This window comes from Hesperophylax consimilis, chromosome 24 (assembly GCF_061612785.1).
Source record: "Hesperophylax consimilis isolate HC1 chromosome 24, BYU_Hcon_1.0, whole genome shotgun sequence".
Lineage (NCBI taxonomy): Eukaryota > Metazoa > Arthropoda > Insecta > Trichoptera > Limnephilidae > Hesperophylax > Hesperophylax consimilis.
The window spans coordinates 22,343,312-22,462,128 of NC_142859.1; the positions used below are offsets into that span (position 1 = coordinate 22,343,312).

General features: G+C 34.8%; 5 protein-coding genes across 8 annotated transcripts in view; 2 read left to right on the forward strand and 3 right to left on the reverse strand.

The window, feature by feature from the left end:
- Positions 1-9,843, reverse strand: part of LOC149412094 (NSFL1 cofactor p47-like) — a 20,013-nt gene extending 10,170 nt beyond the window's left edge. For both annotated transcript variants that reach the window (XR_016304644.1, XM_089646226.1), the window contains exons 1-6: positions 9,615-9,843; positions 7,738-7,999; positions 4,898-5,000; positions 2,899-2,978; positions 2,338-2,405; positions 1,324-1,433 (exon numbers count right to left, since the gene is read on the reverse strand). Coding sequence is in view for 1 of the 2 variants with exons in the window: in XM_089646226.1 (XP_089502352.1) it covers positions 1,324-1,433; positions 2,338-2,405; positions 2,899-2,978; positions 4,898-5,000; positions 7,738-7,999; positions 9,615-9,719 (728 nt within the window). In the remaining variant the exon portion in view is untranslated. The remainder of the gene's footprint in view (positions 1-1,323; positions 1,434-2,337; positions 2,406-2,898; positions 2,979-4,897; positions 5,001-7,737; positions 8,000-9,614) is intronic.
- Positions 9,844-21,625: 11,782 nt separating this feature from the next.
- LOC149412095 (DNA mismatch repair protein Mlh3-like) lies at positions 21,626-32,183 on the forward strand. Its single transcript, XM_089646298.1, has 8 exons — positions 21,626-21,879; positions 24,887-25,011; positions 26,308-26,435; positions 27,293-27,445; positions 28,247-28,376; positions 28,818-29,023; positions 29,371-29,490; positions 31,772-32,183. Exons 1-8 carry the CDS (start codon positions 21,626-21,628, stop codon positions 32,003-32,005), a joined length of 1,350 nt encoding a protein of 449 aa, XP_089502424.1. The 3' UTR covers positions 32,006-32,183.
- Positions 32,184-32,297: 114 nt separating this feature from the next.
- LOC149412096 (ADP-ribosylarginine hydrolase CG2909-like) lies at positions 32,298-96,119 on the reverse strand. Of its 3 annotated transcripts, XM_089646411.1 has the most exons (21): positions 95,932-96,118; positions 90,390-90,542; positions 88,856-88,975; positions 86,114-86,251; positions 83,078-83,277; positions 81,770-81,972; positions 79,488-79,686; positions 78,478-78,615; positions 77,173-77,223; positions 76,880-77,003; positions 76,374-76,544; positions 59,790-59,924; positions 57,534-57,656; positions 55,893-56,030; positions 50,787-50,989; positions 42,940-43,106; positions 39,761-39,998; positions 36,993-37,130; positions 35,140-35,190; positions 34,939-35,065; positions 32,298-34,184 (listed from the first exon to the last, which is right to left on the reverse strand). In XM_089646411.1, the coding sequence occupies exons 2-21, from the start codon at positions 90,524-90,526 to the stop codon at positions 34,010-34,012; spliced, it is 2,976 nt and encodes a 991-aa protein (XP_089502537.1). In that variant the 5' UTR covers positions 90,527-90,542; positions 95,932-96,118; the 3' UTR covers positions 32,298-34,009. The 3 variants fall into 3 exon arrangements, with proteins under 3 accessions (XP_089502537.1, XP_089502538.1, XP_089502539.1); XM_089646412.1 differs by lacking the exon at positions 59,790-59,924 and having other exon boundaries at positions 95,932-96,119; XM_089646413.1 differs by lacking the exon at positions 90,390-90,542 and having other exon boundaries at positions 95,932-96,117.
- LOC149412097 (uncharacterized) lies at positions 45,420-48,648 on the reverse strand. The gene is made up of 6 exons (XM_089646414.1): positions 48,562-48,648; positions 47,872-47,988; positions 47,628-47,789; positions 47,198-47,410; positions 46,601-46,669; positions 45,420-45,890 (listed from the first exon to the last, which is right to left on the reverse strand). The coding sequence occupies exons 1-5, from the start codon at positions 48,630-48,632 to the stop codon at positions 46,645-46,647; spliced, it is 588 nt and encodes a 195-aa protein (XP_089502540.1). The 5' UTR covers positions 48,633-48,648; the 3' UTR covers positions 45,420-45,890; positions 46,601-46,644.
- Positions 96,120-101,070: 4,951 nt separating the features above from the next.
- On the forward strand, positions 101,071-112,800 carry LOC149412098 (uncharacterized). Its single transcript, XM_089646380.1, has 6 exons — positions 101,071-101,328; positions 105,161-105,516; positions 107,772-107,961; positions 109,331-109,665; positions 111,475-111,570; positions 112,565-112,800. The coding sequence occupies exons 1-6, from the start codon at positions 101,231-101,233 to the stop codon at positions 112,651-112,653; spliced, it is 1,164 nt and encodes a 387-aa protein (XP_089502506.1). The 5' UTR covers positions 101,071-101,230; the 3' UTR covers positions 112,654-112,800.
- The last annotated feature ends 6,017 nt before the right edge of the window (positions 112,801-118,817 follow it).

Genomic DNA, 118,817 nt, shown 5'->3' on the forward strand with positions numbered 1-118,817 from the left:
GCACAAATATACGCAGACTGACTATATAAAGATTTGACTTTCAATGTGTGTATGCTCACTACAATCAAATGATATCTCAGAACTCACTTTTGCATATAAGGGGCCGTTCAAGTATTATGTAAGCACTATAGGGGGGCAGGGGGGTCTTTGCTTTCCTTATTTTTGATGACATGGGGGGGGTGGGGGGTCGAGATAGTGATTACGTCAGCACTGCTCAGCAGTAGTTATTTTTTTTTACACATTGGCAACCCACACATTGTCTATGTTTGAAAACCGAATACATATTCCGGGATTCCCACAAATATTTAATACGTTTAGGTACTCTCTTAAAAAACAGAATACATTAACAGAAAAATGCATATATGTACCAATTTTTACGTAAGCATGGGATGGGGGGGGGGGTAAGAGCTTTGCTTACTTTTGTCGACAAGGGGGAAGAGGGGGTAAATAATTGTAATAAATCTGCTTACGTAATACTTGAACGGCCCCTAACGCTGTTTTCCGGAAATGGCTCAATTATCATCATCATTATTATTAGAAAGTTACCATTATCCTTTGATAAGCGCAATATTTTGTACAACATTAGTTTTGTGGCTAGAGAAAGGTCATGATTATTTTATTTGATTTTAACAAATTAAAATCAAAAAAAATAATCAAATAAAAAAAAAATATTCAGCAGATTTTAACAAAATATGAATACTGTTGATCTTTGACACACTGTACACTCAGAGTAATTGAATTGTTTATTTATTGCAGATCTCGGGGAGGGTGATGCAATCACATAAATACCGAACAAGGTGCCGACTGTCCGGACCCAGTGGGACTACGGCATCCCCAATTGGGATATATTGTGAGACTATAGGGAGTGGGGGAGGGGAAGTTCATAGCTATTCAGTTCTGGTCACCAAACACAGCTATGATTATTTAACCCCTCGGGCAATTTTAGGAGATATTCTTCACAGACAGCAAACAACCGTAGGGTCTTTTTGGGAGATATATCTCCCAACCTGACACGGTCTAATAAAAGTTATGCAATCTCAATTTGTATTACGGTGAGAAATATGATTCAAAGCGTGTTGGAAAGCGAGAATACCACGCTTTCGTTTTGCATTAAAAAATTTACCATAAACGCTCAAATATAATGTGATAATATTTTCCGTGAAATCTGTAGTTCTCCTAAAATGTCAGAGGCTTTATGAGTTATAGCAATACTTCGATTCATATTAATTAATTAGATACAAAGAAAAATGGTAAATACATCCTGGGGAGTTTTGATTTCGAGAAAATATTTTTTATCACTGATTGTAATAAAAGTGAACATACCCTCTCCTTACACAGTCCAGGAAATCTGCATTGGTTGGGTCGTTGTACGGCCTCAATTCTCCATCATCTAAGCTAAATCCATTGCGCCATAAACGCAAAACTACGTTTTCCTAGAATACAAACAATAATAAGACATACGCATAAAAGATGAAACAATAAAAAAATTGAAAGACCTAAATTGCACATCTGGGAATGCAAAGTCGAATATGTATTCAAAACTATGAGCAGAGGCGGTTACTTGGTATGTTCATTTGTGCATTGCACTGCTTGTTTCCAGTCTTCGCATAACTTACAACCACATTTGTGCCCCATTCATCGATATATCAAAGTAAGCTCCAGTCACAATTCCTCCCAGCTCATTATTTGAGCTATCGTTCTCCTGCACAAGCGCAAACAAGTTGTGCATATACAAGTTGGGACCGAGCATAGGGTGGAATCGATACGGTGACATGAGAGAGACAGATTACGCTCCCAAATGCAAATCACCTGTTGGAGCAGTGCAGATATATAACTCATCCAGTGCACTATCGATGCATGTGCGAAGCGCCTTGAAGGCAAGTGAATTTCAACCCCTTTGATTAATATCAATCCAATGCATCTAGAATGGATTCATTTAGGAATACTAATTTACAATGTTAGCGCTACAACATTCACACATTGGCACCCGTGCGCGGGGAATTTAAATTAAAATTGGTTACGAGAGATTTTCAGCGATGAATTGAGTGTCCTTTACTCTCGAGATGATTTTGCGAACGCTGACGGAGCAGTATTATTTATTCAATTATTTTACAAACGTAACTTTGCAAGTGATTAAATTGCAGTACCCCCATGAATTAATCTGCTACATAATAAATGCACTGCTGGCAATTTCAATCACGAGTCGTCTCTGACTACAAAGGTGTTCAAATGTTTAATTTAAACCACACATGCAGAATTTTAATTATACAATAGGTCAATTAATAACTGACGAGAGGATTTGTGGAAACATAATAACATTTTAGGCAAATGACTTACTACTTCCGATTCCCCTCTTCTGGCTGGTCTTTTAGAATTAACTACAGTTGTGTCATCTGGTGTGGCACCTAGAGAACACCAAAATAATTCATTACGAAAGATATAAAATCTCACCGTGGATCTATAACAGACAGTGTCAATCAGAAATGAAATCGGGCCGCCTACAACAGATCAAAATACTCAACACACCAATTGTCTACACAAACTTGCATCACATAAAACACAATAGGTTTGTCCAGACTTGAAGAGGTGCATGACAAATGAGCTAGAAAAGTGTCTAGCAATAGTTGAACACTAACGGATATATTGTTATAGTCACAAATTATTTCAAACACTTATTTTGCCATTTTGACAATTATTTATTTGCTAGTTGGGAATGCGTGTTGTGCATCGTGTGGACTGTCTGGACAAAGCTGTTATTGACGTTGTCACATTTTGTTTATTATTGTTGCAAAATCAGTGAGGGCAAAGGGGTACCTCCATAATTGCCCAAATCAGTGGAGAGGAACATTGTGTTTTCTTGATTTCTGTTCATGGAGGATGTACGAAAGTCTGACTTACCCAATCTATAGCCCGTTCCTCCAAAAGATGTAGAACTCGAGGGATTTCCTCCACCGTGTGTTTCCACCATTTGGCCGTGCCTGAAATCAAAATAAAAAGACAAATATCATAATTTAAGGGTTTAATTGTTTAAAATTTCATAAATTTATCCAAAAATACATCTGTAAATACAAGAACATTCCTGTAGCGATGAGTCATTCATTCTATTTTTGATGAGCCGTTTTCGTATGACTCCCGGTAAACACTAGCACATTAAGATTATCCAAGTATTAAATGTTATTACATATTCGGAGGCGTGCACGGTGTCAGACAGTCCGACATCTGGAATTGTACATAATATGTACTTACACCTACTCTAACTACCTAGCGTCTTACTTATCTCGTATTACGAGGCGGTGCACAGGTACCAAGAGTAGTACGATCATTCATTTGCTGGGAGCATTATCGGGGGAGCCGTACCGGGGATAGTATTGTGAGAGCACATACATCGCTCAAACGCTCTGAGCTCACCAGAAATGATAAACTGTGCTCCAGTTCAATTGAGTCGACTCATTAAGCCGTATGAAAATATTGAGCTGTTACCGTGGCTCCCGCTCTAAGCTCCCACGACCTGTATGACTCCGTAGGGTGCTGGTGTTAAAATCAGTATAGTTTTCAGATGGCCAATGATACAAATTGTTCATATCCGATGGGTACTTTTGGCACTTGAGAAGTTAAATCATTTGAATAAATTATTGTAAAAATACAGGTAAGTAGAATTAATCGTCAATTAAAGTATTAATCATTCATAATATTCTGATTAGTGCAAAATATTGTCAAATTTACGACAGGTGTTAATGGCAAGAAAATTTACAAATTTAGCTGATTTTTAAACCAAATATGGAAATAATTGATCTTTGAAACAGGGTAAACGTAGATAAAAGGACAAAATACGAAGAAATCTAGTTTATATACATGGGGTAGATAAGAAATACAAATACACTGCAATTTTTAAAATTGAAAACATTGGTATGAGTGCATTTCGAATAGTTATTCCTAGAGGCAACCCGAAGGTTGAAGATTTCCCTGATGATGGCCAACCTCCGATAGAAGAGGGCATCAAAAGAATAAACTTGAATAATGAAGATGACTTTAGCTGCTTACTCAGTTCTGAATCCATATTAGCCTCTAGGACTATTTAGGAGTATTTCACCACCTCAAAGTAAACATGACACCACGAGTAACGTATGTTTCACCATTGATGTAATACTCCTGTTTTTATAGCCACGTAATTCTGAGATTAAAGTTAGACGAGCAGTTACTCAACAGTTTACTCGGAGGTAGTGAAACACCCCCATACGCAATAACCACTTACAGTAGTCATAGAGGCATGAACCGCTCCATTCAGAACTTTACACTCTCCAGTCAGATTCAATATCCACTTGAGTGAATTTTGGCATATTATGGCAAATTTGTAAAAATGCTTTGAGCGATCGCTTATCATAATGTGGCAAATTTATAAATGGTGAAATCTAGGTGGATTCATTGGATTTAAACCACAGTAAACTGCACAATAGTCCCAACTACTCCCAACCGTCTGGAGCCAGTGAGACCATGGCATCCCCAATTGGGGTAATTGTGAGGCTGAAGGTAGTGGTGAGGGGAAGGAGATGGGGTAGAAGAAGTTGTGGAAGTACCTGGCTATTCAGATCTGGTCACCAAAGACGGCCAAAGCCATTTCAAATGTTTCAATTCTGAATGGTGGTCTTACACATTGCAGTACGATACTGACGAGTATCTTCCACTCTAAAACGTGCCGTAAATATACTATATATTATTTTAAACGAGTAATTTGTGAAATAACACAAATAAAATTTACTTGTGCATGCCGGGATTTGAAACAGCGACCTCCAGCTTGCTAGTTGAGAGCCTTACTCCTAGACCATGAAGACCGTCAAAACAGGTATAAAATCAGGATAGTAAAAAAGAAATGCAGTCAATGTAGAGAAAAAAAACTCACTTTCTAACACTTTTGAACATGTTTCCGACAATGTCTTGGTTCTTCCCAGGTCCTATGATCTGCTGGCCACTTCTTTCTGAGCCTCCAGCATAGAAGGCTTGACCTAAAATATAAAAGGTGTTAAAAACACAAGCCTTCATAAAAAAATGTGCAAAATAAAGTGGCATTTTTTAACTCCTTAAGCCTCAGCCATATTCTGTCAGACGGTCGAGTATTTCCGCTTTGAATATTTCTGAATGATTCTGAAAACTAAAAACTGTTTTAAAAAGGTGATGAACGCTCTCATATTTTATTATTAGATATGCACATATATTTTTTTTAAATATTAAAATTTTATCAACCATTAATATATATAATTAATAATTATCTCAGATCTGTGAAACATCACGGGATATGTGCCTGCATTAGTTATTTCACATGAGGATTTATTAATGGCGAGTACTTTACTGCAAATTGACTTTGTCACTCTTCAAAACTGGTCACACGATGTAGGTTTAATAATCAATGCTAAAAAAACGAAGCTTATGCACATCAGATCTCCTCATAATAACATCACCATAACTCCTAAAATTATTTCTCATGATTTTAATTGCATCCATAACTTTGTGATACAACCATGATCATGTAAAAATATTGAACTTGTTTCAAAATACGTATATCTAGGCTTAACAATTGATTGTAATTTTAAATGGGATATACATATACCTGTCATTGGCGGAATCCCTAAAAAGATATGGAATAACTTCATGGTGACATTCAACAAAAACAAATCTTCTTTCAGTCCAAAATGTATAATATTCTTTGGTAAAATTATTATCAAACAAAACTAAATACGAACAAAGACATGACGTACCAAAGTCATTACTATACAATTCTGAAAATTTATTATCTGTTCGTGCTATATTGTGGCTTAAAATTGCGAGTCAGCATACATCTCAATCTGAACATAATAAAATAGTGACACATGTTCATAATACAAGACTAATTGCAAACAATGGACTTGTAGTTCCCAGATACCTGAATAAATACGGTAAAAAAACTCTAGAATACCTCATTCCAATAATTTACAACATGTTACCAAACTCAATAAAAAGCTGTGAATTGACTCACAGAAGAAAATGTATATTAAAAAATGGTTATGTGAAATAATTTTTTTGTACTAATGTAATTATGTGTATATTTTATGTACTTGTTAAAATTGTACATGTATTTAAAAAGTAATTGTTAAAAGAACCCATTAACAAACTGATATCAATCAGTTTAACGGGACTTAATAGTAAAAGACTGTATTTTTGAAATTTAATAAATAAAAAAATGTGAAGCTGAAAGTATTTATTTAAAAAAATAATCACTGCCTTTCAAAAGAAGAAATTTTACTAACGAACGTAAGTAAACTTGAAAAATTCTACATCTATCAATTACATTATAAAACTACAAGTTGAATTCATACTAATCGAACAAAAAATGTAACATCACTTATGAAAAGGACAGTCATTCAAAGAGTGTGTATTTGAACAGGCCACTCGAGTACGTCTACCGGACCTAGTAATGAAACCACGCGCATTGTCTCAGTAACGTATCTTCACTCTCATTCATTTAAGCATCTGTCCAGATTTTTAACAGAACAAATACGCACTTCGTATAAATAATTATTATTTATTTTTCGGAATAACTTTATTGAGTAAAACCGAGTTATTCCGAAAAATAAATATTCATTCTAGACTTGCAGAAAAGTCAATAGATGTCGCACATTAAAAATAAAAAATAAGATAGGTTTATCTAAAAAGACGCTGTCTAGATGGCATTTAGTTCGGGTTGAATCTTGCGATCATACATAAAGATAGTGCGGTGGAAAAAAAAAATGAAGACAATGTTGGTAGTTCTTATTCGAAGTATGATAAAGTTAAAAGTGACCGAGGGGGATAGGGTCCCATTAGCTCAGTGGTAGAGCGGTGTCCCGGAAAGACAAGGGTCCTGGGTTCGAGTCCTAGATGTGACCGTATCCTTTTCTGATTTTTCTGTTTCAGATTTTCGTTTAGAAATCGCTAATATTGTCTTCAATAATTAAATAATTATTAATTCATAAAATAATTTTGGTTACTATTTTATTGCTTGTCTGATATGATAAGTAATTTCGTAAAGTAAAAGTTCAATGAACATGAATGATTAATGCATTACGCAGGAATATTTCACATTACTTATTTCTGTATTTAAGACGGTTTATATATAGTTCCCGTGAGCACTTAGGCCCATTATGCTATCTCCCATTTTACCTCATTCCTTTAAGAGTAACCCGGTCCCTTTTATAAAGTTCACCAGGGTTGTCATTGGATATGTGGCTATGTCTTCTGGTTCCACAATCTGTCTTTCCAGGTCTCATCTCTCCTTTCCAATCCCCCTTGGTTCCCTGAAGGCCCCACAAGGGAAAGTTCACAGAATAAATAATTATTAATCCATAAAATTATTTGGTACCTACTCTATCGCTTGTCTGATATGATAAGTAATTTTGAAAATTAAAAGTTCATCGAACGGAATGTTTACTTACCCATTCGCCAACAACCGAAATTAGTATATTTAACCCCCATGAGACGGGTTGTATTTTGTAAATTTCTCAGAGCCAAATTTAATATTGAAAATTGGATTTGAAATAATAAAAACGATTTTAAATAGTTAATTTTTTTACTTTGGAATTTTCATGGACAGTAACGAAATGAGTTCAAAACTTCTAAAACCTAGCTCAAAACGCCGCACACTGCAGTGCAACTCAATGTAGTGCTAATTTCACTGGACTGCAAATGTGGCCAGTCGCACAATAAGGGTTAACAACTTGTTCATCTTACCTTCCTCTTCATCACTGCTGCTATCCTGTTGCAGGCTCGCCAGCGTCGCAAACCTCGTGTTGGTGTTCTTCTTGGATTTTTCCTTCTTCTGCACCCGGGTGGGGAGTTCCTCCACATCATCATCATCATCATCGTCATTGAGCAGTTCCGGGTCGCTGTCGGAGAGGCTGATCACTGGCTCCGGGGCGGCGAGGGGGCCCGGGGGCACGGGAAGCGCGGGTTCCGCAGCACCGTCATTCTCGAAGAATCGGTATATGGCGAGCTGGAAGAAATTGAATTATTTATTTGAGATGGTGTTTTATAACATTAATCGGAGAAAACTAAATTAATAATGCAAATACACAATTTATTAATTTTCTATGTGCAGTTTTGACATTTCGGGAGGAATGCAGATCACGCCAAACTCTGGGAATTGAATAAAAATGCACTTTCTAGATGAGAAAAGTGTGTAGAAATTCATTAAAAAAAGAATTAAGGCGCGGAAGAATAAATTGAGGGAGATACAGCCGATCAAAGTTTAATAAATTGCACTTCGCGATCTGATATTATTACCACATTATGACAGTCCGCCGCCATATTTTGTCACGAAAATCAAATTAACAACTATGTATTTACTTTTGAAATTTCAGCAGTGCCATCCAAGAAATAAAAAGTGTTGCCATATAATAATATCAATGCATGGAAAATTCTGAAAATTAAATATCATTTGCCAGATTGGTAGTTTATTATTTAAAATCTTGTAAATACTTAATTTATGTATAAATATAACCTAACCTAACTGTGATTTTCTATAACAAAAAATGACCCTTTAATAACGCCCACTCGCGTCCCCTTTAGAGTTTTATCCCAGTTTTCAAGTAGTTTGTGGGCTACGCTAGGTTTGTATAGACGGTTTGTGATTTAATACTAATACCTTTTTTCCATGTTATTTCCTGTTACACAAAATTGCCCCTTTAATAACGCCCACTCGCTCCTCTTTAGAGTTATATCCCAGTTTTCAAGTAGTTTGTGGGCTACGCTAGGTTTGTATAGACTGGTTTGTGATTTAATTCTAATACCTTTTTCCCATGTTCTTCTGCCTACTCTAACCCAAACTAAAAACCTAACCTATTTTGTAAAAAAATATTATTATTATATGGCAACACTTTTCTTTTTTTGGTTGGCACTACTGAAATTTCAAAAGTAAATACATAGTTGTTAATTTGATTTTCAAGTCATAATTGATAAATAAAACATGGTTTATATGTATCGCGTACGAAGTTTCAAAACCCTATAACTCAGTTAATAGTGCCGACTTCCACCTAATTCTTTCAGATTCGGATTCCCCAGCCCTAAATTAGTCTAAATCAAGTTCAATTTCGGTTATACTCCCATAAACCGAATTTTACCCTCAGATCGCGAAGTGCAATTTTATTAAACTTTGATCGGCTGTATCTCCCTCAATTTATTCTTCCGCGCCTTAATTCTTTTTTTAATGAATTTCTACACACTTTTCTCATCTAGAAAGTGCATTTTTATTCAATTCCCAGAGTTTGGCGTGATCTGCATTTCACCCGACATTTCTACATCGTTTCAATATCAAAAATTAACCTCTTTCAAAACTTGTTTTAAACGAAATTTCCAGCTTTTGGACATAAACCGACGGCGAAACACATCATCAATATTCTCTTTATTTTTCGTTTTCAAACTTTCTCAGTCAAAAATTCAAATTGTCCTTTGTGATGGAAAAAAACCACCTGACAAACTTTCACGCTTTTGTTTATAATTTCCTCAGCTTCAAGGGAGAAAATACGCAGTGATGAATAACAAATGAATGCAATAACTAATTACACGTCATGAAAATAGGTTAAACTAATTTAAAAAGGTATAATAGTTACGTCTAGTTCCCACGCTGATGATTCGAGGAAAAATCTCGCTCGGTGTTCATCGCAGCCCGTCACATCCGTAAACTGTTTCACCAGAGCCCCGTGGTTGTCGGACATGTTGAATATATCAGTGAAATATCGCGGGGTTCGGTCGTTTTGTTGCGCGAATAAAAAGATGCTCACAGCCAAAATATTCAAATAGGCGCCGACAAACGTCAACGAGAATATTCGAGTATTTTGGTTGTCATGTTGCGACTTTTTTTATTGGCGGCCACGTGTCTCTTTTACCAGCCAGTTAGAAACTTAACAATTGAGTAGGTACTGAACAAATTTTTGCAAAGAGCTCAACATTATTTTAATAAAACGCTAATAAAGATGTACAAACTCATATGTGCAACTGGCACCACCACGGAGAGGATTCATCAATTATTTTTTTGGCCTTCTGCATCGATAAATTTACAAATCTGGATATATTCTTTTTTTTTAGAAATTATGTTATATCCGAGTAAGATATTCAAGAGATAGTAAATGACATATTTTTTTAAATCTTCATATAATTATTGCATTAAACCAAATGAATACTATAGTTTTATCCAATATTTTTTAACATTCGGATAATATTGATTCTAGGCATTGATGTGTTGTAATTACTCAATGATTCCATGGCATTATTTATGTTCCAGGGCCTCGCCGTCTAAATAATAATAATAATAATAATTGGATAATTTGTAGAGCGCCGTTTTTGTGAAAAATCACCTCAAGGGCGCTGTACAATTTATTTCCTAGGATCTACATTTGTTATTTCGAAAAAATACCAAAACATACTTACCTAGCAAGTCACTTCCGACAAACACACTTATATTAAATGTATTGTAATGTATTATTTTATGCAATCCAATTATATATTAAACTTACTAATAAGTCCCATTATTATTACTAGTTAATTTCATTTTCTCACAAATAGATTTATTTTCAGTGCTATTTTTATTTTATTTTAATAGCAAAATACGTGAAACACTTCAAATAATATGTAACGTCATTGCTAATAATGAATCAGCAGGATAAACAATAATATTGATAAAATTGTTTCAACTCACCTTCTTGCGTAAAATAGGTAACCCAGACATAGAAATAAACAGAATAGCAAATGGAATCAAATGCATTTTGTCTCGGTTCATGTTTTTAAAATAGAAAATCTTTTACTATTTTTTTTTTCAATTATATTTTATTTCAACCTTATAACACTGCGAATTTTGACATAAGTATTTTTTTTATATTTAAGCATTGACAAAAATGTGTTCGTAGCCATATAAAAACATTCTAATTTTGATTAAAAAAAACATAAAAATTGGTTACCTACGAAAATCTTTCTTATTTCCAGTACTTACATAATATGTAAGAATATTATTCTCAGATCCACTGACCCAACTACCTACTATTCTCTCCCCATTCCACAAATAGCACAAAAAACCACAAATATTCCAGTTAATATATTACCTTGCAGATATACCACTAACTACTTTATTACCCGTTCGAGGGAAATTACGGTTTAAAACTCTACCGCAAAATCTATTGTCGGTTTCCATTTATAAAGAAAAAGTAGCTCACACACAACACAAGATTTAGTCAAAATGAAGGTATGTCCATTCCAAAAATTACTAATAATTATGGCCAGTGAACATTTACTTATCTTGTGCCGTTTATATTTAATAAGATGCCAATGGATGTAAAAACCAATCAACCTGTACAACTGAACTTAAAATAATGGGGATCAACATTTTCTATATTGATATTGTTTATAAATACATTAGTACATATGGGAGTTTTTAAGTATTTTGTGTGCCTTTGAGTGTGTGCATGTAGCCCAGTCAATGAAGGGAAAAAAAGACCCAATGTCGGAACTAATTCCCCGGAAGCTGAATTTCTCACAGATGTTAGAAGACCTTTAAACATGTATTTTTACAAAAGTCCCCGACTTTCCCCCTTGTGCTTCCTTCCCCACCCCCTCTTGAATATATTTTTCAAAGCCTTTCGGAATACGCTAATATCTCCTTAATGGTTTTATTAAATCAGATTATTTATTTTTTGTTTAGTTTTTAATTAGTTGTTCTATAAAATTGTATTCTTTCATTTTTGCGAGAAAAGCTATACAATCTCTACAATTTATTAGTAAAGGAAAAATATCAGTTTTTAAAATAGTATTTCAGAATATATTTGCACATAACTTTTTTCTGAGCCTGTTAACGAAAAAAAATAAATCAACAAAACTTGAAGACAATATTTTTAACTATAAAATAATGTATATAATGATGGGTTTTAATTTATAATAAGGCACGTAGGCTGAATAAGGAGCACGGCGCGCGGCAGCGGCTCGAACGCGCAGCGGTTCGCGGCGCAGCGAGAAATTACAAAAACCTAAGTAAAGTAATGATTAATTCATGTGTTTGCTTTATTTTTATAACAAATTCATCTAACGTTGAAGAGTTTTATTGTTATTTACCAGTTTTAGTTCGGAGGGGGGGGGGGGGAATATAAATATTTTCCCCTACCCAATGAAGCGCTTTCATTATCCACCAACCGCCGTGCCCTGGTCTGGCTAAACAGTCATATTATGTTGTATGATTGTTTGTAACTTATTATTTAAATAAAAGTATGTGGGAAATTTTTGAGAATCAGTTTACGCGTCCTCACAGGGTCAGGGTCATGAATATTCTCGGGCAAACAGAGCCTACACTTAAACAGCAGCGTCTCTTTTCCACGTAATGAGAGAACAATACCAAGATATTGATGGTAAATTAAGACAAATAGAAATATGTATCAAGATTTAGTTACGCGGAATGATGACAATCTAAAAGAGACGATTCCATATACTGAAGCAAGTGAAGACAGGATTAAGGAATCATCGAGTAGGACTGCCAAGTTGTGGCTTTACCTTCTACATTGCATCGACCTCATGCTTAGATTTATATTTGCAGAGAAGTCCGGGAATCGGAAAATGCACCTAAATACTAATGTTGATATGCTTCCATTTTTCAACTCGGCAGGACATTTACCATACGCAAAATCAGCACATATGTACGTTCAAAGTATGTTGCAACTCGAATCAAGAATAACCAAAGAATAATATAAACTATTCACTAAAAATGGGTACTTTATAATAAGAAGAAGCGACAGATATTGGTCCGGTACGTGGACGGACATGATCATCGAGCAGTGTCTCATGCGACCAATGAAGTCAGTTGGTGGTTTGACACTTGGGCGCGGAATCACTGACAGCGCTTTTTCAAAGTGGAAACTTGGAATCACTTACTGCGTGAAAGTGCAAGAGAGCATTGAAGAATTCATAGGTATAGAATTTGATTTTAGTGAACATCATGTTGAGCTGCGCGAATCACGGAAGAAAAGGGGTGAGCTAGATATAGGAAAATATACATCATGGCTAAGACAGCACAGCCCGTTCGCCAAGCTCTCAGGGGAGTTGATGTCTTTATCTTTAGGGTTTGTTTCAGATAATAGTGTCAATTGTGATAATGCTTATGGGGCGGGCCTGGCAGTTGTTCAAAAAATGAAAGGATGTAATTTTGGATATATAATACTGAAAAGGAAAGACATGGTGACTACCCAGCAAGATTCAAATCCGCAAGTGTTAGGACGAGACAAGTTGCAGTAAACCCCCAGCAGTTATTTAACAGAATACTGTGCATTAGTGATAGTCCTAGCAAGCTTTAGACCTACTTAGGATATGAATTGGCTTCAAGACCCCCGTCTATTTTTGATGAAGTCTTCCGTCGTAAAGGAACAAAATCATGTATGGCGAAAGTATTTAGCGAAAGTATTCATGACGAAGTTAATTTGGAAAATGCTGCAATAGTCATCGATGGGGGATACCTCCTACACTCTGTTGTTTGGGAAACTGAAACTTCTTACGGAGACATCATTAAATCATACTCACGTTTCGTCCATACTAAATTTGGCAAATATTCTATTGTCGTTTTCGATGGATACCCTGAAGAACCAACTGTAAAATATGAAGAGCAAAGACGAAGGTCGGCTAACAACTCATCGTGCGATATTGGATTAAACTTCACTACACGTTGTTTGACTAAGAAGGAAGCTTTCTTATCTAATAAGAATAACAACAAAAATAATGATTGAAGTACTGTGTCATGAATTTAGTGAATCTGTTTTGAAAACAGTCACGGCCGCAGGTGATGCCGATATTGACACTGTACTAACCGGCATCGAAAAACTCAACATCTTCTCAAAAGTGATTGTTGTTGGCACGGATAGTGATCTTTTGGTATTATTTTTAAGTCTTGCTCCTGAAGGAAAATCTATTTTTTTCTGTAAAGATGTTGGTGGAAAGGCCCCTTCAAGAACTTTCTACATCATAAAGAAACCTTTAATGATACATAAATATATTCTAAATCACATGCTATTTACGCACTATTACGGGCTGTGATACGACCTCACCTTTATATGGGTTAGGAAAGCTAAAAGCTATTGACATGATGAAAAACAATCCCGAAGCAAAACGCGCAGCTGAGGCATTTCTGGAAAAAAGATGCAACTGAAGAGAACTTGTTGCAAAATGGAGAAAAATTCGCTCTCGCCATGTATGGTCTTGGTAGCTTCTCTAATTTAAACGAAGCTCGATACTATAAGTTTACCAGACTAACGACAAAATCAGCTTTTAAATCTAAATTTGACTTGGCAAAACTACCACCGACTTCAGAATAGTGTCATCAAAATTTGTTGAGAGTTTATTTGCAAGTACAGTTTTGGTTAGGAAACAAACTAAACCCTATAAACTGGGGATGGAGGTATGAAAATGTAAATGAAAATGGTGGAAAGAAGAAATTTATGAAACCATTTGCTCCTGATGACCTTCTTTCTTTGGTGTCCTGTTCCTGCAAGTCTGGATGTGGAAATTACTGTGGCTGCAGAACATCTGGATTTACCTACTCTGCCATGTGCGACAACTGTAACGGATTATCATGTCTGAACACACCCCAGTATGACGAAGAAATGGAAGACTCCCTTGAATAGAAAATTATTTGAATATTTGCCTAATTTTGTCATAGATAATATTGATAAGTATATAATTTACAAACCGTTTTGTCATTATAATATTTTAAGAAGCTTGTTTGAAAGTAAACCATTTTAGATCTATGCACTATTTTAAGTGATTTGTTGTTTCGGTATTTTATTGTTGATAAGTGCACATAATAAAACAAGTGAGAATTTCCACAAAAGATTTTTTAGAACTTCGCCATAACATAAGTCTGCAATATTTTAATGTGATGAAAGGGTAATCCCACGCTGTCTTAGGTATTTTTGGCTTCTTTCACATAACTTTATTTAAATAATAAGTTACAATCATACAACATAATACGACTGTTTAGCCAGACCAGGGCACGGCGGTTGGTGGATAATGAAAGCGCTTCATTGGGTAGGGGAAAATATTTATATTCCCCCCCCCCTCCGAACTAAAACTGGTAAATAACAATAAAACTCTACAACTTTAGTTGAATTTGTTATAAAAATAAAGCAAACACATGAATTAATCATTACTTTCCTTAGGTTTTTGTAATTTCTCGCTGCGCCGCGAACCGCTGCGCGTTCGAGCCGCTGCCGCGCGCCGTGCTCCTTATTCAGCCTACGTGCCTTATTATAAATTAAAACCCATCACCATATACATTATTTTATAGCTAAAAATATTGTCTACAAGTTTTGTTGATTTATTTTTTTTCGTTAACAGGCTCAGAAAAAAGTTATGTGCAAATATATTATGAAATACTATTTTAAAAACTGATATTTTTCCTTTACTAATAAATTGTAGAGATTGTATAGCTTTTCTCGCAAAAATGAAAGAATACAATTTTATAGAACAACTAATTAAAAACTAAACAAAAAATAAATAATCTGATTTAATAAAACCATTAAGGAGATATTAGCGTATTCCGAAAGGCTTTGAAAAATATATTCAAGAGGGGGTGGGGAAGGAAGCACACGGGGGAAAGTCGGGGACTTTTGTAAAAATACATGTTTAAAGGTCTTCTAACATCTGTGAAAAATTCAGCTTCCGGGGAATTAGTTCCGACACAAAACCTTCATTGACTGGGCTAATGACTATAATTATGTTGACTGTGTTATATCTATCTGTCTTTGTATTCTTAGTCACTTGAAATGTTATTCTTCTGTGTCTATTTTCTATATTGTGGCTACTTATTATCTACATGTATGCTTTTGTTTTATAATTAATATTGTTAACATGACCTGCCGACAAGCCCTTTTTTGGGGCTTTTACACTTTTTTAGCGGGTGTTTATACCGAAGAACAATTTTATTAATCTATTCATTTATTCATGTTCTGTTATGCGTTAATATATTATGGCAAAGATTACAAATCTGAGGTGTAAGTATAAAAAGGTCATGGAGGCAGTTTCACTATTTTGTGACATGCGTCAAAAGATAGTTGTTAAATTGGTCTATAAGTAACATTGAAAATGACGATGGTCAAAGCAATTGAGTCGATCTGTTGATTGGCGCATTCTAATATTCAGAAGTCCTCGCTTTTGGAGCATAAAAAGTTCATGGGATCTCCCTCGAGTATACTTGTTATGCATGTATAAGTTAACCTCTTTCAACACAGGTGGACATAGTTCCAAAGATTAACTTTTAAAAATGTTTGCCCTCAAAATATTTATCCAATTTATTAGGTGTTGAAATCGAGAATCCTGTTAAGAAGGGGATATAGGAATGGATAGTTTATATATTCTCTCATGTACAGGCAACATAAAAATCCCTTTTGTACATTTCTATTTCTAGGATATGGTTTTGTTCAGAAGCAATATTCCAGGATACTGCGAACAAGTGCTTCATCTGTTCTCCGTATTGCGATACTTGATGATATCTATGAATAAATATTACCGACAGTTGGGAGTTCCCGTGGCACCTGAAGTATGGATTGACAGAAATGTTAACAAAATTTTCTCTGCCAGGGTTTACAAATAAAATTTTTTGCACTCATTTAGATTTTTTTATTTTAAAATCCAGGTAAATAAAAATACGGTCCACCGTATGAAATGAGCCAGTGACCCTCACGAAATTAGCTTCGCAGACCGCAGATTGTGCGTCACTGCCATAGGTAAGTGCATAAAATTAAGTGAAGCTTTCTAAAAGAATATTACAAGTTTTCATAATAATTTTGAGTTTTGAATCCCTTTTCAACTAACTACCAATCAATTTATGTTTTTAAATAAAAGAATAAAAGTGTATTCTTGAAAACAATTGAAAAAATAATACTTAATCACTTTGTTTTGAGAGAAAATGTCAAATAATGTGCACCCAGGGAAGTATTATTAAATTGCCATCAGATATTCGATCAACCATACGGTCAAATATTAATATCAATGGATATTCACAATGCGTATTGGAACTGGTAAAAAATATTCATTCCCTAATCAAAACCCAAGCGTATCCGATTTCAGCAAAGAAGAAGATCAGTGACTTTGATGGAAGCACCCCATTGAATATAGATTTAGTCATTGGAGCACCCTCCCCAAAGACTCCATTGAAATTCTTGGAGTATCGGCTCAAGTATCGGGGCTCCATAGAAACGCAAGTAAATCTGGCTTCCAAGAAACTGTGTGTCTTGTATAGGACTAGCAGATTCTTCAATGAAAACCAGCTACTACACATATCAAGTAGTCCAACATTTGAATATGGGCTGGAGTCTCAAAATACCTGATGTACCTCCTTGATTCGGTGCAAAAGACGGCGGTCCGTCTGATTGACAATCAGACCGATTGCCATCTCTAATGCACCGACGTAAAGCAGTCATTAAGTCTGTTCTACATGATTTCAATGGAGCTTGCTCTAAGTAGCCAAGAGTATCGATCCCCTGTGCAACAATGCGCATGAGCAAGCTCTACGAACACGAGCGGAACACACATTCACAATTGATGTTGGCTTTGTGGGAATGCGTCTAATTTTTTGGACTCATTTTTGTGTAAGTCGCCTTGCATGTAGAACGAGCTACCGGCATCTGATTTTCCTCCTTCACACAATCAATCAAAACTCCTTCACACAATGGCCTCAAAATGCTGGCCAACCAGGGAGTGATATGAATAGTTCTCCTGTCAACACTGAACAGGGACGCTCTTGTGAGGTTTAAAATTAAAAAAAAAATTAAAATAGTAGTCTTATTTAACCTTTTGAACGCGTTAATTTGCTCCGTTTTATCTATACCTGTACGCGGTACATATTTTCAAATACCTATGCATGCAATTAAATGTCAAATTATAGCATTCTGGCATGATTTATTGGACTATATAGACAGAACAGATTACTCTCCACAATATGAAAACAAATCCTCGTGTGTCAACACTCTTAGATGTTTATATGAACAAAAACATAAAATTTCATACAAAGACGTACCGTATCTTTTGAATGTGGTCCCGCCATTCACTCGGCGTCATAAATAAACCACTCTCGGTGTGTGTGTACTTAGGCCACTGTGTTTATAGACACAAGTGGGACACCATGATCACTTATCATTCTTAGTTATGAAAAGTTGTGAATGACAAACTAGTACTAACGCCATCCGTTGACAAAAATGTAAACTAAAGGACTAAAAGGTGCGAAGAGGCGCACTTGGTTATCGATCTTTTTTTATAAAATACAATTTTATTTTTTAGAAATTCTTGTAGATGTCAGCATCGTGATAGTTCTACAAATGTCCAAGTGAGCAAGAAATACATTTATGACGAAAGAGAGCGGGAATATCGGCCGTCAAAGTTGCCGTATCAATGTTGATACAGCCGCGTGTGAGTATAGACTTTTTGCCGTAACAACAGTTGATACGGCCGCGTGCAAAGTGTTAACCACATATCGCAGCGAGAGTTGTTGCGAACACATTATGCAGAAACGCAGATACACAGCACATTTCTAACATATTATTCGACTTCAGTCGGCTTATAATAATGGTAGTAGGTGGAATTCAAATAGGGTTTGTAACCTGGATTATTTGTAACTGTTTGTGAAAAATGAAAAACAATAAAATTGATTGTGTTGTTTATAGATTTACAATAGCTTGGATGCTGATGCCACATCAATAGCAATACGATTAGATTTAAAGAAACACAAAATACAAGTTGTCGACAATGGGTCGGGGATATTACCAAGCGATATGCGGACAGTCGGTAAGCGATACATGACCAGCAAATGCAAATCTCTCTATGATCTGCAACACAACCTGAACAAATTTGGATACAGAGGAGAAGCGTTAGCCAGTGTGATAAATATGTCCAATTCTGTGTCGGTTACAAGCCGCCATTATGAACACGATAAGACGTACGAGAAATCTTTTAAGAAAGGAATAGGAGATGACAATATCCAGTTGGTGAAAATGAGACCTACCCACGGAACCACAGTATGTCGAAATTTTCATTTATTTAATAGATTATTCCAGTTTTTTTTGTTGTACTTTGGTATTCACCAAACTAGGATATTGAGGTGGTATTTCACCACCTGTGAGTAACACTACCCATCAAGTAAATGCTTGTTTTTATCAATCCTATGTTTAAAGTAACTCTAGAAGTTACTTTAGTTTACTTAAATGTGGCGGAATGGCCCCTACTACTTTTTAAGGCGAAGCTTAATGCCAAATCACTATTTTGATTAATCTTTATAATGGGTTGGTGTACATTATGAATACCAAAAAATATGCTTTAGATAAATTGAAGGTTTTCCTATCGCTTCGCTTGAGTAGAAAACAAATAAAAAAATAAATTACTCAATAAAAAATATAAATGCAAACTACTAAAAAATATATTTTTTCAATAGAAATGTATGAACGCATAAAGGAAACAACTTTAAAAAAAATACAGTCTTATAGCGAAGATTATCTAGACAGTTTCACTTGATTAACTTTTTTGCTTTCTTATAAAATTATTTACAAAATAAATAAAAACCAGTTTTTTGCTTTAATCGAACGTTTCTAGACTCCGTTTGTCAAGCGATTTTAATGCCTATTACCTACGATATAAGCAGAGATGTGCAAAATGGGTACCCAAAACCATTTGAAATGCAAAATGGAAATGGGTCAAAACTTTTCCATTTGAAAATGCAAAATGCAAAATGGTTTTTAGAAAAGCATTTCAAATGCAAAATGCAAAATACCTATTTTCAAAATGCATTGAAAATGCAAAATGGTTTCTCATGTCAAACAATTAAAATAATTATAGAATTTTTAAACATTTTGTCATTTAACAATGAACATCAATGTAGAACATATTACATGATGTTAAATCCAAAAACACCACGACTATAGATTATGAAACCACAAAAAATTTGCGCGGGACTAATGTTGCCAACGTAAAAACATAGAAACTGCTATCTAACATTTAATATTACAGCGTCATGGCCATGTTCAGTATTTGAATCAGTATTTTTTGTAATGGTATCACTCAATTGCTAGGGCTCCTACCAGGGAGCAACTTGACAAATGGAAATTATCTCTCATAGTGAGGTTGAGGACCGACTGATATTTGGGGCTTATGAAAAAAAGATGAGTGGAGAAAGTAGGAAGAATGTTGCAAAAAGCATTTAAAATGGATAATGCATTGAGAAAAGCATTTAAAATGCAAAATGTTTTTTAGAAAAGCATTTAAAATGCAAAATGGAAAATACCCATTTTGCATTTTGCATTTCCATTTGAAATGGATTTATTTGAAATAAAGCACATCTCTGGATATAAGGTATACCAAGAATATACACATTTTACGCTTGTAGCTTCCTCTTAAGAAACAAATATGGTAATATGACACAAGAGTCTGTGCCAGTAAGACATCCTCAATTGGATTATTTTATGAAGGGAGGGGGTTAGGGAAGAGGAAGGTTGGTAAGTAGGCACTTATCTTGGTATTCACCAAACACAGCAAAAGCCATTGAAAGCAATTTTTAGATTCTGAATGGTTGTCTTCCACTAACAGGAATCATTATTCTGAGGGTTTAGAAGACCAAAGGTCTTATTGGCTAAATTAGTTACCTGACTTATGATCACACTTTTTGGCATTACCTGTTCAGTAAATGTAGCCGTGTAGGTACCTATCATAAATGAACCACTCACTAGATCAATATCTTCGGGTTTTTCGTACTGAGCCCATGGGTCCTAAAGTTTGCCATAGATAAAAGTCTGTTCCTGAAAAATATACATCACTACACGACATACTCACCATCGACTAGGATAGAAACTATAAAAAAGGCGTAACCATAGACAATATAATTCTCATTCGGAGCCAACCCCATTCACTAGCCTAAAATCGGCCAATGACAACGGCCTATAAACATGCATGAAGTGCGCACTGGTTTGTGGAAAATATACGTCACACGTCAGCCATAGAGATTACGGTGTCTTTTTTTCTGACCCACTTTTTTCTCGGAGTTATACCCCCCTGGTACCTATCTAACTACATTAATGTTTGACAAATGCGTCGGGTGGGACTCAGGATCAGTGGCGGCTTGTGACTTTTGGGTATACTGGAATGCTAGTGTTGTAGCTGAAAACGTATATTTTTTTTTTCAAAAATTCGGTTTTTTGTATGAAGATTTTCAGGAAAACCGTGCGGTCAAACTGAAATTTCCTGAAAATCTTTATACAAAAATCGAAAATTATCTAAAAAAAAATCATTTTGGACTAAGCAACATCAGTAATGTCGAATTTTTAAAACTTAGCGCTTTATCACAATCAAAAGTCATGAGCCGCCAATACTCAGGATGTATTAAATTCCTCTGTTATCTAAGTCATTCACCGTTACCTTTCATTTGCCGCTTTCAATAATTGTAGTAGGAGTTTTTCAAATATTGTCAGGTTATTCGTAACCAGAGAATATTTGTATTGTTTGTGAATTCTTTAAAAACAAAATAAAAAATGGAAACAAAACTATTTTTCATTTTCAGATTACAATAACCAATTTCATGTACAATTTGGGCGTAAGACAAAAGCGAGTGGATCCCATTATGGATATGGAAGAAATCAGAGTGTCAGTTGAGACTATCGCGCTGATCAACTTCCACATATCGTTCAGTATCAGAGACGACAGTGATGGTAGACTCGTCCTCAAAACCCATAAAAGTAAAACTATTCGAGAGGCATTCTTCTTCTTGATGGATGAAAGAGTCGGTGACACATTACAGCCCATTGAGATCAAGATGGATAGCTACAAGATGGATGGATACATTGCCAAAGGAACACACAACAATACAATGTTGCAGTATGTCTATGTAAACAAGAGGCCGATTAAACATTCAGAAATACAGAAGTGTGTAAATTATCATTTACAGAAACAGAGCTTTTTGTTCAGGGAACATAAAACAAGATTTGATAAAATGCATACTAAATCCAATTTTCCCGTAAGTACAAAAAAAGAACGAAATTTTATTTTGGTAAGATATTAAATAATGTGACTACTTCCCGGACACAGTGGGACTATGTCACTCCTAATGGGAGAATGTTGTCGCCAACAGGGCGAACCTGGAAATCTTTTTCGCTTTGGAACAAAGCGCAAACAATATACAATTTTTAATTTAGTGTTTTTATGTGTGTTAAATTTGTTGAACTCCGTATACGTAATGGAATACACTGCCGCGGTAACTAAAAACAGAGCGTTGAGACTCTCAAGGAAGACACTGTGTACAATAATCATATAATAATAAATACATAAAGAAGCTTGTCTGTGGTGGCAGGCTGTATGGGTTTGTTTTTTTTTATCTATGTAATCTAAATCTACATAAACATAATTAGTTTTATTCCGAGATTGGTGATATTTTGCACACTTGACCTTCAAAACAGGAAGAAGGTAAATGTCTACATGAGAATTCTAAAAGTCACCCCCACCCCTTTATCCCACCTCAAAGCGGGATTGTTATATTCTTGATGAAATTTTGAATACTTGACATTCAAAATAAGAGGAAAATGATTACTATCTGATATTAAAAGACTCTGTAAAACCCGGGCAACGCTGGGGACTTCAGAAAGTTAATAAATTTTAAAAAAATATATGAATAAATAGTAAAGTATACAAAATCTTTGCAGTAGAAAAAAATACTTTCAGGATAAATTTTCGTTTGAATTTCATGTATGTAGTTTTCGAGGTCACAACTTTACAATAAAACTTTACTTTAAATAATTTACAGCTCGATATTGTAATATTATATTTAGTCATTATGGTTTCAGAATGATCAGTGGCCTGATTTTAAATCAAACAGTGGGAAAAAGTTTCCTGTGTTTGTAATAAACATCTCTTGTCCTTACACATTGTACGATACAACATTTCTACCAGACAAATCATTGGTACAATTTAAAAATTGGATAAATGTTCAAGAGTTGATTCGCGCATTTGTCGGAGAATTTGTGAAGAAAGAATTTGCAAATACAGTAATTGGAGAAATGGTAGAAGAAAATGAAGAAGTTAGCGAATCAAATGAGATAGGAAAAATAACTGTAGAAAAAAAGGAAGGTGATTTGTTGAAGACTGTTTTGTGGAAAAGTGCTGCTGATTTTGGTGCATCGCAGTTGCAAAATGCGATAAAAGGTAGGTGAAAAAAAATAATAGCCATTACCGAACGCCTGGCAGGTGTAAAACATCGTAATTGATTATTATTGAAGGAACTGAAAATTAAAGTAAACAAGTCATTATAAATAATTATTTTATTATTATTAAAATATACACAAAGAATTACATATTAAAAGTTCGTCTATTTAGGATAAATCCATTGACAATTTTAGTGAGAATAGAAGCAAATGTACCGCACAGAGTTTTGGCGACCGGGCGTAAAGAGCCGACGAATCACGAGGCTCCATGCAAGAGCGTCGTCCCGACTTGCTACGCAAGAGTCGGTTTTACCCCCCTAGGCGCACCAAAAGATGTTTCACATCAAAACCTACTTTCAAATATTTTAAGAATTATTTATTGAGTTATTATTCTATCTTAATTTATAATAAAGAGAACCTAACTGTTTGCATCTGGTGACTAAAATAGCTTAAGCTCTTTCTAATTTAACCAGGGCGATACAAACAGTAACTTCCGCTATTGAATCACTTAAAATGTTATTTTTCGTTGTAGGTATACCAGCTAAACGCAAGAGTAAGCGTACTGAAAGAAACAGGAAAATTAAGAAACCAAAAGATTATATTGAAAAAAAATGTGACCCGGTATCAGAGTTTTTCACACCAAAACAAAACGTTAGTTTTGTTAGTAAAAAGATTAAAAAGACAAAAAAATTTAAGAAATGTAATAAAAACTCATGTTTAATCTTAAGCAATGCAAAAGATATACAAAATAATATGCGTGAAACTCCGCTGGTTTTGTCGCAACTCTCAGCTGGTTTCAAAAAGCCGATGGTTAAACAAAATTTAAATAAACGTGACACAGCTAAAACTTTCTTGAATGACTTTGGCGTTAATTCGACACTATTATTGAAAGCAATCAAAAAATCAAGCCACAATGTAAAAGTAAGTGGACTCATAGACAATAACAAAATGATTACTGAGTCACATACTAGCAGTACACAATCAAGCATAGTTCATATGAAATATAACCATAACATTAATACTCATATTGTAAAAGACCAATCAAGATGTAATAAAACCATCCAGGAAATCAAACATTGGTTAAAAAATAAATATATCAATAAACCTCGAATTGGAATCAAACGCACAATTAAAACAACAAAACATAACTACACTTTAAAGAATGTTTTAGATGAAGCAGATAATAAATTGAATTCATCAAAAACTTACAATGTTACACATTGCAAAAATCTGAAAGAGTATACAATCAAAATACCGAGGAAACTGTTATCGAAATCAAATTATAATTACACTAACAAAAAGCATGTTACTTTGCCTAAACGTACATTTAAAACTACACATGACATGATTAAAACTATAATAAAACCTTATACTGAAAACCATGTTAAAGAAATAATTTCGCTTGAAGTTCCTTCAATTGATTGGAATGAATTTAAGTGTAAAAATAAGTCAAAAGTTAACGATAATATGTTTTCGATGAAGCCATATTCTTTGAAAAACTTTGGAGTGCAAACAGACTTGTGTTTTAAGGATTTAGAAATTTTAATGCAAAATTTACAAAAAAAGTATCAAGAAATTGAAAATTACGAACGAGATCGAAAAGAAATTCAAAACTCCAAACAAGATTGTACAAGGAATGAAATTCAAAATTTCACAGATTGTTATCTAAATGAAGTTCATGATTCCAGACATGACTATACTCCAAAAGAAATTCCAAATTCCACACAAGATTTTACTTGCAATGAAAAGCAGAGTTGCAAACAAGATTGTGGTCAAGAAACTCGGAAAGAAAACCAAGAAATTGATCCGAGGAGTTTGTCAAACATTATCTTCAACAATTATATTTCCCCAATAAGTGAAATAAACGATTCTTCATTAGACCAAAAGAATTGCAAAAAAAAGGACAATTATTGTTCATTATCACGTATTAAAGAATTCAATGAAACCTATATCATGAATGACAAGATAAATCGTGTACAGAATTTGGAAAAACCTCAAATTTTTGATACGGCTTCAGTCACATTTAATATTTCCGAGTTGGATAAAAGTCTGTCGATTGATATTGATTCTTACAGCAATCGTTTAAAAAAACGCATATGTGAGGATTTATGTGTTAATCAAATAATTATTAAACAAACACAAAGCATTATTTGCACATCGGACATAGAGAAAAATGTTACATCCATTTCAGAGAATATGTGCAATTTTTCAATGGATTTAGAAAATTTGAAAGCGAATGGAAAACAAAATTGTACAATGGATGTGGTTAAAGAATTTGAAATTTTACAAAAAAATTTAAATTTAGAAAATCAAAATAATAATTGTGTCAATGAATCAACTCACCAAATAAGAAATAATTTTTCACCGTTTAAAGAAATATGCAAACATAATGAGAGTATGAATGAATTTACCCAAAACGAAATAAAACCCATGGAAAATACTCAAACGTCAAACATGGAAGCAAATGAAAAAATTGTAGAAAAATCTCATGAAAATTTTAGTGTTATCAGTGCCAGTTTTCAAAATTGTCTTGATAAAGAGTTCAAGTCTGAAGAAAATCAAGAATTAATTTGCACAACAAAAAGCATGTCAATTCTAAAAACACCAAATTCTTATTATGTAGAAAATGTAAGCAATAGGCATATTTCTAATAATGATGACGATAATTATTTAGAATCTTTGAAATTAATAAAAGATGACTTTATGAAAATATCAGACGAAGACGAAAGTCCAATTATTTTGTCTCGTAATAAATTGGCTGATCAAATTGAAGCTGGAATAAGTTGTACGACGCCAGTTGTGAAAAAGAATAATGAATGGAATATGAATACAGATTCTTTTGGAAAGATTTTTTATATAAATAACAGAACCGGGATGACAGTTTATGAAAAGCCTAATATTGATGAAAATACTCCTTGTTCATATACAATTAGCAAAAGACCAGGATTTTTACCAAAAGGTAACCTATCAAATAAATTAAAAATCTGGCTATTGTTTACCTATTTCATCTCTCATTGATGCTACATATTTGAATCAACCAAATACATTATCATAAATAATGTTATGATAATAATGTACTAAGAATCAATGTTTATTATTTTTGATACAGGAATGTCACCAATACTGAAGCTCGAAAAGACCTCATTGGAAAAGCCTGCCAACTCCATAAATACAAAAGTCAACGCAACATCTGACCCTCTGTCTATAGTGAAATGGGGTGATCTGTATTACAATGAGGTAGGTACCCTGTTCAGATGCGGGGATTTCAGTAATGCAAAAAAAAACTTCACATTATAATGCGCCAGCTTCCGATCCTAGCCATTCTATTTTCTTGTCCTCATGCCTTCCTGTTCTGTTCACGCAGTAGTCCATCTCTTCCTAAGTTTTCCTCCGCGTTACTTCCAATGGATCATCCACACTGCCATGCTTTTCAGCGTCTCATCATTTGGCATTTTATTCTCACAACCAGTCCATCGTAATATTTCAGAACCTTATGCCAGTTTCATACTCAATTCATTGTTAATTTGTATTTTTATTATTAATTTTACTTCTGTATGATCGATTTTCTATCATAAGTCAAAAAATTGTCAGGCAACACGTCTCCGGTAATAAGTAGGTTGTTTCTAAACCAAATAAGAACCCTGTTGAGTACTTACAAGTTCGTCTACAGTTAGCATTAACACATATATTTAAATTTGATATTTTACGAGAACGTAGATGGAACGTAGTAGTGAACACGTTAGCCCAATGCGAGCTGTTGAATCAATGACAATCTGGATCGGATAAATTGATTTCAGCTGGCTTACCCGTCGCGGTGCTGAAGGTACAAGGCTTTTGACAGCTATTGGTGAATGTGCCGTCAGTAGTGTCGTGAGCATGTTGCAGCGTTTGCTTGCCACCGTAATTTATTTTGTATTTATGAGTAGTTTGCTTCTTTTTTTCAGTATTTCGATCCCAGTGGTCTCTTGCACGTACAGAAGCATCTGCTTTCAGCTATTAGGCGAAGCTTTAATTCATAATTTTAGTCTGGTTTAGAGTATTATTTGTATACATAATTTTTTGTATGAACATTACACAGTTTGTACATTTCCCAGGCCTTGTATGATGACTTTGCAACTGAACTTAGGAAGAACAGGGATGCTTTGGAAATCGGAAGAGATCCTGGATACCAAAAACTAATGAATATTAAGAATTACTGCAAACTTAATCCGCTGGTTTTTGATAAGTCGCTTCTGAATTCAGTGAAGGTATTTATTTATCTTAACATTATATTATTTACAATCCTTGAGCAATACCATTAATTGTTTAGAGAACCTTCATGACAAGGTACATAACTGGGACAGCTCAGCTGAGCAATAGATGAAGTAAGGATGGACGATAGCCGAACATAAAAGAGACTTCTCTTCAATAAACCTGCGGCACGAAAGAGTGTTGGGAGGCCTAAACTGGTGACTGGATGATGTTGAAATAAACGTAGCAGTTAAGGGTCCCGACGATGAATGTTTATTGAAGTGCGATTGACGGAACTTCAGTCGGTCCATCAATAATTTAGCACCAGTTACTTTGTGGACATCTGCGGAAACAGTATGTTAATTGTACGAATACAGTGATAATTTGGACAATCGATAACTCTAGACAATTGTCATATAAGTCAAATTTGATCTACGATGAAATTGAGTTCGGAAGGGCTCGATTGATCCGAACAATTGTCGATCGCACGTCGAATCGATCATTTCACTATGACACTTGCCTGTGTGGTCAAACAAATTAATGATGCTTGTCTACGCACTCAAATCAAAAAACATATCACTCTCCCTTTAATGGGAAGTCGAAAACGCCAATCGCTTCAATTGACTCTGTAAACAATCAATTAGCAATAATTTACTGACAATATTTAGCAATAATTTACGAACGTAAATTGACATTTGATATTGATCGTCTCCGGGGCTCTTAAGGTATAAGAAACTGAAGGGAGATAGGAGTCCAGCAAGAGGGGAGGCGATGAATTGATAATAATGAAAAGTCAATATTTTTTCAATTGTTTACAGGTAATCAATCAAGTGGATAAGAAATTTATAGCAACAATTGTACAAGATACAAAGGGAAAGTGTAAATTTCTCACTTTATTTGACCAACACGCTGTTCATGAGAGAATAAGGCTGGAATATCTTCTAAATGGTACCTAATCAGTTCAATAATCAGTCACAAAATCAAAAATGCTTAACAATTAAAAATTTGTTACCGATAAAATCAGCAAAAAAAAATCTGTGTGATACAATTAAATTTTCACACCTTTTTCTGTCTAGGTCTAAGGACGATTTGTTTCACAGAATTTTGACAATTGATCAAATTTAAGTTAAAATTGAAGTTCTGTTATTATCTAAGGACCTACTGTGAAATAATAACAGAACTTTCTTAGAACTTCAGTTTTAACTTTGAAAATTTTCTGAAACAACCCGCCTTGTAAATACAATTATTTTTTAGCTAGCAATGCGATTTCCATTATGTGCTATGAAGCTTTAAAATATAAATTATTACAAAATAAGAGAAAAAGGCATTTTATTTAGTCCTTGTTGAACAGTAAAAAAATGCTAATTCACTAATTATTTGTGATTTTAGAATTCCAGGAAGGAAACAAATGGAAATCTGTATCGATCAGGATACCACTAATTTTAGATTTACAACAATACGATATTGTCACCTTGCTGAGTTACAAGGAAAGCTTTGAGAACTTAGGGCTAACATTTCAAAAAAGTAAAATGGACGAAAGTAAAATTGAAGTCACGTCGATTCCTTTGTGTTTCCAATACAAAGAGTTGAATGAGGTTAGTTTGGTATACGCATTCATAAGCATAAATACATTGATTACGCAGAGTTTATCAAAATCAGATGTGGACAGAAATTTTCCTCTTACGTCATATTACTGTCAAGTGTGCAAAATTTCATCAAAAAGTATCAAAATTATTTTTTAAGGAGATGGGGGTAGTATTTCGAAAACTCATGTATACAGTGCCTTGCTTCTTGTTTTGGAGGTCAAGTGTTCGAAATTTCATCAATATTGGAATAAAGCTGCAGATTTGTATGACAAACAAACCACATACACTTTTCTTTATATATAGGTATCTATTGTTATTTTGAAGAACTGTTATGAAAGATTCTCAAACTGTTTTAGGATGACAGTCTACTGCAACTTGTAGACCAGCTGATAGCCGAAGAGATGGATGTATTCAAGGCAACGAGGAGAAACACCAGCAGCATTCCTGCGGCCATGATGAAAGTAATTAGTTCTAAAGTAAGAAAATGTATACTACCAACATACTTAATGCAAAAATAGTACTCGCACAGATGCATTGCTTCGTACAGCATGTTCCAAAGTGTTATTCTATGTCATAAAAGAAAATTTCAATAAAAATTCAATACACTTACATAATTGACTGCGGGCAGCGAAGTTCTCTTTTAACTCGACCGTTCGGCATTTCATGTCTGCAAATTTGTTTATACGTTCCGTTTCCGGTTTCCGAAAATCTGCTGCATTCAATTTATTAATCAAGCAAGCCTTACTTTGAATAGGTGGTTGACTTTGAATGAGCTTGCCTGAAGAAAGTTTGAAAAAGAATTGTCATTGAGATAGTGACATTTCCTTGGACAAATTGTATAATGCCTTATTTGAAATTTTAAAAAAGTTACGTAAATATATGGTTTATAATTAAATAGATAGGTATTTAATTACAGAGTGGAAGATACTCTAATATCGCCCTGGTATAAGACCACCATTCAGAATTGAAACATTGCTTGAAATTTGGTGACCAGATCTGAATAGCCAGGTACTTCCCAACCTTCATCTTTCCCATCTCCTTCCCCTCCCCACTACCTTCAGCCTCACAACATGACCCAATTGGGGATGCCATAGCCTCACTGGCTCCAGACGGTTAGTAGCAGTCGGGGATTCTTGTCCGGTTTCACATAATTTTTTTTAAACCTACTAATGATTTGAGAGGAATTTTCGGTTTGGATTATTAAGAGAAAATAAGAACGATACCTTTTTGGACGCGAGGTCTTCTGTTTTATTTTTTTATTTATTCACATTTAAACCCGCTAAAGTACTTATGTAGTTTGTCAGCAGGGACATAGAGACAACATTTATACACTCATAAGATACAATTTGAACGGTATATAATAACATAAATTGGTTACATTGCAGAAAAGTTTAAATAGCAGCATAAAAGCCTTATATAATAAGCAAGTAAAAATAAATGTATGAACAAATTAGTACTATCAACAAGTACATCAATAGTTTCATAAATAGAGGTAGGTAGTCAGGTATTACAAAATAATTGTTTTTCCATTTTCTAAGAATATGAATTCCATTTCAGGGGCATCAGTATAGATCATTATTATCCAATAACCATTTCCTTAGATTATATTTAACATTAGCAGTAAACATGTTATTATTTTTAATTGTCATTGGTAATAGGTTAAAAATTTTGGGTACTATATAGTTTAAAGTTCTTTCACCATATTTTTTTTTTTTTGTATTAGGCAATTCACCCTAAAAAGAGTGCTATGTGTTCACCATATTTATTAGTACATTTTGGAACTACCAGTCCTTCATTTTGAGTGAATCTTGTGTTATGTTTATGGCAAACTCTTTCCCTACACAATGAATCAGACAATATAACATTGACGGCCGGCGTGGTCTAGTGGTATACGCTTTTGACTACAGATCCGACGGTCGCGGGTTCGAACCCGGCGTGCGCAAATAAATTTTATTTGATTAATTTGTGTTATTTCACAATTAATTAATTTAAAATAATATATAGTATATTTGGGGCACGTTCCAGAGTGGAAGATACTCTCAGTATCGCCCTGGTGTAAGACCACCATTCAGAATTGAAACGTTGCTTGAAATGGCTTTAGCCGTGTTTGGTGACCAGATCTGAATAGCCAGGTACTTCCCCACCTTCCTCTTCCCCATCTCCCTCCCCTCCCCAATACCCTCAGCCTCACAACATACCCCAATTGGGGATGCCATAGTCTCACTGGCTCCAGACGGGAGCAGTTGGGACTCTTGTGCGGTAATACTGTAAAAAAAAAAAAAAAAAATGTAGACTTATTATAAAACAATAATCCTCTGACAGGTAAAATATTCAGAGACTTGTATATTAATTTAATGTTACTTCTGTGTTGATTGTGGCATATTTATGGATTAACAATTTTATAATGGAGTTTTGTAATGTTTGTATATAGCTTATATTAGTTTTACAAGAATGTCCCCAAGAAGTAATTCCATAACGTATAGTGGATTCAGCCAGAGATAAGTAGATTAACTTTAAAGTACTTATAGGCACGAAATATTTTATTTTATAAATCCTACCCACAATAGCTCGTAGACGTTTACAAACATTAGCAATGTGTACATCCCATTTCATGTAGCAGTCAATAGTAACACCCAAATATACATAACTTTTGACAAAATCAATGGTTTCACATGAACACAGAAATACTGGTAAAACTGTTTCAACACTTCAAGCCATTAAATATTTAAACTGGTGATTGCAATATTATGATTACAGGCATGTCATGGAGCCATTAAATTTGGAATGGAGTTGACGAAACAGCAATGTGAACAAATGATAAAATGCCTGGCAAAATGTAGGGTACCATTCCAATGTGCACACGGGAGACCCGTCTTGACAATACTGGCCGATTTCAACGATACCAAATATAACGAGGTTGGAATACTTTTGGATATTATTAGGATACGTTTTTTAAGAGACAAATATATATCCAGATTACCAATGACATGACAATAGCTTTATACAATAATTCCTCCCACATCAAAGTGGGAAAAGTTGCTTGTCGGAAGCAACTTGAAAAGGGGATTGAATCTGCAATGCCTGGGTGAGAACCTGATGCATTTGTCCACTGATCCATTTGGAAGATGATCGTTTAATTTATTTTGTTTCAGGAAAAAAAACTCAATTTGAAAAATTTGAAGAGGCAAAAGAAAAACAAGGATTTGTAATAATATAAACTATTGATCATTATAAAATATAAGAACAGTATCTTTAATATGAATAACATAAAAAACATAAATAGGCTTCTCTGATTAAAACAATTGCATGCAGGTTCTTATTGTTGTAATAATAATAGAAAATAGAATTCATTTTACTTTTGATCAATTTAACATGTATGAGAATTTTGTCAAAGTTTGTACATTGCGTTTTCATGTCCCACGATATTGATTGATTTTTACATAGTTATGTATTATAGAATATTGGAGAGGTATATATTTTGTCAGACAACTGTCGGACCTGAATTATTTTTAATTAATTATTTAGATCAAATGGTAGTGTGTTTTTACCATTTACCATTTCCCACCTCTAATTCAATTAAAAAAAGCGGGATTTAATTTTGTGGTGTCTTAAATAGATTACATTGTATATTTTTGTAGTGTCTTAAATAGCTTACATTGTATATTTTTGTGGTGTCTTAAATAGCTTACATTGTATATTTTTGTGGTGTCTTAAATAGATTATATTGTATATTTTTGTGGTGTTTTAACCGTTTGGGTGCCAATCGTCGATTTTCGTCGATTCGTGTTTTAGCGAAGATTGCCGATCGTCGATTTCCGTCGATTGCGTCAGTCGTGTTCTGATTTGCGCGTACGTCTGTACGTAAAATTCTCATTTTTTCGAAACGCCTGGACTTCGGGATCCTCCTCCGCGTGATTCTAAACCAATATTCTTTAATAAAACACCGAAAAAATCATTGAAATCCTTGAAAATTCAAAGAATTTATGGGGTTTTAAAAAAATATATAGTTTCATAAAAAATAATGTTTTTTTGGTGGCATTTTACAAGCAACTGTATGAATTTTTTTGGCACTCAAACGGTTAAATAGCTTACAGAAAATTTGGACCAAAATAGAAAAAAACCATGTTTAACATTTCTGATATATACTCCCGTTACTTCCAATCCAACACTATATTGGTTAAAACTTATAAATGAAACGTGAAAGTAACAGAATGGAATGCATAAACGATGTACAAACTTTGGCGAAAATGTCGTGCAGATAAAATATTTTTGTTTATTTCGACGGTCCCGAAGAACAATGTCGGATATGTAAGTGTGCAGTTTTGCAATAAAGCTGTTTAAAGTTTTGTTTATGGAATTTTTACTGTTTTGAGATTAAGAAATATAGTGTTGTTCTATATCTTGCGTTAATCCCTATTAGAATTTATTTAATTCGAGAAATATATGATCGAAAACGGTAAAAATACAGAAACTAAACTTTAAACAGCTCTGACTACAAATTTGCTCGATTGCAAACTATAAACTTGCACATCCAACATTGTTCTTCGGGACCGTCAATTTATTTGTTCAAATACCATTAGCATGAAAATAAAAATATATGAAACCATCACTTATTTATTATTATTTATGTAACCAGAAATAAAATGTTTTTATAAACTTAACACAATTTAATCGAATTTTTAATATTAATGTTTTCCTGTGCCAATCACTTGATATGTACTAACAATGTAGAACATAATAATATTATATAAACTTTACGACAATGTATGCATAAAACCATGAGGTGATTTCTCACCAAAACGGCGCTAAGTAAATTAGATAATATTTACTATTTTCTGCTCCCTTTTTAGTACACAAGCGTAAATAAAATAAATAGATCACTTATTTAAATTTAAAACAACTCAATTACTGTTTAAACTTATTGTCGAATCAGATTCGCGTGCACCAGCAGAATGCTGCCTGCTCATTAAAAAAATGAATAATAATGTTTTATTATTATTGTTTCTGTAAAAGTTTGACGTAATCTTTGATGTGATGCACCCCATGCTTGCCCGCTACGTGAAGGTTTTGTGAGCAGACAAACTCCTTGTTAATGTGAGCGTTGTGCAGCTCGGAGACTTGCGACGATGCGGCTGCCGCCGGATCTCCAGAGCCGGATAGACCGCCATCCCTGAAGATGTAATTTGATTGTTATGTGAGCATTGAACCTGGTGACAAAATCTCAATTTTCTCTCAGAAGGGTTATTCTGTATCTTTTACGTTAACCACTTAATTGCTAGGGTTTTTTTATAAAAAGTGTTTAAAAAAAAGTCAGGTTAAATAAAACCCTGCATTCATATACGAAAATGTGAAAACAATATAGTAAAAACGAAATAGGCAGCTCAAAAACATGACCGATCTCTGAGGCAAACTGCGTAAATTCATCGCTAACTTTTGACGAGCCTTACTCGTGTTAGCTAAAAATAGAATGCTGCGAGTCGAAACCGGCGAGCGTCAATCGGGCTAGCAGAAATTGGAACGCATTTAGCGCACGAGCGTGACTCGTTCAAAAGCATTAACCTTTACGGAAGTAAGTTACGTAATGCTGGCCGTGCTCTGGGGAGTGAGTTTTTTTACATAAATAAAAAAAAATATTTTTTGATTGATTTTTATGATAGTATGCAAAATAAATAACAGCCGATGAGAAATTGACGTTTTATAATAAAGTGGTAAAAATATATCAAAGAGGTGGAGGCCAATGAAAGTTACGCATTTGGTGTGTAGGTAAAAAAAAAGGGGAGACGCCACTGTGCCTAGATGTGATTTATAGTATTATGGGTGAACGATGTTATACGATAATGGTTCATGACCCATCTGCCTTTTTTATTATCTTTAAGCATCTATGACACATGTAAGATTTACAGTATTGAATGGTGCAATTTTACCAAAATTCGTTTCCAGGATGAGCATTTCCATCCCATGCATAAGTTTCCACTAATAGTTTTCCTTGGTTTGAAACCCCTATCAGTTTTGATGAAGGCTCTCTATCTGATAAGTGAACTTTTATTCCACCTATAAAAAAAACATAAGTTAAAAAAGTGTAAGTTTAAGTGGTAAAGTTCACCAGAAAATAAATTGTTTCCTACCTGAGCGATGAGATTCAATGTTGATGAAAACCCCAACAAAAGGAAGGATCTCTGAAACCAAACAATTCAAAAAGTACATACCTAGTGATATTGAAGGAGATTTTTTTATGAAACTAAAGTGAACAATGTCGGTAAAACAGTTTTCTGTAAATGTATGCAAAAATTTCTTCAAAATATGCTGATACAGTTCTCTGTAAATGGTCAAAAAGAGAACTAACAATGAGCAAACATGGCGGTTGAAACTGATTCAAAATCTATCTATTCAATGTTCGAAATAGTTTGGAACACCCGCCCACAGTCCCCTCTTAGCAAGCAGTAGTCCTACAAAACGGCACACCACTACACAAGCAAGAATCTCTTTAAAATGGTGCTACTGTACCCAGGGGCGTACCATAGATTCGTGCCAAAGGCAGGAACTAAGTATACAAAATGGACGCACACATCATATTCAAAACATTGTTTTCCCTTGTCTTAACATTTTAGTTTTATGCATTCCTTTCTGTATTTTGTATATATCACTGTAAGTACAGTTTTTTTTTCTTTCTTATATTAACGAGCCTTACATTAGTAAAGAATGTAATAATGCACAAAAAAATATACATTAAAAGATCAATTAATATTATGTAAACAAAATAATGCTACTTCATAGACATATGAATATTAGTAGACCTGCCCTAAGTGATTAAAAGCGTATTATCCCCACTCCCCATACCGGTTCCATTGGAACCGGCTGTGCTCGCGTATGGCCTCAAGTGAAATTTGAAAACGTGACGTCATCATTCTTGTGCGAACTATGGTCGAGGCATCATCGGTTCATTTTACGAAATAACACGGCAAAATGTTGACTTGTACTATGAAAACTTGTAAAAATAGATGTGAAAAAGAGAATAAACCCAATTGTCGTATTACATTCCATATATAAGCATTATTTTACTTTATTTTAAGCATATTCACATCGTATAATATAGATCAGTTTTAGAAACATATACTATCACATCGAGAAACGTCTGGACGCGAAACACAAAGCTGGTTGGTTGCTGGGAAGTAAATTATGAACATTTATAAAAGTGTCTTAACTAAATACAAACGAAATATTCGACTCTGAAAATAGAACTGAATTTTTTTGCCGAATTTGGACTTCGCAAATTTGTTCATAACGTGGCGAGTAATTTGCGCTCCCATGTAAAAATGTCTATTCATTCAAAAGCAGATTTTACTTTTAAGAAGTAAATGGTGATATTATAATGCGAGATGCCTATTTACTGTCAGATTGATTTATTGACGAATCACAGTCAGCCTTACGCCCTTCGTTCTTCAACAGTTGATTTTACCCCTCGCCATTATCTTCTCGTCTATTAATTCCTATGTCTGTGTGCTACTTATAAAAAAAAAAAAAAAATTAATTAAATTTTCTGTCTTCAGTAGACACAAAAATTGTACATGTGTGCGCGATGCTCATTAAAGGAACATCTCATTCGTGTTAGGGTCTCAAAAAGCTTGCCTTTCGGTACAAATCACAATTGTAGCAATCAATGCCATCTGTTGGTACCTCTATTAATTAGTACAACTTTACACACAAAATAATTATCATACCATATTGACTTTATTTTGTGCAATCAAAAACATATGGAAAATTTATATAATGGCTTGTAATATGCATCAAACGGAGCGGTTGTTTGAAAAGGCAATCCCAACCAATATCAGCTAAAGTCAGTAACTTAGCCTAGTCCGTGGTAAGTTTTTTTGCTATCAATCAAGTCACTGTTTTTCATACTGTGCCACTGACTGTACCAACACATTTAATGAATTTCAAACGGCTTCGATGTACTTAATAATGTTTAAGTGAAAAATACCTGCGGGGATATCTCTAATATAAGCGAAATGAACATCTGAAATCTGGTACAGTTGTTGAGATAGGATTCGTATCCTTTCCAAGAATGTTTTCACAAACACTGAGTTTTGATGCATGAAAGCTTTCCAGACGCCCAAACCTAGAATATATAAAATACATTAACTTTGTACAACAGAACTCTCTATAACAACATGAATTGTACCTGCTTATATCGTTCATGCTCAGTTTTTTGTGTTATTTAGTATATACTTACAACCTTACTAGTAAAAAAATCACTTCACAGCCGTTAAAAGGTGTTTTTGTTACACATTGTACAAAGACTATACAATTTCCATTTCTAATTATTACTAATAAAAAATGTCTCTTAAGGTGATGCACTACGTCGTGTAATATTTTAAATTGAGCCGCTATCAATAACAACCCTTACGTAGATGGCGATAAGGTTTAAATTCCCGCTTAACACCATCCATCTGCTTTGATTTATGCTAGAAAAAAACATGGCCAAAAAGTGCCTTTTATTTTATTTTGTGGATATTCAGGCACAAATATTCAAATGTTTTTCGATCATTTTATAAATAACTTAATTCGCCACATTATACAATAAAACTATTACCGAAAATGGGTTCGTAAGAAGAGATTTTGAACTTTAAAGCAGTTTTCATAGGCCTTTACACTATTTTTTTCTGGGCTTATAAAAAGACTTAAAAAATACTCGATTATTTCAAAGACCAAGATGTATTCTACTCGCAGTATTTAATTAAAGCATCTGAAACATTTCTAGGCGACCAAATTTTAAAACCAAAAACACATGATTTTGCATTACTACGTATGGCATCGCCTTAACAGCGTTGTGAAAATCCGACACCATTGCATTTTGGCAGACCAAGTGCATGCGCATGCGCACTTTTACGCATGCGCCATGCATGTTAGTTTTGTGGAAAATGACAGTTTTAATTTTGTTATTTCTGATGTTTGATTAAAATCAAATTGTTGTTCATAATTTCTATTCTAATGATCAATTCACTATTATATAAGTATAATTAAATATATTTACTATCATTTGTGTTACTTTTCATCCATTAATAATGTCATATTTTGTCTGATAATAATGTCATATTATGAATATACAATTGACCCGCGGTAATCGACCCCTGTCTAATCCGGCACCCCCTATAATCCGACATACTAACATCCAAAAGTGGAAGCATAAAATATTGACAATAGAAAAAATTTAGATACTGGACCGCCTAACTTGTAATGAATCTTTTAGTAGCTTGGAAAGTGACTACGGCGTATTCCACAATTAATTTAATTTTATAATAAGCCCTATGCTATCTATTGTGTTGTTTGATTCAGTCCCATGTCATATACTATGTAAATAGATTTGATATTACCATTTTTATAGTATGTAATTTTTCAGATTACAAGGTACATACTCCTTTTCAAAAAAGTTCCTGGCTACAAGGAGTCGGTGGTAGTACTCTATAGACTGACAAATTCGATCATCCGACACCGCCTTGCAAAACGTTTGTCGGATTACCGCGGGTTAACTGTAGTTTCGTTTTATCGGAAAAGTGAGGTTATTTTGTACATATTATTTCTTAATTGACTTTTACCTATGTGAATTTAATAAAACTTCCATGAAAGTAATGTTTTTTAATGATATAAATGCCTTATGCGGTTCCATGATATTTCATAAAAACAAAAATTCAACACACATCCAAAAAGTGATATAGAGTCATTAAAAGTGATGAAACAAAAACTAGGTTTAATAGTTACCTATGTAACCTATTTAACTTAGTTTTTGTTTCATCACTTTTCATGACTTTATATCACTTTTTGGAGGTGTGTTGAATTGTTATTTTGATGACACACCCGGTGACCGCCTTATGGGTATGTAAGAAAATACAAATTCAAAAAAATTTAAGTTTATATTGTGCCAAAATGGCTCCAAAATGTCTGATTTTGTTGGTTATTCTCTGGGAACTACATATTATCATAATTTTTAATTGTATGTATGAGATAAAAAAGTGAAATGACAGTTTTCTTATCCTTAATAAAAGGACTTCCTTAAATAAGAACTTTCACAGAACTTGAATATTAACTTTGAAATTTGAAGAATTGTTCAAATTCTCCGAAACAACCCAACCCGTCCTTAAAATTCCTTGGAAAAATTCTGAAATTCATTGAGAAATTATTATTATTTCAAGTTTACACAACAGATGAACAACCCTCTTTGGCCATATCTAGATAAGCAATGTATTTGTTTTCCATGAACTATTTTATGTCAGTTTCTATTTTACGTTTCAATTAGTAAGGTTCTCACATACACAGTTGTTTATAAATTGTATTAAATTTTCACCACGTTTTTAGTAAGGCTGTTATTGTACTCCTGAACAACTTACCTATAACAAAGTATAAGTGTAAAAGCCTTCAAGGCGTGAATAAATATATAAATAAAATAATTGAAAAATAAAAACACTTCAGAATTTCTGGATTCACAGTCAAATTAATTAAATTCAATTTACATATTTTCGCATGCTGAGATTTGAACCCGCAACCTCTGGATATATAATCGAGGACCATACACCTCGACCACGGAGGACATCGAAATATATTTTTACATTAATTCCACACAGGAGGCCCTGTGCAAGGTGGAGGGTCTTTTTGAGGAGTGAACTGGGTCTCGAGACCCATGTTGTAAGAGAGGCCGGCAGAACTGAAGAATGAGTTGTAGAAAGGACGTTTATTGTAAATACCAGAATTTACCTATTCCAACAACATGTAGATATGCCATTTTTCCTTGTTTCAAAGCTCTCTGATTGGCCTCCAGTAATGCACAATCAAAAGCTATAGAGATGTGTTTTGCGTAGGTCGCATTGTCAAACAGTATATCGTTGAGAAAAACAAATCTCTTTGTGTGAAAGTCCCTGGGATTGATTTCATCAGAGTTAGAGGCTTCTTGTCGGTAAATTTGCAAAGCTTCATCGTAGGTTAATCTTGGTTCCTGTAAGCAAAAAATAATATATTTTTTATGTGAATACCGTACAAGAGTCCCAACTATCCAAGGCCAGTGGGACTATAACACCTCCAATCGGGGTATGTTGTGAGCATTGAAAAGATAATATAAAATAGAGGTGTCTTCCATGTTGTGTTGAAAGAATCCCACTGTAGTCACTGAGTATCATTTGGTTCCAATTAAAATAAACTATTTAGCACGCGCTCTATCTCACAAGATCTTAATTTATTATCCCTCTTGAACCAAAGGGGGAATACACTCCCCCCAAACAAGAGTTTTGTGCAATATTTAAGTTGTACTCTATCCACTCAATTAATACATCAAATTTAGGTAGCACTGCTAATATTTCCTTGAGCGAAAGCTACTAAAATTTGGGTAGCTGTAGTTTGGTAATTTTTATTAATCAAAATACCGAAGGATATTTTTTAAAAATTGTTCTTTGAATATAACTAGTTATTCTGGGGAAACTACTTATGGTAGATTATTTACTATTTTTATAAATATATAAACACAATATCTGGCCAGATGGTATATTATACAAAAAAAAATTCCAAAAAAATAAGTAAGTTATTACGAAAAAAGAATCATCTGGCTCACAATGTAAATTTACCAACAGCGATCAAGAAGTTAAGAGGCACGATCGCCCCGCTATATATGGGGGACCCTAGTAACCCCCTTTCAGGTGATACATTATTTTTACCTTCAGGTATCTAAAGGTTAATGATGATGATACAAATTTTTGTAGGTACAGTGAAATTCCCTTATAAAGTTGTGGAAGGGAGCTGAAAAACTTCAAAACTGAGAAAACCTCATAAAAGATTATTTTTGCAATTTTGGCATTTCAATCTTCAAGGGACCGAAAAAATACTTCTTAAGTGTGAAAACTTCTATTGTGATTACTTTATAAGTGGGTACTGTATTCGAAATCTGAGATCAGAATGGTCAGACTTTTGGATTGCGAAACATGTCCACGTCGCATTTCTTGTATTTTTGTTTATTCTATGGTTGTGAGGCTGAATGGAGAGGAAGAAGGTACCTGACTTTTCAGATCTGGTCACCAAACACGGCTAAACCCATTTCGATTTTGGATAGCGGTCTTTCATCAGGGTGATACTGAGAGTATTTACCACTCTTGCAAAGGTAATTTTGATGCAGAACAAGACACCTGGTTATTGAATTAATTCATGTTTTACTTCTTTATCGCCGAAGGAAAAGTTTTCGCCGTGCGTCAGCTGATTCTATTTTCATAATAACTTACCTGTATTTTGCAAAATGTTATTTTTGTAAATTGTACTGTCTTACCTGATATGGTTTACATATTTACAAAAATGGTGCATAATCTACCACAAGTAGTTTCACCAGAATAACTAGTTGTATTCAGAGAAATTATGTTAGGTACCCTGATATTTCATCAAAATGAAAATTCAACACATCTTTAAAAAGTGATATAGAGTCATTAAAAGTGATGAAACGAAAACTAAGTTTAATAGTTACCTATGTAACCTAATTAACCTAGTTTTTGTTTCATCACTTTTCATGACTTTATACCACTTTTTGTAGGTGTGTTGAATTGTCATTTTGATGATATACCCGGTCACCATTTTAATAGTATCCTTAAGAATAGGCTGGCGAACAAGAGGTTAAGGTAATTCATAATAATTCTTCAGTCCTAGAGTCCTAAACTGTGTATTCTTTAAAAATAAATATCAACTCCACTATGCCTAATCTTCTAATAAATGTAATTTCTCTAAATGGTATAAAATAAAGTCGCTATCTGCTTGTGAGCTTCGTTCTTCTAAACTTTGCAATCTAGTTTTAAAGGGTTTTCACTATCATTTAGAGAGTTTCTTCCGGAAGGTTTATATATATAATACATGCATATTATATTTATAAAAAGTAGAAAAAAATATTTTTTTGTAATCAGGTGGAAAAAAAATATTTTCGGGTGCTTACATTGCTAACGTTGGCTAAACCTTATGAGCTACATCAAAATAATGTACTACGGAATTGTATATCTTAAAAAGGCCTCACAATCTCAAAACTTTACCCTAAACTATTTATTAGTCCCCAGGCAACACCTGGTACACGTCAGCTGGTCAATAATAATGGAGGCAAATGTAAAATCAATGAATATAAAGCAAATGTAAAATCAATGTCCATTTTTTTTAGAATAGTATCCTTTGCGTACAAAGTCGTAAACTTTTTAGTAAAAGTGTGTTTATTTAAAGTGACCGGCCTGGTAAGTATGTTTTTCTATATCTTTTTAAAAATAATAAAATTAGACAAGAGCCTAGGAACTCACAGTAAATTGTACAGCACCTGCTGACGCAACTATTAATCTTCCATTAACATTGTCCTTGCAATTTTTCCCATCCTGTTTTACCTACAAGTACCTGTCATTGTCTGACTATACCCACGTGTGTGTTTGACATTTTACAACAATAAAAGCGACTGTCAAACCAGTTTATTGATGGAGCCTGTTTGATGAACATCTATTTGTGATCAGAGCTTTTATTGATTTCAACTCAGGGTAGAAGGCCTGTGCAGTGAATATATTCGGTTCCCTCAGTGTCTTTCGTATCCAACCTGGATGTTATGGAAGCATATCTCCTGTGAGTGAAACCAACCATCAACATCTTTGAAGAACACCAAAGGGGTGAGTCGGATTCCTTCCTTACTCCATGTTCACCATCTCCAACCATAGTTGTGTCAACTTCCAAGTTCACAATTAATTGTCCACTCTTGATTCGCCTATTGCGATCACAGCACCCGTGAGGTGATTTTTCACAAAAACGACAAATTATCCAATTATTATTAAGGGTAACATTCTCTTACTTCAACTACTACAGCATAAAGATCAGCCTTTTACTTATTTTATAACATATATGAAATATAAAAAAATAATGTAAATAATAATTTGTTTACTAACATCGTAAAACTCAGCCCATATTTGTTTCCAAAACCATTTAGAGTCATAATCATTGTTTGTAGATTTTTGAACACCATTACCATTCTTCATTGTATTTTGTCCTTTGTTTATCAGTATTTCCTGAGACTCCATCAGGTTTTTCTTTTCGAACCTTGTCCCAATAAGACCTGAAGAATAAAATATAAATAATTTTCAGAGTAGGCTTTATAATAATAATAATAAATATCTTTATTGTGACAAATTTTCAAACTATAACTATAGAAATACATGTAAGACTGTTTTGTGTACATTGGTTTATAAATTAGAAGAGTATATAATTTTATCAATGGAAATTAATATATAAACAGTAGGTAAAATAAATGTAAATAATAGAAATGTTAATGTAGTTATATGTTAAGGTTTATCATAGCCCGCCTCACTAGGCTTAGCCTGTGTTGAGGCAGCTATCTACCAAGTTTATTTATAGTACTATAACCACTCGAACGATCGCGCGTCAAAAAACTTTTTTCTCCGATTGCTCGCGGTTTTTTGGCGACGATTTTGAATATTTTCCGCCAACATTAAAAAAATCAAACCTCCGAATTTTAATACGGAGACATAAAACTGATTGTAGTGCTATACAGCCAATGAATTCACCTATATTTTAATAATTATTCTATATTTTTAGAATTGATAGATAAATTATTAAAAAATCTTAAACTTTATAAATGCGCGAAATTTGCGTTTTTGTGATTTGAAATTGCCGCCAGTGGCAGTTTTAAAAATCTTTATAGAATATTTTCTACGTTTTTATGTTCTCTATGGCCTGTTTGATAATCACAGATGCAAGAATGTAATAGAAAAATATTTTTTTGCATGTTAAGATCTCTTCAAAAGTTTGGTCAGAAAATAATTTTGTAAAATTTGAGTGCGTGACGCGTCAAAATTGAAATCACTGTATTATGCTATGTAATAAATTTACCACAAAAACTGGTATAACGTTAGGAAGATACATTAACTGTCTACAAGTATTAATAAGCATAGTCGCCGTGTTGGCTTTATTTTATTCATTTGATGAATTATACAGAGAGCCTATTTCACGATGTCAAAATCATGGTGCTACTTTTTAAATAATTGTAAATTAGAACTGGAGATTTGTAACCATGTTTTTATATTACGTGCAAAACGAGGAAATAAGGCTTAAAGTGAGATATATATCATAGATATAAACATTGCCAATATTTCAGGGGGATACTTTGAAAGTTGATGAAATTCACCAATATTTGACGAAAAATCACTTCTGACAGCTACCTTAAGGTCAATCTACATAGGTTAAATCGGAATATGTAAAATGATGATAAATTTGTATATATATATCAAACCTTTGTATGACCGTAGAATGGCAAATAAAATCATAGTGATAATTTTATATCTAAACGCAAAGGTATCGAAAAAAATGGGGGATGGAAAATAATTGATGGAACCAATAATTGATTTATTTATTAAGCCCTTATATCCTTTTAAATCAATATTACAGTTGTATGGTTACAATGAAAGAGCAGTATATTGATTTAAACATTGTTTACACACTTTGTCATAATAAAAATGTATTCAGTTTATTGGTTTATTCATAATTTAAGAAAATCAATACATAATAATATCATTGTGCCTCGCTATAGAGTGAGATTCTGAGTATCGCTCTGGTGAGGGACCACCATTCAGAATTGAACATTGCTTGAATTGGCTAAGTTATGTTTAGTGACTAGATCTGGAAAAGCCTCTTTACAGAAAAATTGACAAAATATAATTAAGACATAAAAATAAAACGAGTTATTTAATGTGTACAATAAACAGGGAAAAATTAGAATACCTGTGCATTTGTTCATGCATATTTCAATGATCAGAATTGAAATATACATATTAAATGTCCACCGAACCTTATCATATAGAACCTTTGAGGACAACATAACATGAGACGTGAGTATGCGGAAAGAAATGATTAAGTCCAACCATCCAGGCCATCATAATTGATGTTCAAACAAATTTAATTAAATTTATAAATTTTAATTTCATAACTAAAAAACCAAAAAAGAAAAAAATTAAATAAAAAAAAACCCTCAGCAAATCTATATTGTAGTGTGATATGGCTTCATGCAATCATAGCATAATGCCACATCACACTTTGTAAGGGTCCTTTTGAAAATGTTATTTATGCTGCACCACGCACATTTCACCTTTTTCCCGCTACGGACCACGAAGTGGTTGCCTTTCAGGATAGGTCGCAGAGTCTTTCCTTCAGCTATTAGGCCAATGGTCCGCACAGTCGTGTCAATTTGACTACGACAGAACAGCAGAAGGAGTTCATCCGCAACCTCACTCCTGAAGTTTCGGTACAAAATGCGTTTATTTTCCTTGCGGAGCTTTGAGCGGTACAATATATACGCATTCTGCACCGAAACGCTTAGTAGTATCCTGAAAAGCTTCTTGTACCAGACCAGGTTTCGCTGTCGTTCAATGGGGAAGCCTGACAAAAGCTGATCTTTTCGGTCAACCCCCCCCCATTACCTTGTTATAGTCTAGTACGAGTTGAGGTTTGTAAGTCTGATTGATCTGCATACCTGTTGGTCTCTCTCGCGATCAGTTCAACGAAATCTGCATCAAAGATTTTAAGAAAGGTTTGCCCATTTCGTCGCTATTAAAAGTTGGTCTTGGCGTGCCTGTGAAAGTCTCCCTTATCCCGTAAGATATCATTAGACCAATCGAAAGAGTAACCTTCAGGCGGCAGAATCGAACGCATTGCCTCACTATCTATTGTTACTGGTCTTGTCTACTAAAGTCTATGGGAGTTAGGTGAAACGTTGATAATATTATGATAAGGTATTGGTGGCATGCAGAAGGTATCCTCATCGCTCTCTTCGTGGTCGACGTCGCTCGCTTCGTCATATCGTCGCTCGATCTGTCCATATCCATTTCTGAAACAACAGAAAACCCAAATTAATTTAATGTGTCTATATTACGATAACCCACTGCCTCTGGTACGGCTTTTGACTCGCAATACGATGGTCGCGGGATCAAATCAAATAAATTATATTTGAATAATTAGTGTTATTTTCACACAAAATTCATTAAAAATAATATATGTTATATTTGCGGCACGTTCCAGAGTGGAAGATACCCATAGTATCGCCCTGGTGTAAGACCCCATTCAGAATTGAAACGTTGCTTGAAATGGCTTTAGCCGTGTTTGGTGACCAGTTCTGAATAGCCAGGAACTTTTCCACCTCCCTCTTCCACACCTCCTTCCCCTACCCGCTACCTTCAGCCTCACAACATACCCCGATTGGGGATGCCATAGTCTCACTGGCTCCATACGGTTGGGAGCAATTGATACTCATGTGCGGTAAGCACATAAAAAAGTATATATCTAATGATTTTTCACGGGTCTGCGTTAGTATTTAAATTGTGGTTGATGAAAAAGGCTCTTGTGAGGTATTCATATAAAAAAATAAATAAAAAGTTAATCAAATACTTGAGGCGGGCAATGTCAGGAGTCAGAATAGCACAGTCAGGTAGGTATGGAATGAAGAAAAGAGTGTGTGTGCCAAGATCGAGTTGCATGGTGGTTCATCCTCTCTGCCTACCGAAATGGCGTGAAGGTAAGTTAGTTAGTTTTATAACTCACGGTTTCCAAGTACAGACTCTTCTAGTACAGCTGCCTCGTCCACGTTACTGTTTCTGCCCATGTCTGACTCTGAAATAAAAGAAAACACAAATTTACAGTAGAATTTGGATATAATGACTTTGCATTTAACGGTCTACTGTTTTAAGTGACGATAATGTAAACTCTAGTAAGGTTTCATAGCTTTTAGTAGGAAAACGTATCCGTTTAAAGTGACCAACTACCAATACAGCCTCGCTTTTGACTAGGAAGCTCGACACAATGAGTCCCGTGAAGCGAAAGTGTTTTTTCAATTTAAGAAAAAAATGCTGTATTACACCGTTTAGAAGCCGGTGAATCAAATGTAATCCTCGCAAAGAAGTTCGGCATGTCTTATTTCTCACTCTGCAATACCCGTTACAGAAAAAAAAGATGTGTAATGATGCATCCACGTCATAACAACAATACATTTTGTATGTTTGTTATGTGGAATTTTTAAGTACTATGCCTATTTCCTGCCAATATACCAACAGTGAAACTGTGCTAGGGATATCAATATAAAATATAGATAATTGATTTTATATTGAGCCCCTGGTTTGACATTTAAAAAAATAAACTCACCGTTCCCAAACGCCGACAATTTTTCGTAGAATGGCACGTCCACCCACAGCTCGCTGTGATAGCCGGCACGATAGATGCTGCACGGATAGGCATAATTGGTGCATTGGGAGCCGTTGATTGGGTGTGGACATCCACGGTGGTGGTACGGGTCGTGGCAACGGTGAAGGCGTCCCTTGTGAAAAGGGACACGTTGTTCTCTCCGGAGATGGAATTCTGAAAACATTTACATAAATCATATAAATTGTTCTCATTCACGTGTGAAACAGTAAGTACAGTATGTAAATAAACAGTAAAATTAGAACTCTGTAAAATATGCACTGAATGTGCCAAATGCACAGAGCGCTGATCTTACCAACTCTCACTGTAAGAGTGGAACGCTGTCAGGAAAAAACAATAATATTGTATCAAGCATCTAAATACGATTGCTTACTTTTGTTTAGTTTTTCTTGGAGGTGCGGTAGGGAGCAAAATGCGCGCCGCCTGCTTCTTGAATTTTCGGCTTTCCAGCTCTAGCCGGAAGGAAGCAGGCAGGGCCCTAACAGCCTTTAGGGCCTTGACGCGATCCTCTCGCACCAGTAGCAAAGCAGGGTCGCTGTTTAAATAAATACAAATATATGATGAGTTCAACGGCCACAGCAAAGTACTTTCATAAAAAAACATTAAAAAATACTAACACTCCAGACGAGGCTGCAATTGCAGCTCTGCGTTGACGTCCACGTGCAGGTAGTCCGGCACCAGCTCGTACTCCACCTCTCCTTCTTCCTCTGCCACCTCTTGCAGTCAGCACCACTCTATATATTTTAAATTGAAAACACTTAATGTAAGTAATGTAAAATGTTTAAATTTTGTTAAATATTGCACTAATATAAAATTTGAAAATGATTATTGGGTCGTGGAGTGATCCCTTTCCCTGGACGACAGCTGTTTCTGCACAAATTTGGTAAAAGTAAACAAATTAATTAATTATACAACTAAATTACTAAATTTTTATTGTGTGACGAAGGCTTTACACCATTTTACATGTGAAAAAGAGTCAACTTTTTGACATATGACTTAAAATAATTGGTTAGCAAATATCTGTATTAATAATGAACCAATTCAAATAAAACTTATATATATCTCTTTGTTTTGAATCACTGTGATGGAATATCTATATTTCAAATGCGCGAGTGCAGTATTTAAGACATTATTGTAAATCAAAAACAGATGACGTCTTCAGTTGACGTAATCTTACACAAAAACTTCAACCAAAACAATATAATACAAACAAACGAATTAAAAACGCATTTCAAAGATAGATAAGTCAATCATGATTACACAGATATATAATTATGCGTTAAAAACCCAATAAATTAATTACTTACGGCATTTTAGGAAGAGTCCAAAATTTCGTGAATGTTGAAAATTTATAATTATGTTTTTGACAGGACGCCATAAAAAAACCGCGAAAACTCGTTAAATAACACTTCAAAGACAACGGATAAGTTCATAGACAAAGAGAATATATTATCTGCTATTCGATAAAACAAGTAGCTGGCCATATAAACGTTTTAAATAATTACAATAAATATTTTACGAATGGTAGAAAAATCGGTCCATTTTTGGACCGATATCAATCGCAGAAAAATAAAAGTGGTCGATTTTTCGACCGAAATCGTTCCAGTGGTTCGTACCTACAATTATATAAAAATATGAACACTCAATAGTTAGGTAGCATCAATATCAATACATCATATACCAAGTTCGTTTCTAGTCCTAATAATATACCTACAATTATATGAAAATACATACAATAATTAGGTTGCATCAATGACTGCGAATTTGGATGAGTGCACCGGTAAAGGCCCTATCATTACTTTTAATCCAAATTTTTACGCTATCTTTGAAATTTTTTTGTGAATGACATGTTTTTATTTTATCAGGAAGAATGTTATAAAGTCTAGTCGCAAGATATCTAAAATTTCGTTGTCCAAAAGTAGTGTGCGTTACAGGAATTTGAAGTAAGTCTTTGTTATTGCTTCGAGTACAGCGAGTATTAGATCTTTTTTCGTAGTATGTATGTATATTTGTGTATAGGTGAGTGAGTATTGTTTTTGCGTATGTCTGCCGAACATCAAGTTCGAGTCAGTAATTAGAGGAAGCCTAAGAATTATTTTTATAATAGTTTTCTGTGCCCTTATGATTGGGTCTAGTGCAGATGAAGTTCCACCTCCCCACGCTATGATACCATACTCAATAATAGATTGACAGAGTGAAAAATAAACCATTTTCAAGTGATGTAAGTTGGGGAAGTTTCGTATCGTTCTGAAGAAGTGCATGGTTTTTCTTATTTTTTTTATTTATATTTAAGTGTATACCACACAAGAGAGCCAGAGGGACTATGGAATCCCCTATTTGGATATGTTGTTGAGGCTGAAGGAGTAGAAAAGGAAAGGAGATGGAGAGGAGGAAGGTTGGGGAATACCTGGCCGTTTTGATTCTGAATGGTTGTTATTCAACAGGGCGATACTGAGAGCATCTACCAATTCGGAAAGTTCCCCTAGTTTCCCACAATATTCAAGGTATCCGGGGGTAAAGTGCACTTACTTTGAGAGGTCGTTCTACATTATAGTACAAGTAAAAATAATACATAATTTTTTTCCAAATTTCAATGTTTTAAAAGTTTTATTATTTGTATGTAAAAATAAATACTCTTCTATGGATAGAATATTTATGTTTGGGAAAAAAACAATGGTATTTTGAAAAATTAATTCATCTTTTTTACTTCTATTTCTTATCATGTAATGAATCACCTCCCGAAATTAGTGCACTTTACCCTCGGACACCCTGTTGAGAAGTAGACTGTAGTAAGAAGTAACATAAAAAATACAGGGTGCAGTTTTGAAAGGCCGGTACATCCCGTGTGGTGGGTCTCATTGTGTCAGGAGGGGCGTGCCGTTTTCAGTTGTTACCATGGTTTGGTCCGGACAACCGGGGCTTAGCCGTCCACACGTTTCTTGAAAATGGCCATTCCTTTGTCGACACCCAGCGGACCTTCCGGCTACAATTTGCGACTTCTTCCTGATCCGGGAGGAGATCGCCGCTATACCCGTTGAGATGTGCCAAAATGTGGCTGAAAACTTTAGAAACAGCCTTCATCAATGTATCGCTGCTGGGGGCCATCATCTTTCTGATGTCATCTTCAGAGAAACAGCCTTCATCATCAGTATCGCTGCTGGGGGCCATCATCTTTCTGATGTCATCTTCAGAGAAACAGCCTTTATCAATGTATCGCTGCTGGGGGTCATCATCTTTCTGATGTCATCTTCAGAGAAACAGCCTTCATCAATGTATCGCTGCTGGGGGCCATCATCTTTCTGATGTCATCTTCAGAGAAACAGCCTTCATCAATGTATCGCTGCTGGGGGCCATCATCTTTCTGATGTCATCTTCAGAACTTGAAGCATAAAACAGCATGATGTACCGAAAACAATAAAAATAAACCCCATTTCTATAAGTGGCGCTGTTTGATTTTAATAGCCCTTCAAAACTGTACTGCCTGTTTTGTCAGTTTTGCCGCACCCTGTAAAATAATTATACGTAAGTTTACCTATTATGACACCAAGTTCTTCAATTTTGCTTGTGTTTGTCTCAACCACACCTTCATTGTATCTTGAACCATCGTTGATGAAGAAAGTATGACCCGTCACATACAGTAGGGCTGAAATTTTCATTTCATCGTAACTCAAACAATTTTGTAACACAAGCGGCTCTCTTTCTTCCTTTCCGCCAATCTTTTCCCAGCCTAAAAAACTGAAAAAAAAAATGTTATTCAGGAACAACTTTTTCTTTTAAAATTATTTTGAAGGTCATATTATCAATGCAATATTATGTATCATTGAATAAAAAGATAATACTAATAAATCTAAACGAAACATGAAACAGAACAAGTAACAGAAAAATAAAATGAAACGGTCACAACTAGGAATCGAACCCAGGATCTCTTGCCTTACCGGGACAGGCGTCTCAACCAACTTGACCATTGGGACCTATTTATTAAACGTCATATTTGTCGATCTCATATTTTACAATATCATCTTGTAACTAATTTTTCTGTGTCTTGTACTGTTTCATGTTTTGTTTATATTTATTAGTATTATTTATTGAATATCAACGGTATAAATATACCATACACCATTCATGTCACAGAATAACAATTAATTGTGGCATTTGATCATCCATTATCTTCTTCTTCAATAATATAAATGTTATTATTTAATTTTTTGTATATGCCCAAATAATGGGCTTTTATAATACTCTAATTTTTTACATTAACCTTTCCCTTACTGTATAAAAAAATCCACGCGTTCCGGTGCTGTGTAGTCAATACACATCTCAAAATAAGCAATTTAATATGGGAAAAATATGAATATTCATAGCTAATCGCTTATGTTTATTATATTTTATATCAAAAGTGATAATAATTGTAATTTAATTGCAGAAAACATGAAGAAACCATCGGCAGATGCTAAAAAACCGTGCAAGGGGTCCACATCTAACGACGGTCCGCGACCGACTGGCTGGCGGCTAGCACACACACACACAGCTATGCGGTCGTAGATATCAATGGTCTAAATCAAAATACAACTGACGTGTGGATTTCTCATGGTCCCGTATAGCGAACTAAAGCGGGACATCAATAGCGTGTCATTTCCTCGCACACTCTTCGCGTAGCAGTGTCACACGGTCGATTGTATTGGTGTATTTGTTTCCGATTTTTAACAAAAATCTCTGATTTTTAATTGAATTTGAAAACTCAGTAAAAAATTATTTTTTAATTCAGTGCATAAATGGATAACGGAGGAATACCTAAAATCTGAAGCCAGAATTTATTACATTTATAGAGTTATTAAAGTTATTAGAAGCAATGAGTAGTAAATACACACCACAGATAAGGAAAGGTTAACTCCACACAAGAATAGAAGTGTTGGACACAATGACAAAACGAGTTTTTTGTATGAGGTACTTAAATACTGAATTGAGGTGTGGAGATATCCCACCTGGGGATAGGAGCGGGGTTTAGGTGTGAGGTAATGTGAATGAATGACCGTAACCAATAACATAGTACTAAACACTGCTTGTCATCATTTTTTATATAATATATCCCCCCTCTCACAACTAGCCATAGGAAATAATAGCTAGATGCCGTCAACGTTCAACGCCATTCATGAAAAATTTTGCTAACCCGCACACCTCAACAAATTTTATCAGCTTATACATCCACCATGCGCAGCTTAATTTTCACATTATTTGTTTATCATTTAACCTCTTAAATGTCAGCATAACCTTAAGGATACGTTTAAAAAAAAAAAAAAAAAATTGTGATAATTTAGAAACAAGGGATGCAAAGTTCCACATCAGTCAGGACAGTAACACCTTGGCTCCTTCCTCACTTTGTTCTCTCTTTCATTTAATATGGAGCAGCAAACAGCGCAACGTCTTGCAGCATTCAGTTTGCCTGCGGTGGGGGAATTACATCAATAAAATGTCTAGCAATTAGACGTAAGGGGTTTGGGTTGCTAGATGGTCTTCCTCCTTTAGATGAAAACTCTGTTGCGTGGTAATTTTCTAAATATTGAAAGATTTCCTTTTCACTAAATGTAGACTTATTTGAAACACCACCCTTTTTTGTACAACACAAATGCATTCCAGAGTGTTTGCTCCAGTAATGGAAAAACATTTTTTTGTAATATTTTTTTCCCTCGTTTCTGGTGACAGAGCGAATTGCCAAATGCTGATCAACCCGATCTATTCCACCCATCGTAAAATTATATTCGTTTGCTACAGTTGGGCATTGTTTACCCGATTCAGTTTGCATCATCGTGCAGCTATGGACAGTGGAGAGAAAAAACACATCTGTTTTATCTCTCCACCTCATCACCATGATTTTCCCCTTTCTGTAGGCTTTGGTGTATCCACGAGCCACCTTCTTAGGAAAAATAATATTTTTGGGTACTCCTTTTTGTCTGAATCTTAGTGTTCCATATGTGTCGGTTATATTTGTAACTAATAACTCCGCTAATTCTGTTGACGTTTAAAAATTGTCTGTTGTCAGGCAGTATTGAGCAATGGTCTCATTAGTGACATAGACTTGGGAGGAGACTGGAAGATGTTTGTAGCTCTGGTCAAAAAGAGACCATATATGTATACCTAACTTTTGTCTATGGTCACATTTTTCTCGGGGATATATATATACCCTTGTTGAAATATTTTTTGCAAGTATTGATACACAGGCCATATTTTGTACAGTTTGGGATTGGGGTGGGTCGATTCATTGTATTCAGCATTATTTCTAAGATGCCAAAATTTCTTTAGCAATAAAAACCGCATGTATGAAAGGGTGCGTGCAAAAAATGGAGTCTCAAATATCGGACTTTTGGACCAGCACATCTTCTCTACTGGTTTCTTTACCACACTTTGCACTAAAATGATTGCAAAAAATATTCTCATTTCGTTGATTGTTGTTGGATGCCACGAACTTACATGGCTTATTGAAGAATGTGAAGTAGAACTGCTAAATTGCTCAGCAAATATATTTGTTTGATCCACTATCAGTTGCATCAGTTTTTCATCAAAAAAGTAGTTGAATGATTCATATTCATCTTTACAATTATTTACTGCTTCCGGAAAGCCAGATGTCGATGTAAATTCAAATGGTGGTTGCAAAACATCTCCTTCAGAATTTATATCCACCCACTCCTGAGCACTTGCAGGAACGTCTTCGACTTCGCTGAAGTAGAAAAATCCTCACTTACAGTGGTCTCACTTCCGGAGGTGTAATATTTTCATATTCACTCTCACTTGACATATTCGAACACAAAAAAAAAAGTACATAAACGGTATAAAAAAGTCACTAATAAATAGACATACATTCACATAAAGTCCACTAAAAAACACGTAACGTAATAATATTGTTATAAAAACTGCGCCACTTGCGTAGAGAACACCGACTAGCGACGTAACTTGTATGGGAGAGACGAAAATACTTACTAAACAGGATGACGCAGGAACAAACTTGACGTGTACTAACGTATCACATACATTTTGTGGTTTTCGGTATAGTTTTTTTTTACCTTAGCGTACGAGATACAGCTTGTTGCGTTCAGGTGATAATATTGCAGCCGTATTACGTACGTTCGTAGAGATAGGGCGGTTAAATTAAAATTCATTACTATAATTTAAAACAACAATATTGTTTAGACTTAAGAATCAATCTTTATTTACCTCATTCATAACATTTAACTTTTATTTATTATTAATTAAGAATTTATTTCTAAATTGACTAAAAACTAAATTTTATTTTATTTATTATACTTGAATATGAGATGAATAAAAAAATGTATATCGAAAGTGTTTTCTATGGATCGTAATCGTACGGCAATCTTTCAAACTGTGAAAGACATACTTTAAGGCAGTTTTAAGAGGATAGAAAGGTACCCGTCGCATTTTTACTTATTTTCTATTGTACTCAACAATAATTACAATCTGCTGAAATGATCGATATCAAATGAAACGTAACATAACAATATCTACAATGGATGTGGCTTGCGCATGTATTCTATGTATGTCAAATGCATAAAATATTCGACCACAGATAAAAGGCAGTCTGCATAAAATGCGGTCTACATAAAATGCGGTCTACATAGAAGGCGGTCTGTGGCAGGACAACCTCTGCCCGGGCCCACTGGTTTCCTATATAATACAGATATTCTCCTATGTACACTGCACCATGTATCAATTTTATGTAAAAGCCTTTTTGGGCGCATAAATAATTAAATATATATTTTTTTTTTTACTTTAACTCTACACAGTAGGCCCTGGGGAAAATAATTTCTCTCAGGACCTATGTCATCTTTGTGGATGCTGTGTGGAGGGTATTTTTGAGGAGAGGAAGGGAACACAAAGGCCGGCAAATCGTTCTACAGCCGAGCTGTCAAACTCAAGAACAAGTTGTCTAAGGACGGGTTGTTTCGGAGGATTTGAACAAATCATCAAATTTCAACCTTGATTTCCGGGTTCTGTGAAAGTCCTATTCAAGTTCTGTTATTATATCAGCATAGGGTAGTTGCTTGACAGAACTGAAATAAAAACAGAACTTGAAAAAATCTTTCACAGAACCTGAAAATTAACTTTGAAATTTGAAGAATTGTTCAAATTCTCCGAAACAACCCGTCCTTAGTGACCCGTTTTCATGTCACAAATGTCTACAATCTACATTTGTTGGGCAAGCGTTTGGTGTGTTTCCCGACTATGAACAAGTGCCGAAAGGATCAATGACGCTAACTCCTCGGAGCATCTTCCATTGTAATACCGGTAGAACAAATACAGCATACCTACCTGACACCTGTGCCCTAAGGATTTCCATCCGTTTCTTAAGACAAGGGAATCCATCAAACAGATCACCGAGCCGTAAATATGAGCTGTACAAAAACGAACAAATTAACTCTACCGGTAAAATCTGTTTGAAACGTATGTTGTGAACTATTTCACCTGCGTAATTTTAATTTGAATCTCGTGGTGCCGGTCGACCACACACCAAGTATATGTGAGCCACGAGATGGGCTTGACTTTCCAAATCACGTAAGTATGCGTTAAAAAGTGAAACAAATTAATTTTGTTTGCGTCAGTGTAATTAAAGCTTGAATCTATTTCTTACCCTCTGTCACCGGAAAGTAGCAAATAAAAGTCACCCCTCCCAAGAAATACAACAGCTCTTTTCTGCAGCAGTCTGTCAACAAATTGTGATAAATTCATGTCTTGATACAATGTCTTCTCTTTTTCGGTGCCGTGTAACCTGAAATAAAAAAATTGTAATTTACAATTGATCCCTTGTGCGGAAAAACAGCAGTCACGCTCCGCTCCCCTCGCCTCAACATTGCCTGTTACCCTGTACTGCCTGCTTCAGTTAATAAACGCACTAGCTTCGTAGCAGACGTGTTCACATTATTGCTCCGCACTTCCTCCCACACACATACCTATCCTAAGCGTACTGCACGTACGCCTCCAAAGTGGTGACCCCGACGTGATCTAGAAGTGTATGTGAGAACAATAGTGATAAGGAAGTGTAACACAACAATGCATCAGTGCGATATTTTCTCGTGAATCTTGAACAATAGAGTGAGTCAGCGCGGGTTATCAGAAATGGCCTACAGTGCGAGTAGCGGTTCCAGGGCTGCCTCCGAGCCCGAGGTGTATTATATCCAAAGTATTTTCAATTGATAAACACCATTTTTTAGGTATTTCAATCAATTTAATTGTACGAAAAAACATAAAGGAAAAAAATCATTTTAACTAATGTTTAAGAGACGAGGTTTTTTATGCAACAACAGCATGAATAAGCCAACGTAGCGCAATTGGTAGAGCACCTGACCTGATCAGAAGGCTGCAGGTTCAATTTCTGTAGGCGGAATGTATTTTTACCTTGGAAGTTTTTTTCAATTTATACCAGTGTCTCAGGCTAATAATTATTGCTTAACCCATCGGCATACTAATTTTTATTTGTGACATCTGTGCATACTTTAGAAGGATTATTACTGTGCAGTATTGCACCCCATATTTCCCCAAATGAAACACTTTTAATGCTTTTATAAAGGTTATAATTTTACTGTGAACTATCCAAGTGTGTGGGAAAAGTTTTAGTCGCACCAACGGGGCGGGCAATATGCCGATGCGAAAAAAGTGCACTCCCAATCTTCGCGGTAGATACGCCGATGGGTTAAAAATAGTACAATATTTAAAATTTTATAATTTAAAATTCCGGACTTGTTACAACCAGTGGCGGCTCGTGACTTTTGGGAGAGTGCTAATATTAAAAAAATAGCAAAATATTGAAGACAATATTAGTGATTTCTAAACGAAAATCTGAAACAGAAAAATCAGAAAAGGATACGGTCACATCTAGGACTCGAACCCAGGACCCTTGTCTTTCCGGGACACTGCTCTACCAACTGAGCTAATGGGACCCTATCCCCCTCGGTCACTTTTAACTGTATCATACTTCGAATACCAACATTGTCTTCATTTTTTCACCGCACATTTTTATTGGCACGAGCCGCCACTGGTTACAACATAATAACAAACAAATGTACTAAGCGCCGATCGCACAAACCGTTAGTTTCAATTAAATAATGGCCAACTTGTCTTGACTTACTACCGGCTGTCGCCATAGGCTTTTTACTGCCACCCCCAGTTAAGATTTTAAAACGATTTTTTGCTGCAAACATAGATGTATATATGGCGCATAATTTGAATGGATTTGCTGTCGCTTCCTTACTGAATCTAATATTAAATGTCTTACCTTTTATAATTGAGAAATGAGCACATCAGCTTTAAAACTTTTTCATGAATCAGTGGGTACGTTGAAGAGATGTTAAATTTAAGTACATCTTTCTTAGAGCAATCATCGGATAGCGTTGAGCACCTGAAAATTGAATTAAAGAATGTCATTATACTCTCAGTGTAGGCCTGGTGAGTAAGCATTGTTCGAAACAGGCAATTAGTTTCATCATCCCAACTTTCATTCCCCAGTTTGGAATATCTATTGTTCTAAACAAGCAATTAGTTTAATCATCTACACTTTCATTCCCCAGGTTGGAATATCCATTGTTCTAAACAAGCGATTAGTTTCATCATCCCAACTTTCATTCCCCAGTTTGGAATATCCATTGTTCTAAACAAGCAATTAGTTTCATCATCTACACTTTCATTCCCCAGGTTGGAATATCCATTGTTCTAAACAAGCGATTAGTTTCATCATCCCAACTTTCATTCCCCAGTTTGGAATATCCATTGTTCTAAACAAGCAATTAGTTTCATCATCTCCACTTTCATTCCCCAGGTTGGAATATCCATTGTTCCAGTACTACAGGTGGCTATAATTAAATTATCAAATTTTGCTCATTAAAAAATCATACAGGCAAAAAGTTACAGCTGTTACCGGCAATCGAATGCCTTGATCTTTCCTTAACTGGGCTACTGCTGTAACCACTGAGCTATTGCAGCAACTTTTCGACCTGTTGTAATTTCCATTGTATTGAATACTCAATAGAAAAAGGTTTCAAATTTGAATAGCTCACAATTTGAACAACTTGTCCAAAATAGGATGTTTCTAATTTTCTAAGGTACCATAAAATTGAAAAAAAAGTTAGGCGATGCCATACGTAGTAATGCAAAATCATGTGTTTTTTTTTGAAAATTTGGTCGCCTAGAAATGTTTCAGATGCTTTAATTAAATACTGCAAGTAGAATACATCTTGACCTTTGAAATAATTGAGTACTTTTTATATAAGTCTTTTTATAAGCCCAGAAAAAAATAATGTATAGGCCTATGAAAACTGCTTTAAAGTTCAAAATCTCCTACTTACGAACCCATTTTCGGTAATGATTTTATTGTATAATGTGGCAAATTAAGTTATTTATAATATTATCGGAAAAAAAATATTTATGCCTGAACATCCACAAAATAAAATAAAAGGCATTTTTTGGCCATGTTTTTTTCTTGCATAAATCAAAACTGGCGGATGGTGTTAAGCGGAAATTTAAACCTTATCGCTATCAACGTAAGGGTTGTTATCGATAGCGGCTCAATTTAAAATATTACACGACGTAGTGCATCGCCTTAACACATTGTCGTCGGGACACGGGCCTTTGCCGTTTTTCGCGGACAGTCTGTCAACTGCGGGACACGGCAAATGCCGTTTTTGTCGACTGTCGGTTTTTGGCGGGAAACGGCATTATACGGGTTTGTTATCAGCGTGAAATACTATGATTCATAAGTGAAATAGGCTCTTCAATTAGGCGAGGCAACCGCAAAAGACTCTTTTTTTGACAACAAGCAATTAAACATATAAGTTATTGAGTGTGCGCGTTCGACCTTAGGCGACACTGTTCAATTTACGGGATCAGATTTCACACATCCAGCGATTGTAAAATTGCAGGCATGGCAAATATATATTATTATTTATTGTGTAACTATATGATATGAATAAACATGTTATCTTTTACTTGGAATTTTCAAATATTGAATATTGAATGCTATTTACTGAATTAATATCAGGTTTTTATATTCAGCTTTGAAATGTGGTGAAATTATGATGTAATCAAAGCAATTATAATTTATTTTTGATGATCAAATGTCATATATTGAATATTGAATGCTATTTACTGAATTAATATCAGGTTTTTATATTCAGCTTTGAAATGTGGTGAAATTATGATGAAATCAAAGCAATTATAATTTATTTTTGATGATCAAATGTCATATATGATTTCATTGAAAATTTCAAAAATTTCGAAAATATTATTTGGTTTAGAAATTGTGTCAATTTTAGGAAAGCGATATATTTATGCGCTAATCGCGAAAAACACCCGCTTTAGGCTAGAGTCTATTAAATAAACACGACGATAACTGCCACTATCTTGAACCGGAAACAGAATGTACACACAAATTTACAGACACACGGAATGCAAAACGGTTGAGTTAAAAGCTACACTCAGTCAATTATCACAACATTCAATAAAATAGAAAGGGATTTAATTAAATTCATTTAATTACCTCACTGTTTGTATGGGGAATTGGATCGGAAATCTCGCACTGTTTTCATTCAAATTTTTTAAAATAGAATCACACATGTTTGTCGGCTTTTCAATGGTCAAAAATTTTTCCAGAAAATTCCAAATTTTCAAAAACCTGAAAGAAAATTGATTGTATGTAGTTTCAGCTACTTGAAATATAATTTTAGAAAATAATATTATAATTCAAATCAACCCAGATTAGGTCATCTAAGCCCGTCGGTAAGCAATCCGCATATACCGAATGTTGCAAGACCCTGGGCAGAAAATTAAGTTTGTTATTGTAAGGTAAGGGTCTGCAGTGCAGGAACTTTTCTGCGCAGGGTCTTACAGCATTTGGTTTATGTCGATTGCTTACCGACCCATGTGACGACGGGCTAAGAAGGTTCTTGTTTTTGTTGGCGGAAACCGAAATCATGGAGGTTCACTATTATGAATAATGATCCCATGATAACACAACACAGTGACTATTCAACACACCTTTAAAAAGTGATATAAAGTCATTAAAAACGATGAAAAAAATATAATTTAAACCTAACCTAACCTCACATACTTAATCCAGTTAATAAAGTTTTTGTTTCATCACTTTCCACGACTTATTAACTTTTTAAAGATGTGATGAATTATCATTTTGATGTTTTATCCGGTCACCATGAATAATATTTGAGATCTGTATGGTTATTTTAATTTATTTATTTTCGTATTAATTTTTGCCTTTTTTAAACTTAAAAAAATTTCAAAATTCAAAAAATGTCAATGGCTCTTGTTATTTTTATTTTTTTTATTTATTATTTTTATTTTATTACAAGATAATACATTACAAAATGATAACAAAGTAATAATGTATTATTCCCAATGAGTTTATAAAACTCATTTAGGGAAAGACAACATTAGAAAGGACAAGGCAAATAAATAAAATACATTAAAATAAATAAACGCAGATGTTATTATGGAGTTCCAGAGAAAGATTGTGTTAGTCATTAATGAAACTGCTAAGGAAATAGCTTTTAAGAGATTTTTTCAATGTTTTTGTGTTCGTTGCCGGAAGTTTTAAATTACTAGGTAATGCGTTATATTGTTTATGTGCAATGTATTGTAAGGGGCCGTTCAAGTATTATGTAAGCACTATAGGGGGGCAGGGGGGTCTTTGCTTTGCTTATTTTTGATGACATGGGGGGGTGGGGGGTCGAGATAGTGATTACGTCAGCACTGCTCAGCAGTAATTATTTTTTTTTACACATTGGTAACCCACACATTGTCTATGTTTGAAAACCGAATACATATTTGGGGATTCCCACTGTGTCAATAAATTTTGTTTAAATGAATATTATGTGCATTAAAGTCCTCTATCCTTAGTCTATTTTAGAAGTGCTGCTTATGAATCAATAAAAAAACAGAATGCATTAACAGAAAAATGCAAATAGGTTCCAATTTTTACGTAAGCATGGGAGGGGGGGGGGGGGGGGGGGGTAAGAGCTTTGCTTACTTTTGGTGACAAGGGGGAAGAGGGGGTAAATAATTGTAATAAATCTGCTTACGTAATACTTGAACGGCCCCTAAGGAGTTAATTCCAAATTTGGTCGTGTAAGTAGATGACGATAAATGTATTTGATTTTGTGATCGTGTTTTTTGCTGGTGTATGTTAGAATTAAAGACTGGTTTAGTGTTGGTTTGTGAGGAGTGTTGAATTATTTGTAGAATGGCAGTTGTGATGTTATACTTTGGCAGGACTGTAAAAGGAAGTATTTGTGTCTGTGAGTATATATCTTTGACATGTGTTAACGCAATCAATCAAAATTCCCATCACTAGCCTGACAGTGAGAAGTGGGCAATTATTGTCAAATGCTTCAGCAAACGAACAATGGACGCATCAATTTAATTCCATAGCTCTATATAAACATAGAAAAATCCTTGATGCATTATTCTTATACAAAATTGTGAACTGTATTATTGATTCATATATCTATTAGAAAGGATTGCATTTCGTTGCCCAGAACGCCATAACAGATCAAATGGTTTATTCAGTATACCAAATTATAATTTTAAATATGTGCAAAATTCATTAATCCCTCAGGCCTCTGGCAGATTGACCATCATTCTCTCAACGCTGTCAGAAGGTTGGAGAATCCATATAAATAGAATATTTCTTAATGTATCTGAAAACTAAAACAAATTTTTCAAGGTGATGAAATAAGCCTTAAAATTTTACTGTCAAAAATAAACACATAATTATCGAAATATTTTATTTTTAATGCAAACATAATTTTTTTTTAAATGGCTAACCTTACGTTTTTAAATAAAGAAAACAACAAACAAATTACGGATAGCAAAAAAAAACACATTTTATTTTACTAATTTAATGTATTATAAACATTACTAACACTCCAGGCCTTGGAGGACATTATTAGCCACAAACATCATATTCCATTATGGCCTCTAAAGGACAGATCTGAGAGGGCGTCAATACATTATAAAAGTATTTTTATCTTTTTTCTATAATGCGTAGATATGTGATATATTCGTCACTCGATAGATAAATAATTATTTTTCACAGTTTGTATCAAATATTTATACATTATTACATGGATAGAATTTTAAAAAAATTGTCAAAGTGAATGATTACGAATTGGGGGCATTTTTTTATTGGCAATTGAAAGTTAAAAAATCATTTATATTTTTTTACTATACAGGCTGGGGCAAAAGTAATCTCCTGATGCTCTTTTGCTGTAATTTTTTTTTTAATGATAAACTTTGGCACTGCTTGTTATTCCTCGTTCTTGCGGAGTAAACCGATTCATGTCTTGTCGATTTGTATTCTGCGTTTATTTTCTTCACAAATGTCAAAACCGAATTGACATTTGGCGCCATTTGCGAAAGTTATAGCGTTTTCCAATAGGGTGATTACTTTTGCTCCCCATGTCTTGTTGATTTGTACTCTGCGTTTATTTACTTCACAAATGTCAAAACCGAATTGACATTTGGCGCAATTGGCAAAAGTTAAAGCGTTTTCCAATAGGGTGATTACTTTTGCTACCCATGTCTTGATGATTTGTACTCTGCGTTTGTTTACTTCACAAATGTCAAAACCGAATTGACATTTGGCGCCATTTGCAAAAGTTATAGCGTTTTCCAATAGGGTGATTACTTTTGCCCCACCCTGTATAAACAGTATAAAAAGGGAAGTGACAGTTTTATTACTAATTACCTACACAAAAGGAATATGTTTTATAAATATCGAATTCTTTCAAAATTATGCACATTCAAATTCAAATTGCAATAGGAATCTTCGGTTTCATGAAGGTGCACATTTTAATGCTTCCGTAGTTAACTTCTAGATTTGAATATAAAGTGTAGTATTTTCTCTTTATAACACCGTTTAGATCATATTTCTCACTATGACAGTCAAGGAATTTCTATGAAACCATATGAGCTCTTATGAAAAGCGAACAAATTGACGTTACTAGTAATAGTTGTTTGTTTGCAAAACTGAACAAATTAGCCCGATGGGTTAATGAAACGAATCTGCAGAATCGAACATTCAACACCCTAAGAGGGGTAGACATTTTCAATTGTACCTTGAATACATATTAAATCAAGCTGGCTGAATCTATCTCTGGATGCAAAAATTATAGATGATTATTTTGTTCTTTTTGCTTATTTGTTTTATTGTTTATTTTATTTTGTTTAAATTAATTATGATTATTCGTTTGAATATTTAGATAATTAACGGAATTTAATTGACATATTGAAGACAATATTAGTGATTTTTAAACGAAAATCTGAAACAGAAAAATCAGAAAAGGAAACGGTCACATCTGGGACTCGAACCCAGGACCCTTGTCTTTCCGGGACAATGCTCTACCAACTGCTTTCGTCAATAGATGTCGCACATTAAAAATAAAAACAATAAGATAGGTTTATCTAAAAGACGCTGTCTAGGATTGCATTTAGTTCAGGTTGAATCTTGCGATCATACATAAAGATAGTTGCCAATAAAAATGTGCGGCGAAAAAATGAAGACAATGTTGGTAGTTCTTATTCGAAGTATGATACAGTTAAAAAGTGACCGAGGAGGATAGGGTCCCATTAGCGCAGTTGGTAGAGCATTGTCCCGGAAAGACAAGGGTCCTGGGTTCGAGTCCCAGATGTGACCGTTTTCTTTTCTGATTTTTCTGTTTCAGATTTTCGTTTAAAAATCACTAATATTGTCTTCAATATTTAAATATTACAATTTGAGGTTTTACTCAATAAGTTATTCCGAAAAATAATAAGGAATTTAATTGATTTGTCGTGTGTTGACTTTATAATGTAATTATAGTATAAATATGTAATTGTTTGGTTCCCAAACATAAAAAAAATATATAATTAAATAAAATACTTTGTTTAATAATCACTAATTTTTTATTAATTTTCACATCTACCCATTTTTCTTCAGTTAAGCTTCATCAGGATGTTAATTAAAAACTAATATCCCTTACTTACTTTGGTTTTTAATTAACATCCTGATAAAGCTTAACTGAAGCGAAACTGGTAGATGTGAAAATTAATAAAAAATTAAGTGGTTATTAAATAAAGTATTTTATTCAGTTATAGAATCTCTAATCACAAAGTAATTGCTTCCTACGAAAAAATAAATAAAAAAATCAGTGATGTAAACTGTAGAATAATAAAATTAACGCCATCTACGAACGCATAAATTATGATGAATATTACGTTTAACCTTAAGACCGATTGTAGACATGACAAAATCAACTATTTTCGACACACACGAACTCTGTTGTTCATTTCCAAAACAATATTTTTTCTAACTAGAATTTATTTTAAAAACGTTTGCCTGAAAACAGTAAGATGGCGGTAATGTAAATCTTCGTTATAAAAGTTATGAATTTCAGTTACCAGATGGCACTATTTTTTTTGTATTATTTATTTAATTAGTTTATACTACGTTAGAATTTAAACGAATATATACAAGGTAACATTTAATTTAATTGTATGTATTTTAATATTTTTACAGAAAGCCTGACATTTCATTTTATATTATTATTATTTCTTCATATATCTTTAGTCCTGATTTTCCATATTATGACAAGTATGATGATGTATGTGCCAATTTCTTAATTATGTATATCTCTATTAAAAACATTTTGGCATTTGGTTTTACATAGTATTTTTATAGTGAATAGCTCACAAGAGTCCCAACTGCTCCGGTCTGGAGCCAGTGAGACTATGGCATCCCCGATTGGGGTATGTTGTTTGGCTGAAGGTAAGTGGGTAAGGGAAGGAGATGGGGAAGAGGAAGGTGGGGAAGTACCTGGCCATTTAGATCTAGTCACTAAACACGGCTAAAGCCATTTGGAGAGACGTTTCAATTCTGAATGGTGGTCTTACACCAAGGCGATACTGGGAGTATCTTCTACTCTGGAACGTGCCGCATATATAGTATTTATTATTTTAATTAATCAATTGTGAAATAACACAAATCAATCAAATAAAATTTATTTGCGTACACAGGGTTCGAACCCGCGACCTTCGGAATGGGAGTCCAAAGCCTTACCACCCGGACTACGCCGGCCGGCATTGTAAAAAATATACCTACATCTGGTCAAAAAACAGAGAACCTGTGTTCGTTCTACCTCGGTCAACAAAACCGTTATAAATAACATTATTGTTTTCTAAGGCCCACAGAAATAAAAAAAACATTGCGGCTCCGACCGAATGTTTCAGTTTGTAGTATGTAGACCTCAGAACAGGTATAAAACTTATTGAGGACTATGGAAATGGAACAAAAATAAATACAAATAAACTTTTTCAAAGTAATATATTTAAAAAAAAGAATCGGAATGTGGCCTGAAACGGCTTTAGCCGTATTAGGTGACCGAATCTGTATAGCCAGGTATTTTCCCATATTCCTCTTCCTAGCATCCCATATTTGTTTTGACATAAAAAAAGATAGTGCTATGTATTTGTCTTTGAGAAAGGAATGAAGGAACCGCAAACAACGCATAACGCTGCTTGCGGTTGCTTCGTTCCTTTCGTTTCAATGTGTTTATAAATTACACTACTACAGCTACACTACTCGCGAAGTTGATCGAAGTTGACCGAATACGATAGTGTGGGCACGAACTTCGCTTCGCTTCGGGCAACTTCGCTTCGCTTCGCCCGACTTCCGATTGTTGTCGGTAAATGCGCCCGAGTCAAAGGACTCGAAGCGTCACGGCATAAATAAACCAATCACTGACTGGTTGGACTGGTATTGTGGACCTCGAAGGAGATGACGGGTGTATGATGATGTATATATATATATTTATATTTTATTTTTATTTTTTTAGAACATTTAAACATTAAATTATATGTTAAAATATATAATGTTACATTACATATTATAATATATAATACTTTATCTTGTCTTCAAATCTTGAACCACTATTATTTATTTTTATTTTATAATATTTTCATAAAATGAGAATTGGTACCCGCTAATCCGATGTCAGTGAGAGATTAGTTCAACAATATTTTATGTATTCAACTATACTGCTACAACTAAGTAAAATGCATAAAAAGTGCCAAAATGCCGTCGTGTGTAATGACTAATGAGAAATGGTTTGCTTTAACAATTTAATAATAAGGTAATATTTGTATATCGCAGTTTTGTGTTATTTCATTTCAAGTGCGCTTAAAACTATGACAAAATTAAAAATAATCCTACAGTGCTCCTTACAAAATATTGATAAAATAATGTTTAATAAAGAATATGCAGTATACGAGTATACAAGGTAATGAAAAGATAACAAAAATTAACAATAATAGTGCTGTTATAGCATAGATCAATATTAGTAGAAAGTAACGGTGCTATTATAGCACAAATAAGAATGTCGAAAAATCCTGGGATAAATTTAATACAATGTTATGGATAACATAGGAAAACGAGACAAAATTCATAAACAAATTAAAAATACACCGTACGACATGTAACCAGTGCCGTATCCATAATAATATCCATAGATGTATAGTTCAAGTACTTCATCTTACAATTATAGGCATACCTTCGTAATGTAGTATAAAAAACAAATTAAATATGAATATAATTACGTTGTGGAAGAAAATTTTTTTTTTTGAAGTTAAAAAAGGATGAAGGGGCCCCGAGACGTGCATTGCCTAGAGGCTCCGACATGCTTAATCCGGCCCTGCATGGAACAACTTAATTACTATAAAAGATATAGAAACATCTTCACTATTAGAATAGCTAAAGAATTGTACTATAAAGAAAAACTTGAAAAAAAATAACCCAAAGTAAATATGGAAAATATTAAAAGAAGTTACATACACACAAAAATACAAACAGAAAAATACTATTGAACATCTAAATATTAAATTAATAAATTAGATACCAATACAAGTACAGAAACTGTAGCAAATCATGTGAATAACTTGTTCGCAAGTATAGGAGAAGTTTTAGCGAACCGTAAAAATACAAAATACAAACACACTAACACAAACAAATAGATCAAACATCAATACACAACCGACGCAACACAGATTTATACGCCAATTAAACTGTAAAACACTACTAAACTACATTTTTGGCTTTTAAAACTTTGGCTTGTAGAGCATTGACAACATGGTCCGGTTCTCTAATTTTCATACCGCGTTGAATTCGGCTATCCGCTAACTCTGGCAAAAGTGATTCGTTGAAAAACTTTGTCAGGCGTGGTAACACTTTTAGCTCAAATTCATTGTCAGGATATATTCTTATTACTTCTACTCCACTTTCTGAATAAATTATAATGTCACAGAAGTCCTTTCTTGTAATGAATAATTGTCCTTGAACTTGAAATGAATAATTATGTGACTTCTTCAACACAAGTATTCCATTCTGCACGGCAACGAAGATATTATCTTCCAGAGCTGCGTCAGAAATAGTTTTGTTTCCGATTGAGGGCAGACATTTTACTTCCACTATACCATTTTCTCCAACCAATCCATCTGGACTTGCCCCCAAGTATGGCCATTCCTTTCTCACAAAAATACCACATGGCGACACTTTTACCTTGTATCTTTCCTCGTACAAGTCAATCGCAGTCTTTTCTTTGATTCTGCCATAGATTATGGCTTTGGTCATGAGGTCTCTCCTCAGAAGCAAATTCTTGACAGTATTGTGTCGGGGTGTAGAATTTCTTAATTTATATATAACGCCAAACTTCGAAGCTGTGAGCCGTTTATGCCTCGCCTCCATCCAGAGAGGATTGTCTGCTTGACCGATTGTCAATATTTGCAGTTTGGTGGTATCTGCTTCAGAGGAAATTTGATGACTCAGCATATCCATGATGCCAGTCATCTTTTCATTTAACTCCTCAGAGGAAAGGTCAGGTTCTGCCGCTTCGGGTCCATATTCACAGTCCGGTCCTCTACTGACGAGTGATTTTCTAGTTTTATACGGGTTAGTGAATACCAAGCGTCTAGCCAAACAACGACATTTGAGTCGCCTCGCTACCACACGCTTGGTCGTTTGACCAGGTGACTTCCCCGTGATCGTCTTGTGCAAGTCAGTGATGTGAGCTGATCCCAAGGTGTGACTCAAGCCTGCACCGTAACATCGACCCTCGTAACTTGTACCTTTAGAAAAATCTATTCTTTTGCCACCTACAAACTTACTGACAAGTGACATAAAATTCTCAGCTAAGTTCGTAGTGACATTTTTCGTAAGTCTATCCGCTTTACGGACAACAGCATCCAGTTGGATGCGTAAATCTGACAGCAAATGCGATTTCTCTAAAAAGGGTACATAATTGATTGCATCACCACCAATGTGTTTGCAGTATTGAGCACGACATTTTGTGTGACTTCCAAAAACATGGTCAGGACCATTTTTGAGGTCATTTCGCAACTGGTCCAAATTGCCATTAGCCTGCATTATAGCACCACGTGCAGCACTTTTCAGTCTTTTAATTTCCCTTCTTAATATCGTACGACTGCTGGCATCATACTTCGTGTCCATTGTCATTTTATACAATTTGCTCGTATAGCACTTGACAACGTGATTTGCACATTCGAGTTTTTGTATCTTGTATCCAAATGGGGCCATTTCTCGCACCCTTGCATAAACACTGGAGTCACCATCCCCAATTAAAAATTTGGTCCAAACATTGAATTTCTGAAAAATAAATTTAAGGCCCTCAACTATTATAGTTTGTTCCATTCCTGTTGATGGACCGGAATAGTTAATACTGCACTCATGTGGGCGCGTATTTTCACATGCTATCGCACATTTGTGGCAGTACTTATTTTTAATACCGAGATATAGAAGCTTCCCCGTCCGTCTCCCGATAATACAGGCCACTCCTGACTTTGCAGAGAAACTATGTCCGTAACTTCTCTTGGACCAACCTCCGTCAACAATTGCTGTTATAAATGGATGTCCTTCATCGAAGTCTCTATTGTCACGAGCTAGCTGCGCCTCTTGTCGTATGTTGCTTGACATTTGTTCAGCTAAATGGGTCTTCCATGACATAGCAACCAACCTCTCGTGTCTTCTAAATGTTGCAGGGCACATGAACGGAATATCCATTGTACACAAAAGCTCCTCTGCTTGCTCATGTCCGACACCAATGTTTAAAGCCCCCCAAACAAGAGAGGTGTTGATTGTCGTTTTCGGAGGTTCTGAATACACAATGGATACCTTTTCACAAAACATACATTCGTATCTCAATTTCGATAAAAGTCCATCCCGCGTTTCTCTCACCAGAACGAACTTTCCTCCTGTACATGTCATCGGGTGCAAACATATTTCCTCCATTTGACGACAAAAGAAATTGATGTCCACAACCCGTCTACCGCAAGGAATGTGACCGCAAACTTCTTCAGTGCTCTTCTCAATGAGTAGTGGTGGTAGGTTTTCAGGAGCAAAGTTGCCATCAGGAGTAATGTTGTCACCAATCTGCTGTAAAACATGTTAAATATTAATAATATTCTTTTGTGGAGTAACCAGCTAAATAATTTGTCAGTGTGAAAACATTCTGAAATAATGCATGTTTATGAAGCGTCATGAAAATGAGTAATTATTTACCACAGGGGTGCTTGCCACGCTTATTGATGATTGATGGCCTGCCAGTTTTGAAGTTTTCGCATACGTTTTTGACAAACCAACTTTCCACTGAGGTTCGATTTCGTACGACTTAGGTGAATCTACGTCAAAATTCACATCGAACACAGGGATATCCAAATTCACATCTTCAGTAATATTCAGTTCTTCAATTCGTCGTTTCTTCGAATACGCATTATTCCTGAAAAAAATATTTATTGTGAATATGTACGAAAATTCTATTACCAACGCATAAGTACAAAAGTTTCGGGGGGCCAACTGTCGGGTGATCAACTGTCATGTGTTCTGGTGTGACAGATGTTTATTCACCCTTCCCACTACGGTGCAAGGCGATGGGTCGAGAGAGTCCCGCAGGAGAGGTAAAAAGATCTCCCTCAACCAGTGTCTCCAAATCCGACCCCGACATACAGTGGGTGAAAAGACGCATCCGCCGCCAAGTTCCAGACAATTGAACCCGGGCACCTCTGCTAAGTCATCAAAAGTAGCTGTCATAGGTAACCTCTTAGGCTTACCTATGACAGAGGTGTCGGTTATCCAATGAATGGTTCCCGGGGCAGCGGTCCACATATCCGCCTCTCAAATTAACAGGACTGGACTAAGACATAAAAACATACCTTGCTGCTTGCAAAGATTTACTCCTCTTTGATTTTTTTCCCGTAATTTTCCGTTTCGTCATTATATATAAAGAAAGTAAAGGCGCTGCACTGCACTGCACTGAATCACTTTTATAATAAAATATTTAAAAAAACTAATGTGTACCAAATAAGCAAAGCACAAGTCTAGTCACAACGTAATATTATGAAGATGAAAAGCAACAACCCCTGTTGTCTCACCTCAATGTAATCCGTCACTGAGCATTATTTTTTTTACAAAACATATTTATGTTGTAACTTGAAAACCAATACCCATATACCCAGATGAGGTTTGTTTGAGTTGCCTTTATGAGCGTTGACTCACACGTGCACCATAATTACGTGGCACTAGTAATTACGCTTGCTCGCTTCAAAATACTCTAACCACAACATATGGCAGTCAGGTTATTTGTGTTTGGTCTTTTCATTCATGTTTTTTGAGAATAATTTACAAAAACAATAATAAATCGATATAGGACCGCTGACCTTCTGTCTCTTGAAATGAACATGCACATAAGTATTATATTTGCGGCATTTTTCAGAGCATTAGATACTGTCAGTATCGCCCTGATGAAAGACCAAAAATCATTATTTAAATTTAGACCGTAGAACGGGTATTATTTATTGAATAAGTGAATCTACCTGGCTATTCAGATTTGGTCACCAAACACGGCTAAAGCCATTTCAAGCAACGTTTCAATTCTGAATGGTGGTCTTACACCAGGCGATACTGAGAGTATCTTTCACTATGGAACGTACCGCGAATATACCATACGTATATTAATTCATTAATTGTGAATAACACAAATTAACCAAATAAAATTTACTTGCCCACTTCGGGATTCGATCCCGCAAACTTCGAGTCGAGAGTTTTACAGTATAATGTACAGAATAGCATAACTCATGCTAACACAAACTCGATACTCAAGTCGGGCCATGTCAAGAGTCAGAATAATAGAAGAGTATGTATGATACGATGTATGAATGTGAATGAGGCAAGGAGTGTGTGCCAAGACCGAGTTGTTTGGCGGTCCGTCCTCTCTGCCTACCCCTGCGGGGAAACGGCGTGATGGTTAGTTAGTTAGTAGTAACACAAACTCACACACCTAATAGGTTAGATTTTTTTCTCTTTTTCTTTTTGTACTTATTTAGTACTTTGATATAAAAAAAACAAATTCCTGTAATATCGAAAAATCTGTTTTTGAAAAAATAATAAAATACACAGATTTAGGAAATGAGTTCAAAAGAATTTGACATTCTCAGACTATAAAAATATTCCCATTTGTAATTTCGGCTACTGGCATTATACCTAGCTCTCTTATAAAAAATTTAGGCGTATTAGATCTATCAAAAAATTTATATACATAAATGTAAAAGTCAGTCATTTTAAATACATGTAGGATTACAAAATATTATCATATTATTAATATTTAATTTTTAAAAATATGGTATAATATCATATAATTTAATAATAATAATATTTTAATATATTTTAATTATAATATATATTTATATAATTGTTAAAATATATATTTTAACAATTATCATATAATTTAATAGATAATTGTTAAAATATATATTTTAACAATTATTTATTTAATTAAATGATAATTGTTAAAATATATATTTTAACAATTATCATATAATTTAATAAATAATAACTTAATAATATAATCGGTTTGAAAAATAAACAATAACCAAGACTCCGACCATGATAGCGCCATCTGTTGGGATATTTAAAAGAAGCTTTTAGTTCGATGTTCTACCGTGTTAAAATTTTCAAATAGGCGCCACTAGACGGCCTACTTTAAAAGTAATTTAAAAATCTAAGTTTTCTTTCTTAAATTATAGTATAAAAAATATTAAATTAACTTTAAAAAATGGAAAAATATAATACCAATAATTTATCGTTTAGTTTTGTTAAATAAACGTATCCAAAGTTTTATAATCTGCATTTTAAAAACAAGAACAATTAGTGTTTATGAAAAAATTAAACTACGAACCTATTTTATTTATTTTTTAGTTTTTTTTTTCGTACGTTTAAAGAAAACCCCTTCAGGTATTTTTTGACGATATTAAGCCTTTAATAGTATTTTTTAAAACGCACGTATTACGGTCTGAAAAAGGTCATATTTTCGATTTGATTTTGATAATTACTAAGCCTATGTTAATTTAAAAAATGTATAAAAAAATTTTTACTTGTTGAAAACACTATCATTATCGATTTGTTTAATAATATTATCATTATTTTAAATTAATAAAAAACTACACTCGGCCTTAAGATTAAACATCAACAAACATTGCAAAACAAGTTAAACAGAAATTTGTGTATTACATAAATGTTAACCCTTTCAGACCTGAATAAAACTGGCAGTGATATTAGAACATAATATTAGGACCTTGATAACATTGGGATATTTTCACAAACTATGGATACAGTTAAAAATGTGGGAAAAAACTTTCAAGTTTTTTTTTTCTGATAATAATCAGATAAAAAAATGTCAGTTGAACAAAGTTCAAAGGAATGTTAAAACATGTATGTAAAATGAAATATTGTGTCCTTGTCAAACTGAAGTGACGATATAACATCATCGAAAAAGGTTGTGCAATAATTAGTCACCTCACCCAAAAATAATCCTCTATCTAAAAAATCTCTAAAAATATATGTAAACCTTTTTATATAGATGCACATAATAAATAAATAATAAACATCTAATTTATACATATTACAAAGGTTAACAACTGAATAATCTCGTATAAATCAACAAAGTGTATATTTAAATATCAAAAGTTTTTTTTACCACGTAAATTAACTAATCAACAGTAAACATGTAAAAAAATATGCATTCATTTCATGAAGCTTGTATAAAAATAAATATGTTATTATATTACAAATATATTTATATACATGTGTACAGCAGACTTTTGATTGACTGGAGTGTTTAAAACATAATTTAAAGTTAAAAAAAATACTCAATCTAATAATAATTAGGTACATAAATGCAAATAAAAATTCTAAAGTTTTGCTTTAAGGCGATGCAATACGTAGTAATGCAAAATCATGTGTTTTTGGTTTGAAAATTTGGTCGCCTAGAAATGTTTCAGATGCTTTAATTAAATACTGCGAGTAGAATACATTCTGGCCTTTGAAATAATCGAGTATTTTTTAGATAAGTCTTTTTATAAACCCAGAAAAAAATAATGTATAAGGCCTTTGAAAACTGCTTTAAAGTTCAAAATCTCTTCTTATGAACCCATTTTCGGTTATAGTTTTATTGTATAATGTGGCAAATTAAGTTATTTATAAAATGATCGAAAACATTTAAATATTTGTGCATGAACATCCACAAAATAAAATAAAAGGCACTTTTTGGCCATGTTTTTTTCTTGCATAAATCAAAACAGATGGATGGTGTTAAGAGGGAATTTAAGCCTTATCGCCATCTACGTAAGGTGTGTTATTGATAGCGGCTAGATTCAAAATATTACACAACGTAGTGCATCGCCTTAAGGCCCGAACAAACCGCCGCGATCAAAGCGCGTCCGCGATCCCGTGCACGGTGGCGATCAGATGTTGTGTATGAACTTGTAGCAACGTGTTCACATCGAAGCGTTTTCTGATTGGCCGCGGCGTCCTGTGCAGCGTCTGGAAGCGGCGATCGCTCGTGTCCGCGATCAGTTGTTGCTTGCAGGATCTGCACGCTGCACGCAACGAAATTATCTCTGAGTTTGTGGTATTTCTCATGATGTCGGATACAAATACAGAGAGAATGATCAACGAAATTAGCAAGCATCGTTTACTTTATGACACTTCACATCCAGAATATAAAAATAATAGAAAAAAGTACATATCAAGTTTGGAAAGAAATAGGAGAATTATTGGGATTAAGTGGTAAGTTTTAGAAAAAATATATTTATTTTTATAGGACATACATTTTTATGAATCAATATTTTCACGAATTAACATCTTCTGTTTTCACCTAGCGATATTTGTTTATACTTGAGTAAATATCAATATTATATCAGTGAACAAAACTACAAAAAACATTAAAAACACGCCTCTTTTAGAAATTATTTTCTCTTAAAAAATTGTACTAGAAAAGAGATACGTACAAAAAACCAAACCAAGTCGTGCAATTTACCTGTTTTTATAAACTTACTAGCTGATACTTGGCATGCGTTGCAATGCCAATATTATGATTATTCCAGATTATGATTATTTAAATGGTTCCCGCTCCGAGCTATACCTACCACACAACCGACACGAACGTACGAGTGCCACGGACGCCAGCTGATCGCTAGTTGATCGCTAGTTTGGTGTGAACGGTTCTGCACGCACACAGGACGCTCACCGTGCATGCCATCGCGGACGCAAAATGATCGCGGCGGTTTGGTCTTGCCTTTAATCATATTTGTGGAGGGTTTTTTTAAGGATGAAGAGGAAAAGAGTATGAGGAAGTGGTAGAAATCTGGGGGCTAGTGTGTCCAAGAGTGATGGAAGTATGAATTCATCCCCCCCACTGTGGTGCAAGGCGATGGGTCTAGAGTCCGGCTGGAGAGATCAAAGGGTCTCCCTCAACCGGTTTCTCCCAATGCAGCCGCCAAGACCTGGACAATGCTTAACCCATGGACCCGGGCACACCTGTTAAGACACCAAACTACTATCTGGAGGTGTTGATTATCCAATAAAAAAAAACTCAGGGCGGCAGTACCCATTTCCGCTTCCCAAATTTGGACACGTCACCCGTCAAATTAAGAACTGGAATCTGGAGAAACTCGAGGTTGAAAACAGGAGCAGAAGAGGAAGTTCACTGATGCGTTGGACCGATCTGGTGTCGGAAGCATCAATACCCACGGCTCCTGATCATCGGCAATGGGGGAACGACTAAAGAAGAACAATTCCGATAAATCGAGAGTCCACTCTGTGTACAGCTTGACATGCTTATCTTTGCAGGCGGTCGAAGTAGGAAATAACGATCGAATCATTTTTATAATTCATTTACTTTTATGTATCCACAAAATCTACAATAACAAAGCTCTCAACTGCAGAGATAAATATGTCAAACTGTATCCACTTAAATTATTACCAAACAGATTATTTTTTTCAAATTATTAAAAAGAAGGACGATGGTAGTATTACTTGCTGTTTGAATGTGACAGTTTACTATAGTATATTTTTGATGGATAAAACTCTCAGCGTAAATCATACCAAAATCAAATTTGGCGGCGGCATTAATTAGTAGAATGAAAATAGATTTATTTCACGATTGATGCAGTGATGGAATGTATGTTTTATAAAGTCGGTGATGCGGGTTAATATTACTACAAAACAGATAGAATTACAAAGAAATCATATTATCTATTGATATTATTAAACATAAACCACTCTTCAATACATCGGCTGAAAATATTATGGCATCTTTAAACCTTTGGAACACCGGACCCTTTTTGAGGGAAATCAAAAATGAACTCTAAAAGTGTTTCAAGTGCAAGCGATTCTGTTAAAAAAATTATGCACTTCCTCGTGGCATACAGGTTTATGTCGCATATCAAAAAATTCCATCTAGAGCGAAACTCCAATACCAGCAGCGCATGAACGGTTTGTTGGCGGAAAAAAATTCTTGTTACTAGTGCACAAACAGTTTTCCAAAGGCACAGCGGTTATTGTTAATTGAGGCAGTAGAAATACATAAAATTATAGTTGTAATTTGATCATTAAACATAAATATATTATAGTATATAAATAATTAATTATATTTAAAATATCGTCTTATATTTAATATTATTTATAATAAGGCTGGTAATGCATCAGAAGCAAAAAAAAGATCTAAATTACTCTGCTAATATATCCTTGGCGTATTCGCTGATATGTTTGATGCCATGTTTGCCAACCACATGCAGATTCCTGCCGCATACAAATCTCTTGTTCACATGCGAGTTGTGGAGTTCCGCAACTTGTGAGGAACACGCTGCTGCGGGATCTCCTGAAGTCATAAGACTTCCCTTCCTAGAAATAACAATGACAATTAATTTAATTTAATTTTATATGCAGCAAACTCCTTGGCCCTGGACCCAGAGATGGCAGGTTTAAATCCCAAAGCCAGTGAGACTATGGCATCCCCAATTGAGGTATGTTGTTATGCTGAAGGGGGTGATGGGGAGATAAGAAAGAGGAAGGGAGGAAAGTACTTGGCTATTGACTGATCTGGTCACCAAACCCAGCTACAGCCATTTCAAGCAACTATTCAATTCTGAATGGTGAATGGTGGTCTTTCACCAGGGAGATACTGAGAGTATCTACCACTTTGGGCAGTTGAGGAACTCTTGTGAGTGTATTCTTACCAGAATTCATTCCCAGGCTGCGCGTTAGAATCCCATGCATAAGTTTCCACAATTAGTTTCCCCTCGTGCTCCCCGGTCAGTTTGGCCGAAGGTTGTCTTGGTGACATGTGCACCTTTATTCCTCCTGCGTAAAATTATAGAATTAAAGACTACTACATATCGACGCTAAAAAAAAAATCCTATTTATTTTTTTAATCCATTTTATAATATTTTAAATTGCAACTGTCCGCTTGTAACGTTACTATACGATGACTAGATCTCAGAATACCCTAGGGATTAATGATGTAATTTACCTAGTGGATGAGAAGTGCACTCAATAAAAGTTCCGGCCTCCGTCAAAACATCTGAAACATAAATAGGAAATATGTATAATTGCAGTGTAATCTTATCTCAATTGCGGTCGAAAGAGAAACTAGCAGACGAAAGAACTATAAAATGTTTTAATCATGATTTTTTATATCGTTAAAAAGTGACGCCATTGTTTGCATAATTAGGAGAAAAGGCTGCACAACTTTTTTCATAAAAAACTTAAAATTTGGATTTGAAGCCAAAATACTTCACCAAACTGATTTTTTTTTTAAATTATAAGGTATCAAGTACAGATGTATATATATTTTTTATTTTATTTTTAGAGTCCCAACTGCTCTCAAACGTCCGGAGCTAGTGAGACTATGGCATTCCCAATTGGGGTATGTTGTGAGGCTGATGGTAGTGGGGTGATGAAGGAGATGGGGAAGAGGAAGGTGGGGAAGTTCCTGATTCAGAGCTGTTCACTAAACACAGCTAAAGCCATCTCAAGCAAAATTTCAATTCTAAATGGCGGTCTTAAACAAGGGCGATACCAAAAGTGTCGTTCACTCTGAAACGAGCTGCAAATATCCCGCATATTATAAAATTGTGAAATAATACAATACATATAATCAAATAAAATTTATTTGCGCATGCCGAGGTTTGAACCTGCGACCTCTGGATTGCTAGTCGAGAGCTTCGTAATTACTTGTACTTAAATAATTTTTCATTTTGATTGAGTATTTTGGCCTAAAATCAAAAATTAAGTTTTATGTGAAAAAGGCCGCGGAGCCGTTACTCTTAAGTATGTCGATCTGTTATCAATATTTTACTTAAGACAACACCCGGGTTTGCAAATAACGTTTGTCGACGCTACGTTTTACCCGATTACGCTTGTCGCCCGCTAGCTTCACTTTCTTCACTGCATTCTCTTGGAACAGCCGATCACAATACAGATAACATTTAAGTACATACATACATTATTAACCTCAATTTATTTAAATCTATATCTACATTCTTAACACAAAGAAAAACAAACATTCCCGGGTATGAATAACCTAACAATATATGAAAAACTACTACTACCATCATTATTTAAGACTTGCTACAGTGAGTACCTACGCTTTATCATGTATCACCCCTTAACTCGGGAATCACAGGTGTTAATAGGCAGAGGGAGAACCAATTTCTTTCTCTTCAACCCGTTGAGGTGTCGTGAAGTAACCGCGTCATATCACAGCTTCCGAAACATAATCAAGTCTCCTTGCTGTTACACCATGGTGACCAAGGAAAAGGGATATAAAACTTACCGGCAGATATTTCACGCATATAAGAAAGATGGACGTCAGAGACTGCGGGCAGTTGGGGAGATAACTCCTTCATTCTGACCAAAAACTGCTTGACAAATAAACTGTCTTGTTTTTTAAATGCCCGCCAAACACCCAAACCTAAAAACAAAATTTATCAATGTAAAGCATGATATTGTGATTTCCACAAGAGTTCCATATATATACACTTCTGGCAGTGATGTTCTCGCCAAATGTCACAGAGAAACAGCCTTTTGTCTTACATATGCCTACAAAATTGTTTATCTGTTAGAGTCCACTATGACTGCAACATCTATAAACATCTACCGAAGCAAATGCATTGTTGATAATTGATTTTGAAGTATAGGGTTTTCCAATAAGAGGTGTTATTTTGAATAGCCCGCTATTTCGGTAGATGTTACTTTTGAAGCTGTCATTTTTTGACATTTGACAAGTAGAAACTACGCCATTAATGAAAATGGAACGATACACGCTTCAACAACGCATTGAAATTATTAAAATTCACATGGTGAAAATTTGGCAGAGACAGTTTGTAAAACTCGAACACTTTTGGGTCATTGTGAAGCACCTTGTCGGACCGCAATACAGAAATCGGTGGAAAAATTTGAGCTGTTGGGACAAGTGATGTGAAGAATAAAACCCGTGCACGTCGCTCAAGAACAGCCGAGATTATTGCTGCTGTAGCCGAAAGTGTTGAAGAAAACCCAGGTTTGTCCATTCCTCGTCGTTCTTTGGAATTAGGCATTCCACAAACGTCATTACACCGTATTTTGCATGAAGATTTGTGTCTTAAGGCTTATAAAGTTCAGTTAACACAAGAACTCAAGGCGGCCGATCATCAACAACACCTCTAAAATAAAATAACACCTCTTATTGGAAAACCCTGTATAATATGTGTTCTAAGAGCAATGTGGGTCTAATGTTTGCAGTGACACATCAGTGGTTAGGACATTACAACTTTTGGTTACATTATGTTACATGATAAATTTTACCAATTCCAACAATGTGGAGATAAGCCATTTTCCCCTTATCTTTGGCTCTCTTATTGGCTTCCAAGAGAGAACAATCAAATGCAATGGAGATATGCTGGGAATAGATAGAAATGTCAAACAAAAGATCTTTTTCTGCAACAAATCTATCAGGTTCCATCCTGTGAATTTTCATTGCATCTGTATAAGTCAGGCTTCTTTCCTACAATAAAAAAGTAAACGCACATTTAACAAATTTGGAAAATTTTAAATAAAAAGTTAATCTTTGGAATGCCAGTTTCCCACAAGCTACAACATCTGCCGAGTGCCGGGAATAAAAGGCATTTCTTATTGTAATTTCATTTTTTTTATTTTTTGTTTTTGTGTTTAATTTGTAGAAATCCATTTTTTTATTAATTAAAATCAAAAATAATAATATAATTATTAAGTTCTGCAAGTATTTTTTGGTTTTCTACGCCATTTTCAAACTGTGTTATAACCATGTAATTTCATGATAACTCACCTGAATTTTACAAAATGATGTTTTTATAAATTGTATTAAAATGTGAATATATTTTTCAGAATTCTACTTATAAATGAAGAATTTATTTGTTTACTCCCCAAAGTAAAAATTAGATATTTTTCTACTTTTTTTATATTTTCATAAGATGGAATATGTACGAGGGTGGTCTGAGAAGTTTCTGACCTCAACGCAAAGATGGCGGTACTCGTCAATAAAAGCTAGTGAATGTAGTTGTGCATCTTTTGACAGTTACTCACCAACGTTTTGGCCATTTTGGACGAGCAGTTTTTAGTTGACAGTCGTTTGAGTGAGTCGATGTGTGTGTTTTTGTGAAAATGGAACAAATTGAGTATCGAACTGTTTTTAAATTTTTGTTTTTGAAAGACAACACGCCTACGCAAATCAAAGATGAGTTGGACTCCGTGTATGGGGACTCTGCACCATCATTTACGACAGTGAAATTTTGGGCAGCTGAATTTAAACGTGGCCGTAAGAGCTTGGGAGACGATGAACGTTCGGGACGTCCAAAAACTGCAACTACTGACGATAACACAGCCAAACTTCACCAAATTAGAAATGTTATCCGACCGCGGAATTAAAATGAGAGAGATAGCAGAGGTTATGAAAATGTCCAAAGAACGTGTCTGTCACATATTAAATAAAGATTTAGACATGAGAAAGCTGTCCGCGCATTGGGTGCCGCGTTTTCTCAAGTTAGACCAAAAATGTGTTCGAATGAACATTTCCAACGCTCTGTTGGCGCAGTTTAGGCGCAATAAATCCGAGTTTTGGCGCCGATTAATTACTGTAGATGACTTGAATACACCATTGTACGCCCGAAACAAAAATACAGTCGAAACAGTGAACTGCAAAGGGGGAACTGGCTCCAAAAAAAGCAAAACCTGTTTTCTCGGCTGGGAAAGTGATGGCGACTGTTTTTTGGGATAGTCATGGAGTTTTTCATTGATTATTTTCAAAAAGGAAAAACTATTACAGGAGCATACTAGGCATCATTACTTGACAAGCTGAAGGCAGAAATTGCGGAAAAACGGCAAAATTTGCAGAAAAAGAAAATCTTGTTTCACCAAGACAACGCGCCGTCTCACACCTCAGCGGTTGCCATGGCAAAAATCAACAAATTACGGTTTGAACTGCTTGACCATCCGCCTTAATCACCAGATCTAGCCCCAAGCGACTTCTTTTTGTTCCCTAATCTAAAAACTGCGCTCGAAGGACAGAGATTTTCGTCAAATGAGGAGGCAATACCTTTGTGAACAATTATTTTGCAGAGAAAAACGCCGAGTACTATTTGGAAAAAAATTCTTGTTTCATTGTTAGGTCGGAAACTTTTCAGACCACCCTGGTATGTGGTTTTTTCTAAATAAAAACATTATCGTATGAGGTTTTCCTGTAAATACACATAACTACAATAATGTAACTTTGAATTTCTGAATTTAACACTGGATAAATCATATATCTAACAGCAATACAAAAAGGAGATAGAACAACTTTTATGAGTCCACATTAGCTTGTGCAAAAGTAAACAAGAATACTTACTCTATTTCCATCAATGTTCTGTATGCAAAAGGACACAAAAGAGACAAGGGTCAAATTTGACTTCTCTTATGATTGGGTATCTTGTTGACAACCGATTATGGTTCATTTGAACATGGTACCGAGGGGCTTAACAGCATAAAAACCCATGAAATGGTATTACTGGATGCACAACGGATATAAATCTCGCATACCAGATGTTAAAGAATGAAAATTAAAGGTGACTTACCCCGTAAAGTTCAAACCAACAGTTCCTCCACATTCTCTTAAACGTGTTGTCTTGCTTTGAAGTAGATTTGAACTTTTTAAACAGACTTTCACCTTGACCTTGGTTGCAGCCATAACCGTTGCTGGAAATATTTTGATTCTTTTCAATTATGATTTCCTGGTACTCCATCACGTATTTCTTCCTCAGTCTTGTTCCAATCAACCCTGAAAAATTAACATGGCACCAATATATTTAATCAAAAATGTACAGATTTACAAATTGTAACATCTTGCTTTTTCTATAATGGCTCTTTATTGGGATAGCGGAATAATAGTCAAAAGACTGTAATTAACATAATACAGATAATAATATAATAATAATATAATAATACTACGATTAAGGTTGTAGTATTTGTAGTGTGATTATTATCAAAACAAAATAATCTGGCGCCACCAATAAGCAATAGAATTAACAGTTGGCAACTTTTTGACCGAGAAGCCCTTTTTCAACTCAACCATTTGGCATTTCATCTGGCTGTAAATTTGTTTGTTACGTTCCGGATCTCGATTCAAGATGGTGTACATTTTAACCTGTCGTGCGCCGCAGTAGCCGATACACAAGATCAAAAATCATTTCTTTGAATATAAGTAGCTATTCGGGGAAAAATATTTTTGGTAGATTTTATATTATTTTTACAAAAAATATAAAAACACATTATCTGGTAAAACTGCACAATTTACAAAAAAGCATTTTGCAAAAAAACGAGTAAGTTATTATGAAAATAGAATCGCACGGTGAAGATTTAGCATCTGCACATAATTCAGTGAAGATCCTTTTTTCAAATGTGAAATCGTTTAATAATAATAATCATCTAGCGAATGCGCGTAATGTACTAAGCAAGTAAGTAGGTAGTTCGCTCGCAAGTAGGTACTTGTAGACAGGTAGGTACGTAGGAACGCTTTGCATCGCGTCTGGAGTGTTCCGGCTACAATGCCTTTTGTATTGGAATCATTCTAGATGAAAATTTCGTGAAAAAAGTTAATTAAGTACTTACAAATCTTATGATCTCAGAGGAAACTTTGCTTTTGATTTAAAATAAGAGAAATGTTGAAATCTACTTTTTTGGATGCGAGGTCCATCGTTCACAGTTATTTTATTTAAAAAATACTCGAGAAAAACAAGAAAAATTTGGTTAAATTTCTTATAATTTTCAATACAAAATTCTTATAACCGTGATGACAATAATTATTGTGTGGTGGCACCCAATTTTTGGTGTCACAGAATCCTTGGCATTCAAAGGGTTAAAATTTTATGTGGACAATTTCTCACCAATAATGACTCCTTGGCGTTCAATGGTGTCCAGAGGTGCCTCCTTGCCCTTGTTTTGTCTAGAGCCATCGTTGATGAAAACAGTATCCCCGGACACGTACAACATTGCGGATAATTTCATTTCGTCGTAGCTCAAACAGTTCATCAGTACGACAGGTTCTTTCTCATTGTCCGTGCCCACTTCTGTCCATCCAGACATTCTGAAAATGTGAATGGTTAACCTTTCCCTTACTGTGCTAAAAAAATACACGCGTTACGGTGCTGTGTAGTCAATACACATCTCAAAATAAGCGATTTAATATCGGAAAAATATGAATATTCATAGCTAATCGATTATGTTTATTATATTTTATATCAAAAGTGATAATAATTGTAATTTAATTGCTGAAAACATGAAAAAACCATTGGCAGATGCTAAAGAAACTTGCGAGGGGTCCACATCTAACGACGGTTCGCGGCCAACTGGCTAGCGGCGCGGCTGGCGGCTGGCACAAACACAGCTGTGCGGTCGTAGGTATCGATGGTCTAAATCAAAAACTACAACTGCAGAAGTGTGGATGCCTCATGTTCCCGCATAGCGAATTAAAGCGGGACATCAATAGCGTGTCATTTCCTCGCACACTCTTCGCGTATTTAGTATCACACGGTTGATTGTATTGGTGTATTTGTTCCCGATTTTTAACAAAAAAACTCTGATTTTTTTATTGAATTTGAAAACTATGTAATATATTATTTTTTAATTCAGTGCATAAATGTATAACGGAGGAATACCTAAAATCTGAACCCATAATTTATTATATTTATAGAGTTATTAAAGTTATTAGAAGCAATGTGTAGTAAATACACACCACAGATGAAGAAAGGTTTGTACAAGGTTTCCCATTGTCTGTCAGTCTGTCTGTCTGTATAAAAAAAATGTAAATGTTTGTTTATTCAAAATCTTAAATCTCTGAAAATTCTTCACCGATTGCTTTGAAATTTGGATATTGCATTTGAATATGTGTGTGTTTTTATACAACTATAATTTATAGATGTCACCTGTGATTACAGCGTAATCTGTTGTTTCTCTATTGTTTTTCTGCACAGACAGATTGAGCAGCAGCGACGAGGGGCGGGGTACAGCTACTGATAAATATAGAACAACAGAGCTTCAATCAGTGAGTTCTGGCATAATTAAATCTTTAGTACAATAAGAATGTTTCCGTTCCCTAGCAGCCTAAAACTTGTACAGATTTTTCTATCTGAAATTTAATTTTTATATAAGTTAATGCAAATATCTTCAGTTCGCACCATCATTTCCATCATGAGCTTCAGAGCTCTGGAACTGTCAAAAAATAAGTTGTCAAATATCATCTGTTCTATAAGGCTGATTTTAGTGTCACGCCGACCGCACGCGCACCGTCGGCGCTGATGGTCGAGATATATGAACTTCCAGGAAGCGTTTTTGAATGACGCGTAGCTATCAGCGCGCAAGGTGGTCAGCGCTGATGGCTACGCGGCCGTATGCGTCGCGCGTCGGCGCCGCGTAGCTGTCGGCGCGGACGATCGCCTCTGCTTTCAGTGAGCGTTCTAGTGTCGAGCGGAGCAGACGTCATCGCGTGTACAGTCATGGCAAATCGTGAAGTGGATAAAGGTTGAGTTATCGATGAGGTTCGCCATATAACAAGACAAAGTCTCCAGCAACGGCTCTCTGCTCAATCAATGGATGAACATGGAGTCTTCGTCGTCGCCGGTTTTTATTTTTTTGGGATAGGTAGTACAAAGCAGCAATAACTAATACACTCCGCATTTTGGTCTTCGACTGTACAGTAAGGCGGTCAGTACGATACTGAAACGAGCCACGCTGAGCCTCAGCGCTGACGAACTACGCGCTGATCTATGAGCGCTGACGGTGAGCGTGACACTAAAATTAGCCTAACCAGTTGAATGATAGCTACCCATAATTAGGTCTCAATGCCTAGAGCGATTGCCGCCTAAATTTAGGTGGACGATTTTCCGAATTTATTTGGAAATTCCCACAAATAGCTTATTAATTATAAACCAACAAATACGGGATACGAGATGAAATATAAATGGATTAATTGGCCTTAAACCATAGTAATCAGATTATATTTCCATGTTAAAATTCAAAACAGAATGCCAGGAAATCTCCAGTGCTCAAGGCATTTTTTTTTGTAAGTACCCCATCGCTCAAGTCGATAGTAAATAAAAAGTGGGTAAAATATAACTAAGTATATTGAGACCAGGATAAACTGATTTTTTGTTTTTTTTTTTACCAGCATCAATTGATTAAGCATTTTTCATTGAATACAGAAGGAAATATGAAGTTAATGGACACCGTAAAACGAGGTTCGAATGTGCCAAAAGAAGTTTTACCAGTTATTTATATTTAACGCCTTTGTGATTGCAGTTCAACTCAGCATATTAGTAATAATAATCATACTAGTAACACCATCTCTTAAGCACAGAGCGAACTACTAAATGCGACTACCATACTAATGGTAATGGTACAACAGTTTAACTATGATAGTTTTGCTGTCAATAGTACATTATCTGTCAAATTTGTGTCGCCAGAAAAAGGAGAGATTTTAGGTTTTACGCATTTATGCATTTTGACGAGGTTAATTATGGTTTTATTTAAAGCTACACAAAATATATGCGGAAAGTGCATAGTATGCACGCAGAGAATATTGAGGTGAGAATGTATTATTTTTTGTTGGTTCTTGAGAAAACAGTGGAAAACTTAGATGGTGCTTACCCAAGCCCCGGGGAAGTGTATGGCAGGAAAAATATTAGTTTTTATTTGTTGCACAAGAAAAAAGTGTAAATATTAAAAATATCACCGAAAGAATTATCCAATCTATACTATTACCCGTTCCACATTATCTGTTTTATTTTTTTTCGCAATTATATATAAAAAGATCCCAAAAATTGACAAATGCTCACCTCAAATTAAGGTATATTCAAGAATACAAATCACGAGTGAGTGCAGATAGTAGGACAAGAATTAATTTTTATTAATGAAAGTATTTTTACCCCGTTTCTCCCGATAGGAGTAAATATTTATCCTGCGGTCCACAAAACATCACGGACCTCTTCAGTAACAGTCTGTCAACGAATGCTTCTATTCCCATGTCCTTGTATAGCTTTCTTTCTTTGTCCGTACCATGTTCCCTGCGGAAAAACAATGTTCTAATTATCAAATCATCATCAAGACTTGGTACATCCCAGGGTGAAATTTGGCCTCGTACACAAATGCTCTCCATTGGCTGCAGTTCCTCGCCATTGGCCTCTAGGCAGTCCTCAGACCTTCCCGTCCTGCTCCAATCCTCTTCCACACAGTCTATCCATCTCTTCCTTACACACATTAGAAAAACACCTACAATGGCAATATGTAAATAACCTAACCTAACCTTACAGGGTGACGGCCCTAACCACTACTATCTATCGCAGCACCTTCTTATATTTCAGAAATTTCTAATATTTTGTTTCGCTAATATTATTATATATAACCATCGATATGACAACTCTAGATCTGGTGGGTCTTTCAAATTCGTTCAAATAATTACCTACCAATGGAAAATTTCATAAGCTAATACCCCATCTGATTCCGTCGCCTTGTTTCAAAAGATTAATATTATGGAAGTCAAATTTTGTTTTTGCAGATCAACAAAAGGTTAAAAAAAATGCTTTCATCTATATTTTGACTGCGAAATAAGGCACTTTCTTTTCAATAAATTTTTTCGTTGCCCAATTCTTAGAACCAATAATTTTGGTTTCGATGTCATTTTTAACATAATATCACATGCCTGTCTATACTTTGTTGGTCGATGTATATAACCTATTACTTACTTTTATGTTGATTTTTACTTATCATAATGTTGATCTTTGCTATTTACTCTAGGCAGATATCAATATTTTCTTTCATTTTTTATTCTTATCTCTTTTCTTTGTATTTGCTGTACTTACGAGTAATACGTTGATTCAATTTTTTTTATATTCTATGTTTGCTGTAGTGCCTATTTAGAAAACTTTTTCAAACAGCAATAGACTACATGTTCTTTGCTCTATAACTCTCCCATGCTGTGACACCACCACAACCCAAAATTTTTATTAAAGTATATTACAAATATATTGAAGTATATTACAAATATATTGAAGTATATGTGTAATATATTGAAGTATATTACAATATATTGAAGTATATTACAAATATATTGGAGTATATAAAAAATATATGAGGTATATTACAAATATATTGAAGTATATTACCAATATATTGAAGTATATTACAAATATATTGAAGTATATTACAAATACACAGGGTGTTAAGGGCCTTACTTGACATTTTCAGCTATTCCAAAACCGCTGCGTTTAATCGCAGGGTTGTGCACCCACTAACCAGTGATTACTTTCATTATTCAGAGTAAGAAATGTAAAATGTAAATAAAATTGTGATAAGACATTTAATTTGAGTTATTATTTTTATTGATTACTCGTCAATGTAATATATGAGAGACTAAATTGTATAATATGTATGGTCAAAAATAATATGGTGAAAACAATGTGGTAAAATAGGTAAATTTTGCCCAAATATGACCAAATATGCTTACAGCATAAATATTGAGAAAAACAATTATGTTGGCATTCGACATGAATACCACATATCAAATTGTTAAGGAGAGAGAGAGAGAGAAAAAACCAGCATGCATAATATTTGATTAATTATTAATTATTTTTTGACCGGTCAGTGGTTGAGTGGGCATAGCGCTTGGGTCTCACCCGAGCTTCGCGTGTTCGATTCCTCGGCTGGCTAAGTCCTCCATCACAACACAAGCAACATTTTCGGCTTTCTGTGGTGGTAGTAGGAGATTTTCAAACATTGTTGGGTTATTCGTAACCCGGGAATGTTTGTCTTTCTTTTTAAAAAATAAAAAAAATAAAAAATATGCGTCATTACTCTTGGAAATCACAGTAAAGTTGCAAAATTCCTATTCACACATTAACGCACATATTATTAAATTTAAACATTGTTTTAACTTAATTACTACAAGAAACAACTATTTACATCAGGGGAGTTGGAAAAACGTGCACAAAGTAGGTAATCAGGTTCATAGTTTGGATTATTTAAATAATTTCCCAACCCTCAATTTTAACTCAGATCATACAAACAAGAAAAGACATGGCCGTCGAACTGTCAAGACATGTGAAATTTTGAACTTTGATTGATAAAAACAATGGAACTTTAATGCACCTTTTTCATCTCCCCCGTCATAAATATTTGTCTATTGTAGTAATGAAGCTAAAACAAAGTGATATTTTAAAAAAAAATGCACATTAAGCGTGAAGCGGAATTATGCAATTTTACCGAAATGTTACATATATTATTCAAAAAGCGAATATTTTAATTTTTAATTCATTATTTTTTGTATGAGATTACAAAAATGTGAGGTGGCAGTAATGTTTATAACACATTTGTCTAAAATTTTTTTTTTTCGTTATGTGTAATTTTAGACGAAAAAACGTGAAGTGAGTCAATTTTTAAAATTTTGTGTTTGATTTCAAAATTTTGATATTTTAAAAATATGTTTAAATCTAATATTGGTTATCGGATTTATTTCGATTTTATTAAGAAGCAGAAATACACACAAATTCTCCAACCTTCTGACAGCATCTTTAAGAAATGTAACGGTCAATATGCCAGAGTCCTGAATGGTAAAATTGAATAAAGAGATATTTTTTTAAATATATTATTGTTAGATCATTCATTATTAATACCTTTTTAATAGGAGAAACCTGCACATGATGTTTAGTGCCTTTTCATGTACGAGAGGATATGTAGACACAATGTTTTCTTCCAGAGTGCTTTTAGGGACATTGTTCACCAATTTCTTGCATCTGCAAATTAGAACCAAGAATAATTTTGCTTGTACATACATAATAAAAAAAAAATTATTAATATTTATTCAGTTTTCCTGAAGACGATGCTTTCAAAAATAATGCAAAATCGTGCATTTTTGATTTTGAAAATCACATAGAAATTTTATTTTATAGATGATGCTTTAATGAAATATTCCAAGTAAAACACATGATTTCTTTTTAACTCTTTGCACGTGGCCGTATCAACTGTTGTTACGGCAAAAAGTCTATACTCACACGCGGCTGTATCAACAGTTGATACGGAAACTTTGACGGCCGATATTCCAGCGCTCTTTCGTCATAAATGTATTTCTTGCTCACTTTGATATTCGTAGAACTATCACGATGCTGACATCTACAAGAATTTCTCAAAAATAAAATTGTATTTCATAAAAAAAGATCGATAATCAAGTGCGCCTCTTCGCGCCTTTTAGTCCTTTAGTTTACATTTTTGTCAACGGATGGCGTTAGTACTAGTATGTCATTCACAACTTTTCATAACTAAAAATGATAAGTGATCATGGTGTCCCACTTGTGTCTATCAACGCAGTGGCCTAAGTACACACACGCTGAGTGAATGGCGGGACCACATTCAAAAGATACGGTACGTCTTTGAATGAAATTTTATGTTTTAGTGTTGACACACGAGGATTTGTTTTCATATTGTGGAGAATAATCTGTTCTGTCTATATAGTCCAATAAATCATGCCAGAATGCTATAATTTGACATTTAATTGCGTGCATAGGTATTTGAAAATATGTACCGCGTACGGGTATAGATAAAACGGAGCAAATTAACGCGTTCAAATGGTTAAATACATATACATATTGGAATTTCACTTGTGAAAATTAACCCACTTTACCACATCCAATCGAGCTGAAACTCGTCAGATAAACTCGTTGTTGATGACAATGCATTCTGTCAACTTGGTAATCACGCACACACACTTATACGCATTTCTCTGAAATTGGATGACATTACAACCGACCCAAGAGATGGCACAACTATGTTGAATATTGAGAATAGATGTATCATAGTAAAAAAACCTTGTTTTTTCCTTTTGTGATTTTTTTATGTTACACCTTACAATACCCTGTCTACACAGTGTAAAGACAGGGGAACTATATCGCCATTCGGTTGGGCAGTGTATTTTAAATAAAATAAAAATATATTTACTCCAGAGCTTTACAAAATAAAATAAAGCATGTTTTTTGATGATATTTTACATGCATAAATCGAAACAGACGGCCGACTTTATGTGGCTATTTCAATCTCATCGTCAACAGAGTAAAGAGTTTGTGATTTTGTGAATATTGAAGTCTTTCAAAGAGAGATCTTAGAGGTTGTAAAGGAACCCCTATAATAGAACCCTCTAAGTGAAATTTATAATACCTGATTGTTTGAACTGGGAATTTGATGGGAAACTGCTCGCTGTTAGCACTGAGTTCATCATAAACCGGAACGGTTGGGTCCACTGCTGGCTTTTCTATAGAGAGACAGTCCTCCAGCAATGGTTTTATGCTTTCCATGGTGTAGGTATATTAACTGAAATTTAAAAATTAATGAATCAATGCAAGGTTCTTTTACAATAAAAATAAATTATAAATGAGTAAATTATGTACCTACAACAGATAATCAGATTTTTGAAGACAATGATGCAAATGTAATTATAGCTGTTTATGCAAACTCTAAGGATAAAATGTCCTAACCTAGTGTTACCTAATGATGCAGTAAAAATGCGGGCGAAGCTTAATGCCAAATCACTATTTTGATTAATCTTTACCACAAATTGGTGTACATTATGAATACCAAAAAATAAGCTTTATATAAATTGAAGGTTTTCCTATCGCTTCGCTTGAGTAGAATACAAATAAAAGATAAATTACTCAATAAAAAATATAAATGCAAACTACAAATAAAATATTTTTTCAATAGAAATGTATGAACGCATAAAGGAAACAACTTTAAAAAATACAGTATTATAGCTAAGATTATCTGTGACAGTTTCACTTGATTAACTTTTTTGCTTTCTTATAAAATTATTTACAAAATAAATAAAAACCAGTTTTTTGCTTGAAATCGAATGTTTCTAGACTCCGTTTGACAAGCGATTTTAATGCCTATTACCTACGATATAAGGTATACCAAGAATATACACATTTTGGCTTGTAGCTTCCTCTTAAGTGCAATTTTACATAAATACAATTGAATCACATTGAAAAATAGATTATTTAGTAATTTATGCTAATATTTTTCATAACGAAATTAACAAATTTTATTTCAATTCCACTCAAGCAAAACAATAGGAAAAGCTTCAATTTATCCAAAGCATATTATTGGTATTCATAATGTAAACGGATTTGCAGTAAAGATTAATTGAAAACAGTGATTTCACTGATAACTTAAGCTGAATTTTCAGAAAGCTAATTCACCCTTCAAAGAACATGTTAAACCATTAACATAAATGTTAAATTGTGGCTGGGCAACATATAGATTTATTTATATGTATTTCTTACACACACACAATACTGAAATGCGTACATATTTGCTGGTAGAACCCACAACATTGATTGTATTCTAAGAATTAAAATGCATATTTTCTTCATTCAATGAACACTAACAGTACACACAGCCTATCGCATTTGACTCTGTATTAACTGAAGCCACCGCACGATGACTTCTTGTGTACTAATGGATTTTTACTTTTTCCAACTTTATGTCTGGGTTAAATCTTCCCCACAGGAAAAACTAAACCCTTCCACACACTTTTCCACAAATGATCATCTAGTCAATCCACATTATGCAAGTGCATTATATAAGCATAATAAATACAAAATAATACAAAAACAACAAGTCAAATCACCAGAGATCAAATGGGAAAATAATTCACCGACTCCAGATATTTTCATATCGGAGTGCTCCGCTCGGTAGAACTTCTAATTGGACCTATAAAACCTACATTACATTTTTGCATTTTTATGTATAAATTCTTTGACAGAACTAATACGCCTAAATTTTGAATGAGAGAGCTAGATATAATGCCAGTAGTGGAAATAACAAATGGTAATATTTTTATAGTCTGATAATGCCAAATTCTTTTATTTCATTTCCTAAATCTGTGTATTTTCTTATTTTTTCAGAAATCTGTATATTTCTTATTTTTTGAGAAAGTTTGGTTATTTTTATTTACTTACTATTTATTATTTTTTACTTACCTGTTGGTATTTACTTATTTTAATTTATTTATTGTTATTTTCTGTTAATAATTATTTATACTATCCCTCTTATCATTGTCAGTAAGGTCACATAATTTTAGTTTGATTAAAGCCTGTGACAGACAACGCCATAAGCACGCTATATTCTTGTGGCTTGGCCTATTTCAGCAAATCGCTCGCCATACATTCCCATTTGGATTGTCTGATGACCGATATGCTGAAATAGGCCAAGCCATGATGCGTGTAGTGTAATCTGTCAGCCTCATCATTGTAGTGCTTATTTTTGTATATTTTAAATACATTAAACATCTTAAATTTTCAATATTATATTAAGTTCACATGTATTTACATCTCAACACAGGAACTACCTAATGAGATGAGCTGTTTATAATTTTATTGTAATATACTTTTTTAAATAAATAGTTTGGTTAGGTTAGGTTATTAGGTTAGCTATAAAAATACATTATTTTCCATTTCTGGTTACTGAAATGGTTTTTTTTCATTGTTAAAATAGTATAAAACAAATAGTTCTTTAAAAAAAATGTTATCATATCTCACTTATCCGTATATTAACCAAAATTTTATATCCCATGATTTTTCACAGGTCTGGACCAGTATAATATATTTTTTTTATATTATCTCCACACAGGAGGCCTCGAGGGAAAAATATTTAAGTTAAGATATAACTATTTTTACTTCTTTTTTTCTCTGCTGCTCATCTAACTAAGGAATTCGAGATGAGCAGCTACACAATTATATTCAATTAAATAAGTATATCACATAACATGACACATGGGTTACACGAATATGGGACTCCTAAGATGATTCATGACAGATTCAAATCCAAATACCATTCAATCCAAAATCACCACTCTCAGCCAGTGTGGAATTTTTTACCATTTTCTTGAATAGATTGAACGTACCTATAGTTTTATATTTTAACTTTCCCAGGTGTTTTTTTTTATGTGAATACCGCACAAGATTCCCATCTACTCTGAGGGGAAGGAGATGGTCACCAAACACAACTAAAGCCATTTCAAGTAACGTTTCAATTCTGAATGGTTTAGGGTGATACTGAGATAAATAATACCTCATCCCATACACACAAGCAATTGCTTATTACGGGAGAACATAAAAAAAAATAATAATTAATAAGAAAAAAATAAATAAATTAGTAAATTGACTAACTACCCAGTTAGACTCGAGAATAATTCTCCACTAACGGGGAATTGTAAATAGTTAAATAAGATTGTTATGTATTATTTTATCTTCTGTTATTAACACACTGTAGTCGGGCGCTTCAAACAATAGACTCTAGCCTATAGCGGGTGTTTTTCGCGAATAGCGTAAAAATATATCGCTTCAGCTAAATCTTCACCAGAATGGGCAGACAAATTATCGACGAATATTTCCTCATGACTTTCGTTATTATCTGAAAACATTTTTGAAGGGTAAAAGAAAATATCAATTAAATAAATTCCACTAAAAAAACACGTCTGTTTTGTAACTCTGTATATCATAACTAAAGCACGTGTATATTAGCGCCACTCTATCTTCACAAGTAACGAGTGCCGGGAAAAGTCATTCAGGAAATGATTATTGTAATAACATCCTCGGGATTATCTCATAAGAGAGGTCCAATGAATTTATAACACGTCATAAGAATATAATAGGTACTCATATTCCCAGTACAACTAACAAACAATCTTTGAAATTTAACATGATAAAATTGCCAAATTATTGCAAGAGTATGTGTGTACATAAAAGAAACAACGGCTTATCTTTTTTTTGTTATATGTGTGTGTAGTTTGTAATGTCTTCAAGCGTTTAGATTAAATAGTCACAGGAAATAATAATAATAATTTTCCTTCCTCGCCTTTGAAGTGGAGCCGGCGTAAAGGGTATTTTTACCCGTCCCGCCGATAAGCACCAGTCAGCCGCGCGGGTAAAAATACCGTTCCCGCTCATAGTGTGTTAAAATAAAAATAAATAAATAAAATTTACTTGTGCATGCCGGGATTTGAACCCGTGACCTTCAATTTGCTAGTCGAGAGCCTTACCCCTTGACCATGGAGGCCGTCAACGGTTAACCTGACAATATTTTTTCCATTTCCATCATATTATAAGCAAAAAATGTGGCTTGTGCAACATTTTTTTTAAAGTTAACCCCACACAAGAGGCCCGAGGAAAATAATTTCCCTTAGAGCCTATGTCATCTTTTGCGATGCTGTGTGGAGTCTTTTATAAGGAGAGGAAGGAAAGGAAGTTCTGGAAAGGAAAAAGGTGTGAGGGTTGGATAGAAATCTAGGGATCAGGGATATGAACATATCCCTCCCACTGCGGAGCAAACGGTGGGTCGAGAGACCGGTCGGAGAAGTCAAAAGGTCTCCTCAAACCAGTCTCTCCTTATATGGCACGCCATGTAGCTGATGGGGAGGCGCATCCTGAACGCACCTCACCCGATGAAATTGGGCACCCCTGCTAAATCAATGGCCGTAGCGAACCACTTGGGGTTGTAACAGTTATATTTGCCTCACCTGCAAGATAGAACTGTTACGTTTATCTCTGCTGGCTGGCGACACCAACACTAAGCTGTTAATGCTGCTCTGGCATCGTAAATTAAAGAAAGAAGACTCGAACGCGAGAGAGATGGGTTTTTGGCCGGCAACTTGAACTTCAGTATCAAGCGGGCAAGCGGCTGGAGAAGACATTCTGGAAGGACTGGACGTGGGATCTCAGACGGAAATGGTCGCGTTAGTTAATTTCACATTTATTTGACTGGACACTGTCTTCTTAAAATTACTACTAAGTTTTGTAGAGATTGATCATCTCCGTATGGCGCCCTATACTTTAGCACAGGTCAGTTGATCTCCTGGTATTTTATGTCATGTTATTTAACCGTTTATTAAGATTATCGAGTCTCATGTTTCTAATTGTTAATTAATAAATATTGTTAACTTTACATTATTTTATTCTTTAACAATGCAATCCTTTCTCATAGAAAACCTAATCTGTTACAATGACGCCGCAATCGCAGGCCATTGGGGATGCCATATTCTCACTGGCTTGCTCTCACTCTATTGCGGCATTCGCATAAAAAAAATACAATACCGTTGGCTACAAGCCAAATTTCCATATAAGATATTTCAATTACAACATGTAAAAATCAGGTAACAACTTCTTAATAATTCAGATTAAAAGGAACACATTCAATATCCGCCAGATATAATACAAATATACAATAGCACTATGTTGTAAGAATCTATAACATAAACTGATGAAAATGATGACTATATAATATATACATGTAAATGTGTAAAGTAAACAGTAAGCTATCTGGTTATTACGCCAAATAACGCTTGTGTTGATAAACAAACAACACTCCCAAACCGATTCGCCGAAATATTGCAAATAATGCGCAGTTTCAAAGCTGTTCCTAGAGCTAAATTATTTCTGGAGTTAATACTGGAAAAGCCTACGTCAGATTTCGATAATTTGAATATCATAAATTACTCCAAAATGTCTTATCTTTCAAGGCCAATGCCAGACACTTAAGATTAATGACATTGTGGCTTATCTGATGTAACTGTCAAAATAATGTATTGAAATATTTATTAAATTAAAATACGGCATATTTTCTAGGTATAAGCGATGAAAACTGCTGTGAAGGTATTTAATACAATTGATTAAAGTTTAGAACAATATACCTAAGTACTTACATTATTGTAACCGACGATTTATCCAGTATTTAGTGCACACTGAAAGCACTATTCGGCGGCCCCGGCGAACTGGCGAACCGGCTGGACGTATTGTACTTGAAGCAAGTATGACTAATGATTTCACAACAACTAATACAACTACGTTCCCAAACAGTATACATTTGCACAAAACTCGAATGACGAAACATAACTAGACAATAATTACACAACGCAAACTTCTCGCCTTTCTGAGATCACGATCCACACCTTTATTTGTTTATTCTCAAAAAAAAGATGAAAAGCAGTGTCCGCAGTGTCAATCTTGTGATGATTTTAGAAATTTCCCGCCATACAGTATACAGCCAGTGTTGCCAACGGATCTTGGCCTAATGTCGCCGTTTTTCAAACATTTAGTAGCCTAATGTAGCCGAATTTCAGTTACTATCATAAATTCTGCCCACATATTCCCCACAAATATTGTACGTGAGCTTGATTCCCCCTTTTATTATTCGAAATCCTAGGGGGGGGGGTTGTTAGAGAATTTTTGTAAAACATAATTCCCCACAAAAATGATTCAAAATGAGTACTCCCCACAAAAAATTTCAAATCCATGTGGGGGGGGGGTTGTTACAGAACTTCGCTGAAAAAAAATTCCGCACAGCCAAAAATATTATGTGATTCCCCACAACAATTTAGAAATCCATGGGGGGGGGTTGGCTACGGAATTCCATTTCGAAAAATTCCTCACATTTTTTATTATTTGTAATTTGGCTGATTTAAATAACTTGTCTCTGAGGTAGCCTAATCGGCGACCAGTCGCCTTTTAGATTTTTTCGTCGCCGATCCTCGTTCTGAGTAGTCTAAATGGCGATAAATCGCCTTCGTTGGCAACACTGTATACAGCTGCATATAGCGTTGCCACCATAAATAAACCCATAATAAACCACTCTCGTTGCAAGTTGCTACTTTTCCAGTTGCCAACAGGATTGCCAGTGCATATATTCTAAAGTACGCACAATAGATTTTCAAATCCCCTTAGATCCATTACCTCCAAAATGAAATAATATATTTCAATTATGATTTATTTTTTATATTATCTAATATTTTCGGATTTTTTCTTTCGTTGGACTTTTAACATATTTGAAGATTTGCTACTAAAGAAAACGAAATTATGGTACGTTTACACAATAAATTGTCGTTATATTATTTTTATATTTTGTAATAAAAAAGAACGGTTATGAACAAGAACGTTCGTAACTAAGATAGTAATTTTTAAGAAAATGACAGATTCAACACAATTTGCCAGTTATTCTACGCATAAATGTCCCTGAAGTGTGGCACTGTGCCCTCTGGTTGGAAAAAAGCGGTAATTCACCCTATTCCCAAGAAAGGTGACCGCTCCAACCCGGCCAACTACCGCCCCATAGCGATCACATCAGTTCTGTCCAAAGTGATGGAACGAGTGATCAACGACAAACTGCTCACATACCTCGAGAAGAACAAAATTATCAACGACCGTCAATACGGATTCCGGCGGAACCGCTCGTGCGGTGATCTTCTCGCGTATGTGACGCATGTTTGGGGGCGGTGCCTGGAACGTCACGGTGAGACCCAAACGGTCGCACTAGACATATCCAAGGCCTTTGACCGGGTCTGGCACCGAGGACTTGTCAACAAATTGCATTCTTACGGACTTCCCGCATCCCTGTGTACGTGGATTGCTGACTTTTTAAGGGATAGGTCGATTCAGGCGGTTGCTGACGGTTTCACCTCTTCCTCGCACTCCATAAATGCTGGCGTCCCACAGGGATCGGTTCTGTCTCCGACTTTGTTTTTGTTGCACATCAATGACCTTTTGACATGTGCACCGATTCATTGTTACGCGGATGACAGTACAGTTCATGATAACTTTTTGTTTGACAAGCCCCCAAAGGGCACACAAACTCCAACGGCTCGGCTTTGAAGCAGAGAATGGACGGTTATCTCGAGAGTATTTCCTCCTGGGGTAAAAATAATCTCGTCGAATTTAATGTTTCAAAGACCCAATCCTGTCTGATTACGTCTAAAAGGGATCCAAATGATAATCTAGTCTCCTTCAACGGAATCAATCTTCCGAACAGGCCTTCCATTGATATGCTTGGTGTAACTATAAGTGACCAGCTCAGGTACGGGGGCTCCATCGAAGCCAGAGTAAAGTTGGCCTCTCAGAAGCTGGGCGTACTGTACAGGGCCCGCAGATACTTTAATAGTACACAACTGCTCACCCTGTACAAATCGCAAGTGCGCCCTACTGTCGAATTTGGCAGCCATCTCTGGTCTGGAGCCCCAAAATACCTGAAAAAAACCCTTGACTCTGTGCAGAAACGGGCGGTCCGTTTGATAGATTCCCCAATCAACAAACGGACTGCAATCTTTAGAGCACAGGCGTCAGGTAGGTATGCTGTCCTTGTTCTATCGGTATTACAATGGAAGATGCTCTGAGGAACTAGCGTCATTGATCCCTTCGGCACCGGTGCGTAGTCGGGATACACGCCAAACGCGCGCCCAACATTTGTACACAGTTGACACTTGTCACATGAGAACGGGTCGCTTCTACGATTCGTTCTTAAGTTCAACAGCTCGGCTGTGGAACGAACTGCCGGCCTCTGTGTTTCCTCCCTCCTACAACATGGGACTCTTCAAGACCCGTGTTCACTCCTTCCTCTCCACAAAAAGACCCTCCACACAGCATCCCCAAAGATGACGTAGGCCCTGAGGGAAATTATTTTCTTCAGGGCCTCCTGTGTGGAGTAAATATAAAAAATAAAAAAATAAAAAATACCAATATGCCAAATATTACCAAGCCAACTATCGCCGACATGCGTCCGACCAAGTCCGACTAAAGTCTTTTCCCCCAAATGTGTTCTTCAGTCAGTTTATTTGCTTGTTTTAGGTTACGCGTAATAAAATGCTTGCCAATGGAACGATTCCCATTTTTGGCGGGATATCGAGGTATGTCAAAATTTCTCGCTTCTAATTCAAGATGTTATTACATCTGTATTTCTATTCAAAAGCCTGAAAAGAAATATAGCTCGTAAAACAACAAAAGAGTCGGATGACATGATGTTTTGATTTATCGATCTATACCAAAGCCATCCCTGTATTTGGAATCAGAAGCAAGAAGTTTACAAAAATAAGAATGCCCGTGACACTCCAATTAATAATATTATTTTTGAAATGTTCCTGTAACTTTAGTATTATTTAATCAAGTCTCTGAATGTTTAAAAAAATAATATTTTTTACCTTCGTAACAAACTTTAGGACATTAACCATTGCAACCAACACTTATTTAATAAACAATCATATCGTACTTTTTAGAACTTTGTGCATAGGAGTATAAGTCAGAATTGAAAAAGAATCCCACGTTCCCACGTATCTTAGCGTAATTTGTAACATATGCGCGCATAACTGTGTCCTGTTTTTGGATTTTTTTAAATTTTGGACAGCAGTAGATCAAATTGTTTTTCCGAAATTCGCAAATGACTGCGATAGCCTTCAGTATCTTCTAACGCCATCTCTCAATATAGTGTTAGAAGCACCCAAATCGTTTCTCCTTATAATCCATTATCTGGTCCACATACATAGTTTTTTGCGCTTTTTCATATTCTAAAGTTCGTTCCGTAAAAGCATAAATTGCGTAAAAGGTTCGAAATCATAGGGACGCACGCAGCGATAAATTCACTTGACGCTATCTTGATTAGCAAAATCGGTTCGAGTTAAATTGAAACGTCTGAATATATCTTGATATGTCCCTAGGTATATACATGACTTGAATTCACAGAAAGACCAAAGCGAACACGTGCTCCCGCATCTGTCTCTGTGATTTTACACGCAGATGGAAGCGGCAGTTCAGATTTTATTAGACCTAAATATTTTGTCAATAGTTTCACCGGTCCCTCAATAAAAAAATAGAAAGCCAACTTGGAAATACACCCATTAGTCGGCAGATTTAGTTCTAGACCCTCATCAAGTAGTAATTCTGAAATGGGTGTATCGTTAAGCCATCGACCCGGCAATAAAAACCTTCGCCCAAGGCTTGGCTATATTGTAATTGTTTGAAAGCTTTGTACAAATGTCATTTTAGCATCTTTTAAAATAATAATAACGACTACGGTGAGAATGTCGATGCCAGCGCCACGGACTCAACCAACGTACCGAAGTGGTGTAAAGCGGAACCACTTTAGTTCCAGCACCCCACGACAAGGCGCGCTACGGTCGCTGGATTGCGCAGCTGAAGACAGTCCCGAGTCACACAGTCAACAGTACCCAGTCAGAGAGTGATCATCTCGCCCGCCCCTTGGGGGCGGTCGCCGAAGAAGCTGCCCTCTCGGCAGTTCTCATCTCGCCTCAACAGCTGAAGACAGATTTAGCTCTCGACAGTCACGCTCTCGCCTCTCAGGAGTCACCATCTCGCGTCCGCCGAGAAACCTCTTGCCCTCCCCCTTGGAGCGGTCACCGAGGCTCTTCCCGTAACCCCGCGAACTTCCGCCCAGGAAGCCAGAGTGGTCGCCAGACTTCCGCCCAGGAAGCTTCCCTCTCAGAAGTCGCTGTCTGCCGACTCCGCCCTTCGGAGCCTTGGCCCACCCAAGCTGAACTGATTCCGCCCTTCGGAACCAGCCCAAGTTGCCGCTTTTTTTTGTGTATCAGTGATAAGTGCGAACGTGGAGTACGCGGTTCCAGAATCATCGTAAAGGGAAGTGCCTGAACAATTTTTCCATATTTATCTCGTAACGTGACCCAACTTTTAAGACATTGAATGAACAATAATTTAGGATTAAGAAAAAGGACAATTAATTTTAAGAATTACAATTTAAAACTATCATTAAGCTAGATTAAGACTAACCCTTCTTTATACATTTTTTTAAAATAAAGTTTAATCGTGTTTGAACTTAAGTAACTTCTTTTTTTTGTACTCGTTCCTCCTTATCTTTTACATGAATAATATTAATTGTTAACTTCCCTTAAGTAGAGTTGTAACAATCTAATCCAATTTTTGTCGTTCAACTAAAATTATCTGTAGGAACGGGGCATAAGAGCTATAGCTAAGGTTATATCGCTTTATAGTGCAAAAATGCATTGACAGTTTTTCTATGGAAATATATACACACCGATGAAGAGGATAGGAGAAAAATGACCCCAAGTGACAGCTGTCACAGCGATAGGAGTAGCATCGCTAACTTTCATTTTTCTTTATAATTTGTGTGTTATTATTTGATTGAAATTGCGGGCAAACAGAAACACAAAGAAAAACACCCCCGGTGGTTAATCCGTAAACTAAAAAATGTCGTTGCTTCAAAATTTGCCTTACCAAGTTTACAGTGATTTGCTACAGCGTACAGATGGTTGGGCGCTCAGGGTTGCGGAAATTAAAAATCTTAGGTAAGTTGTTCTTTTGAGATTTTGGTGCATGCATCACTGTAAATTGGTTGGATAAATTAATATACCTTGCAAGTAACTCTTAAAAAACATTCCTGTTAACTTTTCCTGGTTCTAATTTCTGTTTAAGGGCAAAGCTCAAAGTTTACTTAATTTGTTATGAGGGTATGGAATAAATTTAATTTAAATTTTCAGATTTTTAATTATAGATAATATTGTTAATTTGTTTGACCGTGTTACAAACATGGATATTCGAAAAGCATGCAAAGCTGCAGAAAGTGTAGTTAACGGACGCATAGTTGGTTTGACAAACGAAAAACGGATGCACTATTCCCGTATAAAGTAGTTAACAATAATATTCAATGCCCAGAGTTGCTAAACAAGATTCCATTCAATGTACCTGCGCGTTCAACACGCTCTTGTGTCCTATTCAGGGTTGATCAATGCAAAACGAACTCTAAGCAGAATTCTTGCCTGAACAGACTATGCAATAATTACAATAGCGTATTATCCAAGGTTGATATTTTCAGTTGCGAACTTACCAAATACAAGAGGTCCATAAAAATATAGAATATATCTCTGATGGTTTGTGAATAATGTTTATGTCTATATTGTTTATATCTCTATTATGATTTGATTTATATCTACACCCTCTCTCCATGGCTATAAATGTATTGTTTTGTAAATTTTTCGTTTTATATAATCTTTTGTTTTGTATAAATTTCTTACAAATTTAATTTACTTATTCCACATTATGCTGTCTCAGTAGAGGTAAAGTTACAAGGAGGAAATCCATAATTGGTTTTATTTTGGCTATAAAATACTTATGTACAAACTGATTAAATGTAAACTTAAAAAGAAGTGTAAGATATCGCAAAAGTGAAGGGTTTAAGAAGTCGGAGATGCACGAGGAAGACTATGTGTATGACTGGAATGTAGTAAACGAACAAGCAAATAATAGCATGAACACATTGAAACAATAGTTTGATACAAATCTTCTCTCATTGAACACTAACAAGACATACTAAATACATTTATCAATTAACAAACTACAAACACTCCCTAACACTAAAATAATTATCAAATATTTGAGTTGGGTCATGTCGAGAGTTAGAATAATATAAGAGCATGTGTGAGAATAAGGAGTGTGCCAAGGCAGAGCTGTGTGGCGGTACATCCTCTCTGCCTAACCCTATAGAGAAAAAGAGTTATGGTTTGTTAGTTAGTCAGAATACGGTTTCTTAACACACTTTAATCGGGAAGGGTAGTTCTACCCGTTTGGTCGATTGATGCTTAACGTCGGGAAGGGTATTTGTACCTTCTGCGCCCGCCTCATTTCAATGGCAGAAAAGACGAAATTATCCAATGTTTTTATATGAATATTATATACCAATCTCTTTGCAAAGGTCCCTACTATATGTACATAATTATCAAATTGCAATGCAAGTCTTTTTTTTGTATTTATCTTGGAGTCTTTTGTGTACATCGATATTTCAACTAAAATAACCTATATTATTTAACATCTGAAACTTGCGTTTGAAGATCAACGAAATAAGTAATTTAGATAACATATTCTGTTATTCTAATAATTCAATTCCTGGAATGAGGGTTTTTATGACCAGGAAACCCGAAACAAATCGCTCTATCTCTGTTCCGCACCCACTCAACTCCTAGGTGCGAGCGAGCAAAGAGTGTCGAGCCCATATAACAAAGCAGGTATCGGAAAACACAGTTAGGCGGACCATAATAAATATTTACAAGTGCATGCCAGTTTTTAAAAAGCAAATTGTCCTACGGTTGTGTTCCGAAGAGATAATATTTATATTTGCTTTTTCAAAACTTTCTAAATGGATTCTGAAAATTACGAAAGTGATGACAACATCGTCGCAGATAATTTATCTGCCTGTTCTAGTAATTATTTGCCTGAATTCCATAGTGAAAGTGAAGAATCTAGTGGAAGTGAAGAAATTCCTTGTAGGAGAAAAATGTCAGTGATGCCATTACAGTTCAGTGATTCTGAAGAAAGTGATATGGAGGAAGAACAATGAAATATTAGATGAACAATTTTTAGACGTGAACTATAACTGATTATATAAAGGTGATTAGAAACTTAAACCTAATAGTGTATGGTGAAAAACAATAAAGAATATTACGTGAGCAATACGAGAAGCATTCTACGCTAAGTGATTATTTTAAATTTCATTTAAAAAAATAACCAATATTATTAGCACATTCCGATGGTTTTGGTCCGCTGTACCTTGCGAGGGGGCAATTGCACACTTGGTATTTGAATGGGTAATAATGTGTTACTCTGACGATACTAGAGATGTGGCAATTGTTTTTATAATGATTTGGGCTTGGTGAAAATATAATAATTTGTAATTTTATAAAATTGAAACCTAGTTTATACTTAAAAAATTGAACCCTAATGACCCAACAATGACTTTGTTTTCGATTTATTAAGTTGCATTAGAAATAATACTTGGTTTTCGGCTAGAAATTTTATAGCTTGGGTATGCTGAGTTAGTATGTAGAAAATTTTATTAAAATATTTCCATTATTTTCGAAGATATAGCGATTTAAAACAAATTAAAGAAATTCGCGCGGGACCTTTATTTTCGCCCGTTTTCAGCGGTCTGCCGGCGAAAAAATAACCCGATCAAAGTGTGTTAATATGCCAAAGATTGCAGACAGAATTTTGATTTGATATGGTCTTCAGAGTTCTGTCTTATCTGGTAACTCGATTCATGAGGGCTCCAGGATCCTTTATGATTTTATTATTAGTTTCAGGTGTACCAAATAAAAATGTATTCGTCGAAATGAGTTTAAGTTTCTTATTCAGGATTTTATCAATTAAGTGTGTCATAAATCCCTTTCAATGGCGTAAAATCTTATACATATCCAATTTTTCTTCACTTAGTACAAAAAATTTGCCTACCCACATTAAACCCGCGTTCTATACTGATAACAACTTGGGAAAATTACTAAAAATACTAAAGATAAAGATCACAAATTTAGCCACTCAGGCATTTACCAACTATGTTGCAATGATTGTCCATCGTTCTACATAGGTAAGACAACTAGAAATATAAATATTAGAATCACGGAACATTTAAGATGTTTAAATAACAATAATTTTTCAGAGTTTGCCAATCATCTCATTTCCACCGATCATACTTTTAGTAAAGATACAGGGGTTAAAATTCTTCACCGTAGTAATAAAGGCAAAAAATTAGATAATTTAGAAGCACTTGAAATCAGAAAATCCCTCAATAATAACTCCAGTATAATAAATAACCAAATTAATCTGTCTTATAGTCCTATTCTAGACATATTTCCAGTTAACCGCTCTGTTCTTCCTGGAATTCCCGTAATTACCCCTTCCACTTTGTCCACCCCTCCCTCAAACACTTAACATTTTTGTGTATATATGTCAATATTTTGTGTAGTAGATCAGTTTTTAATATTCTCCTGACGAAGGAAGGGTTCTTCCGAAACCGTCAGAGTGAAAATAAAACTATAGTGGTCAAAAACAAATTTATGTGTTTTTATTGTAAATCTTTTTCTGTTTCAAATTTTCGTTTGAGAGTCACTAATATTGTTTTTAATGATGAACTTGACTAACATAGTTAATGGTTCCACTTTTAAAAATGGCCTGCAAAAGTTAACCAATGTAAAATATTATTATATCTACTTAATCGCTTGTCTGGATTTGTAAAGATTCTTTTGAAATTTGACAATTACGTAAAGACATTCATCGCGTGTAAGTTTCAATTTTGTTATAGAGCAATACACGCCACTGCCACCTGTCTATTTACTCTATGTTTTGTTTCAGAAATGTACCCGAGATAAATGCAGCTAAATTTGTGATAAACGCTTTGGACCGAAGAGGGTATTCTGTTGGAAAATTCTATAAACTACTAGACGAGTGTCAGGTGTCCTGGCAGAATGACGCACCCCCTCCTAGCGCCATGGTACAGTTTAACCCCTCCGTGAAGGTGGCCATTCTGATTGGGAATGCCGTGTACGACAATTGGTCGAGACTTGTCACTCCGGTTACAGACTGCAAGGTGTTAGGTGACATTTTGAAGAACATGGGCTTTATTGTGATCATTTTAGAAAATGTAAATAGCAACCAGTTAAGGGAATCTATCGAGAGTTTATGTGCCGTGATACCTCGTCAGGCTTATAGTAAGTGTTTAATATATTTATCTCTTATAATTTAGGAACAGGATGCAATAACAACTTATGATGAAAATTGAGCCCTTATGTGGAAAAAAGCATTACGTGAAAAAGTGTGCTCATGGTATAGGCTGTTAAAACATTTCGTTTGACTGTAGTGAGCATGTACACATTGAAAGTCATAAATTCATACGTAATAAGATATTAAAATTAATAGACAACACATTTTACGTATTTCAATCAGTTCATAAATAAGTTTTGAGTACAATATTACAATATGTTCTTCCGGAAGGTTTACATATATGCAGAGATGTGCTTTATTTCAAATAAATCCATTTCAAATGGAAATGCAAAATGGGTATTTTCCATTTTGCATTTTAAATGCTTTTCTCAATGCATTTTCCATTTTAAATGCTTTTTTGCAACATTCTTCCTACTTTCTCCACTCATCTTTTTTTCATAAGCCCCAAATATCAGTCGGTCCTCAACCTCTCAATGAGAGATAATTTACATTTGTCAAGTTGCTCCCTGGTAGGAGCCCTGGCAATTGAGTGATACCATTACAAAAAATACTGATTCAAATACTGAACATGGGGCCATGACGCTGTAATATTAAATGTTAGATAGCAGTTTCTTTGTTTTTACGTTGGCAACATTAGTCCCGCGCAAATTTTTTGTGGTTTCATAATCTGTAGTCGTGGTGTTTTTGGATTTACCATCATGTAATATGTTTGTTCTACATTGATGTCCATTATCAAATGACAAAATTGTTTAAAAATTCTATTTATTTTGATTGTTTGACTTGAGAAACCATTTTGCATTTTCAATGCATTTTGAAAATAGGTATTTTGCATTTTGCATTTGAAATGCTTTTCTAAAAACCATTTTACATTTTCAAATGGAAAAGTTTCGACCCATTTCCATTTTGCATTTCAAATGGTTTTGGGTACCCATTTTGCACATCTCTGCATATATGATACATGCATATTATATTTATAGAAAGTAGAGAAAAGTCAATGTTTTAGAATCAAGTCGTAAAAATATAATTTTGGGCGCTACATTGCTAACGCTGGCTAAACCTCAGGAGATTCATCAAAATAATGTACCACGGAATTGTATATCTTAAAAAGGCCTAGAGAAAAGTCGGCAGTGGTATATGTCTGTTGTTGAGGTTTTAAAACTTTGATTTTTTTTTGAATGTAGTTGGATATGTGGCGCATAATATGCAACAAAAACAACGTTATTTCGATAACGCTGTTTTTCCACATAAGAGCTCAATTGTGGTTTCAAGTAAAACGCACTCAAAATTTTTTTAAATGCGTAATATTCAATTTTAACTAGTGTTCATATTTTTGCATGTGGCTCCATCTGTGTAAATCATACAGAAGTAATATTTACACAGCAGATAAAAAAGGGATTGGAGGCACCTAAAAGGCAATGTGAGAAAAAAAAGCTTGTGCGCATTTTAGTTTTTATTGCATCCTCAATTGTCTTACATTTCATCCTGAGTTATTAATAATATTTCCTCCTTTAATCCACTGTTTCGAATGTGTCAAATGTACAATGCTATTGAATGTGACGAAATAGACATCTTTAGCCCTTTCAGTACCGACATGTTTTATTTTTTTTCAATCTTGTATTTAGGCCTTATATAAATTTAAAAAATAAATCACCACCTCCCTCTTCTTTTAGAAAACATAACTTCACTATCGTGAGCTCCAGGACTGTGGTACTCCGTTGCAAATGTTTGCCTTGAATGCACGGTCGTATTAAGTCTGCTGAAAGGGATATAAACAGACTTGTATATTTTAACCACTCGAGCGATGGCTACCCAAATTAGGGTAGCACCGCTAATGCCCTTGAGCGATAGGTACCCAAATTTCGGTGATTGATTTGAATGGATTATTTTTTATAAAACTAAAAACATGGGATAAACGTGATATATATAGTGGTGGATTTATTAATTGATTGATTTGTTGACTTTAAACCAAACTAAGCAATTTATATGTTTCCATATTAATATTCAGAGTTCTGATTTTTGGACTGAATGCGGTCAAATCCAAAACCAGGAATCTCTATTGCTCAAAGCATTTCATTTTTTAATCATGCTATCGCTCGAGTGTTTGAGAAGAATATTAGCTCTGTATAATAATACATAATTGTTTTACTTTTTCATTTCTTTCTCCATCTTATATGATTAATTTATCTTTATTATTTAGCATATCATATTTTCATATAATAATAAATAATATTTCGTTTCTCAGTTCTAATATACTTTGCCGGGCACGGTTTCGAGCTGTGCGGAGCGAAATACATGCTTGGAGCAGAGTGTCCTTCCGAGAAGTACACGGTTCGGAACGGTGTGTCCGAGAACTACATCATCAAGCACGCCTTCCACAGCGAACCGGCGCTCTTCATACTCCTGCTAGACATGTGCAGAAAACCGCCTGACAGGTTTCAAATCCTTTCATTCTTTATGTAGTGTACTGAATGCTGTAGAAATGAGATTCCTAAGGCGTATGTGTGCTGAAAATCACCTTTGATCGTGTTAAGTGTGGAGATCCAGAAAGCACGCAAGGCTGATGTAATCGACAATTATAGATTATGAAAAGGATGCTTAGATGGTTTGAGCATGTAAACAAGAAGGATGGATAATACCAGTGGCGGCTCTTCTTAGAAGGTCATTTGGGCAATGGCCTCCCAAAAATATACTGCAATAGAAGTTATATAAAAAAAGATTTAACAAACTACCTGATTATTAATTTAGTTTTTATTCATTCAGATTTGTACGTTTTTTCGATTCGTTTCAGTGCCATCTAGCGTCCAAATGAGAAGCTATTGGATGTCCTAGCATGGGTCACTTTAAATTTTGTCCCAAACCAATCTCCTTTCTTTCTTTTTGCTATAGAGACAAAGGAGGTACACTATCATGTCTGACGTATGCTTAGTATCATACAAATTTTATTTTTAAGGTGTTTTCGGACATGAACGCGATGAGATAGAGATATCTACGACCTAGGATTATTAAGGTATTAGAGGGAGAAGTGAAAAAATTTCAGTCGAAAGTTTTTTGTGTGATAAACGATAGCCATCTTGAACTTGAATATTAGTTTGCGAAATTATGTCATTGTTGATGTAATTTGCATGGAATAATTTGAAATGTCAAATTCTGTGGATATCGCGTTGAAATAAATCGAAAAAATTTATTGAATCATGAAAAACATATACAAATGAAGTGACAATTAGATTATGTTGCAAGAGAGAAAAATAAAGAGGTTAAAAACGATAAGTTATAATTTTTGTCAGTGGTTTTGCGGGTGCAATAAAATGTATGTATAGGGACTTTTGCTTTTATTTTATACTTTTTAAATATACTTATAAACAATGGACTGAGGTTGGAATTAGTGATTTAAAACTTTTAGGAGGAAAAGATCTTTCAAAAGAAAAAAAACCATTAATTAGTTATATGTGTAAATAATTAAATAAACAATATGGCTTCAGAATATGTGAGTACCTGTAAATTAATTACATACATTGGCGTTTTTATAATATTCAATACGCATTAGCAATATGTATTAACATGTATGGCGAGAGATATGAGGATGTTGGCCAAGCCCACATATATTGTGAGGTAAAATCTCTCTTGCCTGATTGGAATATTGAATCTTACAGAATTCATTTATTTTAATGAAAACAAAGCTTCGAATATGTTTTTTCTTTGAATAGGTTTCGGGAATACTGGTGGGGATCCTCTAAATTTTCGCCCTGTGAAAAACCGCCACTGTCTAAAAAATTGTTACTATGTATATTTTTTATATTACAGGAAACATAACCCTGAAATATTCTGCAATGTGCCGCCGTTGGAAGAAGTCCTGCACAATCAGAATTTGATCATCGGCTACGCCACCTCACCGTTCATGCCTTCCTTTGAGAAGATCTGCTGCGAATCCACCATCTCTCAGTCCCAGCACGACTGCTGTGAAGTGCGCTGCCCCAACGGGGATAGCTACGGCAGCAGCGAGGAGTTGGGAAATCAGACCACTCAGAGGTTGGGCGCTGAAGACCATCTGACGGGGGTCAGCCTGTACGTCAGACATCTCCAGAGGCATTTAAATAAGGATGAGGACTTTGTGACGATTTTGGAATTGGTACACAAAGGTAATAATTATTATTGCTCTTCATCAACCGCTAGAGGCACTGTTTGTTAATTGAAAGGCAGCATTGCTCTTTCTTCTTGATCCAGATCATAGATAGTATAAACAAGAGAGATTATAACGGGAATTAATCCCTCGATTGCAACATTTGATAGTCGTTTTAGTCTGCAACCAATATTATATGAAACCGGCTAAAACCACGAGGGCTGCCTTTGGAATGTTGTGTGCGGGAACCAACATTGGGATGATGCAAGTGTAGTAATAAAAGAGATATGAATTACAACATTGTATTTATTTCTACAGCGTACAAAAGCCAGAGCAAAAACTAGAGATGAATATAATTAAAACTATCCCAGGGCGTGTGCGTCGGATCGAAGATCTTGCACATCGGACGTTAATTAAAAATAGGTAGCAATGTTAAATGGTGTGACTAAAAAGGTGACAAAATGTGTGACATATTATTCTAACCTGTTATAGAGAGAAGAGGGCGCCAAACATCACTTTTCATGATGTTAAATTTAGATGTGACTAGTAATGACCAGCTGAAACGATTATAAACTGCTGCGTCATTCTTCACCAGTAGATCGTAGTCACGAAATGCTCGTCTAATGTCGTTTGGAGCGTCCGCTCGTGTCTTCCTGAGATGGTGTCTATCCCCGGCGGCTGCCGATTTGGTACTGCCTTTGTAGACCGGACCCGGTCGAGTCGCCGTCTCGAATCTTCTTCCCGGAGTTCAGTGTTTGCATGTTGCAGAAATAATGTTGACAGGTAGCAGGCAATAAGGAACTGCTACAAGATGTGGATGCCCAAGGAAGACATGAATCAAATACAAGAGTCAGAATAACAGAAGAGTATGTATAAATATGAATAAAGCAAGGAGTGTGTGCGAAGACAGAGTTGTGAGGCAGTCCTGTGGGGAAATGGCATGATGAAGATGGGCCATGAACCATTTTTAGTATGAAACCGCAAAACAATTCTTGTCACTTATACAAAGTACTGCAAATCGCATTTACGCACAGCGGCGCCCTCCCTTTGTTTGTACCTATACACCAAATGCATAACTTTCACTGACTCCCCCATTTTAATAGTCTGTGAAGTCTGGTTGCAGCTTGGTGACAGCCAGCTTGCTTCCATGCCATATAATAATTAAAAAAAAAACACATACTGGTTTTCAGCAGTGCAATAAAATATAAATAAAAATGTAAATGTTCGTTTGTTCACAGGTAAAAACATGAATTAAAAAAAAAAAAAAAAAACCACCACCATCTGTTGGAAAAACATGCTTTTTTGAAAAAGCAATAAGCGCTATTGTTTCTCTATCTGCACAGACAGACTGAGCCACAGCAACACATGGCGGGTTACAACTAGTATATAATCTATAACTTTTGTAGTCATCCAGATATAAAACGACTATGCCACTGTCCGTCATTAGAAAAGATCACCCACATGCATCTAGTCATAGAATCGATATTTCATTGGTAAAACTATTGCATTTAAAAAAAAGTGTTCAAACCACCAGGTTCTAAGGACGAGTTGTTTCGGAGAATTTGAATAATTCATCAAATTTTAACATTCATTTTCGGGTTCTGTGAAAGTCCTATTCAAGTTTTATTATTATACCATTATAGGCTAGTTGCTTGAGAGAACTGAAATCATCAAAGAACTTTCACAGAACTTTCAAATTAACTTTGAAATTTGAAGAATTGTTCAAATTCTCCGAAACAACCCGTCCTAAGAGTGAATATTTCATTTAATTTTGAATAATCTAGAATATGGGGAATGCTGGTAATTAGATATGTTATTCCGTTTCCAGACTTTGCCGATGAACAATGCGAACAGACTTCATTACAAAAACCGCAGAAGTTGGACAATGTTTCTTCCAAATTCTTCTTGTTAGCAGAAGCTGATGGTAACTAGAACTCATACTTATAATATTATTACTGTGCATCTCTCCATTCTGTCTGTATTCTCAAATGTGAATTCAGCACAAGATTCTCAACTGCTCCCGATTATCTGGAGCCAGTAGGACTACGGTATCCCCAGTTAGGGTATGTTGTGAGATTGAAGGGAGTGAGGAAGTGAAGATGTGGAAGAGGGAGATTTACCAAACACGGCTAAAGCCATTTCAAGTAATGTTTCGATTCTATACCACTCAATCTCTAAACCAATTTTAATTCATATGCCCATTGTGCTTTCTCCCGTATTTCACTTTGCTATTTTGACAGTAAACCAGATTGCCTAGTGCAGAGTGCAGTCCCAAAGTGGTCTATATGGACCCCCAGGGGTCCAACAACACCGGCAAGGAAAGGTTAAACCACAAACTTACCGGTTTGTTAACCCTAAAGATACAGATTAGGCCCCCTGGTTCTATAACGTGGCTTTCCAGGTATCAGCCTTGTTCTAAACACAATATACCTTTTCATAAATTTTATTTTATTTGCGTTTCACACTTTGAACCTCAATATTTCAGTTTCATATAAATGGCAGAAAAAAGTTGTTCAAGGACATGAGATGTATAAATTTGTTACAATTTTTCTAATTTAGCCAATAAATTGTTGGGAGTTATGTATAAAATTGACACAAGGTTTCTACTTTAGTCAACAGTTGGGAGTTATGTATAAATTTGATACAAGGTTTCTAATTTAGTCAACAGTTAGGAGTTATGTATAAATTCGATACAATGTTTCTAATTTAGCCAACAGTTGGGAGTTATGTATAAATTTGATACAAGGTTTCTAATTTAGCCAACAGTTGGGAGTTATGTATAAATTTGATACAAGGTTTCTAATTTAGTCAACAGGTGTCAGTTGTGTATAAATGTTTTAATTTCTGTCAATCACTCACCGACATCCAAGTTTTTGTAAGGATTTGCAACCAAAATGATACAAGTTTATTTTCCTCAGGTAACGTGGACTCTGAAGCCAGAATAGACGAGACAATACAAACCCTTCAACAGCGGGGCACGATAATCACAGCTCTGACCAATGTTTGAAATAAAAACAATAAACAAATATTGTAAAGGATGTACTTGATTGCACTAAATGTGTCGATGTTGTCTTCTTTTTGTACTTATAATCGTAAATAAAATGATAAAATAATGATGTTAAGATAAAATAAACAATTCTAAGAATATGTTGGACTTATTATTATTTGTTTCTGTACATAAATAAAATTTTATAATGTTTTAATGGCGTATTAGACCGAATATAACGCTGCTTCGAACTGAACGGGACTTTGAATGCAATTCACTGAAATGCATTTTGGACCTTACTAATGTGTTTTAAATTTTCCCAGGTGGATAAACAACCTTTAATGGACTGTAAATAGTTGTTTAAAATTTAAAACACCTTTTTTAGTAAAGGGGTTTGTGTTCATTGTGAGGGTTTTTCAGGATACTTGTACTCTGAGAATATTACGCTTGTCTTTGGTCCGCAATACTAGAACGGACAGCTTAACGCGGTTAACTTTACGGTCAGTGTCATCACTAGTCTAGATTTTGTAGACTTCCCGGCTTCGTCAGAGTTTTAACACTCTTATAAAAAAATCTTATTGAATTTAAAAAATGGAACAAACAATATGACGTCTTGTCTTATTTTTTGGCAGATGTTATTACAAATATTGATGTTGCAAGCTGAAAATAATTGAATTATCAATTATTATAACTCATCCTTAGACATCACTTTTCAATCAAATCCATATCAAATCTTTCTTTTGTTAAACAAATAACGGAAATCTATAACAAGGACTTGCAAATGTCAAAAAATACGAAATAAATTCGTAAAATTTCGGGTATAACCTATAAATATTTTGATGACTTACCGCTTTTTGTCTCCAATTTACCAATTTTTTTCACCTAAATCTACCGATTTTCAATTTCGCGGTATGGCATCGCACACCCAGTGTTGCCAAATATGCTACTTTAGAGCTAGATTTGAATTGAGGCAGTCAGCTCCAAAAAAGTAATTTAGTTTCTTAGCTCGGTTTTTCAGATAATCTAGCTCCTTTTCTTAGTACAAAATAGGGGAGAATAATATTTTTCAGGGGAAAGTAAAAAAATCTATGGAAATTCGGAAAACATTGAACCAATTAGGGCAAATTCTAGCAAAATTTCGTATATTCTAGGAAAATTTTGATATTTTTAAGAAAATGTTGAATGCGGACACTTTTGCGGAGAATTATTTCTCTTGAAATCTTCTAGAAACTCATCACTCGAAATTCCCTTTGAAAATATTGGGAGGGATATTTTGAGGAATTATCCCACAAATTCCGTTTGAAAATCTTGTGGGGAATCATAGATTCAAAATAATATTGTGCGGAATCCAGTACTGGTCAAATGGAGAATAGGTGGTTGTTTATTTATGCCGTACAAGGTTTTAGCTCTTTTTCAGCTCCTTTTCGGGAGACGTCTGGCTCTATTTTTAAAATCGAGTTGGCAACACTGCGCAAATACAAAAACACGAAGTTGTCAAAATGTTGTCAATCGTGCGAGTGGTTTATTTATGTTGTTATTGATGTTTTGGTATTGTTTACAATTTGTATTAAAAGCGATCCGGAATATTTGCAGACTGTAAATTAGATAATAAATTAACGCATTATCTATAAAATAATAATTTAACTGCTCTACAGACATAGTTTAATGTTGGCAATTTGACATTTGGGTTTGCAAATAATTTTTTTAATCATTAAACCATTGAACATTGGTTTACTATCGAACACAAACGGCTATACCGGCCATTCCTGAATAGTTTATTTATGGGCCATCCTAGGATGTTCGTTGTTCGAAAGTGATGAATAGCTAGTATAATACTTATGTTCGATCACATACAGAGGTTATGAAGAGGTAAGTGAAAATACTGCAAATCGATTTATATTTTATTCACAGCCTCCGTTGTCGAGGGGTAAGGTTCTCGACTAGAAAGCCGGAGGTTGCGGGTTCAAATCCCGGCGTGCGCAAGTAAATTTCATTTGATTAATTTTGTGATATTTCATAATTATTAACTTATTAAAAATAGTGTATAGTATATTTGCGGTACGTTTCAGAGTGGAAGATACTCTCAGTATCGCCCTGGTTGAAGACCGCCATTCAGAAATGAAAAGTTGCTTTGGCCGTGTTTGGTAACCAGATCTTAATAGCCAGGTACTTTCCCACCTTCCTCCTCTCCATCTCCTTCACCTCCCCACCGATTGGGGATGCCATAGTTTCACTGGCTCGAGATGGAGAAGTTGGGACTCTCATGCTGTTTCACATAAAAAAAAACTAACACACATGCAGAAAAATCTCTGTCAATAATAAATTTGACGGTTCTTACTTTGATAACATTGTGTGTGGAAATTCGGAGTTAATGCAAGGCTGATGTAAGTGTAATGAACAAGATTAACTCCTCGGGGCTCCCTGAGCCAAATATTCCCGCTTGACGTTCAATTTCAAATAGATTCACCGTTTATGAACATATTTCAAAATATGGTACCCTTTAGCAGATGAAAAACTCTTTCATATTTTATTTTATAAATGGACTTACGCAATTAATAATATTAAAATTGTGAACGCAAACATAGATAAAGTTTAAATGTTGCTTTCTGATGGTTTTTATTGTGTAAACTGTAATTACCACTTTCCACAAAAGTAAAAAAAAAAAATATTTAACCTTTGGAACGCCTTTAGTGACCATAACCTCTGTAATGTGCCGATAGTAAAAATCCCTTGAACAAAATGTATTAATGTCCGATTACTCAATACAATTTTTTTTTATCCAATTGGTACTTTTGGCACTTGAGAAGTTGATAAGATAAAGGCACTTCACTTTTTTCGTTTTATATAAAAATATATATAAATTATAAGATTTGCAAATTTGTAATGTTGCATGGTGGAAGTATGACGCATTTAGTTTTCTGACTTTAAATTCTTTATACAGAAGTTCTGATGAATAGTATTATTGATTGGCAGAAGCAAAGTACGTCGTTCTGAGTAAATCTTTATTTAGTATATGTCTTAGACATCTAAAGATGTATGTTAGTTTCCTCACTCTGTCTTTGAGTATGTTTATGTGTGTGGACCATTTTATTTATTTCATTTACACCTCTTTCTTTGTTCATCACGTACAAATATATATACAGGGTGTATCGGCACGTACCCGACAAACTTTAACCAGCTATTCCTTAGCATATTTGGAGTAAAAAATCTTATGTGTACTTTGCTGTCCGGTAACGTTTTTTTTTAATAAAAAATTTATTATTCATATTTTCACCACATGTCACCACTGTTTTATCCTTTGTCAAAGTTTGAAAACCCATCTGGCAAATATTTAATTCGAATTCCGTTGAATAATGCACGTGTGTACCTATATTGGCGCACTTTTACAATCACAACGAAATGGCACGGCACCATTCGTCTCATTTTTAACTATTATTATTTAGTGTGTGCGAAAGAGCGAAGACGCTTTTTGACATACTTGCTTATAACAGCTGTTGAACACGAAACGCAATGCCAATGACAGTGATGTAGTGTGGAAATTTTAAATTTTTTTGTTTTTAATTGAAAAAAAATGCTACCGGACAGCAAAGTGCCCATAACATTTTTTACTCCAAATGTGCTAAGGAATAGCTGGTTAAAGTTTGTCGGGTTAGTGCCGATACAACCTGTATATATGCAAATACAAATATTCTGTTAAGTCTTCCCCGGGCATCCCCGAATTTTTCTACCTTTCTCTATTGTATTGTTATTATATCTACATTATATCGTCTTTAATTCAACACCGTATCTCGTAAGTCTATCTCGGGCGTCCCCAGGGCAGGCTCTGTGCAGGTGTAATTGGAGCAGTCTGCTCTTGTCGCTGACTTAGCAAAGAGCCAAGGCGGTGATATAACCTAACACAGCGCCAGGCGCCGATTGGTTGAGGGCCTGCCATGGGTGTACCTGACTTTTACCATTTAAACTACTTTCTAAATACTCCTGGTACTAACAAAATCAGTCCGGTAGTTTTGAGTGTATAGGGCACACACATACGGACATATCCTTTTATATACACATGTAGATAAACCCCACTTGTGTGTTTGATTGAACGAATATATGTTTTTATTTAACTGTGTACAGTGTACAGAGGATTGAACCTTATTCCCCAGGAACTGGAGTCAAATGCACTAACAGCTGCGCCAAATCTGGATTGGGTAGGACCGTCATTTATTTCATATGTTCCAATATTAGAGAAATGTTCGGAAATCACGCGTGATTGCCACCAAAAGTTGATATACTGCATTGTCACCGACAACGAGTATGTGCCGAAATTCATCTCTATCGAATGTCGGGAAGTGGTTTGATTTCCACTTCCAAGATTTACATTCATACTTAACCACTCAGAACATTAGAACGTCAAAAGACGTAAATATGATAATAGCGGTCAAGACATTAGAACGTCTTTTCACGTAAACGCGCGAGATTTTACAAAAATCGATTTATTTCCATCACTAGTATACGGATTGCCATGATTTAAAAAACAGAGTATCGATAATGAATAACGCTACTCGTCTATATTCAAGAATATATATGGAACGTAGAGGTGCATTATCTAAGCCGATTGAATCTGTCATCTTGTTCGTTCATAATTTATTGCGTTTCTAAATAATTTACTAAAAATATTTTAGTTTGGACGGTATTTTGAGGTGACTAATAGTTTTTAATTATATTTCTTCAATATATAAAGTGTTATTTCTTTATGATACTCAGAAAAAAGTACATTTTTCAAGGCTTTGAAATAATGGTAAGCGATTTTTTTTTTTTTTTTTTTTTTTTTTTTTAAATTAAAATTTTTTAAAAAAAGAAAGACAATCATTCCCGGGTTACAAATAACCTGACAATATTTGAAAATCTCCTACTACCACCACAGAAAGCGGAAAATGTAGCTTGTGTTGTGATGGAGGACTTAGCCAGCTGAGGAATTGAACACACAACGCTTGGGTGGGACCCAAACGCGATGTCAACTCGGCCACCGACCGTTTTCATAAAATGTATATTTAGAAACGCAAATATTTACGTATAACAACACAATGCGATAGTGGATTTCATAATCTTTCCAAAAAATTTTTTTAGAATGAGGCTACGTTTCCCAAAACGTGAGTTATGAAGCTTTTAGCAAAACTCGTAAATAACACAAAAATTATCACGTTTTGACAGTTCTCAAAGGAACACATAGTAAATAAAACTCTTTGTCTGAGAGGTTAATATATTTTATAGTTTTCCTGTGATTTATCACAGGTCAGTTTTAATATAATGTATTTTACGTGGCTTAGTTTTGTGAGCCATTTTTAAAAGTGGAACGACACGTTACGCAAGTCAAGTTAAATCTAGTTTAATGATAAATGTAATTTAAATATGTCATCAATTATGTAATAATCTATCTACTTGTAAATAAATTAGATAGCATCTTTAATGATTACGATTAATAATTGATGAACCCACATACATATCTGATTATTAAATAATATTATTATTATTTCCTTGTGCGTACATACTAAGCAGACGTAAGCAAGATAAAACGCATTTCTTAGTGATGTTTAGCCGGGATAACTCTGTATACATACATTTGTACCATAAACGCGGTCCTAAATTTGTTTGCATTTATTTAAATTGTGCAAGCGATATCAGCCTACTCAGATCTGGTCATCAAACACCGCTAAAACCAATTTATTTATTTAAATTTTCACATTAATTAATTGGTTAATTAATTATTAACCAGTGGACTGCCGATGGGTCTCCAGAGAACATACAAACTTTTTAATATGCTTAGAATAATTTGCGATACGATTTTGACCTTAATGCTTTGAAAAATGTATGAAAACAAAATCAATATCGCTAGGGCTAGTAAAATTTTAGATTCCCCTTTTATTTTTTTGAATGGCGCCTCTGAAGGCTAAAACAGAATAATAATTTGTTTGTTTTGTGCCCCGGCCTTCAACAGGTTAAAGAACTGTTGTTTCGCAGAAATTCACCTAGGACAAAATTGTCAAATGGCCACCCAACGCCCTTTTGTTTTTTTGATATTTGAAAGGTTCCTGTTAAATGCCGTTTCTAGGTTGTAATTGTAATAAGCTGACAAGCTTAACAACATAATAGTTGTCCTCTTCTGCTGATCACAATTTGTTCAAATGCTGAAACGGATTTAG

What these genes read in the sequence shown, in the direction of transcription:
- LOC149412096 (XM_089646411.1), bottom strand. Translation starts at nt 90,526, where the DNA reads ATGGAAAGCATAAAACCATTGCTGGAGGACTGTCTCTCTATAGAAAAG. An exon ending in CAGCCTGGGAATGAATTCTG is followed by an intron (nt 76,545 to 76,879) that starts GTAAGAATACAC and finishes TGTTATTTCTAG; the next exon opens with GAAGGGAAGTCTTATGACTT. An exon ending in CATCCTGGAAACGAATTTTG is followed by an intron (nt 34,185 to 34,938) that starts GTAAAATTGCAC and finishes TTACATCTTCAG; the next exon opens with GGATGGCGGTCTATCCGGCT.
- LOC149412095 (XM_089646298.1), top strand. Translation starts at nt 21,626, where the DNA reads ATGGATATGGAAGAAATCAGAGTGTCAGTTGAGACTATCGCGCTGATC. An exon ending in AATACAAAGAGTTGAATGAG is followed by an intron (nt 29,024 to 29,370) that starts GTTAGTTTGGTA and finishes AAACTGTTTTAG; the next exon opens with GATGACAGTCTACTGCAACT. An exon ending in TGAAAGTAATTAGTTCTAAA is followed by an intron (nt 29,491 to 31,771) that starts GTAAGAAAATGT and finishes TTATGATTACAG; the next exon opens with GCATGTCATGGAGCCATTAA.
- LOC149412097 (XM_089646414.1), bottom strand. Translation starts at nt 48,632, where the DNA reads ATGGCGTCCTGTCAAAAACATAATTATAAATTTTCAACATTCACGAAA. An exon ending in TGGACTCTTCCTAAAATGCC is followed by an intron (nt 47,989 to 48,561) that starts GTAAGTAATTAA and finishes TAAAATATATAG; the next exon opens with AGTGGTGCTGACTGCAAGAG. An exon ending in ATTGTCGGCGTTTGGGAACG is followed by an intron (nt 46,670 to 47,197) that starts GTGAGTTTATTT and finishes CTTTTATTTCAG; the next exon opens with AGTCAGACATGGGCAGAAAC.
- LOC149412098 (XM_089646380.1), top strand. Translation starts at nt 101,231, where the DNA reads ATGTCGTTGCTTCAAAATTTGCCTTACCAAGTTTACAGTGATTTGCTA. An exon ending in TTTGGAATTGGTACACAAAG is followed by an intron (nt 109,666 to 111,474) that starts GTAATAATTATT and finishes TTCCGTTTCCAG; the next exon opens with ACTTTGCCGATGAACAATGC. An exon ending in CTTGTTAGCAGAAGCTGATG is followed by an intron (nt 111,571 to 112,564) that starts GTAACTAGAACT and finishes TATTTTCCTCAG; the next exon opens with GTAACGTGGACTCTGAAGCC.